Below are 144,179 nucleotides of genomic sequence, written 5' to 3' on the forward strand. Positions count from 1 at the left end.
ATTTTGGCTAGGCTAGCTTTTTTTTGTCGTAGATCAAAGCGTATTTGATTTGTGACGTCGGTTGCTTGGTTGAAACCAAAAGACATGCGTGTGCGTACATATTGGCACAGACGCACACACAGCAGAGAGCAGCAGACTTTCGACTGCTGAGGCGCGCTTCGCTCGAGTTGCGTCGCTACAAATATTCCGGGACTATGCTATTTTCAAGTGGCGTGGATGGAGAAGCCGGAGTTCCGTGTTTGGGTTGGAAAAATTGCTGGCGATTCGGCCTATTGCCGAGTGTGCAAGGGCATCTCCGTGAGAGGTAAAACTTGTCATAGCCTCCTGGTCAAGTCAAATGCATTGAGGCACACAGCAAAACAGAAGAAAATTGATCGCCAAGAACTTGCAAAAGAGATTGAGGAGAAAACTAAGTCACTGTCTGCTATTCCCTAATTGTCATATCAGTTTCATATTTGTCATTATAAAACATGTCTGATCATTGAAGGTGATATGAGGGAAAATAATATGGTTGGACAATTTGGGATTTAGACTTCTGACATGCATTTCAGCTGTTCAGATATACTGGATACTGCTAAGATGGGCAATCAGTACTACTGTTCGTGAAACCAGATTTTTCTAAACCCTGTCCAGGTGACCTATATGACCATTTTCTGTTCTTAGTGTTGTGTTTATTAAAAAATAAATTGAAGTTTTATATTTTCTCAATTTAAATTTTTCTTACTGTATTTTAATTTTAATAAATTAAAACGTTTTTTTTTCATTTTCCTACCTGTGATACAGGTAGCAAAGTGAAAATTTGGCATACAGTATGTCAAATATTACCCCTAAAAATAAAGATGTGCCCATCCTTTGGCAGCAATGATTTGAACACCAGGTCAGTGTATTGTGGCTTTCTGTTCAGCCCGTGTATTGCTGAGCGGGCATTAAATCCACCGTGAATCCCCCGCTGAATGGAGAAAAAGTCCTTAAAAAATTGCCAAATTGGTCCACAAAAGTCATGAAAAGTTCCATAAATAAAAAGCAAGTGGTAGAGTGGGAACACGGTTATAAATGAAATGTATTATTATTATTATAATAAGAAATTTCAAGGGTTGTTTTTACTGACCATTCATTGGTCATGACATTTGTTTTCCTCACACACTATTCATCCTTGTTGTCTTACAGTTCTTACAGCCCCTGTGAGACCTAACAGCCTAACATCTTGGGCCTCAGACCAGTAAATTGATGTCACAATCAAAAGATGGCTACATCTGGCTCCTGATCGGGATGGTGGCAGGAAGGAAAGCATGAGAAGAAAAGAGGGCATGGGGAGTGCAACAATTTGATGGATAGAAAAATGCCGTTCAATAGTAAGCTGCATCCCAATTTGGACTTTGTGTTCACTGCTAAAAAAAAAAGAAAAGTGCATTTTTCCAGTGTATGTGGAGTTATACAGTATGTGAGGTCCACAAATTATGACAATAAACATTTTTATAACAGTAGTTTTTGAGACTTTTTTTGTGTGGGTCAAATATGGCTCACGAAAGATGTGGCTTAGTTAAGGTTGAATTAAGGCTGATATCAGGAACCGAGTAGGGCCAGATATGGTTATGCAATGTGGCTCAGATCTGGGCCGAATGCGGCCCACATCATGGATGCCAGACGTGGGCCACTGCAGGACCATCATTCATTGAGATATGTGGGCCGAGTGTACGTGCCGTCTCTGCACCAGAGCTGGGCCAGACCAATTTTGCTGACTGAGTAATTGGTGACGTCTCCATGAGAGCTCTAAATGGCATCAAGAAGAGTACATTCTCTCAATTAGATACCTGTCCCCCAGGCTTCCGTGGCAGCACAGAGGCTTGGCCTATTCTCTTGATGCTTGCAAGCAGACAATAAACAACTGCATGAAGAGCACGGTGCTGCCGGATAGAACTGTTGTACTGACTGAGGTTAATCTTAACAGGCTTTCGTGAAGAAAGACATCCAGTAAGAGGCTTTCGCACTACTCAAAAGCCGGCTCGACGCAGATAGCTGATGAAGACGTCCAGCCCACACCGATACGTAAAGAACTGTCGTGTGAAGAAAAGACACAGAGTCTCAAATGATCAAGTGTCTCAATATAACTTCCCCATGCATGGCTTTGTTTAGCCTGAATACACTCCCATGATCAATCAACAGTAACATCGTCTTATTGCTCTCTTATCTAAGAACAAAAGTGAGTTACAGACATAACTTGAAGGTTAGTGCATATATTTTTAAATCCATTTTAGCATTGTGAAGTAGTAAACAGTTGTACTTTGAACTGGGAAGAAATAGCATCAGTAAGACGAAATCATTGCAGGGCTAAGGAATTGATTCAGAGGCCGTGGAGCATACTGGAAATATGTTTCAGCTATACAGAATGCCATCAGTGAAGTGTGACAAAAAATGTACCGATATACATGTATATTTATTTTAAATTTGGAATCTAAGAAACAATCATAATCCACAATACATCAATGTTGCCTAAATGCTGGTATGATGTTTGGCCCAGGCATAGGACAGTCACAATAATCATAGTTCACATTGAAACAGGATTCCGCAATGATTCTGTGACATATTTTCAATGTTGGGTATCAACGACATCAACATTGGTCAATGAATTTCACAGTTCGAAACGGAATCATTTGAAATGTGATTTGGTAATCTGATTTGCTCTGTTTTGTCTCCGCGTACAAGAACCTCACTCTTGAATATCAGCAAAATGGAGCTTGCATGGGCGGCTCGTGGGCCAGTGGTTAGCGCAGCGACTTCACAGTGCAGAGGTATTCAATTCCAGTTCTGGCCTCCCTGTGTAGCCCGCCGACTGCCCGATGACGGCTGGGATAGGCTCTAGGACACCTCACGGCCCTTGTGAGGATGTAGCAGATCCGAGAATGGATAGATGGAAGGAGCTTGCATGCTGGGGAGTCCACTGAGCCAATAATTATTCAGCATATGCAGTTCTCAAAGCTTGACACTCATCGAAACATCCGACATAAGTAGAGTAAAAACAACACATCTTTGGCCCATTTTTGCGACATTTTGATAAACATGTCCATTATTCAGTGAGATACTGTATATGACTTTTTTTTATCCAGCACAAGTGTGGCAGTTACATCTACTACCCTATACTTTGATGTTTTCAAGTGAGATTTTACACACACACACACACACACACACACACACACACACACACACACACACACACACACACACACACATACGTGTTTTGGTGCATTTTCAGGACGTCCGTTTGTTCACCCGACATATGGGTACATGCCTTTCCCGTGGTCCTACAGGCTCCAAAAAAATATGGTAACCATGAAAAAAAATCAGGAAGACAGCCATCTACTCAGATTTTGGCTAGGACGTAATTTTTTTTTGATTTATGACAAAACTACTACATATGAGGACATTGACAGGTTTTTGTGTATTATGGAGACAGTCACCTCAAACACACTACCATTTCATGTTTTTGTGAATTTTGAGCCCCCTGGATACACATCATTTTCAAGTATATATGACTTATGAAGACCCGCTAAGAGTAAAGTGTGTATTTTTAAATTGACTCATGTTACATACCAACAGTATATGTTAGGCACATGTGTCCAATTGTCATGCTCAGGCATGGGGAGAACTCTACAAAGGAAGGATGCCCAGATTCAAACATTCAAATATCAATTGCTGAACTGTGAGGCGAATGTGCCAAACAGTCGTTATACCCGTCATCCCTCAAATATTCACATTAATAATACAAGATAGTAAAATAAGCTGTGAAGAAGAAGAGACGGTTAAATATGTGGTCAGTCCACTTTCTTATTTTTTAATTGCTGACAATATGAAATTATGAACACAGAAAACATGCCACCTCCTCTCCATGACACAAAGCACTGCAATAGATGAGGGTTGTTTGAACTGAAGAAGATTATGTCAAAATGTGAATACTGCGATGAAGAATTTTTAATGAATCTGGCCATATATTGTGCCATGTGTGTAGCAACTTCTTTAGCTACCGTTAGACAAAAGCAACTTTTCAAAAAGTATTGAAATTCTTGAAATAGGATGAATTCAAATGTTTTAGGGTTTTTCCAAAATATCACCTCAAACCTAATAAGCCTATCTTTTGTGAGAAGTTTGTATATCGTACGTACGTTTATATACAGCAGGAGTGTCCAAGGTCGGTCCTCAAGGGCCGCTGTCTTTTTGTTTTCCAGCTCTCCCAGGATGTTCTAATGCTGCATCAGAGCTGACTGATGAACTGATCATCTGAAACAGGTGTGATGCAGCCGGGAGAGCTGGAAAACAGGCACGACAGTGGCTCTCCAGGCCCAGATCGGAACATGCCTGATATACAGTATAATTTACATGTTCATACATCTTCAAGGATTTTCCAAATTGCTCTTGAAGATCATGAAACAACAAACGTGAAACACAGTATCCAACAACAAATATGAAATCCATAATTGACCATCCCACCCTAAATGCACCATTGCTATTGCTTTAGTTAACTTGAACTGAAATGTACCCAGACGTGCTCGCATTTCAATGGACTAGCCATTCATTTCCCTTTTTAATGCAGTTATATCCTGTTGTGGATGTAGTTTTTGATGGACACCCAGCCTCTGTCGTTCAGAGCTGCTGGCTCTGCGTGGAGACAGGACTCACAGCTCGTTTTACCAGAAACTTTCTGGCTTGTTATGAAATCAAACATATGTCGCTCAACAGCCTTCACTTCATAATCTGTCCATGTGCGTCTCTTATTCCCACCTGTAAAAGAAGGCATTATTTATTAAAAATGGAAAAATAAAATAATCAAAATAAGATATTCCAGGAAATAATGAGAATTTTGAAAATTTGAGAATTTTGAGAATTTATCTCTCATTCCATTCATGGTCTCCAGAGGGTTCAGTCAGGTCACTTGGTGTCTGGAACATAACATTACGGTGTCAAAATATTCAGCATTCTTCATTCCGACCAGTTAAGAAATGAATAAACATTAATTATCATTGAACATTGCTCACGGGAGAGTTTGGGATGAATATACCACACTATAGAAAGTTAACACTGTTCAGTTCTGTGGAACAGCAATATGGGGACATTCGAACACAGGCTCTCCAGTTAGGTTAAGACAAAAGTCATGTCACCTGAAACACACTCAGGTTTTTCAGGTCTGAAGAAATATGAGGACATGACGACTGAAATCATGGAGAGTCCATGTTTCTGATTTATAACTTCTCCTGTGTTTGTCAAAGAAAGCTGAAAACTCAAACCTAGTATATAATGATAAGACGTAGTAACCTGTTGTAAGGAAGAAGTGGATCTTCCACTCCTTTCTTGATCTTCAAAAGGTTTCAACAGGATCGGAACACTTGGTTATCTGCAACATAGCAACAGTGCAGTGTCAGAAATATTCAAATTTATTCATCCTGATTAGTTAATAAATGAATAAACATTGTTATTCATTGAACATCGCTCACAGGAGGGATTGGGATTAATATAAGACACTATAGAAAGTTAACACTGTTCAGCTCTGTGTAACAGCAATATGGGGACATTCGAACACAGGCTCTCCAGAGTTAAGTCCAGACAAAAATCATATCACCTGAAACACACTCCGGTTTTTCAGGTCTAAAGAAATATGAGGACATGACGACTGAAATCATGGAGAGTCCATGTTTCTGATTTATAACTTCTTCTGTGTTTGTCAAAGAAAGCTGAAAACTCAAACCTAGTATATCATGACAAGAAGTAGTAACCTGTTGTAAGGATGAAGTGTATCTATCATTCCATTCATGGTCTCCAGAGGGTTCAGTCAGGTCACTTGGTGTCTGCAACATAACATTACGGTGTCAAAATATTCAGCATTCTTCATTTTGACCAGTTAAGAAATGAATAAATATTAATTATCATTGAACATTGCTCACAGGAGAGTTTGGGATGAATATACCACACTATAGAAAGTTAACACTGTTCAGTTCTGTGGAACAGCAATATGGGGACATTCGAACACAGGCTCTCCAGAGTTAGGTTAAGACAAAAGTCATGTCACCTGAAACACACTCAGGTTTTTCAGGTCTGAAGAAATATGAGGACATGACGACTGAAATCATGGAGAGTCTATGTTTCTGACTTATAACTTCTCCTGTGTTTGTCAAAGAAAGCTGAAAACTCAAACCTAGTATATCATGATAAGAAGTAGTAACCTGTTGTAAGAATGAAGTGGATCTCTCACTCCATTCATGGTCTCCAGAGGGTTCAGTCAGGTCACTTGGTGTCTGCAACATAACATCACGGTGTCAAAATATTCAGCATTCTTCATTCTGACCAGTTAAGAAATGAATAAATATTAATTATCATTGAACATTGCTCACGGGAGAGTTTGGGATGAATATACCACACTATAGAAAGTTAACACTGTTCAGTTCTGTGGAACAGCAATATGGGGACATTCGAACACAGGCTCTCCAGAGTTAGGTTAAGACAAAAGTCATGTCACCTGAAACACACTCAGGTTTTTCAGGTCTCAAGAAATATGAGGACATGACGACTGAAATCATGGAGAGTCTATGTTTCTGACTTATAACTTCTCCTGTGTTTGTCAAAGAAAGCTGAAAACTCAAACCTAGTATATCATGATAAGAAGTAGTAACCTGTTGTAAGAATGAAGTGGATCTCTCACTCCATTCATGGTCTCCAGAGGGTTCAGTCAGGTCACTTGGTGTCTGCAACATAACATTACGGTGTCAAAATATTCAGCATTCTTCATTCTGACCAGTTAAGAAATGAATAAATATTAATTATCATTGAACATTGCTCACGGGAGAGTTTGGGATGAATATACCACACTATAGAAAGTTAACACTGTTCAGTTCTGTGGAACAGCAATATGGGGACATTCGAACACAGGCTCTCCAGAGTTAGGTTAAGACAAAAGTCATGTCACCTGAAACACACTCAAGTTTTTCAGGTCTGAAGAAATATGAGGACATGACGACTGAAATTATGGAGAGTCTATGTTTCTGACTTATAACTTCTCCTGTGTTTGTCAAAGAAAGCTGAAAACTCAAACCTAGTATATCATGATAAGAAGTAGTAACCTGTTGTAAGAATGAAGTGGATCTCTCACTCCATTCATGGTCTCCAGAGGGTTCAGTCAGGTCACTTGGTGTCTGTAACATAACATTACGGTGTCAAAATACTCAGCATTTTTCATTTTGACCAGTTAAGAAATGAATAAACATTAATTATCATTGAACATTGCTCATGGGAGAGTTTGGGATGAATATACCACACTATAGAAAGTTAACACTGTTCAGTTCTGTGGAACAGCAATATGGGGACATTCGAACACAGGCTCTCCAGAGTTAGGTTAAGACAAAAGTCATGTCACCTGAAACACTCTCAGGTTTTTCAGGTCTGAAGAAATATGAGGACATGACGACTGAAATCATGGAGAGTCCATGTTTCTGATTTATAAGTTCTCCTGTGTTTGTCAAAGAAAGCTGAAAACTCAAACCTATTATATAATGATAAGACGTAGTAACCTGTTGTAAGGAAGAAGTGGATCTTCCACTCCTTTCTTGATCTTCAAAAGGTTTCATCAGGATCGGAACACTTGGTGTCTGCAACATAGCAACAGTGCAGTGTCAGAAATATTCAAATTTATTCATCCTGATTAGTTAATAAATGAATAAACATTGTTATTCATTGAACATCGCTCACAGGAGGGTTTGGGATTAATATAAGACACTATAGAAAGTTAACACTGTTCAGCTCTGTGTAACAGCAATATGGGGACATTCGAACACAGGCTCTCCAGAGTTAAGTCCAGACAAAAATCATATCACCTGAAACACACTCCGGTTTTTCAGGTCTCAAGAAATATGAGGACATGACGACTGAAATCATGGAGAGTCTATGTTTCTGACTTATAACTTCTCCTGTGTTTGTCAAAGAAAGCTGAAAACTCAAACCTAGTATATCATGATAAGAAGTAGTAACCTGTTGAAAGGATGAAGTGGATCTCTCACTCCATTCATGGTCTCCAGAGGGTTCAGTCAGGTCACTTGGTGTCTGGAACATAACATTACGGTGTCAAAATATTCAGCATTCTTCATTCTGACCAGTTAAGAAATGAATAAACATTAATTATCATTGAACATTGCTCACGGGAGAGTTTGGGATGAATATACCACACTATAGAAAGTTAACACTGTTCAGTTCTGTGGAACAGCAATATGGGGACATTCGAACACAGGCTCTCCAGAGTTAGGTTAAGACAAAAGTCATGTCACCTGAAACACACTCAGGTTTTTCAGGTCTCAAGAAATATGAGGACATGACGACTGAAATCATGGAGAGTCTATGTTTCTGACTTATAACTTCTCCTGTGTTTGTCAAAGAAAGCTGAAAACTCAAACCTAGTATATCATGATAAGAAGTAGTAACCTGTTGTAAGAATGAAGTGGATCTCTCACTCCATTCATGGTCTCCAGAGGGTTCAGTCAGGTCACTTGGTGTCTGCAACATAACATTACGGTGTCAAAATATTCAGCATTCTTCATTCTGACCAGTTAAGAAATGAATAAATATTAATTATCATTGAACATTGCTCACGGGAGAGTTTGGGATGAATATACCACACTATAGAAAGTTAACACTGTTCAGTTCTGTGGAACAGCAATATGGGGACATTCGAACACAGGCTCTCCAGAGTTAGGTTAAGACAAAAGTCATGTCACCTGAAACACACTCAAGTTTTTCAGGTCTGAAGAAATATGAGGACATGACGACTGAAATTATGGAGAGTCTATGTTTCTGACTTATAACTTCTCCTGTGTTTGTCAAAGAAAGCTGAAAACTCAAACCTAGTATATCATGATAAGAAGTAGTAACCTGTTGTAAGAATGAAGTGGATCTCTCACTCCATTCATGGTCTCCAGAGGGTTCAGTCAGGTCACTTGGTGTCTGTAACATAACATTACTGTGTCAAAATACTCAGCATTTTTCATTTTGACCAGTTAAGAAATGAATAAACATTAATTATCATTGAACATTGCTCATGGGAGAGTTTGGGATGAATATACCACACTATAGAAAGTTAACACTGTTCAGTTCTGTGGAACAGCAATATGGGGACATTCGAACACAGGCTCTCCAGAGTTAGGTTAAGACAAAAGTCATGTCACCTGAAACACTCTCAGGTTTTTCAGGTCTGAAGAAATATGAGGACATGACGACTGAAATCATGGTTAGTCCATGTTTCTGATTTATAAGTTCTCCTGTGTTTGTCAAAGAAAGCTGAAAACTCAAACCTATTATATAATGATAAGACGTAGTAACCTGTTGTAAGGATGAAGTGGATCTCTCACTCCATTCATGGTCTCCAGAGGGTTCAGTCAGGTCACTTGGTGTCTGGAACATAACATTACGGTGTCAAAATATTCAGCATTCTTCATTCTGACCAGTTAAGAAATGAATAAACATTAATTATCATTGAACATTGCTCATGGGAGAGTTTGGGATGAATATACCACACTATAGAAAGTTAACACTGTTCAGTTCTGTGGAACAGCAATATGGGGACATTCGAACACAGGCTCTCCAGAGTTAGGTTAAGACAAAAGTCATGTCACCTGAAACACTCTCAGGTTTTTCAGGTCTGAAGAAATATGAGGACATGACGACTGAAATCATGGAGAGTCCATGTTTCTGATTTATAAGTTCTCCTGTGTTTGTCAAAGAAAGCTGAAAACTCAAACCTATTATATAATGATAAGACGTAGTAACCTGTTGTAAGGAAGAAGTGGATCTTCCACTCCTTTCTTGATCTTCAAAAGGTTTCATCAGGATCGGAACACTTGGTGTCTGCAACATAGCAACAGTGCAGTGTCAGAAATATTCAAATTTATTCATCCTGATTAGTTAATAAATGAATAAACATTGTTATTCATTGAACATCGCTCACAGGAGGGTTTGGGATTAATATAAGACACTATAGAAAGTTAACACTGTTCAGCTCTGTGTAACAGCAATATGGGGACATTCGAACACAGGCTCTCCAGAGTTAGGTTAAGACAAAAGTCATGTCACCTGAAACACACTCAAGTTTTTCAGGTCTGAAGAAATATGAGGACATGACGACTGAAATCATGGAGAGTCCATGTTTCTGATTTATAACTTCTTCTGTGTTTGTCAAAGAAAGCTGAAAACTCAAACCTAGTATATCATGATAAGAAGTAGTAACCTGTTGTAAGGATGAAGTGTATCTATCATTCCATTCATGGTCTCCAGAGGGTTCAGTCAGGTCACTTGGTGTCTGCAACATAACATTACGGTGTCAAAATATTCAGCATTCTTCATTCTGACCAGTTAAGAAATGAATAAATATTAATTATCATTGAACATTGCTCACGGGAGAGTTTGGGATGAATATACCACACTATAGAAAGTTAACACTGTTCAGTTCTGTGGAACAGCAATATGGGGACATTCGAACACAGGCTCTCCAGAGTTAGTTTAAGACAAAAGTCATGTCACCTGAAACACACTCAGGTTTTTCAGGTCTGAAGAAATATGAGGACATGACGACTGAAATCATGGAGAGTCTATGTTTCTGACTTATAACTTCTCCTGTGTTTGTCAAAGAAAGCTGAAAACTCAAACCTAGTATATCATGATAAGAAGTAGTAACCTGTTGTAAGGATGAAGTGTATCTATCACTCCATTCTTGTTCTCCAGAGGGTTCAGTCAGGTCACTTGGTGTCTGCAACATAACATTACGGTGTCAAAATACTCAGCATTTTTCATTTTGACCAGTTAAGAAATGAATAAATATTAATTATCATTGAACATTGCTCACGGGAGAGTTTGGGATGAATATATCACACTATAGAAAGTTAACACTGTTCAGTTCTGTGGTACAGCAATATGGGGACATTCGAACACAGGCTCTCCAGATGTTAGGTTAAGGCAAAAGTCATGTCACCTGAAACACACTCGGGTTTTTCAGGTCTAAAGAAATATGAGGACATGACGACTGAAATCCTGGAGAGTCCATGTTTCTGATTTATAACTTCTCCTGTGTTTGTCAAAGAACATTGAAAATTCAAACCTAGTATATCATGATAAGAAGTAGTAACCTGTTGTAAGGATGAAGTGGATCTCTCACTCCATTCTTGGTTTCCAGAGGGTTCAGTCAGGTACCTGTCCCTTGATGTCTGCAACATAACAACATTACGGTGTCAAATGTTTCAGCATTCTTCATTCTGACCAGTTAAGAAATGAATACATATTAATTATCATTGAACATTGCTCACGGGAGAGTTTGGGATGAATATACCACACTATAGAAAGTTAACACTGTTCAGTTCTGTGGAACAGCAATATGGGGACATTCGAACACAGGCTCTCCAGAGTTAGGTTAAGACAAAAGTCATGTCACCTGAAACACACTCAGGTTTTTCAGGTCTCAAGAAATATGAGGACATGACGACTGAAATCATGGAGAGTCTATGTTTCTGATTTAGAACTTCTCCTGTGTTTGTCAAAGAAAGCTGAAAACTCAAACCTAGTATATCATGATAAGAAGTAGTAACCTGTTGAAAGGATGAAGTGGATCTCTCACTCCATTCATGGTCTCCAGAGGGTTCAGTCAGGTCCCTTGGTGTCTGCAACATAACATTACGGTGTCAAAATATTCAGCATTCTTCATTCTGACCAGTTAAGAAATGAATAAATATTAATTATCATTGAACATTGCTCACAGGAGAGTTTGGGAATAATGTACCACACTATAGAAAGTTAACACTGTTCTTCTCTGTGGAACAGCAATATGGGGACATTTAGACACAGCCTCTCCAGAGTTAGGTTAAGACAAAAGTCATGACACCTGAAACACACTCAGGTTTTTCAGGTCTAAAGAAATATGAGGACATGACGACTGAAATCATGGAGAGTCCATGTTTCTGATTTATAACTTCTCCTGTGTTTGTCAAAGAAAGCTGAAAACTCAAACCTAGTATATCATGACAAGAAGTAGTAACCTGTTGTAAGGATGAAGTATATCTATCATTCCATTCATGGTCTCCAGAGGGTTCAGTCAGGTCACTCGGTGTCTGCAACATAACATTACGGTGTCAAAATATTCAGCATTCTCCATTTTGACCAGTTAAGAAATGAATAAATATTAATTATCATTGAACATTGCTCACGGGAGAGTTCGGGATGAATATACCACACTATAGAAAGTTAACACTGTTCAGTTCTGTGGAACAGCAATATGGGGACATTCGAACACAGGCTCTCCAGAGTTAGGTTAAGACAAAAGTCATGTCACCTGAAACACACTCAGGTTTTTCAGGTCTCAAGAAATATGAGGACATGACGACTGAAATCATGGAGAGTCTATGTTTCTGACTTATAACTTCTCCTGTGTTTGTCAAAGAAAGCTGAAAACTCAAACCTAGTATATCATGATAAGAAGTAGTAACCTGTTGAAAGGATGAAGTGGATCTCTCACTCCATTCATGGTCTCCAGAGGGTTCAGTCAGGTCACTTGGTGTCTGGAACATAACATTACGGTGTCAAAATATTCAGCATTCTTCATTCTGACCAGTTAAGAAATGAATAAACATTAATTATCATTGAACATTGCTCACGGGAGAGTTTGGGATGAATATACCACACTATAGAAAGTTAACACTGTTCAGTTCTGTGGAACAGCAATATGGGGACATTCGAACACAGGCTCTCCAGAGTTAGGTTAAGACAAAAGTCATGTCACCTGAAACACACTCAGGTTTTTCAGGTCTCAAGAAATATGAGGACATGACGACTGAAATCATGGAGAGTCTATGTTTCTGACTTATAACTTCTCCTGTGTTTGTCAAAGAAAGCTGAAAACTCAAACCTAGTATATCATGATAAGAAGTAGTAACCTGTTGTAAGAATGAAGTGGATATCTCACTCCATTCATGGTCTCCAGAGGGTTCAGTCAGGTCACTTGGTGTCTGCAACATAACATTACGGTGTCAAAATATTCAGCATTCTTCATTCTGACCAGTTAAGAAATGAATAAATATTAATTATCATTGAACATTGCTCACGGGAGAGTTTGGGATGAATATACCACACTATAGAAAGTTAACACTGTTCAGTTCTGTGGTACAGCAATATGGGGACATTCGAACGCAGGCTCACCAGATGTTAGGTTAAGGCAAAAGTCATGTCACCTGAAACACACTCGGGTTTTTCAGGTCTAAAGAAATATGAGGAAATGACGACTGAAATCATGGAGAGTCCATGTTTCTGATTTATAACTTCTCCTGTGTTTGTCAAAGAAAGCTGAAAACTCAAACCTAGTATATCATGATAAGAAGTAGTAACCTGTTGTAAGGATGAAGTGGATCTCTCACTCCCTTCTTGGTCTCCAGAAGGTTCAGTCAAGATCCCGTCACTTGGTGTCTGCAACATAACACCATTACGGTGCCATTACGGGACATTCGAACACAGGCTCTCCAGTGTTAGGTCCAGACAAAAGTCATTTCACCTGATCACACTCAGGTTTTTCAGCAACATTACAGTATCAGAAATATTCTAAAAAGTATTCTACAGTAACTGGGAAGTATGAGGGCATGACTGAAATCATGAAAATCAACATTATAGCAACCATAGAGTGTCAGAAATATGTCGTAGTTACATGACTTTTGAATAAATTAAACTTCATACACAGCACAAGCCGGCTCTTTATGGTAGTTACCACTGTACAGCTCTTATAGCTCACAATTTCAGGACAACAGACATGACTGACACCCGAAACATACTCTTTCAGACTAAAACAATGTAATGACTGAAAAATAATTCCGGTGACCATTCGTTGTTTTCAACTAAGTAGAGACTTTTGATGGGCAGTACAAATTGCTGATAAAAATGTGGATTTGTCAAACAGCTACCACAGCCTTCTTCAATCAGGTGAAATAAGCATTATGAAGGAAGTTTAAAGGCATCTAATTTTCCTCGACTATTACGGATGTATGCGTTTTTATGAATTGTGATATTTGGTGAAGCACAATATTTTAACAGAAGCCGAATAATTTCTATTTCTATTTTTTCATTCCAAGATATTCCTAGTTCTACATGGCAATACAATATTCTCAATAATTGAATGATAATGGCTGCTAAACATTTTCTTCAAAAGTACTTCAATTATTTTTGCTCCAATATGATCAATGGCATAAAAAATAATAAATGCTGTTTATTGTGACAGTTTTGGGGTAAATACAATGTACGAATAAAATCTGTCACTGTGACAGGCTTTGGTTGCAGCTCTTGTCATATGCTTGCGGTAGCCATAAGAATTAGATAGCAGGTAGATTGATAGCATACCTTTATAATCATTGATCCACTGGGCTTTCAAACAAGGCTTGTTGACTCCAGATAAAAGGAGCAGCCTCAGATTCAGGGCTCAGTCTGGTTCTTCTTTGTGACATTATCACCACCAGTAAACATCTACAATGGAAAGTGAGAAGAAGTCAGCCAGACAAGCAAGCACAATATTATGGCAGCACTTATTTTGGCTCAAAAAGTACTGAGCCAAAGGAATATTATTTTCTTCCTCAAAAATACAAAAATTCATTTCATCAAACATTTGCTGGTCAGACTAATAGATTCGGGCAAACCATTTGTCAGGCAGATAACAATGTAAAATTAAAATAGAGTAACACAATATTGTCTTGACCAAATGTACCAACAAAGCTGAATTCTGCTATAATTTCATTGCAAACGTTTGTTTGTTTTTTTCATTGAAACGGTGTACAATTGAATCAGCACAAGAATAAACAGTGTAAATACACCGGGCTTAGCGTAAATGCTAGAAGTGCCTGGCCCACTTTCATTAGGCTACCTGTACTAACTAATTTAAATTAACTGCAATCGAATAAAACAAATACTGCACTGAAATAAACATATGGTACCAAAACCAAGTTCCACAGACTGTGTTGTTAAAGATTTAGAAAAGTTTTCCAGAACCTTGCCTGCAGGACATGTCCACATTACTTTTACTGGAAGCTTATTAGCATGCTAACGATCGAGCTAGCTAGCTAGCTAGCTGTCTTATTGAATGATATTACCTTTGGTGGGCACTGTTAAACACGGTTATATTGAACAACTTCTATGTTACGGTAAGATAAATGAAAAGGAATTGCTTACCCGATGGTCATCCACGCGTGGTCGTGTTTGAGAGTAGGATTGTCTGGCTGCTTCACATGTTGGATTTTGTGTGACTGCTAATTGATTTGACTTATCAGGACGAGGGCGGGGAAAATGTGTGAGTCAGTCCGAAAAAGATGACATTTGAGGTCCTGCACAATGACGTCACTGAAAGTGTGTTAAAAGTGTGTTAAGTACCGAAGTTGGCCACTAGTTTTCCAAATGAAAAGTGAGTCGAAAGTTAAACACACTTAAACACACAATTTCTGAAAATTGTGCTCTTTCAGGACATCACTTATTTTTGGTGTGGGAGTATCCTCGTGAGCTCTAGAGTAGTGTAGACTGCGTGGAAATATGAGGACGCGAAAAATGTCCTCATTTTTCCACAGGTCCTCATTGTGAAGGTGTGTTATCATAAAATTGTCCTGAGATGTCATGAATACAAACGCACACACACACACACACACACACACACACACACACACACACACACACACACACACACACACACACACACACACACACACACACACACACACACACACACACACACACACACACACACACACACACACACACACACACACACACACACACGCACACACACACACACACACACACACACACACACACACACACACACACACACTGTCAGGTTGGTCCAATTTGACACTCAGGAATAAAACACAAGGAGGAGACAGGAGACTCAATTCTGGTACCAGGAGGGAACGTTCGGTTTCAGTTCTCCGCACGTAAGATCTCCCCCCGCACCTCCTCATTTATTGGGAAATCTACTACATAGGTATGTCCAACCTAAAGTGTGGGAGCTGTTGAACACACAATGAACTTGTTTGACTGTGTGTGTGTATGTGAGTGCAAATTTACATACATGTGTGCAATTGTTACAAAAACAGCACGTTGCAGCTGGTGTTGATGGCTCCATTCACTGTCCAACCTTGCTCACTGTTTAGTCTTAACACTTATCTCTTCCCAACCACGTCCTCGGAAAGGTTGTTGCGTCCCTAAACTTCCACACAGTGCACCAAGCATTCTTGATTATAAAAGTGAGTATATAATGGATAAAATGTTGAGTACATAATAAAGAATGTATCTTTATTAAAAGCAGAAGCGTTCTTCTTTGCAAGGATAATCAATTAATCATAAGCGAATGTATAATGACTAAAAATAATCAACCCATCACGCACACACATACACACACACACACACACACACACACACACACACACACACACTCATTGTTTAACTGTTCTTAGAACTCCAATTCAGTCACTACAGCTGGGGTGTAAAATTAATTTTTGTCATGGGCCACACTGTAGGTCCAGTTTCCCTTGGAGGGCCATAATGAATTTTGGGAAACCATATAAATGTTTAATCACCTCCACATATTATATACACGGTGCACAACAAATTGATGCATTACTAGCTTTAAAATCAGTAGTCAAGAATAATGACTGTTATTGTTATATGACAATAAAAACGGACTTCACTTGACTTACTGTGGATTACATTTGACAATTTCAAATTTTGGTTTAGACTTCGGCAAGCATCATGGAACTACTTGACATGCTAGGTTTGCTTTCGCGGGCCACATAAAATGATGTGGCAGGCCAGATCGGGCCCCCGGGCCTTGACTTTGATGCAAGTGCACTACAGATTAGGATAAAAAAGAACTGATCTACCATTTTGAGAAAGCTGCCACACCTGGACTTTACAAACAAATCTTTTCGGTTGAGTTAGTCTGAATCCTGGTTGTTTGACAACGCAATTCATTTTGAGTCATTAACTTTGGTGAACAAATAGAGAGCTTTGCATAAATACTCGGCTGCGGAAAGGAATATCATGCAAAAAGATAATCTCAATCTTTAACTGAACCCTATAGTTTAAATCTTAAACCAAAATGTTTTTTCTTTCTTCCATTCAACGCTAAGGAGAGGACAGTATTAATACGCGCTGCCATGGGTGTCCGATAAATGCTAATTGAAGATCCAACCAATATCATCCCGCTATCTTGTGCTGACAGCCATTCAGTTTGTTAAGTCAGCATTAACCCCTGTCGTTATGAGTCAAGCTGAACTCTTGACTGGGCATACCTATTGGAATTGTCTCCATTCTGTCTTTCACCGATTCACAGTGCTAAGAAACAATCGACACACATAGCGGGCTACAGGTAGTGAATCTGATGTGCTGAATGCCCTGAGAGGCAGCATTTAGATCTACTCCAGCTGCATTGAGATGAAGTGAGCCGTATTCAAATGTAAGGGACTGAGTATTGAAGTTGCATTGAAGAGCACTGAGGTTGAATTGAGATGTTTTTAGTCATATTTAAATTGTACTGAAGCTGCATTGAGATGTATCAGAGCACAGCTAATTGAAGCTGAGCAGCAGAGAATGTCCTACTTTGTGGCGGGACAGGATTGTCCATGCTGTTGCCGCAACAGCATTGTGCCAAAAGGGAGATCCTCCATTCTTTTGTGGTGTAAGAAGATTGGCCACAGTCGAAAGTAAGAAAAGGAGAAAAGCCACAAAGAGAAGGAGCACTTGAGCCGCCAGAGGTGATGTAAGTCTGCCTGGCTGTGTGTCGTTTGTCTCAGTGGCAATAGGAGGGTGTGTCCCAAATTGATTGTGTCGAGTGTGTGGCCCGGCAAACCTTCTCATGTGATGTGTGGCCTGGGCCCGCTTCTCTGTTTGATACGTGGAGCAGTCTGACCTCTGTGTTTGAAGTGCCTAACCGAACTATCCCTCGATTGTTTGCGGAAAAGACTCGAAGGCAGAGAGGGCAGGGACCTTTACAATTCTCTGTTCCACGTCAAAACTTGGATTGGTTTGGTCATTTGGTTATCACCCTGTTAGGCTGTCAAACATCTCATTGTTTGTTGGTTTTGTTCGTTTGCAAAGCTAACTGATGTTGCTGATGTAAGGCATTTTACATATATCAGCCGCTCTGTTACGAAGCTTCGTTGGAACATTTATTCTCATCCGGCAGTTCGTGGTATCTGCTTGTCATTATTAATATTTTATTATTGTTTGTCTTTTATGTTTTCATGAGCTCAAATTTGTTGAATCGACACCATGAAGAGTGATTTTGTATTCTATTTTGTCTTTGTTTTTGCGCTGCTGAAACAAAGTTGGGGGTCACTGTGTCAAAATAAGCCATGCAATGATTAATTCCAGACAAATTATTTTTGATCATAATATTTTTTTTGGTTTGCCTCACTCCCATAGCTATTCCCAGCGAGTGTTTTCTCCTTCGATCCATCCAGCCAATTAAATCAACACAGATATGGTTACGATACTCAAGAGAGCACAGATCTTTCTGCTCATGTATGACAAGCGCTTGGAATCAACACTCCCTGAGCAGCTTCCTTTGTCTTATGAGCCATTCTGACTGTTTAGCACATTATTTGTGTGTTGGGGAAAATTTCAGGATATGCTTCTGCATTCATTCAAGGTGGGCTGCTTCTGGCATCTGTGATTGGGTGTATGTATCAATATACTGTGAACGGCTGAGGTAAGTCAACAAAGACAAAAAGAACAAACGCAGGGGTCATCAGTCAGAAGGAGTCACCTTGCATCCTGACAACGCAAGGCCTCACACAGTTGCCCAAAAGGGGGGCACCATGAGCGAGCTGGGCTGGTAAATGCTCACTCAACCCCCTTACAGCACAGACTTTGCCCCTTCAGACTTTTAACTCGTTGGTCCCTTTAAAAGTGTTCACAATCTGCATGAAGTTTGAAAGTGACAATGAAGTCAAAAGTGTTGAGAACGACTGCCCGAATAATCGGTCCAAAGATTTTTATGCTGAGGGATTGTGGAAGCTTGTGCACACATGGGAAAAGTGTTTGTCAGTGCTGGGAGACTACGTCAACTTGGCAATTACTTTCTGATCAGGAATATATCATTGATGAATGGTTGCCAGTCTGGGAAACATTTGTACGACCGTGAACCTGGAGGAAAAAAGCTACGGGACCACTGCCCTTCCTACACTGACGACACAGTAAATATGAATGTGATCCTTGAGGGGCAATCTAGCCACTGCTGTAAACCATATGAATTGAACATGTTTACAAATACATAACTTGATGAGTGACGTTGCGTATTTCAGGAAACACTTTTGGATGTGGTTGTCAAAAGTCAAGTTTACCAGTGTGTTTACAGCATTTATTTGCCAAGCCAAGAAATTGTGCTGAGTGAAGACATGCTTTGATTGATGAAATCATCCTCTATGGACAGTTGACAAGCTCTGGTTTGTTTATGTGCCATCCATCAAAAGGATTGTCAGACAATGACAATCCCATTTTATTGAGGCTTGGATGCACAGATGTTGGTAAGAAAATACCCCTCTGAGGTGTAATAGAGATGTCATAGTGAATAAAACTAATCTAATTCCCATCTGCTCAGTTCTATTTCCTCAATTTGGCATTATCGCGCCGTTCATTCTCTGGCTTTCCTTCTCTTTATTTGTCTGCGAAAAAGCAAGATGCCTTCCAGTCACAAATCCATCCTGTGATGATTAACATGCAAATGTTTTTAATTAGAATGGAAATTGTCAACATCATGATAATTTTCAATTAGAATCTAAATTGTGATTGCTTGTATGAAAATAAGGTGGCACGGTGGTCGACTGGTGAGCACGTCCGCCTCACAATGCAGAGGTGCAGGGATGGTTCCGGCTCCGGCCTTCCTGTGTGGAATTTGCATGTTGCCCCCGGGCCTGTGTGGCTTTTCTCCGGGTACTTCATATTTCCTCCCACATTCCAAAAACATGCATGGCATGTTAATGGGACACTTTAAATTGTCTTCAGGCGTGAGTGTGAGCGCGGATGGTCAACTGGAAGCCTTGAGGCGTGAGTGTGAGCGCGGATGGTCAACTGGAAGCATGGGCGAGAACAATAGCACAGCAATGAAAATGTACATCGGCTCTCTCTTGGAGGGAATTTGGGTGGAAGAATGTCATCAGGTTTTTTAGAGTTCCGGCCCAAGGGACTTCACAAGGAATGAATACAGCCTGTTGGAGATCCTGCGGTAATAGCAAGGCCTCATATTTTCATGTGTTTTGGGAATGCCCGGTCATCTCCAAATACTGGGAAGAGACAAGGATGACTATGGGTAGGATTATGGGAGCAATGGTCCCTCCGACCTTTCAAGCCCTGTACTTGGGACTGGAACCTGACTGTACCATTAACTTTGTCCAGAAATACACCTACAACACGTTACTGTTAGCGAGCAAAAAGCAATCACAAGAAGATGGCTGACAAAAGATCCCCCAACAGTCAAAGATTGGACTAAGGTGGTTGGGGACATTTTTGAAATGGAGAAACTGACATTTACTCTTCGAGGCGAACAAGAGAAATTTGAGACATTTTGGGATACCTGGATAAAATTTACGGAAACCTAAGGAAGTGCTTGAACAGATAGTTGAGTTACCCCATTGGCCCCATTCCACTCAAGTTTATTTCTGTTTATTATTATTATTTCATTTTATTTCATTAATTTTCTATTCATATGGCACAGTGTTCAGGACATTGTATATGTGGGAGGGCAGTAATTGTAACCCGTTTCACAGGGATGTCGATGTATGTATGTACTATTTCGATGCCCGGAACGAATGTGGTTCTATGTACTTAAACACGTGAACATGTTTTTCTTTTCTCTAACTGTTTGAAAAAACTCAATAAAAAGTTTAATTTTAAAAAAAAAAAGACAAAAGGAAATCACTTCCTACCTCCCAATGTCATTTTGTAATCTCAGAATCTCATCCTGAAGAGTGGGGCTTTCAAAGTCGAAAAGTAATTTGACTTTGGCGGCAATGTCACCAACGTCAATATTTTCACCAAATGGATAACACATATACTATAGACTATAGACTCGATGGATGGAAGTGAATTTTTTGTGTCAGTATGGGTGACACTTATTCTGCCCTACTTGTCCGTGTCCGAGACGTGAACAGATAGCGAACAACGAAAAAAGACCAAGAATCCAAAATGTTGAGATGGAGCTTTAGTTTCTTTTTTCTCATGTTGTAAAACTGTACAGAGAAACAGAAACACAAAAGGGGGATGTTTCATTAAACACTGTTCAAAATAAATATCTCTGTGTGCACAGCTCAATAACCAAGGCTTATGAAATGTGTGCCTATACACACGTCTAAATAACTACGAAATTAACTAACAAATAGTGCTTTGTGATTCACTCTTCACAAAATAGTGGATTATCTTACAATAATAATGTCAAAACGCAATAAAGGCGTAGAACAGAGATAACCAAAATATGCATGCTTAGTATTGAAAATAGCTGCAACTAGCATGCAGTAGCCCATATGCTAATATGGATAGCCCAAACGCTAATGTCGCATAGCAAAAACGGACAGAAAATTGTTCCTAATATTGCATTCCAATACTACAACCGAAGCAATGGTTTGGTAGACATCATTCATTCATTCATCTTCCGAGCCGCTTGATTCTCACTAGGGTCGCGGGGGGTGCTGGAGCCTATCCCAGCTGTCTTCGGGCAGTAGGCGGGGGACACCCTGAATTGGTTGCCAGCCAATCGCAGGGTACACAGAAATGAACAACCATTCGCGCTCACACTCACACCTAGGGACAATTTAGAGTGTTCAATCAGCCTGCCACGCATGTTTTTGGAATGTGGGAGGAAACCGGATGGTAGACATCATGTAAGTGCAATCTAAACAGGATTCAACTCACAGTCGATGCTTTCCAAGGCATATACTCAAGTTGAAAACGAGAAATGAGGACAACAGCTAGCACGAAACCATGCGGTCTTCACTGGACTAGGTATTTCTGGTTTGTGTTGCCAAAATTAAAGTCCCCTAGAATCAAACTAAAAACGGAACATGACAACACTCTTTTCTCCACAGCACTTCACCATTGTGGAGTGCCCCAGGGCTCGATCCTTGGGCCTATTTTATTTATGTTGTACGTGCTCTCCATTGGTTCCTCAACTCAGCTGTATTTATAGAGACTTTCAAACAGCCATTGCTGCATACAAAGTGCTGTACATGGAGCAACTAACATATACAACAGTATAGCAACAAATCGGTAACAAAGACGGTAGAAAGCACCCAACAGCAAAACCAAGAACAAATCTGAGTCATGCCGAGTCAAATGCCAAAGAATACAAGTGAGTTTTAAGAGAGGCGTGTTTTAAAGATGGGCAGCGAGGAGGCTTGCAAATGTTCAGTGGGACGTCATTCCAGAGAGAGGGAGCAGCAACAGAAAAGGCTCGATCCCCTCTGGGCCTCAGTTTAGTTCTTGGTACATCTAATGTCTGTTCTTCTTTTACACCGCACTGCAAGTTCTTCCACTTTTATGCAGGTGATAGTCAAATTAACATGCCCATATGGTGAAATAAGCCTGTATAATGAGGCTTCAACATGTTTTATTTATTGCTTTGTTTTATTTTTCTTAATTATGCTTTTTTTGTGGTTGTTTTGTGTGACCGGTACAGCACTTAGGTCTCAAGTGAGTGGTGAGACATTAAACAAATAAATAAATAGTGGTGTGATTTTGTTTGATTGATGGGCAGTCTTATCTGTAACATCCTATCACTGCCTTACTGAAAACAATGTTGGGTGTGCAGGTCTATACAGGACTAATACAACAATGTTGGCATGCAACAGTCCCACATCATTTTCAAACTGATTTGTGAGTTTTTGCGTCAAAGGCTTTGCTGAGATCTCTGAAGGCTATATACAGATCTTGTGATGTTCTCTGCTTTTCTCCATCAGCTGTCTTAAAACAAAGATCATGTCAATGGTGGATCTAGTCTTCTGGTAGCCACACTGAGTTTCTGGAAGCACACCTTCTGAGATGTGCTTGACCAACCTGCCGAACATGATTTGGGCCGAAATCTTTCCTGCGGTGGAGAGTAGAGAGATTCCTCGGCTATTCCCACAGTCTGCTCTGTCCCCATTCTGCTTATAAATAACAGCAATGTTAGCATCCTTCCAATCCTGCAGGACGGTCCCATGTTTTAGATGTTTTGAATCAGGAGGTGCAGTCGGGAGGAGATAACCTCTGTGTTCGAAAACCTCTGCGGGGATGTCATCAGGTCCAGCGCTTTTGTTATTTTTTAGGCCCGCAATGGCTTGCTCGATTTCAGCATAAGATGGTGGGGTGTCGAGGCTCATGATTGTTGGCAGGTCTGGAGGATTGTCCAGAATGTGTGGGTTGGCAGGGTTGGTGTGGTAGAGAAGATTTTCAAAGTGGTTTGCCCAACGGGCAAGGATCTCATGGTGGTCCTTGAGGAGTGCAGAGCCATCAGCTGATTGGACTGGAGCAATTGCCCGCTTCTTGGGACCATACAGTGCTTTGATGGCATTATAGAAGCCCTGGGTGTTGTTAGCGTCTGCCAGGTTTTGGATGTCATTTGCCTTCTGCACCCACCAGGTGTCCTTCATGATACGCAGTGCTCGCTGGGTCACTGTTCTAACTGCAGTAAAGGTGGCTTTACGGGTGAGAGATCTAGAGCATGACAGGAGAGCTAAATGGGCCTCATGCTTTGCTTTCAGAATTGTAATTATTTCGGTTGAGTTGCAGTCATACCAATCCTGGTGGTGTTTCCTTGACTGGCCGAGCACCTCCGAGGTTGTACTCTGGATAGCCTGGTGCAGAGCTGGCCAGTCACCTGATTCCTGATCTTGTCAAGGTTTTCAGCAAGGAGTCGCCGAAGGTTGGCTTTGGTGGGGGGGTTGTTAAATGCTGCACAGTTGAGCCTTTTGTTGGGAGCTGTCCTTGGATGACGGGGTTGAATACTCATGAGGAGTTTGGATCTGACCATGAGGTGGTCAGTCCAACACTCAGCTCCGCGCATGACACGGGTGATGAGGACATCCCGTATGTCCTTTTGACGGACAATCACATAGTCCAGGTCAAGAGATGCCAGTGTTTGGAGCAGGGGTGCTGCCAGGTGGTCTTAAACCTGTTCTTCATTTGCAAAATGGTGTTAGTGATGACCAACTGATGTTCTGCACAGAGGGAGAGGAGCCGAAGGCCTTTGTTGGTGGGGGATTGGGTGTGGGGTTGGGGCAAGACGCTTGCGCAGAGGTTCGGATTAAGGTGAGGGTGTGGGTGCACAGTCCTCACTCCCACCATCTTCACTCCTACCAGGTGGTTTCCAGTGGCATGAGGGTACCCATGACGACCTTCTTCTGGCAAGAGTTGCAGGGGGCTGCCGGTAGTCCGGTCTGTTGGACGCCGCCTGTGCTTGCCCCCAGGTGCCGGTTTTGGATCACTCTTTGTCTGGCCTCTACCCTTCGACCTGTTCGGCTTGGGTGACCCTGCCAGGAGTACGGGACTCCTGCCGACATAGCTTTAGTCATGGAGATGCGCAAAGTGCCTCACCACGATAAGGCGATGATCCCATCGAGGCACACACACAAACACACACACGCGCAAAAAGGAAATCACTTCCTACCTTATTGGAAGACCTGGCACTCAGAGGAGGAGGCTACCTTTTCATAGTGAGTTACTCTGCGACTTCGGTTTGGTGAAGATTGACTGCCGTGCTGCAAGATGTGCTTTCAAATCCCACACTTTACACGCGCGTAAAAGTGTTTTTGCAGGGAAATCCGTGTCATAGCTCCTGTGTACCATTTTGAAATGCCGCTACAGATTCACTTTCTTCGTCAATGCCACTGTTGCATTGCAAATCAAACAAACAACCTTTTAATGGCAATAAGCAAAAAAAATTATCTTGCTCCCACTCAGTATACAAATGGTAGGTCTTTGTCATTTCCCCTCACCCATGTTGATGTTTCGGGGTGTGTAACCGCTGTAATCGCTAGCTGCTCGCTTCTGTTGACAGCGGTCAACTTCCATTAGTGTTACCAACTCATCGTTAAGGAAAGTAGCTATTGGCTGTCCTAAAAGTCGCTCAATTATGTCATCAGGGCGTGTGATTTACTTGGGGGACGTTGTTTTTTTCGTTTAGTTTTTTTCTTTTGTGATTTTTATTTGTTGTTGTTGTTTTTTTGTTGTTGTTTTTTGACAAAGAAAAGTTTGCAGTACTGACCGTAAACCTGGTGGAGGGATTTGGGGGAGGCGCCACAGCAGCACCAGGCGCTGCTCATTGAGAACGGGCTGAACAATGTGCTTTCACACCACAGACTCAAAAAGTCTCCAATAACACAAGAAGAAAATCGGTAGATTGTCACAAGTAACTTTTTTTTAATGAGTCGCTCAAGAGGGTGTGAATACTCGTCAAATATAGTGTCAAAGTCGCAAAGTTGGCAACACTGACATGTCTTGTCTTTTAAAAAACAAACCAAAAAAACCCGTTTTTCTTTTCAACACACCTTGTGGTCGCATTGGGATCAGTCCAGTGAACCGCGGTCTACCAATAGACCGCAGTCGACTGTTTGGGTACCCTTTGGTTGCATTTTCGTTACATCAGGCGCCGTGTAGGGTCATTTGAACTGTGCAAGCCTCTACTGCAGGGGTCCCCAACCTTTTTTGCCCCACGGACCGGCTTATGTCAGACCCGGACCGGCATTTAAGGTGTGGTGGATAAATACGACAAAAAAATATGGTAAGAGCTCCATGAACACTGTTTTAATCTGGCCGCAACACTCTGATCGCTAGGGTAATGTTTAATGCCTTCAAAATACTGTAGTGTAATTTGGAATTCCCTCTCTATTCCTGTAGATGGCCTTAGAATGTCCACCTGGCGTCAGTGACACGATTCTATTCTATGTTTGCGGGTCAGGGAGAGTTCAGTTTCAGCAATGTGTGCAATCCTATAGTAAGGTATTGTGGCTGTTGCCGTCCATCACTGTTAAGGAATTATTCCGCTAGAAGTAGTAATAGAACATTGTTGATGAATTTCATCTTGCTGTGAGAACCATTGACACTAGTCTCTGTCCTGAACATCTGCTTGTACTTGGAACAAAGAGTGTGTTGGGATGTCTGGGCCCTAATTTCCCCTTGGTTAATTAACAGCCCCCCAAGGGTTTTTATTGCCTCCACTTCCTCATAAAAGTCCCTGAAGGCTCTCAAGTGCCCTCGGCCCCCACCACTTCTGGGGCCCCCCTCCGCGGGACATGTTTTAGAGGAGCTGTTATCTCCGGTATCTTTGTTCCTGCCATCGCACCAAATGGGGGGTAGTGGTGGTCTGGTCTCACCTCACCGCTCCTGGCTTCCTCCGGCCACACCGGGACAGATGACATGTTACTTTCTTTGTTTCGGGATTTGCATGGGAGGCGTACCTCCCCGCCTCTCATTATCATATTGTCTCTATATAATCTCATGAATGTGTTTCTTCGGCGCGGCCTGATAGAATCTGAGACTCACAGGAGCCAGAATCGATTCCACTCGGACATTGGTAGAATAAAATCTTTTCCCAATCAGCCGTGATCCCTGAAGTGCTCATTCGTCGGGAAACAGCCACCGATCACCGAGTGTTTTTGAAGACCAGCGAAGCAGCAAACACCATATACCACATTTTTGGCGTCACGAACAGGGTTCGTGTTCTCCAGGGGACCGTCCCGTCCGCTCTCTCCGCGAGCATCCAGCGGCCAGCCGTCGACCTGTTGTGAGGTGAGTTGCTTGCACTCAAAGTCGCCGCAGCATGCTCGCTCTTGGAAAGGGGGGGAGGGAGCGTTGTCCCCCGCACGGAGGACAGTTAAACGGATCTGATGGGGCCACGGCGGGCTCCAGGGAAAGTTGTCTCTCCTAGTCAAAAGCCGTCATAATGCGACTATTGAAGGGGGAGTGGCCCCAAATAGAGACAGCGAAAGAAAAGTAAAAAATAAAAACAGGAAAAATACATAAAAAACAATAAATAAGAACAGGAAAAATAAATAAAAAACAATAAATAAAAAGGGAACAGTAACAAAACGTTTTGGGAATTGTATGCGTGACATGTCTGGTGTGAATGATAAACGAGAAGAAAATAGTAGGAAGTCCCATAAAACGTGGACGTGGAAATTAGTCGTTTCAGTGGTCCCGCGGAGGATCGAAATTTTAGCTGTGTGATTGTGGCGGAAACACGGGTACGATTGAACTATGCTGCGACAAGAGATGGGTGAACCCAAACGGAGATGTCCGGTGGGAGCCTAGTCCCTGCCAAAGTCCAGCGCAAAAGGGAGGTTGCGTCGACCGCGTTTGGCTAATAGGAACGAGCGCAACCTTGGCATCCGTACCGTGTAGTGTGAGAGACGGCCAGCCACGGAATGTGGGCCGAAGAAATAGACGGCCAGCCACGGAATGTGGGCCGAAGAAATAGACGGCCAGCCACGGAATGTGGGCCGAAGAAATAGACGGCCAGCCACGGAATGTGGGCCGAGGAAATAGACGGCCAGCCACAGACATGTGGGCCGAAGAGAATGATGCGCGCGAAGCCACGTCGTTTGGGCACTGATCGAATTAGAGGTGTATGTGAGTTATAAGGCTTGTCAATTTAAATGCTGGTGTAAGAGGCCCCCAGGTAAAACGAAGGACTGGCGGTTTTTGAATATTGATTGAGCTGATACGATCTGCTTGCGGTTCGATTCCTCTATGGGGACGTGTCATAACAGCATACACATCTGTCAAAGTTTGATAAATTTGAGCCTGTACAGACCGCGTTTGGGAAATAGGTGCTGGACGGCTTGTGTGTGTAGAGAAAATCCCTCTGTGTGAAAAAGGGAAAACGTGGCAATGAGGCCTCTTGAATGCAAGGAGTGGTATACCTGGGGAAAAAAGTATTTTGTGTGCACACTTAAGTTAAATTCTGCAGAAAATAAAGGGGAAAATATAAAGCGCTATTAGAAACGAAACGAAACGAAAGTTAAGTAAGACGTGCGTATTTGTCAGTGCATATCTGCACTGTTAAACAACAAACTGCATAGCCGCAGTTGGCAAACAGCAAAACGTGGAATGGATTCGAATCCTGCTCTGTCTTCCTTGTTTGTGAGTGTCTGTCTTCTTTCTTTGTGAGTCTCTGTCTTCTTTGTTTGTGAGTGTCTGTGCGTGCAGTGACGTGTGGGATCCCTGTGTATGTGTGTATGTGTGTGTGTGTGTGTGTGTGTGTGTGAGTGTACCCATGGGTGTGTGTAAGTGAGCGTGCGTGTGTGCGTGTGTGCGTGTGTGCGCGTGTGCGCGATCGTGAGTAAGTGTGTGTGCGCTGGAGCGCGAGTGAGTGAGCGTGCTTGTAGAAGAAACGAATGGAATGGATAGGATAGTGTGCTTCTCGGTGCTCTGGGGCGCGTGCCCGCCTGCGGTGCCCGCTCGGGGAGGGGAATCTGGCTTCGGGGACGGGACGGGGACTGGCCAACCTGTACCTGCCCACCGTGTTTCAAGGCTAGGCACTCCCCGTGTGGGTGACGTGGGGGCGGGGCGTGGGGCCGGAGTTGTGCCCATTTTGGGGCCGACCTTGCTGGTAGCGAGAAAATGTGACAGGATGATGGGGGACGGCATGCTGAAGGAGCAAAAGAATGCATGACCAACTGTGGAGGTCCTGGGGTAACTGAAACCCAGGAGAATGAATGTGCCACAGCTGTCTAACAAGAAACAAGAAGCACGGGAATGCTACCTAACGACACTAATATAGATGTGCATGTATGCATCTCAAGAAAGAGTGTGGCCCCTCATAAATAATACGAGGGTCAGCTGGCGCCCCCGAGACCCTCTGGGAGCAATGAGAAATTGGAGTTGCAGAAAAGCCCGACTTGTTAATTTAAATTAAAGACAATAGTTTGAAATATAAAAAGAAAAAACTAAGTGTATTCAATTTGAGCTATAATAATATTATAATAATAATAATACATTTTATTTGTGGGGGTCTTTCTATGAACTCAAGGACACCTTACAACAAGCAGTCAAAATCACGAATACAATGTTAAGATCAACATCAAATAAAATAAGGAAAAAATACAACAACAGAAAGAATAATGGCTTTATGGTCCGAGTGAATAGGCTTGTCCAAACAGATGTGTTTTGAGGCGGAATTTAAAATGTGTTAATGAGTCTGTATTACGAAGGTCAGCGGGGAGTGTGTTCCAGAGCTGGGGAGCAGATCAACTTGAAGGCTCTGTTTCCCATGGTGACGAGACGAGCAGGGGAGGCAGAGAGAAGGAGAGAGGAGTAGGAACGAAAAGAGCGGACAAGTGTAGGAATGTGGATGAGGTCAGATAGGTATGGAGGGGCTAGTTTATGGATGGCTTTGAATGCGAGGAGTGAGAAAAGAGCGGAGCCGGTGGATGTTTCTAAGATGATAATATGATGTGGCTGATATGCGAGGGGACAAGAGAGGGTCAAGTTGACAAGTAGAGGTTCTTCTATATATTGCATTTCATGGGCAGTTTGACCACTGCCTTCGACATTGGAAAAAGAAAAATATATATAACCAAAGTAACTCGACAAAGTTATGATAAACAAGGCAGCGAGGATGCCTCCTTCACCGCATGAGGTGACGAGCGCTAAAATTATGACCTCACTACAAGCGCCGACTGGTCACTTGTACATAAACAAGGCAGAAGAAATTGGAGCGGATGGCGGATCTGCAGGCAGAGAGACCTGAGCTCACCACACACACGAAAATGTGTCTATATTCATCACAATCGCAGACACTGTTGTGAGGGTTAAAGATATTGAGTGAAAAAAAAAAAATTATAAACGTCTTAACAGAGGGGCACTTTAATCATTGTGTAGGCTCCACAGGCAGGTTTGTAAGCACAAACCTCCAGGAAGGGGGATAACACATACTAGCCGTTTTACTGGCCCCCACCCGAATCCCTTGTGTGCCAAGCTTCCCCCTGATCTGCCCAGGGTGGTTCATAAACAATTGGTAAAAGTAGAAAAATGTATGCAAATTAAACAGGATAATGAAAGCATGAGTGTTTGGGATGCGACCACTTTTGTAACTAAGGAGACTGAATTGACGAGGCAAATGTTGCTGGATTTGCCCAAAATTGACTATGACATACAGTTGTGAGCAATTGACTGGCTTAAGAGTAAGTATTTACCCAAAGAGATTATGGACCTATTAGAGGGAATAGCCTCTTGCAAATTGACTAGGTTGAATGATAGAAAATCAGACGCGCTGAGTTCCCTTTATCCAACAACATTGGGTCCTTCACAACAACTGGCGTTTGAATTGCTATCTGAGGTATACCCAATGACTTATTTGGTTAATTGTATGGATGCTTGGGTGACTGTCACAGGACAGGACCCCAATAGTCATCCATTGAATCAGGCTTTGTTCAGGCAAGCAGTGCTGGGGGGTTGTCCGTCTGATGTGCAGAAAATGATGACTAACTCTCCCACTCTCCCCACTTCAGATGACGTGAATTGGCGAACTCATTTCCTGTATTATGTGCAACAATCTCGAATGAGAGCCGAGGAAGAGACTGAGAAAACACCCAAGCTACAAAACGACTTTTTGAATTCACAAGTACAAGAGGCTAAGAGAGCCTCCAGTAATGCATGCAAAAAAGAGAAACTTGGGAGATCTAATCAAATGTCAATCAGTGTCTCTCAACAGGCTCCACCGCAGCTGATCACACCCACACCGCAGCTCCAAGCCACACCTCAACATTACGGCCTGCCCACAAGGCAGGGCCGAGACGCATGGCTGGGGGGAGGTCTGAGACGGGAAGGTGGGCGTGGACGAGGAAGTCACGGGAGCCAAGCTGGCTGTTTCATTTGTGGTGATGTGAATCATTGGACAAGGAAATGCCCGCGCCGCCGGCACCCACCTGTTCATCAATCAGGCTATGATCAACAAGCTCTGACCCCTCCTCCGCAAAACCAGCAACAATGACAGGATACGGCACCCCCAAATGGACAATACCCATCTGCTCCATGGGTACCCGAATCCCCAACAATAGGGATCACTGCTGGCCTCACTGAAAGACTGTCATGAACTTGAACATGCTGGACCACACTTGCTCCCAATGCCTACTGATGCAAGGCTGACTGTTGCTAAAGTCAGCCGATGACCCACCACTGAACTCTGTCTTCCAACAGTATCGGCTTTGGTCTCCTTAGACTTCCTCCATATGACCTTACCATCCGCTGATCGGTCCTTCCCACTGCACAATGCTTTTGACAAACTAGAGATTGAAATTTATCGCATGGCCTGGTTGGGTGAAACACAAGGCAATTTATTTAATGTTCCATCCTCCTCAATTATTGTAGGTCCTGAAGGGTGTGGCAGCCAGAGTGGACCTGTCAGAGGATCTCATCTCATTGACTGGTATCTAGGCCTGACATGGCCGCGCCGCTCATACTTTTTTGCCGTCTACTCAAATATCCAAAAATTCTCATTCGTACACCTTTTTTGTAATCAATTTAGCTAAGGTTTTTTCCATATACCACTTTCAGAATCGTATAGGGAATTTTCTCATTCTCTCACCTGGGAGTTAAATTTTACCACACTCGGTTGCCCCACGTATTCGATTTTGTCTTTTGGAATTTTTATTCAAGTGCTTAAACACCTAATCTACTCTTTCCGACATACGGATGGCGTTGTGCTTATTCGGTATAGTAATGCATCATCTAAGATTTGTTGTTTGGATGCCACGTGGTGGCTCCTTTGACGTTTGGCTTTTTGCGGTTTCAAACTATCGCATGTGGAAATTACAATGCTCACTGCCTTTATATTTTTGGGGAGACTGAACACATCAGAAGGTACAGCGATGCCGGTTTCTTTTGTGCAGCCTGGTCTAGCTGATTTACTTAGATGTTTCTGAAAAAGAAGGTTCTGTTTCTGTAGTTCTTTTTTCAGAAAAGAGAGGGGAACGTGAACAACAGGGAAGTAAAAGACTAATTTTGATGAATTTTGACATACGTCAGCATGCAATTGGACCCAATTGAAGAAAAACATTCAGCATGCATCAGATATGCGGCAGCATGAGGCAAATGTTTACAATAAAAAATTTCAAAAAACTGCCACAGGAACATCGATTCAACGTAGTGAAGAAAAAACAAAGAAACGAAAACTTAGAGAGGCTCTGCTAAAACCAAAAGAAGTAGTTATTAAATGCAGGACACATATTAGAAGGATTTTTCCCACATAAAAGCAGGAAATGACAAAGCAGACTAGATGACTAAAGAGACTGCAGAAGACGACTTGATCTTTAGTGATGGAGGTGGAATCAAAAATGGGAAGTTGTATGTTTTCCAAACTAACAACCTTATTTCAGACCAAGAGAGGGTATCCCGGAGGAGAAGAACTAACCGGGTGGCCAGGGATGAGACTGGTTTGTATCGGCATGAAATTGATGGACGTCCAGTCCTGTCGGCAACTAAATTGAAGACTCCAATTCGGGAGGCATGGGTTTTTTCATCTGCAATTCAAGGTAAGCTCGAACCAACGTATCAGAGGCTTATATCAAAAACTCAGATGGTGATGACCTGAGTTTGTAACGATCAAAGCCGAAGTGGTGCCACAACCGGCCTCGGCCCAACTTGCTGAACTGGTGGGGTTAACAGAAGCATGCCTGCTCGCAGAAGGGAAAAGAGTGACAATCTACACAGATTCGGCATATGCGTATAGCGTGTGCCACCTGTTCGGTGCTGTGTGGAGGAATCGGGGGTTCAAGAAGACTGACGGTTCCCCCATCCAGCATCATGCGCAGATAATGAAGCTGCTGGTGGCCATGAGGAAACCTAGAGAAATAGCCATTGCAAAATGTGCTGCCCACAAGTCCGATGCATCCAGAGTCACGCAGGGAAATAGAGTGGCGGACGAAGCAGCCAGGGCTGTCACGAAAGGCAGCCAGAAAGGGAAAGTTTTGTTGGTTACGCATGAGGTCGATCTCGAAGACAGGGTCACGCTCAGAGATGTAATCTTAATGCAGGCAGCCGTTAACCCGATGGATAAACACCTTTGGGAGCAAAGGGGGGCGAGTCAAGACCCTACCGGACTGTGGAGAAATCACAAAGGGCTGGTAGTGGCGCCGCCGGATTTGCTGGGACTATTAATCCAAGAGGCACATGGGTTGGCCCATGTGTCAAGGGGGGAGGTAAAGAGAAAAATAACCGCAGAATACGGGTTTTGGGCGCCATATTTGCTCGAACAAATCGACCAGGTAATTGGAAAATGTGCAATCTGTTTGAAAAATAATGTGAGAAGAGGGGTAGCCACCCCCACGGGTTATATCCCGACTCCTAATGGCCCCATGAGAGAACTAGTGGTGGATTTTGTCGACATGATACAACCTGTCGAAGGGAAAAGATATATGTTGGTGGTCGTAGACCGGTTTTCAAGATGGCCGGAGGCCTGTCCAACTAAACGGAAAGATGCTCAGTCTGTGGCCAAGTTTCTGTGCCGCGAAGTTATCAGCAGATGGGGTCTACCAGATAGGATTTCTTCGGATAACGGGAGAGAGTTTGTGGATAAAACGGTCAAAATCATAATGCAAAAATTGGGAATTAAACAGCGACTCGGAGCAGTGTATCATCCACAAAGCCAAGGCATTTGTGAAAAAATGAACGGCGTCATAAAAAAATCGAATTTCCAAAATTTGTCAACATACAGGCTTGAATTGGATAGCTGCCTTACCACTGGCACTGATGGTTTGCCGGTCGAGTGAACTGCGCGATTTGCATTTGACCCCACATGAATTGGTAACCGGTAGACGCATGCCTTCGCCGTGTTTGCGTACCAGTGGGAAAGGCCCAAGCCTGTCAATTTTGGAGGACGAAATGAAAGCCTATGTCAAACATTTAACCAAGATACATAGGAATATCTCCACCTATGTTGTTGACAGGCAGAAACAAGAAGAAACACAAGAGAGACTCGAAGCAAATACTAAAGACACGGTTCAGCCAGGAGACAAGGTGTATGTGAAAGTGTTCCGCCGCAAGTGGTACAACGAAAGACGGCAGGGGCCATTTGAAGTTGTCCGCTGTACCGGAACGGCGGTGCAAGTGAAAGGGTCGCCTACCTGGTACCATCTGACACACTGCGTCAAGGTGCCCAAAGATGGAGAACCCTAAAGGGGGAGTCGCGGCTGCGAGAACTCCGAACAACGGCCAGAACAAGAGCCGCCCAGGGGCCCAGATCGGGAGGAAGACGGGCAAGGTCGAACTGTGGTGGATAACGTGTCTGCTGTATCTTTTCCTGAGGACATCGGGGGCGGCACAGCCGACGATCGAGGAAGCCAACAGTTCGACAATGTCAATCTCGACAACGCGCCCTCCCCAGATACAGGTGACTCTCCCCAACACAGCGACACCGTGCCAACTACCACCGGAGATGGTGTCCCCAAGGGACACGGTCACCCAACAGGACCCAGTGACGGACGCCCAGTCCGCCACAGAGTCCGGTCGCAGCGTTACATCGAGCAATGTTGAGGGAGTGTTGGGAAGTGCTGTCATACTGCCATGTAGTTGCGCAAGGGCAGGAAGGTCCCTGTGCAGACACACAGCCAAATGGGAAGACAACACCGGTAACACCCTTGCCCTGGCCCAGCGAACATATGGGGACAATGTACTGTTACTAAATACATATAGGCGATTTGAGGTGTTAGGAGATTGCGCTCTATTTCTGACAAAAATTGGCATGAGTGATTTCGGAAACTATACGTGTACCTGTTTCAAAATGGGAGTGGGAAAAGCAGAACGCATGGGCGACCAAACTACGGTAGACAGTGTTACTTTCGTGACATTGACGGAGAAAAAAGAAATTGATGACGAACAACCAGACAGCCCAGCCACTGAGTATGTTAAGACGGAGAAGGCAGACACAATCAAAATTGACAGTGTATCCATGACAACGAGTGGCGACAACATTGAAACGCAGCTGGCCGCGTCGGGGACGCGCAAGGCAACGGCGGAGGCGGTAAAGCCGACGCCTGACGTTCCAGGACCTGTCCACGGAGCGTTTGCGGACTCGGACTGGTCCCCGGCGGAGGTGCGAGCCAATTTGCATGCTATGGCAAGACGGGAAGCTGTTTGGAAGGCTTATGGGTTCGATGCTTTGGCATTACCGGGGGTTGATGAATGGGCAGGAAGAAACATGTGGTATCAACTGATGGTGCATTCGATCAAGGCGTACCATTGGAGATTTAGCTTGGGAGAAAAATGGGGCCTTGGGATCTTTCCCTGGTATGGAGTGACATTTTTGGCCGAGCACATTGACAATATTACGTATACCCTCCAGGGATTTGCGGATGAGACGATCAGGGGTTTCCGACAGTTATCACTTACCCAGAAGAGCCATCGGTTGACCCTGCTTAAACATGACATGGCTTTGGAGTATATCTTGGCGAGGCAAGGGGGGTTGTGCATAGCCCTGAACTTGACAGATGACGCCTGCTACACTTTGATCCCTGATAACACCGACAACATTACCAGTATCATCGACGCGCTTAAAATCATTCGAGATTCTTTTGGGCCGTCTGAGGGAGCTGGTTGGTCAGCAACCAGCTGGATACAGGATAGACTGGGACCTATAGGGACGATAGTGGCGCAGGTGTTGGGGGCGCTCGGAATATCACTATGTGTGATGCTTTGTTTTTGCATTGGGATAATGACTGGCGCAAAGGCCATGATATTACGGTGGATAGGCGTGGTAATGCCAAGGGACCAGACCCAGATGCCGCTGCTCCCGATCGACCGTAAGACTGAGCCGACTTACTCTGGTGAAATGATAGTGACTGACAGGTACTCGGATTAAACATAATAAAATGATAAGGGGAGTTCATGTGAGAGGAGAATTGATATCAGAAAAATACAAAAAATAGAGCTGTACACGAAAATGAAAACCCAAAGTTAGGGGATGAAGGAGTGGGAACATCTGCGTAGCGCCACTTCCTTGGGTTTTTATTTTCCTGTTTGTGTGATGTGTTGCATGATCCTACTGGAATGTGATCCACCATATGTCGTTGTCCGGCCCGCGACCAGTTTACCATCGTTATTGTGTCAAAAGTTGCATGTGGTTTGCGTTGAGTGCCATTGTCATCACGCGATACTGGCAGGAGTTCTTATTCGTTCCAGAACCTCTGGATGCTGACCGGGGCCGTGCAAGGGACTCTATGGACAGTGACCTGGACATAAGGACTTTGTATGGACAGCAGGCCCTGGGCAGTGATACCCAGCACGTTCCATCGCTGAAGATTCGGGGAATGGACTCTGCCTCGGCACGCACATACACATGAAGAAGGGGGGCGTCATTTCGGGGGCTTGTTTTGATAGCATGTTTTGATATCTCATTACTATATACCTCATTGTTTATTCCAGTATTTTTACCTCATTTTGTTACCTGCTGGCCGGCTGATCATGTAACGGTACAATTTCACTGTTTGGTGATAGGGAACATGTCATTCCATTTTCACGCTGTTTGGTGAGCTCATACTTTTTGTGAATTGTAATGTGCCAGGGCTCCTTACACCTGGTTGACACCAGGTGAAGGGAACCACTGGGGATGGTAGAAAGGGCCTTCCTCTTTTTCCTTGTCATTAGACTGGCGAGGTTTTTTCTTGAGGAGGGGCCGGCAGCTTTTTGGGGCTTCTAACGGGCCACACCAAATTCATTACTTTGCAATTTGTCACCGTTGTAAGGGTATTACCTAAGGGGGGTGGTATTGTCGTTTGAATTATGCGGACTTCAATTTTCTTTGCTTGTGGTTCCTGAGAGGCCTCAGATTGTTGTCAGGGAGCAAATGGCTAACTAAATAGTTTGAGTTTTCCTAGTTAAAATAACCTTAAGTAGCATGCCTTGAGCGTGATTTAGGCTGTAGATTTTAGGCCAAATTGTAGATGTGAGCATATATAAAAATTTGATTGGGGAAAGATGTTTGGACCTTTACCGATGTTATCTTTTGTTAGACAGTTTCCGGGACTACTACTTTGTCCCGGAAGGGGGGAATGTAGTGTAATTTGGAATTCCCTCTCTATTCCTGTAGATGGCCTTAGAATGTCCACCTGGCGTCAGTGACACGATTCTATTCTATGTTTGCGGGTCAGGGAGAGTTCAGTTTCAGCAATGTGTGCAATCCTATAGTAAGGTATTGTGGCTGTTGCCGTCCATCACTGTTAAGGAATTATTCCGCTAGAAGTAGTAATAGAACATTGTTGATGAATTTCATCTTGCTGTGAGAACCATTGACACTAGTCTCTGTCCTGAACATCTGCTTGTACTTGGAACAAAGAGTGTGTTGGGATGTCTGGGCCCTAATTTCCCCTTGGTTAATTAACAGCCCCCCAAGGGTTTTTATTGCCTCCACTTCCTCATAAAAGTCCCTGAAGGCTCTCAAGTGCCCTCGGCCCCCACCACTTCTGGGGCCCCCCTCCGCGGGACATGTTTTAGAGGAGCTGTTATCTCCGGTATCTTTGTTCCTGCCATCGCACCAAATGGGGGGTAGTGGTGGTCTGGTCTCACCTCACCGCTCCTGGCTTCCTCCGGCCACACCGGGACAGATGACATGTTACTTTCTTTGTTTCGGGATTTGCATGGGAGGCGTACCTCCCCGCCTCTCATTATCATATTGTCTCTATATAATCTCATGAATGTGTTTCTTCGGCGCGGCCTGATAGAATCTGAGACTCACAGGAGCCAGAATCGATTCCACTCGGACATTGGTAGAATAAAATCTTTTCCCAATCAGCCGTGATCCCTGAAGTGCTCATTCGTCGGGAAACAGCCACCGATCACCGAGTGTTTTTGAAGACCAGCGAAGCAGCAAACACCATATACCACAATACGATACAACGCAAATTCAAAATGCATGAAAATGTCAACTCACCACAATGCTGACCCAGTGCGAGCCCCGAGCTTGATTTTCTGCAACCGGGCGGTCTCATCTTGGGGTAATGACACCTGAAGTGTGTGCTTTATGTCGAGTCTACTTCGTAATTTAGTTTTAGTCGCCGTTGCTGCACAAAACCCCCGCCTCACACAGGTAGCATGTCGGAAATAGCAACAGTGCTATTCTGGCGATCTCAGAGTATTCAGACATAATTTGAATCCAGAATACCGGCAGAGTTGTTCTCCCAAACGTACTTTTAAGACCGCCGTCATTTGCGATCTCCAGCAGTTTATTTTACTCATTTGTTTTTAGCGTCATCAGTCACGTGACGGAGAAGCGTGGTTTGACGCGCGTCAAGAGTGACACAGACGGATGTAACGGAGAATCGGGTAATTTTTCAAAATAAAATATCTTTCGTATTCCAGAATAAATAAATACAACGGAATTAATGTAAATTCTTATTGTGCGGCCCGGTACCAAATGCCCCGTGGACTGGTACCGGCAGTTGGGGAGCCCTGCTCTACTACATACATTCGCAGCATGTTTGGCCATAACATTTCACTTTGTTTTTCAGTTCCATTTTTGCGATGATTAAAAATATGAATTGCTGTGGCATGACATGGCAATCTCAAACAGTAAAGCAAATCAAATGCACAGAACCTTTCACATATAGATGAAAAATCAATTTCCGTGTTGAAACTATTCGTTGCTGATCATGTCGTGGTGCACTCTCCTGACTTGTGTGCGGGCAGCATGTGATCGGTGATGTGATGGTGTGAATGGGTGTGTGAATGTTTGTTCATCTCTGACTAACTGGCGACCAGTTCAGGTTACAGTCGACCTTTCGCCCAAAGTTAGCTGGGATAGCATCCAGCGCTCTCCTGCAATCTGTTCATGTGTCGAAGAAAGATGGATGGTTTAATCAATGGCAGGGCCACACAACAGCAGGGCTACAGACACCCATCAAAACAAGAATCGATTTGTACAGTACACATATATTGATTCATATTCATATGTATCATGGAAATTGTCTTTTTTTTCACAAACAGCACGCAAATCTTGCTGTGAGCATGCACTCATACAGAATGGCGAGCTCAGTTATTCATTTGGCTGCCTCTCCGAGTCAACCGCTCTTTGTGAGGACAAGGAGCAGTTGACTCTGAGGGTGACTGAAGCCTTCTGGTGGCCGCCCACGGTCACCAACCCCTAGGCGGGAACCTCAACCATCGGGCTGGGAAACTGACAAGGCTGAGGCTGGAGAGCTGTCATTATTCAAGTGAACGGACCTGGTCTGAGGGACATGCGTTCCTGAAAATATTTATCAAGATTCACTGTCGTACACAGAGGTGCGCATTCTGTCACTATTGACGAAAAGTCAGTATTTACAGGACCTTGTCACTTCTCCTGAGGCCACGGGACTAGTGCTCGCTACACCCTCCCCAATGCAGCCGCCAATTACTGCTGACTGCTTTCAGTGCGCACTGGCCATGTAATCTCACCCGAGTGAGGACCAGCCAACGAGTGTAAGGAGTCTGCGGCGATGACAGTGTTGTTGGATTAGCCGTAATCAGTTGGATCAGTTGTAAGATGGTCCGCATCGGCGCTCGGCAGGGTCGCCTGGGAAACCCCCATTAACTCTATCCCCTGACGGTCCTCCGTCGAACCAGTAGTTGTTGCTGTGGCTGTTGGAGGTGATGCTTGACAGTGTTTTGCTGCTGGAAGGGCTGGAGTACTGACGAACATGACTAGTGGAAACGTGAAAAATGTTTCCATTATGTTTTTGCGATATACTTCCATTTCAACACATCTAAAAAAAATCACCTTATGAGAGCGTAAAAATGTTTTTGCAATATTTGTTCTTATAAATGTTTCCAACCTACATCAATCAGAGTTAAAATGATAAATTCTAAACATTAAATATAATGATAAATCAGAACAAAGTTGATAAATAGAGAAAGGTATTGAAATATCCATTATGAATACAAGAGAAAATTGAAACAAGAGTGCCAGGGTGTTTATGTATAAAATCCCGATACAAATCAAAAGTTGTAAAAATAACACAGTGAAGGGTAAAGGATGAGCCTTAATGGATACTTCTTTCTTCTTACTTTCTTTCTTTTCTGATTGATATAAAACAGATTTATTAGATATAAACACATAACACAGGGTAGGACTAGATAAGTTCTTTACTTCTTCCTACTCCCTTGAACATAACTGTGTTGAATGATGACTGATTTCTCTTTCCTTTTTCACTGTTTTATTTACCTTATTTTTGTCAAATTATTCCTGTATATGTTTTATGTTCAATAAACAAACCAAACCAAACCATTACTGTGGCTAAAAAGGGGTCTTGGGCCTCTGGCATGAGTCAGCCATCCCTCACTATAAAAGTCATCTTCTAGAATTTTATCCCATATCCACAATTCCACACAGGATATCAAGAGCTGAGTTATATGATCAACAGTTCCCTCATCAACTCTCTTCTCAGCCCAACTGCCAAGGTTTGTGATTGCACCAATGGTTTCATTATGGCTCTTAGCTGCTTTGTCAGCTGCCAGTCACAGACGTGTGTTTAAAGACACAGCTGTGCCTGTCGAAAGTTACTCAAGATACTACATAAGTACGATGAAGTTAGAAAGATTTTGAAAAAAACAAAAACAATAATTGTACGCAAAATGAGTTTATTCAGGACATCTTCCACGATCACTGGAGAAGACAAATAATGAGCACATGGAGATAAAGACAAATTCATACCAGAACACAAGTTCTGATGAAAAGAAGCTTGTGATTTAGTCTATGTGCATTTGGTACAATGTTTCGACATGACCATTAGACAACTGACACCCCTCACCCCAAACCCACCCCTTCAAAGATTTAGCGTTAAGGGTTTAATCAGATTATAAAATCACTCATATCTGACCAAGCACATCACGAAATTTCAAGAATTCTGTACACATTAGTTTTTTTTATTAATTCCTCCAATTCAACATATTTACAGCATACAGTAAATTTTCCTGGTCACGTCTTTATTAAAACGTTTATCCACATATTTAGGGCAACGAGTGTATGTTCGCAATAAAATGTCTTCTATTCAAGCACCACACCACATTTTGAATGGCAGCTGATGCATATGACAGTGTAATCTATTGTCGCTAATCTTGTACTGCTTTAGAGTACTCGGGAGAAGCCCTCTGGCAATATACCCAAACTCTCTGTCTCACTTGCCTCAAAAGTCAATATGATCCTGAGTGGTAATTCTCAATGAAAGGTCCTTTTTGACATTTGAGTTTCAAAGTGACAATGTTGTGCTCTTAGACTTCAGCAAGTGCTGCGACAAAACAACATCACTGCAGACGTGGCCAATACTGTGACATGTCGGTTTCATTTCCTGGAACTTGGACTGGAACTGAGACTCCTGGAGAAATCAGACCTAATGAAAGAGGTAATAACAGATTTGTGATTAGAAGTCCCCTTATAGAAGAAAGGAGAGTAAGGCTTGTGGCGATTTTCTAAAAGTAATCATGTAATCTCAGTACAAAAGAAACAGAATAGTACATATGTGCATGTGGAACAGTGACACATGTTAGAGTGTCTGCTACAAAGAGGTTTGAATCTTGGCTCAGCCTTTCTGTATGGAGTTATATGCTTGCAACATTGTGACTCGCGGCAAAAAACAGTTTATACTCTCGCTCTCATCCAAATTCAGCTGGGATTGGTTCCAGCTCACCTATGACCCTTAAAGTGATAAGTGGAAGAAAAAGGATGGGGCGACATCTTTAGCAGGGAAGCCCAGACTTCCCTCTCCCCAGCCACTTCTTGCAGCACTTCCCAGTGGATCCCAAGGTGTTCCCAGGCCAGCTCGGAGAAATAGTCTCTCCAGCATGACCTGGGTCATCCCAGGCCTCCTGCTGATGGGACATACCCAGAACACCTCACCAGGGAGGGGTCTAGGAGGCATCCTAATCAATGTCGGAGTCAACTCATCTGGCTCCTTTCTACATGGAGGCGGCGAAGCGGCTCGATTCTTGAGCCCCTTCCAGATGACCGAGCTTCTCACCTTATCTCTAAGGAAGAGCTCAGACACCCTGCGGAGGAAACTCATTTCGGCCACTTGTATCCAGGATCCCCCTCCGTGAGTCGTCACCTTACCGTGGTGGAGGGGTTTGTGTGTCCCAATGATCCTAGAAGCTAAGTTGTCTGGGGCTTTATGCCCCTGGCAGGGTCACCCATGGCAAACAGGTTCTAGGTGAGGGGCCAGACAAAGCACGGCTCAAAAGACCCCTTATGATGAGTAAAATTAATGGATCTCAGTTTCCCTTGCCCGGACGCGGGTCACCGGGGCCCCCCTCTGGAGCCAGGCCTGGAGGTGGGGTTCGTTGGCAGGCGCCTGGTGGCCGGGCTTACACCCATGGGGCCCGGCCGGGCACAGCCCGAAGAGGCAACGTGGGTCCCCCTTCCCATGGGCTGCAGAAGCTAGCTCTTGGGACATGGAATGTCACCTCTCTGGCAGGGAAGGAGCCCGAGCTGGTGTGTGAGGCAGAGAATTTCCGACTGGATATAGTCGTACTTGCCTCCACACACAGCCTGGGTTCTGGTACCAGTTCTCTCGAGTGGGGTTGGACTCTCTTCCACTCTGGAGTTGCTCACGGTGAGAGGCGCAGAGCAGGTGTGGGCATACTCATTGCCCCCCGGCTCAGTGCCTGTACATTGGGGTTCATACCGGTAGACGAGAGGGTTGCCTCCCTCCGCCTTCGGGTGGGTGGACGGGTCCTGACTGTTGTTTGTGCATATGCACCAAACAGCAGCTCAGCATACCCACCCTTTTTGGAGTCCTTGGAGGGTGTGCTGGAGAGTACTCCTGCTGGGGACTCCATTGTTCTGCTGGGGGACTTCAATGCTCACGTGGGCAATGACAGTGATACCTGGAGGGGCGTGATTGGGAGGAACGGCCCCCCTGATCAAAACCCGAGTGGTGTTTTGTTATTGGACTTCTGTGCTCGTCACGGATTGTCCATAACGAACACCTTGTTCAAACATAAGGGTGTCCATATGTGCACTTGGCACCAGGACACCCTAGGCCGCAGTTCGATGATCGACTTTGTAGTTGTATCATCGGATTTGCGGCCGCATGTTCTGGACACTCGGGTGAAGAGAGGGGCGGAGCTGTCAACTGATCACCACCTGGTGGTGAGTAGGCTCCGATGGTGGGGGAAGATGCCGGTCCGTCCTGGCAGATCCAAACGTATAGTGAGGGTTTGTTGGGAGCGTCTGGCGGAATCCCCTGTCAGAAGGAGTTTCAACTCCCACCTCCGACAGAGCTTTTCCCATGTTCCGGGGGAGACGGGGGACATTGAGTCCGAGTGGACCATGTTCCGTGCCTCTATTGTTGAGGCGGCCAATCTGAGTTGTGGCCGTAAGGTGGTTGGTGCCTGTCGTGGCGGCAATCCCCGTACTATCGAGCCTTTATGGCCTGTGGGACCCCAGAGGCAGCTGACGGGTATCGACTGGCCAAGCGGACCGCGGCTTCGGTGGTCGCCGAGGCAAAAACCCGAGCGTGGGAAGAGTTCGGTGAGGCCATGGAAGCCGACTTCCGGACGGCTTCGAGGAAATTCTGGTCCACCATCCGACGTCTCAGGAGGGGGAAGCAGTGCACCACTAACACTGTGTACAGTGGGGATGGGGCGCTGCTGACTTCGACTCGGGACGTTGTGAACCGGTGGGCAGAGTACTTCGAAGACCTCCTCAACTCCACCAACACGCCTTCGTTGGAGGAAGCAGAGCCTGGGGACTCTGAGGTGGGCTCTCCTATCTCTGTGGTTGAAGTCACCGATGTGGTTAAAAAGCTCCTCGGTGGCAAGGCCCCAGGGGTGGATGAGATCCGCCCGGAGTTCCTCAAGGCTCTGGATGTTGTGGGGCTGTCCTGGTTGACACGCCTCTGCATCATCGCGTGGTCAACAGGGAGAGTGCCTCTGGATTGGCAGACCGGGGTGGTAGTTCCTCTTTTTAAAAAGGGGGACCGGAGGGTGTGTTCCAACTACAGAGGGGTCACACTCCTCAGCCTCCCTGGTACGGTCTATTCAGGGGTGCTGGAGAGGAGGGTCCGTCAGGAAGTCGAGCCTCAGATTGAGGAGGAGCAGTGTGGTTTTCGTCCCGGCCGTGGAACAGTGGACCAGCTCTACACCCTTAGCAGGGTCCTTGAGGGTATGTGGGAATTCGCCCAACCAGTCTACATGTGTTTTGTGGACTTGGAGAAGGCGTTTGACCGTGTCCCTCGGGGAGTTCTGTGGGGGGTGCTTCGTGGGTATGGGGTACCGAACCCCCTGATACGGGCTGTTCGGTCACTATACCACCAATGTCAGAGTTTGGTTCGCATTGCCGGCAGTAAGTCGGAATCGTTTCCAGTGAGGGTAGGACTCCGCCAAGGCTGCCCTTTGTCGCCGATTCTGTTCATAACCTTTATGGACAGAATTTCTAGGCGCAGCCGAAGCGTTGAGGGGGTCCGTTTTGGGGGCCTCAGTATTGCATCCCTGCTTTTTGCAGATGATGTGGTGCTGTTGGCTCCTTCAAACGGGGCTCTCCAACTCTCACTGGAGCGTTTCGCAGCCGAGTGTGAAGCGGTTGGGATGAAAATCAGCACCTCCAAATCTGAAACCATGGTCCTCAGTCGGAAAAGGGTGGAGTGCCTCCTCCGGGTCGGGGAGGAGATCTTACCCCAAGTGGAGGAGTTCAAGTATCTTGGGGTCTTGTTCACGAGTGGGGGTAGGAGGGAGCGGGAGATCGACAGGTGGATCGGTGCAGCATCTGCTGTGATGCGGACGTTGTATCGGTCTGTCGTGGTGAAGAAGGAGCTGAGCCAAAGGGCGAAGCTCTCAATTTACCGGTCGATCTACGTCCCAACCCTCACCTATGGTCACGAGCTATGGGTCGTGACCGAAAGAACGAGATCCCGGATACAAGCGGCTGAAATGAGTTTTCTCCGCAGGGTGTCCGGGCTCTCCCTTAGAGATAAGGTGAGAAGCTCAGTCATCCGTGAGGGGCTCAGAGCCGAGCCGCTTCTCCTCCATATCGAGAGGAGCCAGATGAGGTGGCTTGGGCATCTGATTAGGATGCCTCCTGAGCACCGCCACGGTGAGGTGTTCCGGTCATGCCCCACCGGGAGGAGACCCCGAGGAAGACCCAGGACACGCTGGAGAGACTATGTCACCCAGCTTGCCTGGGAACGACTCGGGATCCCCCGGGGAGAGCTGGACGAAGTAGCTAGGGAGAGGGAAGTCTGGGCTTCCCTGCTAAAGCTGTTGCCCCCGCGACCCGGCCCCGGATAAGCGGTAGATGATGGATGGATGGATGGATGGATGGTATCCAGGATCTCATTCTTGTGGTCACGACCAACAGCTCGTTCACCATAGGTGAGGATAGGAATGTAGCCTTTTGGCTCAGCTCCTTGTTTATCACGACAGACCGATACAAAGTCTGCATCATAGCAGACACCGCACCGAGCAGCCTGTCGATCTCCCGCTCCATTCTACCCTCCCTTGTAAACAAGGCCCCAAAATACTTAAAGTCCTCCATATGGGCTAAGATCTCATTCCCGACCCAGAGAGGGCACTTCACCGTTTTCCGACCAAGGACCATTCCTTCTGATTAGGAGATGCTGATTTTCATCCCAGCTGCTTCACACTTGGCTACAAACTGCTCGCGTGAGAGTTGGAGATTCTGGCTTGAAGAAGCCAACAGCACCAAATCCTCTCCAAAAATGCACAACACCCCCTATAGGGGTCGTCAAGGGTGTATGGGACGTGGAGAATGCGTTCAGCCATGTTTCTCGGGGAGTTCTGTTAGGAGTGCTTTGGGGGAATGGTGTGCCGCACCGCCTGATGTGGGCTTTTCAGTCCGTATACCATTATGTCAGAGTTTGGTTCGTATTGCCGGCACAATGTTGGATCCTTTCCAGTGAGGGTTGGACTCCGCCAAGGCTGTCCTTTGTCATTGATTCTGTTCATAACCTTTTTGGATTGGATTTCTAGGTGCAGCGATTGGCGGCCAACCAGTTCAGGGTGTACCCCGCCTAGTGCCCAAAGTCAGCTACGATAGGCTCCAGCATGCCTGTGACACTTTTGAGGATAACGTGGTTCCGATAATGAATGGATTGATTATATGGGGGGAGAGGGGATAAGTACTTGGCCGGCCCACAAATACAAATACAATAGAAAAATAACGGGTTCTATAATATGGTGCATGTGAAAATTAATATTAATGTCAATTTATATTATTCTGAGTTATCATTGTGTGTAGTGTAGGCAGCCATTTTTTGTTTAGCTGTTTACTGTGGTGACTTATTTATTCATGCAGAGCTGCTCAATGTGACGGATCATCTGTATTTTATTTCTGAAAATCGGTGAGTGCTAAGACCTGTAACACTGACTGTTCCCGATAATGCTGGCCAGCTGGGTCAGTAGAAATTTCGAGGTGGACTTTAGGATCACACCGGAAGTGATCATTAAATAAGTATTTAAATGAATTGAAGTTGGTTCATAAGTCAAGTGACTGATCTTTTTTAGAGCAGACTGAAACTAACTTGTAAATCCAAATGAAGTCAGATCATAGCACTATACCTGTTGATGTAGCAGAGGAGGTCAATTGTTGGTTGTTCATGTGCTGTTGCACGTGTGGAGGAGTGTAGGTCTCATAGCTTCTTCCATTTACCGGTAAACCTGAGCTGGTGGGCAGCATGCATGAGTAAGATGTATGACAAGATTCCTGAAAGTACAAATGAATGAAATTACGGTATATTATCAAAAAGGGGATCCACAACAACATAGAGGCACTCATCAGAAGCGGGCATTCTGTCAGTAAGGACCGACAACTAGAGCAATGTTCATGTGTGACATAGGATACACAGAGCATGTTTGCATTTCTGTCTTCATTTTTCTTTCCTTCAACCACGTGCCAAATAAACATTTTAATTTCTTTAAACTATAATATGAAAAAACAAAACACAAGTACAGCTCAGGTTCAATTTTTTTAATGTGCTGCACACATTTACTGTGCTTTGAGAAGATGAGAGCAGTGCGCAATTGTGCACATGCAGACGCTGCACCAATCCACCTGCCAATCTTAAGAAGGAGTACATAACTCATACTCTGCCATCCCTTCACTGGCTCCCTGTACATTTTGTAGTTCTTTTTAAGATACTGTTATTTGTTTTCAAATCTTGACATTGTCTCGCTCCTCTTAGCTCTCTAAGCCCCTCCACTCTGCCTCAGGTCTGCCGACCGGACGCTATTTGAAGTACCGAGGACTCAGTGGAGGCTCAGATGGGATGGAGCATTGACTTTTGCTTTATTGTTTTTGTGCTTTTTACTGTCTTCGTTATTAAGTGACTGTTTTATTGTTTGTTGTTGTTTCACTTCGCTCCATGTACAGCACTTTGTATAAAGCAGTGGTTGTTTTCAAGTGCTCAATAAATACAGTTGAGTTGTACTCATGAACAAGACAACAAAATATGCAAATTTCTCCACTTGGGGCAGAATCTCATCCCTTTTCCATTCCATTCTCATCCATTTTCCAACAATGGTCAATGTTCTCTGATTTGGAAATGCTGATTTTCACGTATTTATTTAAATCTTTCATTTTAAAACCTGGCAGCCCGGTAGTCGAGTGGTTAGCACGTTGACTTCAGAGTGCAGAGGTTCAATTCCACCTCCAGCCTTCCTGTGAGGAGTTTGCATGTTCTCCCCGTGCTTGTGTGGGTTTTTTCTGGGTCCTCCGGTTTCTTCCCACATTCCAAAAACACTCATGGCAGGCTAATTGAACACTCCGGTTTGTCCCTGGGTGTGAGTGTGAGCGCGAATGGTTGTTCGTTTCTGTGTGCCCTGCGATTGGCTGGCAACCGGTTCGGGGTGTCCCCCGCCTACTGCCCGAGGACAGCTGGGATGGGCTCCAGCACACCCCGCGACCCTAGTGAGGATAAAGCGGTTTGGAAAATGAATGAATTAATTCATTTTAAAACCTATACAGAAGTTAACAGTCATCAGCATTGCCTTCTGAGAGAAACAGAGACTTTTCACTTTATGCTCTGACAGTGTATCCGCCGTTAGCCTCCAGCTAGCTCCTGGCGCAGTCGATGTGTTTAAGACGATGTGTTCAATAGGTATCGATGACAAGGAGGCGAAGAGAGATGGTTTTTTTTCGGACAAGCCCAATCCTGCCCACCCTCTAACCCATCTCTCTTTATCTCTCTCTCTCTGTCCCTCTCTCTCTCACACACTTCCCCTCCCCGCACCGCCGTGCACATAGCAAACACAACAACGTGACGAGAGACTGTTCAGAGAGTCAACAGCTGACGAGATACAGACCAGAGAGTCAACTGCATTACCAAACACAAGGGAAGGTGCTGGGCAGGGCTGCGAAGATGCGTACTGTCATTGGTCTACGTCGCACTGGGAACCAATCATGCACACAGCCATGTATTCGGCATAAAGTACAGGACTTAGGAAAAAAAATGTGTTGTAGTGAAGCAGCGATGTAGTGAAGCCACAATAATTGATCACTGGAATCAAATGCTTGTCAATCCAATAGCTCGTTGGTCAAAACAAATTACATATAAAAAGAAAAAATCCTCATCTCACCCCTCGGGTGGTGTCCGTCCGTCATTCAGCTCGGGTCCTCTACCAGAGGCCAGGAAGCTTGAGGGTTCTGCGCAGTATCCTTGCTGTTCCCAGCACTGCACATTTCTGGACTGAGATGTCCGATGTTGTTCCTGGGATCTGTTGCAACCACTCATCTAGTTTGGGTGTCACTGCCCCGAGTGCTCCGACCACCACAGGCACGACTGTCACCTTTACCTTCCAGGCTCTCTCCAGCTCCTCTCTGAGCCCTTTGTATTTCTCGAGTTTCTCATGTGGGACTCTGATAGTCTCTGATAGGACTTCTTGAGATCGGCCACTTCAGTTATGGTCCGGTGGTACATCCCGTGTAGGGGCTTGTCCTCCCATGATGGTCCCTCTTCCAGCGCCTCATCTTCTGTTCCCAATTGTCTGAGACATTCTCTGAGTACGTCATCCGTTGGAGCCTTCTCCTTGATGTATTCATGGAGCTTGGATGTTTCATCCTGGACAGTGGCTCTCACAATCACTACTCCCCGGCCTCCTTCCTTTCGGCTTGCGTACAGTCTCAGGGTGCTGGATTTGGGATGGAGCCCTCCATGCATGGTTAGGAGCTTTCGGGTCTTAACGTCCGTGGTCTGAATCTCTTCCTTTGGCCACCTTATTATTCCTGCAGGGTATCTGATCACTGGCAGGGCATAGCTGTTTATTGCCCGGGTCTTATTCTTGCCATTGAGCTGGCTTCTTAGGACTTGCCTCACTCGCTGGAGGTATTTGGCCGTAGCCGCTTTCCTTGTTGCCAGTTCGAGGTTGCCATTGGCTTGTGGTATACCGAGGTACTTGTAGCTGTCCTCAATGTCTGCTATTGTTCCTTCAGGGAGTGATACCCCTTCAGTGCGGACTACCTTTCCTCTCTTAGTCACCATACGACTACATTTCTCAAGCCCGAATGACATCCCGATGTCGCTGCTGTAGATCCTGGTTGTGTGGATCAGGGAGTCTATGTCCCTTTTGCTCTTCGCATACAGCTTTATGTCATCCATGTAGAGGAGGTGACTGATCATAGCTCCATTTCTGAGGCGGTATCCATAGCCTGTCTTGGTGATTACTTGCCTTAGCGCGTTCAGTCCTACGCAGAACACCAGTGTGCATCACCTTGGTATGTGCCACATTTGATGGACACTCGGGTAAGTGGCTTCAAGTGTGTTTTCCACATCCTCATCGAGTTCGCAACGAAGGCTCTTAGGGTCCTGTTCACCTTATACAACTCCAAGCATTCAGTGATCCATGTGTGTGGCATCGACTCATAGGCTTTCTTGTAATCAATCCAGGCTGTGCACAGGTTGGTACGTCGGGACCTGCAGTCTTGTGCGACTGTTCTGTCTACCAGGAGCTGATGTTTGGCTCCTCTGGTATCTCTACCAATGCCCTTCTGTGCTTCGTTCATGTATTGATCCATGTGTCCACTTATCTTAGCCGCAATGATGCCTGACATGAGCTTCCATGTTGTGGAGAGACAGGTTATTGGCCGATAGTTGGATGGGGCTGCACCCTTCGAGGGATCCTTCATGATCAGGATCGTTCGCCCTTCGGTTAGCCATCCTGGGTGAGTCCCATCCCTCAACAGCTGGTTCATTTGTGCTGCTAGGCGCTCATGGAGTGCTGTGAGTTTCTTTAGCCAGTAGGTGTGGACCATGTCCGGGCCTGGTGCTGTCCAGTTCTTCATATCTGAGACTCTTTCCTGTATGTCTGCCACTGTTATGGTAACCGGGTTCTGTTCAGGGAGGTTGCTGTGCTCCTCTCTCAGGGGCACCAGCCATTGTGCACTGCTGTTATGTGCAACCTCCTTCTCCCATATGCCTTTCCAGTACCTTTCAGTTTCCAGTCTTGGTGGGTCAGCTCTGTTGTTAGGACCCTGCCACTGAGCGTACACTTTCGCAGGTTTTGTTGCGAACAGCCTATTTATTCGTCTGGCCTCATTCTCTTTCGTGTACCGCTTTAGGCGACTGGACAAGGCTTGGAGCCTTTGTTTGGCAGTTTCGAGTGCTTCAGGTATGGTCATCTGGATGTACCTCTCGGGTATTGGCCTTTTCATCACACCTCTCTGGGCCTCCGTCAATTGACTCACATCTTTCCGGGCCGCCTTGATCTTAGCCTCCAAACGTCTTTTCCATGGTGGGTAACCTATCTCGTGGCTTCCATGGTTGCTCTTATGGTGAAGGTTCCATGATGACACACACACACACACACCAGAGTCTCCAGGATCACTGATGCTGAAGCGTATATCAGTTCATTGGTTTCCGTGATTGTTACGGTAGGGATCGCCCTCAGTGCTGCATTCACACTTTCCATGAGACTTTCAGGTGGTACTTCACATAGCCGTTGTAATTGGTTGCTAGGTTGCCCAGCTTTCATTCTCACCATGATCTTAGCTTTCAGGTCAGTTGCTGCCTCGCTCAGCATTTCATTCATTGGGGCTGGCCACCCAATCTCATCATCTGCATTCATTGGGGTTTGCCTCCCAATCTCTTGTATGACCTCCTCCTCTGATCTGGCAGCCTGGGGCCCTTGACCATGGAACCTGCGTTGTACCTCATCAATCTCAAGTTGTGACAGCAGTTGCCGTTTGTGGATGTTGGAATACTGAGCTACTAGTTGTTTCGTGGTTAACCGTGACTGTGGGTTTCGAAGTAACCATTTAGCCCACATCCTCTGACTAGAGTTGCTTGAGTAGTAGCATTCCAACAGAGCCATGTTATCGCATCTCGCCCATCTCCGCTTTGTTCCAGTAGCCCATTTTTCATCAAGGTGCTCTGGTTCCCCAGCACCTGACGCAGACCTTGTTTGGCCGGGCGACATCTGAGCCGGCATGTCATTCATTTTATTGTCTCTCATCATTGTATGAGGTAGGCATTAGCGTGAAGGATCTTGCCCAAGGACCCACACTGGATGGTGTTATGTGCTCATTTTTGCCCCAAGCGGGATTCGAACCACCGTCTCCCGTATGCCAAACCGATGCCTTACCAACTGAGCTATCCAGCTGCCATATATATATATATATATATATATATATATATATATATATATATATATATTTGAAACAGAACACAGCAAAAAGAATAGACTTTGTGTTTCCCGAAGCAAACGAAATGTCTTTTTTTTCTTTATATATATATATATATATTTTATTTTCTTATAAAATATATATATTTTGATTGGCTGGCAACCGATTCAGAGTGTCCCCCGCCTACTGCCCGAAGATAGCTGGGATAGGCTCCGGCACCCCCCGCGACCCTAGTGAGGATCAAGCGGCTCGGAAGATGAATGAATGAATGAATGAATGAATGAATGAATATATATATTTGTTATTAGATTTTCTTTATATATTTTTTCTTTATATACATATATATATATATATATATATACCGTATTTTCACGACTATTCGACGCATCGTACTAATGGCCGCAGTCTCATTAATGCGTGACATTTCTGTATTTTACACATACACAGGACGCATCGTACGAATAGCCGCAGTTTTACAGTGGTAAAACATACGCCAGCTTAAACATACGGCATGCATGCGCGCACTCTAACACGTTAGCTTGAAGCATACGGTAGCATGCCAAGACATACAGATAAGATAAAAGCACGTTTTTAAAAAGGCAACGAAAGCAGAACTGAGTTCGGGTGTATTTTATTTAGCCATCGTACAATGTTCTCACCCAGAAATCCATCAAAGTCCTCATCCTCTGTACCAGAAGCAGAGGACTGCACATCTCAGTTGTCATTGAATGCATCACATGCTAGTGTGAGTTGCTACGCATTGCCGAGCGGAAAGAAGGAGTAGCAACAGCAAAGTCAACATTTCTCTCGTGTGAAGCTTTCCCACATTTGAAAGTAAAGAACATAGCGAAACATGGTGGCAGTGCGTGTGTGTGTAGAAAGAATTGAACAATTGTGCAACTACCGTAATCCATCAAAAACGCCGCGTTCCCTCTCGTTGTTGCGTATTGTGGCGTAACTCGCCCAGCGCTGCCTCTCACTCTTTGTAAAGTTGTGTTTGCCATCGATCATTGTTCCCATGCTGTTCGCAACTTTACTTTGAACGCCCGGTTGATGCCAATGTCCAGCGGTTGGAGTTCTTTAGTCAAGCCTCCGGGAATAACGGCAAGCTCAGAGTTCATTTGCTTGACTTGATTTTTCACCGCTGCTGTGAGATGGTCACGCATGCCAAAAGCATAACCGGTGGCTTTAAGTTTTAACTGAGCTTCGTAGGCATGTCTCTTTGTCGAATTTATTTTCAGGGGTTCTTAGAAACCAAAACCGGAGTTGTTTTGCAACAATGCACATTGCCACACGCTATACAAGTGTTGGTACTGGCTTGAGGCGTCCACGTACACGCCCACCCTTCACCATTGGCGGACTAGCTTGACTAGCTTGTCTGTCCTCTCTCTCCCTCTCTCTCTCTCTCTCTCTCTCCCTCTCCATATATGTATATATACACGCCCACCCTTCCCTGATTGGCCGACTTCTTTCACAGTCACTTCCGCCTTTTCTCTATATAAACGGCGTGTCGGCTGTCAGTCAGACTTTGGAACTCAGCGCATATAAAGGACGCTCCGCACCATAAGGCGTCCTGTCCATTTTGGAGAAAATTTAAGACTTTTAATGGCGCCTTATAGTCGTGAAAATACGGTATATATATATTGTTCTCTGCTTATTTCTTCTTCACACAGCTTCCATTCATGAGTCCTTACACGATTAATTATGAACCTCAATATTTCTTGAATGCAGTCCTTTGCAGAATTAAAAATTGAAAAAAAGCTTTTTGTCGACACAGGCCGCAAGTTTTTTGTCAAGTGTTTGGTGTAATTACTAAATGACAGTAAGTTATTATACGATTAATTTTGGGAGAAGAATATTGTACAATATAATATTGATCACATCATAAAATAATCTTACTTGCATAGGCAGGCTGGCAGCCATACCGAAGTGTGGCATTGACGGTAGGCTGTAGCTGCAGGACAGAACAGAGTCGGACCTCCCCAACACAGAGCCTGATGTGAAGGACACTAAAATAAAAATTAGCAAAGTTTAGAAAGGGTACAATAAAATGTGGATAACCATTCATCCATTTTCCGAACCATTTATCCTTGTCCGGTTTGCTGGAGTACAGGGGCCTGTTCCAGCTGTCTGAACTGGTTGCCAGGCAACATCAGGGTACATACAGTGTAGGAGAACATCCATTCACACTCTCAGTCATACCTTTGGACAATTTCATCCATCCATCCATTTCTTGAGCAGCTTATCCTCACAAGGGTCATGGGGGGCATGTTCGAGCCTATCCCAGCTGTCTTTGGGCATACACCCTGAACTGATTGCCAGCCAATAGCAGGGCACACCTAGACGAACAACCATCCACGCTCACACTCAAACCTAGGGACAATTTTGAGTCTGCCATGCATGTTTTCGGAATGTGGGAGGATACAGGAGTACCCGGAGAAAATCCACGCAAGCATGGGGGGAGCATGCAAAACCCATACAGGAAGGCCGGAACCGGGACCATCCCTGCACCTTTGCACTGTGAGGCCGACGTACTAACCAGTCAACCAACTAACCACCCAAGTACAAACTAAATAATCTAAAAATTTAGATGGCAAAATATTCAGACTGTAAAAGCTACTTTATTCAATTAGAAAATGAAGGGAAGAACACGTTGCTGTTGAAAGACAAGAAATCAAACAGGGAGAAAACAAAACAAGGCAACTGGTTGTTCGTACCTGGTGTAGCAGGCTTGGGTAAAGATTGGTAAACACTGGTGTTAAAACTGCTGCTGATGGGAACATGGTTGGAGGAGTTGGACACCTGACGACGTTGATTTCTCAACTTTTCTTCTCTTCTCCATTTTGCTCTTCTGTTGGAAAACCAAACCTATAAATATCACACACAAAAAATAAACTTTTAAATCCAATGTCAAGATAATTTGTCCTTAACTGTTCCCCAAATACAATGTAGCCTAACTGTTGAGTAGAGCTGGCTAATGGCCTTAGAATAAAACCTCAGATTTGTTTCGTAATGAGATCTTCACACTTCTACGATAATACTTTTCACAACTCTGATACCCAAATTATGACACATGATGACACCTAAAACCCAGTTACAAGCAACATAAGATTATATCTCAATATTTTCTATAACCAAAGCAATGTCCTGGCTTACTTTTACTGGCATGTGTAGCCCCACTTGACTGTATCATTGATTCACTTCCCATATCGGACCACAAGCTATCATTTAAGGCCAATTGATCCATCTCTTAATGCAGTGCTTCTCAAATGGTGAGGGTCGGTCAAGGTGGGGCGCGTTTAACCTCGGGAGACATGCTTTTTTATTTCGATTTTTTTACTCTCCTAGAGCAAAGTGCAATTGCACCTCCACTACATTAGGTGGCAGTGGCACTCTCATTGTCAGAGTGGGGGAGCATTCTCTCTGTGTTTTGTTTGCACTGAGCATGCGCGCTCTGCACACAGCACAGAGTATGAGTATGAAGTGTAGACACGAAGTGTAGCAGACCTTCAAGTGACACCATGAAAAAATATTTGACAAGGATGAGAAGACAGGTGGAGTGAGACGGAGATAAAGGGACAAACAAAAGTCTCCCAAAAGCTAAAAAACTGAAGCCGTCACTTAAAGACATTACACCACAATCACGTTGATAAGCCGCTTGAGATTTTTCAGCGACAACGTGCCGAAAATTGCCAACAATCATCCCGCTTTGTGACTGCTACTTCAGTAAACCAGCGAGCGTTGTCAGTGTGTGAGACTGGCTTCTCTGTTGTTGCTACTCTGAAAAGCAAATACAGGTCCCGGCTACACATTGATCAGGAGCTGAGAGTTGCTGTGTCCTGCTTCAAACCTCGCTTCGAAAAGCTGTGCATTACAAAACGTGCTCATTGTAGCCATTAATCCAGACATAATCTTTGATTCAAAAAATCAGCACAAATTATATATTTTTGTTTTGCAGGTTAAATTTTTTCCAAATATTGTGCTCCTGAGTATATTTTGGTGATCAGTTTGAATGCGTTATTATTTATTGATTTTATTTAGCGGCTTTAGTCCAGTGGTTAGCACGTCGACTTCACAGTGCAGAGGTACAATTCCAGCTCCGTTCTCCCTGCGTGGGTTTTCTCCGGGTACTCCGGTTTCCTCCCACATTCTAAAAACGTGCATGGCAGGCTGTTTGAACACTCTAAATTGTCCCTCGGTCTGAGTGTGAACGTGGATGGTTATTCGTCTCTGTGTGCCCTGCGATTGGCTGGCAACCAATTCGGGGTGTCCCCTGCCTACTGCCCGAAGACAGCTGGGATAGGCTCCAGCACCCCCCGTGGACCCTTGTGAAGAAAAGCGGATCTGTAGATGAATGAATGAATGAATGATTTTATGTACTTTTATATTTCAGTATCGTATGGTTTGACATGGTCAGTCAAAAAATGTTTATAGTTTAATTCAGGATTTTATTTTATTTTTGAATTTCAGATGCACTTTAAATCTTTTCTGTTCCAGTTAATAAAGCTATTCTTTGTTGTAAATTGGTCCATATTTCTTTTTTAAAATCGCCTATACGTTAATAATTATACAGTGTTATGCAGAGGTGTACTTATAACAATTTTATAGACAAATTATACTATTTATAGTCGCATGGGGGGTGTGCGAGATGTTATCTTCTTCCTTGGGGGGGCATGACAGAAAATAATTGAGAAGCACCGTCCTCATGTAACATGCATCATTTCATTCTGGAATGCTAAAAACATTAACATTTCTCCATTCGCTGACTGTCTTGACAATCTAATCACCATCAATAACTAATAAATCCAATCCTCATTAACTTCTCCCCCACGTCAATTTACAAACTTCCCACTATGACCGCATGGACCTCAAGAAGGAAGGCCTGGCGACAGCCAAATCTATTTGCTACGCAATCCTCATCAGGTCTTTGACTATGCAGACACCAAAATGTTTTTTCTCCATTACCAACACCATCTTCAGATCACGTTTCCTTTCCACAGAACATATTTGCCACCGCTAAGTACAATAATTTCATGACGTTCTTTAACAGCAAAACTGAAATTAACCTTCGTCAACCACACTGCATCCAGTACACCCGACTCTGCCTTCCTTTCCAAATTCCAATATAACGTGAAAAAAATCCAAGCACTCCACCTGTCAAGTCAATCCACTATCCAGAGGCCACCAACTTGGTCAAAGCCATTGTAGCCTCCCAATCATCCTATCATCAGCTTTTCTCCCAACAGTGGACTTGTTTTATGAGCTCTTAAAACAACTGCGATAACTCCAGGACGAAAAATGCTTGACACTCATCCAATTTTGACTACTTCCACAATCTCCTCACCAAAAATGAATAATGAATAATCCAAAATCATTGGAAAAAGAAAAACAATAGCCGACCAGGTCCATATTTATCGTTTTACTAATGTCGGTATGAAGACGTCCAGTCTAGTTCCCATCCACAATACTGCTTTAACTAACGTTCATTGAAGTCAGTGGATTCTGGACGATTAAAACTTTCATCATCCTTGATCTCAGTTGCATTTGACACAACTTGCCATTCGGTTCTTCCTTCCACCACCTCTATACTCATTCAAGTCATATCGCCCTGTTCTAAAATAGCGGTTTATCACTTACCATTGACAACACCTTTGAACTAGAATGTATTCCTCTCTCTATCGCTCACACTCACCAGCATCAACGTCCTGGCCTATCTAAATTTATATAATTGATAATTGATGAATGATTTCCCACTAAGAATATAAACCCCAAAAGTTCATTGAATGACAGATCCTTCAAGAAGAGGGGGGAACATGCAAACTCCACACAGGAAGGCCGCAGCCGGAAGCGAACCCAGCACCTGTGCACTGTGAGGCGGACGTACCAACCTCTAACTTTTGTATGATTCAATATTTTTTGTCATTATTTAAAAGTGTGCTGGAAAGGACCTTCACAGTACGGAGATGCAGGGTTTGATTCCGGCTCCGGCATTCCTGTGTGGAGTTTGCATGTTCTCCTTGTGCCTACGTGGGTTTTCTTCAAAAATGTGTGGCAGGTTAATGGAATGCTAGAAATTGTCCCCAAGTTTAATTGTGAGCGTGGATGTTTTTTTTGTCTTTGTGTGCCCTGCGATTGGCTGGCAACCGGTTCAGGGTGTCCCCTGCCTACTGCCCGAAGACAGCTGGGATAGGCTCCAGCACGCCCCGCGACCTTCATGAGGATAAGTGGATCAGAGGATGGATGGATGGATGGATGGATGTAAATGACCTTGACTGCCCTGAAACGGCTACAGCTACTTTATAAAATGTATTCTATTTCATGTATTATTATTGTTTGTAGTAGTAGTAGTAGTAGTAGTAGTATAACACTGGGGAACAATGTGAAAAAGAATTATGTTGAGTTAGATTTTTATGCTGATTTAAACTGTAGGTCCATTGACTCCGCTCATTGAGCTCCACCCTTTCTTTTCTGTGTGTGTGTGAGAGAAAGAGAGAGAGAGAGAGAATTTTGAAAGAAAGAGGATTTGTCCAGTTTGGGAGAGACGACTGGTGCAAGTGCAAGCAATAACCATCAGTGGCATAGTTAAGATGGTACCAAACACTGTGACATCATCAGATAAAGACTCTTGAATGAGAGTTTGTGCACCCAACCACATTTTTTGAGCGTTTTCAGATCTTTGCCTTGTTTGTACATCCTCCGATTTTTTTGCACCGCGCCTGCCAACGCTGCGCAGGACACTACGCTGTGTTTGGATTTACAGTATTTCCTACTGCACCTGGACAATTGACCCTACCTTTGACTCGATAAACTCACCAGTGTATCTCTTTGCTTCCAGTCTCTGCAATTGGGCCCATCTCACATCAACATACAGTATGTGCCATAAACGGAAATTGGCACGCTGATTCCAAAATTGACATCAGTTTTTGTCTAGCGCAGGGGTGGGCAAACTACGGCCCGCGGGCCAGATCTGGCCCATTGGGCTTTTTAATACGACCCGCCGAAGATTGGTTTAGAATACAGTACAAGGTTTGATGTGAATTCTGCAATTTATTTCATTTTGACTTGCAATGACAGGCGTTCAACACCAGGTGGCGCAGTGACTTGATTTTTATAGTGCCCCTACCCCGAAACAATGAGAGAGAGAGAGAGCGCACACTCTAGAGAGTGAGCCATTTCCAATTCCGTAATCCCTCTACTTCTACTGGTTAGATCGCAAGCCATCTGCAGCAATGTCAAAGAAAAGAAAAGTCGACAGTGAGTGCCGGGTGTTTAAGAAGGAATGGACGCCTAAATATCCAGATCCAAGGCTGTATGTCTTATATACCAAGACACTGTTGCGGTTTTAAAAGAATACATCAGCCGTCACTTTTCCACAAAGCATGCTAATTACGCCAGCAACCTTTCAACACAAGAACGTACAGCTACCACTGACAGGTTGCTAGCAATTTTGCAGGCTCAACAAAATACTTTTATTCGATCAACTTCCATCCAAGAAGCAAGCACGATGACAAGTTTTTTACTAGCAAGAGCAAGCAAGCCTTTCTCCAAAGGGGAGTTTCTTAATGAGTGCATGTTAGAAACAGCAAGTATTTTATGTCCTGAGAGCAAGAACAAATTTGAAAAAAATAGCTTCTCACGCAGGTCAGTGACTCGCTGGATTGAAGTAATTGATGAACACTTAACGAGCAAGCTAAACAAAAAAGCGGAGAGATTTTCATTATATTCTTTGGCACTGTACGAAAGCAACGATGTTAAGGACACCGCTCAGATCTTAATTTTTATCAGAGGGAATAATGAGAATTTTGAGATTTTGGAGGAGTTTTTGGAAATGGAATCCCTGAAAGGAAAAAACACGAGGAGCGGATTTATTTAACAGCGTGTCAGCGATCACACAGAGGCAAGTTACCTTGGAGAACGCTCACCAACGTTACCACAGACGGATCACCGAATCTGACAGGAAAAAATATCGGGATGCTGAAGAGAATTCAGGACGTGGTGAAAGAGGACAACCCTGAGCAGGAGGTGATTTTCCTACACTGCATAATTCACCAGGAAGCACTGTGTAAATCCGTGCTGCAGCTTGACCACGTAAGCCAGTTCTGAAAGTTGTCAATTTTATTCGAGCGAGGGGACTTCACCATCGTCAATTTATTCATTTCCTGGAAGAAGCTGACGCTGATCGCACGGACTTATTGTACCATTCTAATGTCCGCTGGTTAAGTTTGGGGAAAGTACGTCAACGTGTGTGGGAGCTCAAACGGGAGATTAGTTCATTTTTAGAGCAATTTGAGAACAGTGACAAGTTTCCTGAGCTGAATGACACAGATCGGCTTTGTGATTTTACTTTTTCAGTGGACCTACTGACACATGGACGAACTGAATATGAAGCTCCAATGGAAAAAACAGTTTGTGCATGAAATGCAAGCAAACGTCAAAGCCTTCAAAAGCAAGCTGATTTTATTTTCGAAGCAAATGTCAGCCAAGTCATTTGCTCATTTCCTCACACTGGCTACGTTAAAGGAGGCCCCACAACATGTGAAATAACAGAAAATCACTGGATGACCTGCCTGAGGAATTCTGCCATTGCTTTTGTGATTTGGGAAAAATTGACAGAGCACTTCAGCTGGTATCATGTCCCTTCTCACAAGACCCGGAAACAGTGGCACAGGAGTTGCAGTTGGAACTGATAAGTTCCACTCCCTGAAACATGATGAGTGTTATGCTTCGTTAAGTGCAGCCAAATTTCAAAACATCCAGAAGACGGCACGGGGAATGCTGATGTTGTTTGGTTCGACAAACTGTATTTGTGTGAACAGACTTTTAGTGTGATGAACACCAACAAAGCATCCCACAGATTCCAGATGAGTGATGAACACCTCTGATCTGTTCTGAGAATTGTGACAACACGATTACAACCAGACTTTGATGCACTGGCTAAAATGAGCACCTACACTGCTCCCATGAAAAAGTATGTTAATACTTTAATGCTTTTGTTCTGTTTATGTTTAATATGTTCTGATATGTTAATAAATCTATCTTGTGCTGACCCGGCCCATCTATCAAATTTTAAAAGTCAATGTGGCCCCTGAGCCAAAAAGTTTGCCCACCCCTGTTCTAGCACGTCAAACTTTTTTCTCCACGACATACCTTCCACATAACCAAGTGTTGTTTTCCTGACCTCTCGATCTCATCATTTGTCGTTTTTGCGCTCCAGCCTCTCACTTTGGAAGTATTGAAGTTTTTTTTCTTATTTTTGTTTTTGGGAAAATTAACTTTTGTCACTTCGTTCATATCTTGGAGTTTCTTTGTTGTGTCTTTTTTCTTCCCGATAGTTTTCCTGGTTCTTTTGACCAGCGATTTCTCTTTATACTTTTTTGATGCGCTTTTGTATTCAATAAACATTTGTGTATGGACTTATGTTTGTGTCTACGCTTGTGGGATCTGATCGCCATTCAGTTAATTCCCGAACTGTGTGAGTGGAAGCAGCACACATCAGCATAAATTCGCTTAATTCCTTAGCTTAATTCCCTTCTTTTAAGATCGCATGTCCAGATCGCAGTCCAGATCGCAGACCTCATGTCTAAACTGCAAATTTTGAAAATGTTGTTTATTAGCAGGCTACGTCTTGGTGCATGGCATTCTGCTGTAATAACTGACTCTCAGCTGTATTTCCACCATTATGACAAAAAAAAGAGAAAATTACCAGTAATTATTTGTGTTCTATCGTTATCCGGATTGGCACCAATTTAAATGAGTTCTTCCTTGGTCAATGTATGACCTCGCTACAATTTTTTGGAGATTATTGTCGTCCATCCATCCATTTTCTTGAGGGATTGGGTTTCAGGGTCGCAGGGAAGCCCAGACTTCCCTCTCCTCATCCATTTTGAGTGTCATGAAAAAGTCAAAATTTAACATACGTAAACAAGCAACTTGGTGAGACACGAACTGTCTTTAGCAAATTCCTGCTTTGTGCTTCACAGAGGAAATCAGCTAACTTATGCGTTATGACTACACAGGCTCATTCAGTGTACACTCACATTTAAAAAAGTTAGCACTGATCGGAATCATGTAAACCAAAATGCATACCTGTATCCGAGCCTCTGGTAGGTCAATTTTATTAGCAAGACGTTCTCGGGCGAACACATCTGGATAGTGAGTTCGCTCAAATTCTGCAACACAAATCATTTTGTTTCATTATATAGTTGTCCAGTTGATGGAATATTAATGGTCACAGCAAAAGGAGATGGCCAACGGGTTATTTCTACAGCTGTTTCAATTTCAATCTTGATCACATGCTCTTTTTTAAATTGAATGTTATGGTTCATTAAAATATGACTTAATCCTATGGGCTGGCTCAACTTTGGGTACAAAATAATGAATTCAGTTTCCATGTCCTCATTCTTGTTTAAAACAGGAACAAAACCATCAGCAAGTACTGTAACCGCAAATGAAGGCGTTCCCATGAAAGCATTTTGCTGTTTTTTAAGCCACCATTTCATGCGGCTGAGTTAATTTGAATCTTACACTCTTACCCATTTCTGAAAAAGCTGTGACATCATCATGATCATTCTGTAACCATTTTTATTTACTAGAAATTGGGCCATAAGGTTATATTTGGTTTGTGGTCATATTTGCTGGATGAGAGAAAAACCTTTTTTTTAGTCTGTACAGTCGACCATCGGATCTCTGGAGCTCTGAAGGGATATACCGTACACTAGTACTAGTATTTGGTCATGCACATTCTTGGTGGTAACTTTGGTGACAGACAAGATGGACTGCAGTAGTCATGCAGTGTATTAAGTGTAATATGAAACAAAACTTGATAAATGCATTGAAAGTAAATAAGAACTGCTACATAAATAGATGTGCACCTTTCTCAAGGGCTTCTATCTGGTCTTGGGTGAAAGATGTTCTGTTTCTCTGTAGTTTCCTCTTCAACTGAAGCCTCATTTGAGTCTCCTCTGAATCTTCACTGTTGGAATTAGCAGAGATGGTGTTTTCCGCTCCTTCTGCCTGTAAACACATATTTTCTGGAAAGAAGAATAACAGATGTTTCAAACTTCTCACGAGCATTATGTTGCATAGTATGGAAAAAGATGACAGGATGTTTTTTGTGAGCTGATTGAACAGCCAATAAATATCTCAAATGGCTCCTCTTGAGGTTAATGAGGAACAGTTCTATCATGACTCTCCACACTCCTTGCCCTGACTCTAAATGTAGCGAAATCATTTCAGCCACTTTTGCGTGTACCCTCATTCTTATGCTTTCACTTTCTTTTCTTCCCTTGAAGTCAATTTCTTTATAATCCCATAATTTGGGAGAGGGAAAACAATTCTGAATAAATTGAAGGTAGCACAGCATCCTAAAAAGGATTTTGTTTTTACGTCAGAGAATCCACCGTTCTTTGTTAGCAAAAGTCCCCAAAGTCTTGGATATTTAGATGCTTTTCAAGAAAGATATTATTCAAATGAGTCACGAATAAGAGCAGCTCAGTTGATCACCAACATGTAATTTCTAAACAGATTGGAGCTTGACTCCAGCTCCCTGTGGAATCTATTTGTGGTCCTAGCCTAATTATTCATTATTCCCAGCAGACATAGAATGCAAGAGAGAATAACTACATTGCTCAGTGTCACAGTCAGTCAGGCAGAAACAGACACAAATGGTGCAAGACAGCATCTATTTTCTCCTTGATATACACACACACACACACACACACACACACACACACACACACACACACACACAGATATACGACGGACTGATGACTTTATCCCACTGGTCGAATCCCAAAGTGCTGCTGGAAGAAGAGAAACGGCACGGTCCCACGGCAATTTGGCCTCTTCGGAGGAAGCAAAGGAGCTCCATCAATTCAAGCTCCAACACGTCTGAAGAGCATCTGTGTGTGTGTGTGTGTGTGTGTGTGTGTGTGTGTGTGTGTGTGTGCGTGCGTGTGTGTGCGTGCGTGTGTGTCCCTCACTGTCAGAGGATTGTCATTGGTTGATTTTAGCTGTCGATCAATGCCAAACTTGCAATCATGTCAGAGAGGTATTTATTTAACAACACACGATATTCATTGTTGTGGTTGTAGTGTTGCAACACAATGAAAGCTGCAGCAAATATTTTGATTGACTTTGACTGACTTGTACATTTTTGTGGTGACCTAATGTCACGATTCGGTTTAGGGACCAACAGGTGGCACTGTAGGGCTCCCCTGGCAGTTGCACACCTGTTGGTCATAGGTAATCAGGCCTATAAAAGGACTCCTGCCCGAACACTCAGTGTCGGGTCATTGTTGTTTTTGCTACTGTCATGTTTGTTTGAGTCATGTTTTGGTTGCTGCAATGTTTTATCTTCAGTCATGATTTTGTTTGCTACTTTGGACTTTGTTTGCTTAGGATTTAGTTTTCTGTGTTTTATCAATACACATCTTCAAATACACCATGCTCCTCTCTCCTGCCTGCTTTTTGGGCTCCACCACCACCATGCAACGTGACACCTAAATATTAAAATGCATGACACATTTCACCACAAACTATACATCCACAATAATTTTGGTAAATGAATGCTTCTCTACAATGTCAATAAAAACTCAGTATTCCCAAACTTATAAAGATAGAATATTTGATACAGAACTTGCGCTGGATATCATTTATATAATGCAACTAATTACCCTTTCTAAGGCAGGCTGGTAAATCATGGGATAAGGAAAATGCATTTGATGTTTCCCCCAGAGATTAATTTCGTTGCACCGATCCCATCAGACCTGATGTTTTGTCGAATTAAATCAAAGATTCCGGACAGACTCAATCCAATATATTTTAACAATTGTTGTATTCGTTTCTGGTTTTATATTTTAAATTATTATTATTATTGTTATTATTATTATTATTATTGTGATGGGCCGGCCGGGTGGTCAAGTGTTCAGCAGTTCAGAGGTGCAGGGTTGGATTCCGGCTCAGGCCTTCCTGTGTGGACTTTGCATGTTCTCCCTGTGCTTGCATGGGTTTTCTCCGGGTACTCCGCTTCCTCCCACATTTAAAAAACATGCATTGCAGGTTGACTGGGCTTTCCAAGTTGTCTCTTGGTGTGATTGTGAACGCGAATGGTTTGATTGTGCCCTGCGATTGGCTGGCAACCAGTTCAGGATGTACCCCACCGACTGCCCGAAGACGGCTGAGATACCCGTGACCCTTTGGAGAATAAGCGGATTAGAAAATGGATGTATGGATGATTATTACTATTTTTTTTAAGTTTCCTTCATTTACTCCCCCTCGATCTCATAGAGTTAAATTAACCAACCACATGGCGATAGGTGTGGTTGGTTCGAAGGTGATGGTCGAATGCGGTCATCAAGTATCCACTTGTGAGATCCATGGCCAACTTTGGATCCGCCTGTGGAGGTCTGCTTGCAGTTCCTTATAAAGATACTTTGTGGACTTCAACCACCTGCATGGACACCAGCTAACCTGTCACTCCTTCTGCCATGTCAAGGACTTATTCACTGATTTTAAAGGGAATGAGAGGAGTCCGTCCTATTGGCAGTGAATGAAGTATAGGCCGTGATCACGCCCACAATGACGCAAAGCCCCCGTTTTTAAATGTGCCAAGTTGCCTGCATCTTTGATAATACAAAAAATATAGCCTTGAAAATCTCTTTCAAATGTTAAAAATTAAAGGACCTGCCCTGACTGTGGAAGGAAACTCAAGGCCAAAATCAGCCACCTCCGTCCTCACTCAAGCCAAGAGTTTACCTTTCCTTGCCTGCTTTGCATTCTGGAGAACTGGACTGGTAATTACAGTATCACTACAAGCTTATAAGCGGTAAGAGTCAGTTTCTTACCTGTAATAGTGAGTGTCGACCCAGGGTACCAGCCACTGCGCCCCCCCCAGGTAACTTGTCCATTGAGCATCTTTAGCTTTTCAAACACCCCTTCATTCACGACTTGCTGCTTGTCACTGGCCAAGTTCCTAAGTACTCGATTGATTGAAGAAACCTGATAAAAGGACAAAATTGTTACATTTATAATGTCCACATTTATTGTGTGTGTTTTTTGGATACTTGGCCAATAATTCTGATTCTGATTTTTGTAAACATTTTGACATACCTAGATCAACAAACAAAAGCTAAGGCAGCAAAGCCACAATTACCTTCATATTGTACTGTATGAAACTATGTTATGGCACTGTTGCACAAGTCAAGGTTTTCTTTCAGGCATGCTTTTGATTCAAGCCAAATGCTTATTGCAGCAGTGTCCATTGATAAAATATAGTCTACAGTCTACATAAATGCCACGATGACACAAATGTAGTACTCTGTTATGATCCACGCTACGTTTCAATATGGGCCAATTTAAGGTATTTTAATGTAAAGATACTGTATGTTAAAACGTATGTTTGGAAGTGCCTTAAATGGTTAAAACATTATACTGTCAACAATCAAATGCCACGTATGCCTTCAAACGTGTTTTTTTTTTTAAATGTCTCCAGAGAAAATGCAACCCTTGGCTCGAATGGAAGATAAGTAATTCGTAATCAATATTAGGATGACAAAAACATTGACAGAAACATTCAAGATTGATAAGACAGGCCTGTCATCAACAATGTGGAAAAATAGAACCTTACACTAGGTATATTGTCGTTAGTGCAGGCTTCCTCTGCCAACAGCCTGTCTCTGATCTCCCAGGCAAAGATAGATGGGCACTCTCTCTTGTACAGAGCAATTTTGCCTACCACTTCTGGAGTGGCCACCCTGGGTTTACTTCCTCCAATTGCTCGAGGACGAATAGAACCTGTCTCGTAATACCGGCCCAAGATCTTACTCACACAGCCATTAGATACCTGGACAAGATACAAATACAACACATATGATGTTTGCTGTGAAAAAAAAGTGTTTACTAGATATTTGCAAAACAAGCTGCATCGGTGGGGAAAAAAATGCCACAAATTGTTGAGTAATTTGATATAGCATGATAAACTATGCAACAATGCAAAATGCTTCAGTAAATTATACACGAACAGGGTGTTACCACTCTACCCAGAGTATACCTGCAAAATCCTAGATATATCACATGGTCGAGCTCCGCTGTGGGCTAGCTCCACTATCTTCTGCCTTGTAGAATCAGGTAAAGGTCTCCCATTCACAAAGACACCTCCAAGCTGGTTTACTCCACTGTGACCTACACCCACAAAAAATAAATAAGAGGACCAAAAAGCTTGATGACAATGACTTATCAATCTACAATGAGCTGGGTTGTCACAATTGACCATGCAAATGCAAAGCATGTATGTACTTTAGATTGGATAAAACTAAGTTAAGTGCATTGTTTCACATTTTGGTGGCTTTTAATTATCCACCAGCCTTTCACGATATGAGAGGCACTGAACATAAATGCTGTATAGTTTTATTGATAGTACTTTAATTAATTTAAAGTCAGACATAAAGTTGTAAAACAAAGAAACTGGGGAGTTCAAAGTGTTTGCTACACTGGTGTCACTGGGGGATCTTATTTATAGCGCAAATGTCTCTTGATGGATTCATCAGGATTGGGCTTGACATCTCAGTTCCTCCTGAATTTTAGTTAATCAGCATCAACAGTGGACCCTCGATATTCACGGTGGGACAGGGAGTGGGTTGCCCAGCAAATAGAAAATGTATGCTCATAATTTATGCTAATTAAAAGTGCCATGGAAAACCCACAAAACTCTTCAGAAATTCTAATAAACGTCCAATATTTTCAGTGGTTGCACCAAAAACTAAAATGAAATATTGAAAAAATAACGAGACGAATCCAGGGGTGCTGAACCATAAGTATGTGAGGATCCACCGTGTAGTATAAAAAAGTACACTGTAAACACCAAACAATTCGGGCATATTTTAACACCAAGGGCTTATCTTCTTGACAGACGGCACATAGTGTTAGTATTGTCATAGCATGCAGCGGTTAGAAAAGGGGAGTTTACGCCATTGTGGGCATGGACACAGCCGGCTTGCTTCGCAGCCAATGCAACTTCTCTTATTGCCTTTAAGTTGGTGTGCAAGGGCACACAATCTGTGACATGGCGGAAGAAGAAAGGCCGCAAAGTACGTTTCGAAAGAACTGTAACTAGATTTCCACAGGCAGATGATGTAAAATTGGCCAGGGCAATTAAAGATTACCGGTGTCAATGGGTACTTGGATTTATAGAGCTTTTAACCACAATAGCACATGCCCATGTGTCATGTTCCGGCTTTCCTCAGTAAGAATGGGATCCCACAAACGTAGACAAGGATAAACAATATAAATAATAACAAAATTGATAATCACAAAAGTGACACACAAACCAAACAGAATCATGACAAAAGTCTGGACCAAGGCCATTGTGGGCGGGGTGACCGTCAATGTTCAGGGGTGGGGAGTTCAGAAGGAGGGCTTAGGAGATTGGTTTCAGGACAGAGACATGAAAAGTTGGACGGACCTATAGGAAGATTAGGAACTTTAGATGAATTGCAATTGCATTAATGACCCTGTCAACTCCAAATGGTCCAATGAACCCAGAGCCTAGTTTATGGGAATAAGTCTAGAGGGGAAAGTCATGGGTGGACAGCCAAACCATTTACCCTGGGCAAATGTCCCTGGGCAGGAGACCGATGCCTTTCAGCCAGTTGCCAGTTGTGATAGGCTGTGCGGGAAAGGGCAACTCTAGCATGCCCCCAAACGCCATGACACTTGAGCGGGCACAGACAGAGGGAACATGTACCTCTTGCTCCGAGGAAGGGACCAGTGGGGGTTGATACGAAGAGACGACCATAAACTGAGCCATGCCCGTGGACTACGAGGTGAGGGAATTTTGGGAATATCTGACCCATAGAAGGTGTAGGCTCCTGGAGGCTGAATGGTGGACACACACCTTAAGGCTGACTCCAGGTCCTGATTTGTTCTTTCTGACTGTCCATTGGTCTGGGCATGATAACCGAAAGACAAGCTTCGGGATGGCCTACAAGCATAGCTTTCCATACCTGGGATGAGAATTGGGGCCCCTGGTCAGAAACAATGTCAACAGGGATGCAATGGAGGTTGAAGACGTGGTTGACCAGGATGTCCTCAGTCTAAAGGGCAGAGGAAAATTTGGGTATTGCAATGAAATGAACCATCGTAGACGATGGTGAGAGGACTTTATTCAGGAGCAGATGAGACAGGCGGCCTCAAACTCCCTGATATCCTGGGCCATCCAGGGCCACCACAAACATAGTCTGAAGAACTGAAGTGTTTGTTTCACACTGGGATGGCACACTGGGATGGGATGGTGGGATGGCACAAGGGGAATTTAGGTGCTTGGCAGTTTGCAGATGTAAGTTTTTTTTGATCTGCTATGAAGGGGATCTCAGATCCCTCCAGCCATTGTCTCTATTCCTGAGGGGCATGAAGAGAATGCACAAGGGTGTACCTTTTGGTCCATGGAACTTCCCTGAGAGAGCACAGCACCGACGCCGGCCTTAGAAGTTTCCACCTCGACGATGAACTAGAGGGCAGGATTAGGATTATGAGGACCAGGGCAGAGGTGAACAGAATTTTTTGAGGTGTTTGAAGGCAGCACCAGTTTTGGGAGTTCTTGCGAATGGAGAGGCTGCAGAGGTGAGTTGGGTTAGAGGTAGGGCGATCTAGCTGTCGTCACAGACAAACCTCCTGTAGAAGTTTGCAAACCCCAGAAACTGGTGTAGCTGCTTGCCGGAACTTGCCATTTAGCCAATGCCCGAATCTTATCGGGATCTGGACTAAGTAGGGCCTGGGTGAGGATGTCGCAGAGAAACTTAATTTAAGGAACACCAAACTCCCATTTTTCTGCTTTGAAAAAGAGTTTGTTCTCTCAACAGCTTTGTTGAACTAATCTAACATGGTAACCATTTTCTTCCAGGGTTCAAGAGAAAATCAAAATATCATAAATATAGACAAATTGGTGAAGCATATCTCAGAGAATGTCATTAATATGTGCTTGAAACACAGCAGGACAATGAGTGAAACCAACAGCCATCACCAAATACTGTATTACCAAGGGTCATCTTAAAGGCCTTTTTCAGCTCACCAAATGGTAAGCATTACGAAGATCTATTAAAAACGGCGGCTTGGTGGAAAGGCACAAAGAAAACAATGAGTGGAAGTGAATACCTATTTTATATGGTGATGTCATTAGGGTTTTGTCTTTTTTGTCCACCAAGAAGAATCATCCTTGAGAGAATAGGAAGGACGGATTATACCGGCAGTCAAAGAGTCACCGAAATACTCCATATCCTCCCTGTTTTAGGGGTTTGGGGGAGTAAGACAATGGAACAGTCTAAGAGTCGGTGAAGTGGAAGGTAAAGCAGACATGACTTACTACAGTGAAACTCCTCTACAACAAAATCATGTTTGCAGCAAGAAATTTGTCACAACAGGGGGTTTTCACTGGAGCAAATTTGATCTCAGACACGCACACACAAACACACACAATCGTTTGTGTACTCTTTGTTTTTATTTCAAGAGTGCATAAGTATGAGCACACACTTATTTGACACTTGATATTGTCAGTGTAGAAAGAAAAAAAGGGAAAGAAATTTCAAAATTTACGATCAGCATTCACTTTGACTTACCATATTTTCACGACTATAAGGTGCCATTAAAAGTCTTAAATTTTCTCCAAAATGGACAGGACACCTTATGATGCGGAGCGTCTTGTGTATGCGCTGAGTGCCAAAACTGACAGCCGACACGCTGTTTATATAGAGTAAAGGCGGAAGTGACTGTAGACAGGCATGCGGCAAAGAAGTCGGACAATCAGTGAAGGGTGGGCATGTATATATACATATATGGAGAGAGAGAGAAAAGGCAGACATGAGTGAGAACAGGCATACGGCGAAGAAGTCCGCCAATGAGTGAAAGGTGGGCGTGTAAGTGGACGCTAAAGGGACGCCCCTAGCAGATACCAACACCTGTATAGGGTGTGGCTATGTGTATTGTTGCAAAACAACTTCGGTTTTGGTTTCTAAGAACCACCGAAAATAAATTCTACAAAGAGACACGCCTATGAAGCTCAGTTCAAACTTCAAGCCATCGGTTAAGCTTTTGGCATGCGTGCCCATCTCACAGCAGTGGTGAAAACCCAAGTCAAGCAAATGTCAAAGTCAAGCTATTATTCCCGGAGGCTTGACTATAGAACTCCAACCGCTGGACATCGGCATCAACCGGGCGTTCAAAGTAAAGTTGCGACCGGGCGTTCAAAGTAAGTTTGCGAGCGGCATGGGAACAATGGATGATCGAAACACAACTTTACAAAGAGTGAGAGGCAGCGCTGGGTGAGTTACACCACAATTTGCGAAAGGATTATGGCTGCTTGGACGAGTGTGTCTGCTTGCACTGTTGTTCGAGTTTTTGGCAAAGACAGCATCATTTCTGTGGAGCCACATGGCAATGAGAGTGACTCTGACAACGAGAGGGAACACGGCGTTTTTGATGGATTACCAGTACTTGAGACAGTAATTCATGCCTTTGTCACATCCCGGCTCGATTACTGCAATGCCCTTTACTTTGGAGTCAGCCAGTCCTCCATTAAGCGCCTTCAGCTGGTCCAGAATGCCGCTGCTCGCCTCTTGACTGGTGCTCGTAAGAGGGAGCATGAAACTCCTACTCTGTCATCCCTTCACTGGCTCCCCATTCATTTTAGAGTTATTTTCAAGATCCTACTCTTTGTTTTCAAATCTCTGAATAATCTCGCGCCACCTTACCTCTCTTAGCTCATCCGCACCTACACACCTGCCCGGCGCCTCAGGTCTGTGGACCAGATATTATTAGAAGTACCAAGAACTAAATTGAGGCTCAGAGAGGATCGATCCCTTTCTGTTGCTGGTACCTCTCTCTTGAATGACCTCCCACTGAGGAAGCCTCCTCGCTGCCATCTTCAAAACCCTCCTCAAAACTCTTGTATTCTTTGGCATTCGACTCAGCATGACTTAGATTTGTTCATGGTTTTACTGTTTGGTGCTTTCTACTGCCTTTATTACCGATTTGTCTTACTGTTTATTCCATCCATCCATCCATCCATCCATCTTCTACCGCTTATCTGGGGCCAGGTCGCAGGGGCAACAGCTTTAGCAGGGAAGCCCAGACTTCCCTCTCCCGAGCTACTTCTTCCAGCTCTCCCCGGGGGATCCTGAGGCGTTCCTAGGCCAGCTGGGTGACAGAGTCTCTCCAGCGTGTCCTGGGTCTTCCTCGGGGTCTCCTCCAGGTGGGACATGCCCGGAACACCTCACCAGGGAGGCGTTCAGTAGGCATCCGAATCAGATGCCTAAGCCACCTCATCTGGCTCCTCTCGATGTGGAGGAGAAGCGGCTCGACTCTGAGCCCCTTCCGGATGACATCTTTATCCTTATTTCCGGATGATCACCTTATCTCTAAGGGAGAGCCGGGACACCCTGCGGAGAAAACTCATTTTGGCCGCTTGTATCCGGGATCTCGTTCTTTCGGTCACGACCCATAGCACGTGACCATAGATGAGGGTTGGAACATAGATCGAGCGGTAAATTGAGAGCTTCGTCCTTTGGCTCAGCTCCTTCTTCACCACGATAGACCGATACAACGTCCGCATCACAGCGGACGCTTGGGGCATGATAGCCCCCCTCCGCCCCGACCCGGAGTGGGGGCTCCACCCTTTTCCGACTGAGGACCATAGTTTCAGATTTGGAGGTGCTGATTTTCATCCCAATCGCTTCACACTCAGCTGCAAAACGCTCCAGTGAGAGTTGGAATGCCCTGTTTGAAGGAGCCAATAGCACCACACCATCTGCAAAAAGCAGGGATGCAATACTGAGGCCACCAAACGGACCCCCTCAATGCTTCAGCTGTGCCTAGAGATTCTGTCCATAAAGGTTATGAACAGAATCGGCGACAAAGGGCAGTCTTGGCGGAGTCCTACCTTAACTGGAAACGATTCCGACTTACTGCCGGCAATGCGAACCAAACTCTGACATCGGTGGTATAGTGACCGAACAGCCCGTATCAGGGGCTTCGGTACCCCATACCCACGAAGCACCCCCCACAGAACTCCCCGAGGGACACGGTCAAACGCCTTCTCCAAGTCCACAAAACACATGTAGACTGGTTGGGCGAATTCCCACATACCCTCAAGGACCTTGCTAAGGGTGTAGAGCTGGTCCACTATTCCACGGCCGGGACGAAAACCACACTGCTCCTCCTCAATCTGAGGCTCGACTTCCTGACGGACCCTCCTCTCCAGCACCCCTGAATAGACCTTACCAGGGAGGCTGAGGAGTGTGGTCCCTCTGTAGTTGGAACACACCCTTTTTAAAAAGAGAGACTACCACTCCGGTCTGCCAATCCAGAGGCATTCTCCCCGTTGACCATGCGATGTTGCACAGGCGTGTCAACCAGGACAGCCCCACAACATCCAGAGCCTTGAGGAACTCCGGGCCGACTCAACAATAGAGGCACGGAACATGGTCCACTCGCACTCAATGTCCCCCATCTCCCCCGGAACATGGGAAAAGCTCTGTCGGAGGTGGGAGTTGAAACTCCTTCTGACAGGGGATTCCGCCAGACGCTCCCAACAAACCCTCACAATACGTTTGGGTCTGTCAGGACAGACCGGCATCTTCCCCCACCATCGGAGCCTACTCACCACCAGGTGGTGATGAGTTGACAGCTCCGCCCCTCTCTTCACCCGAGTGTCCAAAACATGCGGCCGCAAATCCGATGATACAACCCCAAGGTCGATCATCGAACCAGGGTGTCCTGGTGCCAAGTGCACATATGGACACCCTTATGTTTGGACAAGGTGTTCGTTATGGACAGTCCGTGACGAGCACAGAAGTCCAATAACAAAACACCACTCGAGTTCTGATCGGGGGGGCCGTTCCTCCCAATCACGCCCCTCCAGGTCTCACTGTCATTGCCCACGTGAGCATTGAAGTCCCCCAGCAGAACAAGGGAGTCCCTAGAAGGAGTACTCTCCAGCACACCCTCCAAGGACTCCAAAAAGGGTGGGTATGCTGAGCTGCTGTTTGGTGCATATGCACAAACAACAGTCAGGACCCGTCCACCCACCCGAAGGCGGAGAGAGTGCCTGTACACCAATGTACAGGCACTGAGCAGGGGGGCAATGAGTATGCCCACACCTGCTCTGCGCCTCTCACCGTGAGCAACTCCAGAGTGGAAGAGAGTCCAACCACTCTCGAGAGAACTGGTACCAGAACCCAAGCTGGTTCTGGTACCAGCCTTTGGCTGCCGCCCAGCTCACATTGCACCCCTTTGGCCCCTCTCATGGGTGGTGAGCCCATGGAAGGGGGACCCACGTTGCCTCTTCGGGCTGTGCCCGGCCGGGCCCCATGAGTGTAGGCCCGGCCACCAGGCGCTTGCCAACGAGCCCCACCTCCAGGCCTGGCTCCAGAGTGGGGCCCCGGTGACCCGCGTCCGGGCAAGGGAAACCTTGGTCCATATATTGTAGTCATCATAAGGGTCTATGAGCCGTGCTTTTTCTGGCCCCTCACCTAGAACCTTTTTGCCATGGGTGACCCTGATAGGGGCATAAAGCCCCAGACAACTTAGCTCCTAGGATCATTGGGACACGCAAACCCCTCCACCACGGTAAGGTGATGGCTCACGGCAGATGATGTGGTGCTGTTGGCTCCTTCAAACAGGGCTCTCCAAATCTCACTGGAGCGTTTTGCAGCCGAGTGTGAAGCGGTTGGGATGAACATCAGCACCTCCAAATCTGAAACCATGGTCCTCAGTCGGAAAAGGGTGGAGTGCCCCCTGCGGGTCAGGGAGGAGATCTTGCCCCAAGTGGAGGAGTTCAAGTATCTTTGGGTCTTGCTCACGAGTGGGGGCAGGAGGGAGCGGGAGATCGACAGGCTGAGCCAAAGGGCGAAGCTCTCAATTTACCGGTCGATCTACGTTGTTGGATTTATTATTTTTTAGTAATCATACATTCGCGTATTATTCGATTGTCAATTTATGCTCGCAAAAGAAGAATGCTTCTGCCTGTCATGATAGTTTGATTTTGCTTGCAAAGAAGAACGCTTATGCTTGCAATCATTAGTTGGCTTTGCCTGCACTAAGAACGCTTATGCTTTCAATAAAGATATATCCTTTATTATTTACTCACATCTATAATCATATATTCTTCATTATATGCTCACTTTTGCTTGCTGTACCGTGTGAAAGGTTAGGGTCGCAACCACCTTTCCGAGGATGTGGTTGGGAAGAGATAACTGTTAAGACTAAACAGTGAGCAAGGGTGAACAGTGAATGGAGACATCAACATCAACTGCAACGTGATGTTTATGTGACATTCGCACAGATGTACGTAAATTGCACTCACATACACACACATAGTCAAACAAGTTCAGTGTGTGTTCAACAGCCCCCACCCTTTAGGTTGGACACACCTATGTAGTAGCTTTCCCAATAAATGAGGAGGTGAAGGGGGAGATCGTCAGGGTTACATGCCGAGAACTGAAACCGAACGCTTCTCCTCGTTCCCTCCTGGTACCAGAATCGAGTCTGGACCAACCTGACATTTTTGGGGGCTCGTCCGGGATCGCAACATACCTGACGCCTCCAGATGCTGAGTCGACGGCCAGGAAGACCGTGGCCACGGCAAAGACACCCTTTCTGGGGCTGGGTTTCGGCTCCTCGTCTGGGGGCTGAGGGTTGAAGCGAATCCCAGAGGAGAGAGGACTACTCTTGGTGGTAAGTAGGGCGGCGGTGTCCTGTACGTACTTAAACTCCGCATCAACACTCTAGGTGAGTGTTTGCGCGCCGGGTTTGTAAAGACGGAGGTCGGGGTGGTCTTTAAACCTGTTTTTAATTGAAACCCTCTCAGGACAGGTGTTGCAGTTTGCGAGCCTAACCTTATTCTTTTCAAAGTTTGTGACATCCGAATACCTAGACTACACCTGGTTCGAGACCCTATGTGAGCCTGAGAGGGGTTTGTTGAGAAGGAACTCTTTCAACGGTGATTGAGTGTTTGCGCGCCGGCAAAAAAAGGACGTGGTCTTTTTAAGCCGCAAAGCCCTGAGCCATACTAGTCCCTATCAGGCATACAGACCGGCAAGTCTCATAAACTGGTGAGGGTGACGGTGTCCTGCACGTGCTTAAACTCTGTGTGTAAATAATGTGTATTAAACTCCGGGTATAAATAATGTGTATATAGTTCGCTACCTCATCTGAACAGGACATTTGTTGTGGCAACTGTCTGAGGAAGCAGATGCAAGAATTTACCGCCACCTTGGTGGTAGAAGGTTGGAAATTACCTCAGTCGGAGAAATTGCCACCCTGTTCAAGGGAATAGTTACCCTAGGTAAATCGCTGATTCTAAACAAAAATTCTCAAATTCTCAAAGTTCCACCCCCAAATTCGCAATGGGGGTTCATAATAGTAAGACCGTGGAGAGAGGTGATCCCAAAAAGAAGTTAACATGTAAGGACTGGAGATTCGTAGAGAGCCAATGTCCTTCGAAGATAAAACATTTAGATACGTGGATAGAAAAATACAAATTCACTGGACAACTGAATATACAAACGTTAATGCGCCTGCAGGATGATATTAGATCAATGTGCAAGAATGACAAAACGAAAATGGATAAGGATGGGTTTGGAGACATTGATTTCTGGGTGTCCTTGGCTGAAAAGAGGCGGAAAGTGAAAGTAAAGAGGGGTTTAGAGAAAGTGGAAAGAGGGGATTGTGTAAGTGAAAAGAATGAGGGAGAGATTATGTTTCACAGGAAAGAAGATGATGAATAGGGTCCGGTAGGTATACTGACAGGGGGAAAACGGAAAGTAGAAAGAGAGAATGCATTGGAGCAGAAAGAAGAAAGAGAAAATGCGTTGGAGATGGCATCCACAAATACTGTTGTTACACCACCGTTATATCCGACTCTTCCGACATCTCCTCCTTTTCCACCATCCCCTCCACCCTCTTACAGAGGGGGCCATCCGATGGCCACCAGAGAAAAGGAGATTTGGGAGTGGAATTTTCAAAAAATTGGGGTAGTGTTTTTTCCCCTGTTGCGACGAAGGTTGACTCATCCGGGAGCGAGGTACGAGACGCTTTTCCCATGATTGAAGATGCAAATCCAGACATAAGAGATGAGTCGCCTGTCATTCTTGTTTATAGAACATGGACACAAGAAGATGTAAAAAAAGCCGTAGATGGCATTACATCACATAAAATTGATGTGGTACAATTTGTCCAGGAAATGGAGGATCTGCGAAAATCATATCATCTAAATGGAGCTGAGGTGCAACAAGTTTGGATGGCGGCTTGTTTGACAGTAAATTGATGGTGTATACTGTATCGATATTTGGATGGGGTGAAGTCTTCTTGCGGATGACAAAATTAAAAGTTTGGATATGCTTAACTTGGTTGAGAGCTGTAGCAAGGTGAATATTTTGGTTTGTTTGTAGGGTTGTGTCTGCGAATATGTGTTGGATTAGTCTTTACGTGTGGGTGTGTAGATAAGCGTGACTCTTGGCGCGACTCATGGAGTCTTGTTTGTTTTGTTTTCTGGCTTTTGCAGTGTAGAAGGTTTGTATGGCATCTATTATAATTACTTGTAACTGTAACTGTTTTTATTATAATTCCTAACGCCACTTCAGCTTCATTATTTCAACCGGCGCTACATGAAGTATGTGTAAATCAGGTAAAGAAATAAAATGGTTGAGTATGGGTGTGGTGACACAGAGAGTTTTGGATACTTATAGTGGGTGAAAGGCAAGTGAAAATATTGATGGTGAGACGTAAAGTGATGATGGAAGTTGAGTATGTTGAGAATAAAGAAAGGCACAGGCAGGTGAGGTTTGACACAGTGATGCTACGAATGAGGAGGTCACCGTGTGTTTAGGTTGAAAAGGGCCGTAAGGTCACGAGATGCTTAGATGGTTGTTTGTAAGTCGTAAACACAATTTTTTGTTTGTGTTGAGTGTGTGGAACGTTGTTGACTTTCTGGGAGGAGTTAGAATGTGTACCGGTAAGTATACAGTGAAGGCCTTGATCTGGATGATTTGTGAATGTTAATGTCTGTGGGTTTCAATTATCTTATTTGTTTTATAAATGCTTCTGTTATGCTGCTAATTGCCAGAATGTTCCGATTATGTTCCAATGTTTTTTAGATTACGTTCATAAGATGCACATTTCTCTTGAAACATGAGAAGAGCCATCACGGCTCCTGATGTGGGAGAAATGATGGTCTTGTCTCATGAAATTTTGTAAATTCAGTTACAACTTTGCTATCCATGGATTGTGTTGTGCCTTCCGTCATTATGAAATTTAATGACTACAGTTGAAGCTATCGTCGAACATACAAATTCTTGTTGGGTTGAGTCATAAAAAAAACCGTCAGATTTTAAGACATGTCTCATTTGTGCATACACAGGCTGGATTTCTAATTTCGTTCGTCACAAGACCAAAATCTTCCAGCTTTAATCAGCATGTTTCAGGGTCACGTGAATAATTTACAATTGGCTTCGTTAACTTAGAATGACTGCACGTTTTAAGGTCAACAGTGGCATTTTTGAGAATCACACACCCTAGGTGGTGTTTACCAAAGACAGTTGCGGCATAGATAAGCCTTTTGGCAGCCTTGAGCAGTGTATGGTGCGAACTCTGCATGCTGGAAGAGTGCTCGGAAAAAAGAAAAAAAAGAAAAAGAAAAAGGGATGAGCTGTTGCACACTAGCATGACGTTTTTTTGTCGCCTGGTTGGCATTTATTTTGTTTGTCTATGTTGTTATGTCGATCCCTTTTAACGCTGGAAAAATGCACAGTGCTTAACCGTGCTACTTTGTTATTGCTTCCTGATGGGTGTTTGTTTGTTTGTTTGTTTGTTTGTTTGTTGGAATGTGAACAGGTAATAGTGATTTGAGAGGTTGTAGGAGGAAGTACAACAAACTCATCTCATCTTATCTCCCGTTTTGTGTGTGTGTTGATTTGTTTCATATTAATATTGCGATAACATGCATGACGGCCTGATTGGAAACTCTAAATTGTCCCTAGGTGTGAGCATGTGCTTGAGTGGTTGTGCTTGTGTCTGTGTGCCCTGTAATTGGTTGGCGACCGGTTCAGTGTGTCCCCCTCCTACTGCCCGGAGATGGCTGGAATAAGCTCCACCCACCCCCGCGAACCTTGTGAGGATAAAAGCGGATCGGACATTGAATGACTGAATGTATTGCTTCCTATAGTGATGGGTCGTTTTTTTGGGTACATCTCGGTTTAACGCGCGAAGGGAGGAATCTAGATATAAACAAGCGCGTTTTGCGGGCTATATTTAGGTAGGTTTGTGCGACTTTCGGTCTGTGCACGAACTGTTTGAGCATATACGGGCGCATATTTATGCGTCGCTTTTCAAAATCCGTGCCCCGTTACATTACGGCATCTCATCAGTTTATTGGCTTAAAACTGATTTGTATAGTTATTTTGCGGTTTGCTTTTGAACCTCTTTTTGGACACAGCGGGTGGGTCCCACATTTTCTGGTCAGCATGGTGGCCAACGGCCATCTTGATGTCTAAGTCGTCAGGGTCCATACTGTCGAGCGACTCGAGATTTGATGTGCGATGCCTGCAGCAGGAGCTCATTTGGCTTTTGTTTCTAATGCTTGAAGGTCTTTTTGACGAAGACACGGAAAATTTCTTTTTACTTTCTTTGTTGAGGTCGCGGTTGTTGTGACTGCGCCTTGTGAATTAGAGTATGTTGTATAACACGTGAAGTATTGTTAATTTAGTGTGACGAATGTTGTTCGTTGTTATATCAAATTGTGATATTTACGCGGCTCGCACGGCAGCGATTTATTTTTTTGTGAGGGGGGACTTGCTGACTAACAGCAACATGATAACGTTTTGGGTTCAGTTCACTTCTGTTTTAAATGCGGCAACAAATTGGGCAGTGAACCCAAACTTCTTTTTTGTGTCATGGATTATCTCACGCAGTGGCAGGGGGAATGGTGTCTCTGGTTCGGAAACATGATACAACCTATGGTTTTAACCAATGTTGGAATACGGTACATTTTGAACTACATTTCCATTTCAGATAATGTACATGGTTTTCGTTGAATTAATGAGGGGATGCCATATTGCCGGGGTTTGGTTGAGGCTTTTCCAAAATGGGTCGAAAATTGATAAAATGGAATGCATGTTTCACATTTTATTTGAGACACTATTGCTCCTGCCATCCACAATCTGCAGGATTGGTAGCAAGTCTGAAAGTATATGGTTAAAATTCAATTAAAGAAATTCAATTAAAGAAATTGAATTGACTTATATGTTAATATTACGAGTATGGTGTTTTCTTCTTTGTTTGAAATATTGTTTGGGAGACTATATAAATTACTGATAATTTCTACGAAATTGTGAACTAGGAAATGAAGCTGATTTGGTTGACAATATGTGAGAACGTTTCAAAAAAAAAAATGAACCGAGATTGCCGTAAGACGATTGTGCTTTTTCACAGCAGGTTCCAGCAGACATGGCTATGATTCGAAACATGAAAAAGAAACAGTGTGCTTCTTTGAAGTGTTGATGACCACACCGTTTGATGGACATTGTAAAAAGGTCATCTCGACAGAAACATCCACTGAGGAAGGTGAGCGAAGTCCGGTGACGCGATGGGCACAGTATTTTAGTTAGTGGGAACATCAAACGACCGGCGGAAGAAGTTTCAAGACACCTTTGCACTCATTTAGGGTGCGTTTCTGTCGACATGCTAGAATATCAGTGGTGGCATGTCATTTCCTGTTATATGATCACACTAACACATGGTCGACTGTTCTCCTTTTCTATATGGTATTTGTGCTCTCCTTTAGCACATGTGAAAGGGGATGTATTTTTTTAATAATAACCTACATTTTGCGAATAGATCTAGACCAGGGGTGTCAAACTCATCTTTGTCACAGGCCGCTTTGGGGTTACACCTTCCTTGGGTGGGCCGGTACGACGGTGAAATTTGATTTAATGGTTATATTTTATTAATTGTACAACTCAACTCAACTGTGTTTATAGAGCAACTTGAATCAACCATCGCTGTATACAAAGATATGTACATGGAGTGGATATATCAGAAATACAATGATGAAATTATTTACTAACAACTACATATGAATGAATTCTGCTAATTTTGAAGCCAGTCATATTTTGTTCAATTATTGTTTGGTTGAGTGTTTTAACAGGTAACAAAATTATCACAAAATCTCGACATTATTCATATAGAATTTTGGCATTTCAGTACAGATTTTAGCAGGGTTTATGGAGGTTGATGCGCGTCAATTGCTTTCACGGGCCACATAAGTACATGGGGTTTCGACTTTGACACCTGTGATCTAGATGATCTAGGGAAGGGAAATGAAGAAACACATTTCGGCACAAATTGTTGTATACTTTTTTTGTTTTGGCGGCAAAAGTATTTTATTTATGATCGATCTAGTCGATCTCATTATGAAAATAAATCATAAAATTGAGAAGTGAACATGGTGGTAGAAAAGAGCACAACTTTTTTTATTTGGGTTTGTTTTGGAGGTTGAAGTGTTTTGTGTACTGTGCTCCTCTGGTGATGTTGCTCGGCTGAAATTGAATTTATAACCGTTTATTGATTTATTTCTAATTCAAATGGTGCATTAATTTGGTCGTAATGGTTCAGATATGGATTGTAAATACATTTCTTAGGTGATTTTATGCGTTTAGGATCTTTTATTTCGTGGTAAAAGGAAAAAGGTAAACAACCCGACAGTAATATGGTTATTCCCTGCTGAAAGTTGAGCTATATTTCATTCTTTTGTTATTTTATTTTTATTTGTTACTGCGGATACAGTGTGATGCAGTAGTGTACCTCTACTGAATTTGAAGGCAAATGATGGTTATCGCGGACGAGAGTTTTTCATTTTCTGGTGTCTGCGCATTGGTATCACTGCTTTTGCCAGTAACTGTGTTTCCATCAACAGCGGAGGATATACAGGGGGCTGCGTTATCGTCGATGACGGAGAGTATCCTTCTCCGGTTCCGGCGTGCCGCCTCCTGGAAGGATGGCGATCCCACCTATATAGACGCATTTGGGGTTCCTCGTGGCGTGCCAGATGAGTATAAGTTGGTTAACCAGATTGCTGCCGGTTGGGAATCCATTTTCATTTGGGTTACCCCTAATAAGAATGTTGACAGGATCAACTACCTCCACTACAATGTCCAGAAGCTCGGAAATTTTACTGAAGAAGCCGTTTTGGCTATAAAAGAGCAATTGGCGGCCACCTCCCTGATGGCGTTTCAGAACCGCATCGCGGTTGATATGCTCTTGGCAGAGTCCAATGGAGTATGTGCGATGTTTGGTGACCAGTGTTGTACGTTCATACCTAACAACAGCGCGCCTGATGGCGCCCTCACCAAGGCCATTTAAGGCCTCCGCACCCTGAATCGCCAAATAAGGGCCCATTCCGGCGTCCTTCTGGGTGGAGTGGTGGCATAAGACCTTCGGAGAGTACATGGATTTGGTGTTTTATGTACTAATCTCTTTTGCTCTTCTTGCAGCTGTCTTGACGTTGTGTGGATGCTGTTGCATTCCCTGTATCAGAGTGCTGCTTATCCGGCTTATTACTACAGCTGTCACGCCCACGACGTCTAAAGTGAATGAGATGTATCCTCTGTTGTTGTTTGTGGCAGTGATTCTGGGGTTGATTATGCCTCTTCGGGTGATGACGTGGTTTCGCTTCGGCATCAGGGGGTCATGGATGGTTTTTAGTCGTTTTGCTCCCTGCCCCTAGGTGTAACTATGTTTGCGTGTGCGGCATGACTCCACTGTATAAAGTCTGTCGGGATGGTTCTGTGTGACGATACGAGCGAATGTAGGATGAACAGGGGGGAATGTTGGATTTATTATTTTTTAGTAATCATACATTCGCGTATTATTCGATCGTCAATTTATGCTCGCAAAGAAGAATGCTTCTGCCTGTCATGATAGTTTGATTTTGCTTGCAAAAAAGAACGCTCATGCTTGCAATCATTAGTTGGCTTTGCCTGCAATGAAGAACGCTTATGCTTTCAATAAAGATATATCCTTTATTATTTACTCACATCTATAATCATATATTCTTCATTATATGCTCACTTTTGCTTGCTGTACCGTGTGAAAGGTTAGGGTCGCAACCACCTTTCCGAGGACGTGGTTGGGAAGAGATAACTGTTAAGACTAAACAGTGAGCAAGGGTGAACAGTGAATGGAGACATCAACACCAGCTGCAACGTGATGTTTATGTGACAGTTGCACACATGAACGTAAATTGCACTCACATACACACACATAGTCAAACAAGTGCAGTGTGTGTTCAACAGCCCCCACCCTTTAGGTTGGACACACCTATGTAGTAGCTTTCCCAATAAATGAGGAGGTGAAGGGGGAGATCGTCAGGGTTACGTGCCGAGAACTGAAACCGAACGCTTCTCCTCGTTCCCTCCTGGTACCAGAATCGAGTCTCCTGTCTCCTCCTTTTGGTTATTCCTGAGTGTCAAATTGGACCAACCTGACAACGTTCCAACCCTCATCTATGGTCACTAGCTATGGGTCGTGACCGAAAGAACGAGATCCCGGTTACAAGCGGCCGAAATGAGTTTTCTCCGCAGGGTGTCCGGGCTCTCCCTTAGAGATAAGGTGAGAAGCTCGGTCATCCGGGAGGGGCTCAGAGTCGAGCCGCTTCTCCTTCACATCGAGAGGAGCCAGATGAGGTGGCTTGGGCATCTGATTCGGATGCCTCCTGAGCGCCTCCCCGGTGAGGTGTTCCGGTCATGCCCCACCGGAAGGAGACCCCGAGGAAGACCCAGGACACGCTGGAGAGACTATGCCACCCAGCTTGCCTGGGAACGACTCGGGATCCCCCGGGGAGAGCTGGACGAAGTAGCTAGGGAGAGGGAAGTCTGGGCTTCCCTGCTAAAGCTGTTGCCCCCGCGACCCGGCCCCGGATAAGCGGTAGATGATGGATGGATGGATGGATGTATAATCTCAAATGAAAGAAAACTATAAATAATAATAATAATAAAATGTAATAAAAATTAAAAATCAGAACAAAATAAAAGAAAGAAAACTACAGCCATTGTTATAACATTTATCACAAAAAATTTGAGCTCCTCTGAAGTCCTTTTGAAACAGGCATTTCAAATATACATCAGAAACAACACACTTGACAAGACTCATTTTTCACCCACCACAGCAGGTATACTTTCTTCTCATTAGCCATTTGAGATTCAATTAGACACTTGGGCTGACACGCGGCTGTTGTGATTTTGGCACAGCTGTGTCCCTGAGGGGTACCTGTATCACTGGTTGGGTGAAACTCCAGTAAAGGACCATAGCAACTGAGAACAACAAGGACTGAAACACAGTCAAAATCCCATGTTAGACAAAGTCAATCTGGCTTCAACTAAAATAAGCCAAGATGTCGACTATTCATGAAGTGAAACAATCTCTGAAAAGGATATCTTATCTTATATTATCTTAATCTTGTCTGCTTGTCTTCTCTCACAGTTAGGCAGTGAAAAATGTGTGAATTGTACAGAGAACTGATTCCTCAATGACAGTAACTTTGTCATCGTGTTGTGCCTTTACTCCTGTATTAAAAGTGTTTCTATTCACTTTTACCACATAAAAAGGGATCGGAAAAATGTACAACATAGCTGATATTAATTATTATAACTACAAATACAGGCATTTCAAAGACAAGATTCTCAAATTAAAATAAACACAAATTGCAAAACTAGTCTTTCCATTTCAAGCCTAGCTTATCCTCCCGATTTTGGCCTCTAGCATGTCAGACACACAAATTTTACTTCTGTGAACGAGAACTACCAATTGTATTGAAACAGTCCAGGAAAATTTGGTGATTAATTTCTTTGCCTTGAAAAGCCACTTTTAAAATCAGAAGTTCAGGGGTACCCCAAGAAATGATTTCTAACTGCTCACAATCATAACCACAAAAATTATCGCGGAACTGCTCCTCCAAAACAAGTAAATATAAGTGCACGTATGATATGTAAGGCATATATCAGATATCTGCTAGCTCACTACTTTTCAGGTGCCCTTGAGGAAGGTATTGTCCCCACAACCTCAGCTCAAGTGGTGTGGCACTCACTTCTGTCTATCACGTAGCATGGTCTAACCGTCTGTGTGGGCAGGTTACACCAAATGTTGATAAGTACCATATTTTCACAACTATAAGGTGACATTAAAAGTCTAAAATTTTCTCCAAAATGGACAGGACGCCTTATAATGCGGAGCGTCTAGTGCATTGGTGGGCAAACTACGGCCCGCGGGCCGGATCCGGCCCATTGGTCTTTTTAATCAGGCCCGCCGAAGATTGATGCACAATTAAAGTTTGATTGCATTCATTTCGTTTGGAATTGTAATGACAGGTATTTCAACAAGAGGTGGCGCAGTTACTTCAAGTTGCAGATCAAAGGGAGGGAGGGGAAGACAAAGAAAGAGGGAGAAAGTAATGACCATCGAAGGGAAAGTGATATGTATCTGATTAAACGAAGCGGGTAACAAAGTACAAAACATTCAGGAGACACCTGGAGTCGGAAAGACTCAAATCTACGAGACTTTGAAAAACAAGGAAACGATTCTTACTCAGTCCGATTCTGGCAATTTCCATGCTCGGAGTGAATTGCTTGTGGCTCAAGGAAATGAACATTTCCACGAATGGTTTGATTCTTATCATGTTAAAAACTTTCCGCAAACCTGACCACGAAACAGAGTCGGAGAGCAGTCAAATGTGTAGAGCGTGAACAACAGGGGGCTCAGTACACATCCTTGAGGAGAACCGGTGCTGGGTGTGATGGTGGAGAAGAATGTTACATTATTACTCGCATACAAAGACATTGTGCTATCTTCTTTATTTTCTATTTCTATTTCTAACTTTTCTAATATTTTCTGCTTCTCATTTGGCGCCCCCGGGAAAATAATTGCCCACCCTGGTCTAGTGTATGCGCCGAGTTCCAAAGCCTGACTTAAAGCACCTCGGCCAACACCCTGTCTATATAGAGAAAAGGCGGAGTGAGTGACGACAGGCATGCGGAGGTCCGCCAATGAGTGAAGGATGGGCGTGTAAGAGGACGCTAAAGGCACGTCCCTAGCAGGTACCAGTCGCCAATGAGTGAAGGGTGAGCGTGTAAGAGGACGCTAAAAGCACACCCCTAGCAGGTACCAGTGCGTGAGTACATTGTAAATTGGCGAAATAAAGTACAACCGAACTCAGTTTTATTTCCGGTGACAGATAATCACTTTGGAGTTGATGCACGTAAAGAATGTTTACGAAACAGCAAGCAGAACTTCATGGGCAGTAAAGTGGGCTAGGACATTCACAGATCACTGCTGTGAAGTGGGCACTCTCACCACCACCAATAAATATGATGACAATAATAAGACATTGAATTAAGTGATGTCTACAATGATTCAGATTTGAACCTTGAAGAGTTACTTTCTGCTTGGCTCTCGATGAAGGCGGACGCTTTTTGCACAGCTCCTCTGCCCTCCCACCTTTTTTTTCCCTGCTCGCCACTTAGTCTTTTGTGCTGTCTTTGTCCAACTTTTTTTCCCAAGCCTCCTAAATTTCCCCAGTGTGGGACAAATAAAGGATATCTTACCGTGTTTTCATCCGAAGAACTAACCATGGAATTAGTTGGCTGGTCTCTCAATGTAATCGACAATTTTTTTTTGACAAAAAGAGCGGGCAGTGGAGAGCCTGCTTGCCCTCCGGGGACACTTGCTGCCGGATACGCCCTGGATCCATGGATAAAGTGGAGACGGGTGTGCCTGACAGTACTGTCCGTGGAGGATGTGGAAGACATCTACATCATTGGCCTTTTGATAACAGGTATGCTGCTGTTTGGTGTTGGCAGCTTGCTGTTCTATCGCAAAATTCAACCGACGGGAGCGGCTCTATTGGAAGTGAAGAAGCCGCCGGTCGCTCTGGATGGCTTGCCGCAAATGTCCAACACTCAGACTCAAGCGGTGACTGAGCTCAACCGCAATATTGTTGCGACTTTGCTGTTTTGGAGCGACTCCGTGCGATTGAAAATACCATGGAGACGTTGAAATCCACACTGCGGAAAGAATTTTCGGATCTGAATGATTGGCGCCAGTGAGGAGATACAGACGAAGGACTCAAGGCTGTCTGGAATTGTTGGCGGCCGTCTCTCCAAAACAAACAACGCTATCTGGCCTTTCCCCTGGATGGAAATATGCATGGAGTCTAGGGCCCCCACCACCACCCCCTTCCTTCTCGGCCATGGACTGATAAGCAGGGACTGTCTTCATGATGAGCAGACCTTGACGAATTTTTCCGCGGGACGCACAGTTCCAAATAATGTGCGGTTTTGGGACGCAAGGAAATTTCTCAGTCAAAACAAACAAAAAAAATTATGGCAGGCCTAAGGATTACACGGTAAAGATAGTTACCGGTAGCGTGTCGTTTCTGTGGCATCATTTTGACAGTACCGACAAATCGTTTCCCCATAAAAGTCACTGCACACGAGTTGACTGTATGTGATCAAATCTGTCCTGTGTGATCAACACGATTTTACTGTGCCTGTATGTGTGTTTGTGCTGTGGTGTGTGAAGTGTGTTTCTTCTAATTTATTTTTGTTTGGTTCGTTTTCAGTGTTGGGGGGACGGAACAGATAACGTTATGTGCGCATGCGGGTTGTTATTTTAGTCCACAAACTGATGAATCGCATGGATGACAGTTTGCAATGGTGGCTAAAAAAACTCACAAAGGTCTACTAATTATGACATTTGAGAAATGGGAATGCCAGTCTGATTTTTTGTATGAATATGTCCGAAGGGCGTATCACTAAACTCACCTGTGACGTATGCACAGAACACGAGAGCAAGATACGACGAGAGGCACGATTACGAGGCAAGTTGGTCATTAGATCTATAGGCTAATCACTATGGAAAATATTATGAAACAGTATTGGTGATTCTATAATTTACTGGTTGTAGCATGGTAACTTTATGAATAAAACATTTGTCACAAGGGGTGGTTATGCTCATGTTAACTGTTGGTAGAACTAACGATGACGTGTGGTAGATTCTTTCATCAAATTGATAGTAGATTACACATGCATCGTTAAGGGAAGAGGATGTCAAGTCACATCAATACTTACCTGTATTAATGATTACCAGGAAATTACGGTAATCTTTGCAGTGTGAGATTGGAAAAAAAAATACTCTGATTTTGTGGTATGCTTCAATCATGATTCCATATGAGTAAACCATATTTTGATCCATTTATTTTTTTGAATAAACCTGGAGTACACAGCTGCCAATGTAATGTTCATCGTTAACGTTCATCAAACATTTACCCTAGAAACATTATACTTTTGAGATTAGAATTCTTGATTATGAATATCAGTCAAAATAGAAAAATGGGTTCCCAAGTTGAACGTTTACGGAACCCAAAATTAGTTTCCCAATGGGTAATCCGACAAAACCGAAAAACGGTTACCGTGAATATCCGAAATCTTGCAGGCCTGCTACTGAATTATTTAACATTTTGCAGCATTCGTTTATAATTGTATGTATATGTTTTTGTTTGTGTTATTATCATATGCAATTGAATAAGTAGACCATTTCAGAATTTGAAATTTGGGACTCTCTAAATGCATCATGGGACTCATACTTTTCTGATCAGCGAGTCCCAGGGACTCGCTCGTGGTGAACTGTAAAATTATCACTGATCATCCTTGTTTGAGTTCGATCAAAACTTTGTTGACTTTGGCAAGCTATGTGGTTTTCCTAGGGATGAAATAGTGCACCGAGACCCTCATCAGCTCATTCTCCATTTCCCTGTGGAATATTTGGAGCTCGGTGGCTTCCTTACTCCCACAAGCTGTTGTTCTTCCTTCGTTGCATCACACTAAGAATGACTTTGCCATTATCTTTTCATGGTATCAGTGATTGGGTCAGGATTCATTACATTTTTCACACCTCCATAGAAACACTGGTAAAAATGTAGAGTTGGTGGGGGATGTTGGCAGGAGCCATCCCTTTCCACTGGCATCCTTGGACATCCAGGGAATGAACACTGAGAGAGTCTCAACTTTTCTTTTCTTACTTCTGCTCATCTTCATTCTTCTCCTTTCTAGAGCATGCCTCCACCTTTCTAAATGTTCCTCCACCTGCCTCCTGGTTTCACTGCCCAGCACAATGTCGTCTGCGAACAGCAGGTTCCATGGGGAGGCCAGTCATCTGTCAGCCAATCCATCACTCTTGCAAAGAGGAAGGGGCTGAGAGATGATCCCTGATGCAGTTCCACCACCACCTTAAACTCCTCGATGACATCTACAGCACAACACACCACTGCCACCCTCATAAATATCCTGTATTATTTTAGAATATTTTAGAATGCGGTCGTTTGCAAGACATTTAGCACCATGCTCCCCACAAACATGTGGTGTGATAAACCGGAGAGTGGGCACCCATCATCCGGGCGCACCCCAGCCCAGTGTCGTACAGCATTCCACGCGGGGGGAAATCATGCTTCCCCCCCCCCCCCCCGCTAAACATGACCAACCGGGGGGCGACGGCGCAACGGTATCGGCGCGTCTAGGCGGAATTCTGACTTAGAGGTGTTCAGTCATAATCCCGCAGATGGTATCCTCGCACCATTGGCTCCTCAGCCAGGCACATACACCAAATGTCTGAACCTGCGGTTCCTCTCGTAGTAAGCAAGATTGCTATTGTGACAACTTATTATCAGTAGGGTAAAACTAACCTGTCTCACGACGATCTAACTCCAGATTTCCTCAAAGAATACCAAAGTTCCTCTCTGGGTACTCCGTCAAAGGCAGAAAATGCAGCTCCTTCTAACCTTCGCCGTACCTCTCCATCAACACCCTCAAGGCAAATCATGCATCTGTAGTCCTCTTTGTCAGCATGAAAGAATACTATTGTTTACAACTACCAACTCACTTTTGTCGTGATTAGAGCTTCCGCTGCTCTTTCCCACAACTTTATTGTGTGGCTCATCAATTTCATGACGGCAACTCTGCACCTCGCACACCTTGTTCTTGAAAATGTGCACCAGCACACTTTTCCTCCATCCCTCAGGCATCTTCTCACCATCTTGTTTCTAACAACAGCTCACAAATTATTTCTAAAGGAATAACTTAGTTGTAGCCTCGTTTTTTTCACAAGACACAGTAAATGCATTTTAAAATGGCACCATTCATCAACCAGTATGCCAGGTATTTGGAATAGTGATCAACCCTCATCTCCGTTCCACCAAGAGTAAAAAACATTGAAATATCATGTGGCTAGTTCCCAGATCTTGTTAAAACAACACACTAAGAGCTTGGTCTCATCTACATTTAAAACATTTTTTTGTTTCACAGTTGAATTTCCAGTGCGGTACTTTCTTTTTGTAAAAGTGAAATCTTCATTTTCACTGGGCCCTCACTTGTCCTTTGTACGCTGTGCTGTGCTGTGAATATTGCTTCACTACCGCAACACACATGCAACGCTGCGCTCTGATTTAATTTTTCAACAATCTAATTTTCAGCGCTGTGTCAAAAAATGGTGATAGCTTTCAACTGTTCATTGTGGTACTCTGACATTGTATTGTGCTGTTTACCTTTTTAAAGACCTGTTTAGTGACTGTATGCTCAGTAACCTCATTAAATTACTTCTCACCTTTTATCCACGACCCTCCCACCCCCGTCTGCCTGCTTGATGAACACAGCTTTAATTAATGAGTTGAATTCTGGTCGAACACAGGAAAGGGGGGAAGTCCAATTGTTTGGATGAAGCCTAATGCTCTGTCTGCCACTTGACTACAAAGTGTGGTATTGCGCTGCCACACGGGGCAGGTTAAGTCGGGATTTACCGTACAATTAATCAACTGTCTATTGTCTATTAATGGCTTAGTCAGGGGGAAAGCATAGTGCAGATTTTTTCAGCAGGCATTAATATATTATAGATCATCAGCCAGAACATATACGAAATTTACATATATGCACAGCTGTCAAATGAGGCTCCGTGAAAACTCTCGACTGCACCATGCAGCCCATTCGTCCATTCACAGGCATCAAGGCTCGATCCCAGGTGGTTGGGCAAAGAGCATACAACGTCATGGACATCCGTCATTCATAGGGCTCCACCGCTGATTGGCAACTGAACCCACACTGCCTGCATGAAATCAGGCGAGTAAACTGCGAAACCAGCAGTGATTTTATATACAGGTATGTAGGCACCAAAAACATAATCTTCACTTGAAAACAGTTGAGGGTGTAGTTTCAGTATGAGCTTTTCAAACTATAAATTAGGAAACCTTGGATTAGGGACATTGTGATTTTCAGCTCTTGTCTGGCATATTTTTATTTTCAGTTCAAATTCAGAAAACCTTTCCAACAAAGAAAGGTTCATGTAAACTGTTAAAAGCCCCAAATTGAGTTGACATTTTTCCTCTAATGCAGGGGTGTCAAACGCATTTTTTGTCGTGGGCCACTTTAAAAGTACGTCTTCCCTCAGAGAGCCCTTATGAGAGTGAAACCACAAAAATGTTTACCCGTCTCATCACATGATTACTTGTACACAACAAGTGAATGGATTTTTCGTTTTGAAATCAGTTAAGTCAATTATAATAGTGTGTCAGTTATTGTTCAAGTGAGTGTAAAAAAGGGACCAAAATGATTGCAAAATTACGTTATTTACTACACCTGAAAATTTGACATTTTGGTACAGATTTTAGCAAGGTCATGGGAGTTGATACACATGATTGTCTTTCGGAGGGCCACATAAAATGATATGGCGGGCCAGATTTCCCCCTGGGCCTTGAGTTTGACATCTGTGCACTAATGGATTGAAGTCCTGTATTAAAAACACGGTTCGCAATATTTTTGTCCAAATTATTCTTTTATTGTTGCTCGAGAAATGCTTCATACTTTTCGGTGTGTTGAAGACAGAAACATCTCTCCTAACTGTGAGCCAGAATCATTGGTTGACTTATCTGGCGGGGTGGGTCGCTTCTCGCAGTCTAACCTGTCCTCACACACCATGTTTACGCTGTGTTGAAGTGTGATCATCTTGCAGCAAAAATTTTAATCACAGTATCATTTCCCATAGGAGCAACCCTTTTTTTGCTTCCTGACATACAATTAATAGACAGACATATGGCGTCGATTTGGCTGCACTCCCTTTGCGAATCTGTCTATTGCCACCTACCCCGGCCCCCTTAAAAAAAAAAAACACATGAGCATGTGGGTCCTCCTACACCCACATGCATGCTGCACACAATCCGAATGAGGCCTTGCCCCCAAGACCACTGCTGGTTTCACTTTGAATCAACTCATTGAATTTGAACGGCAATTCAGATTCATTCTCCTTAAAATAGGTAAAGTAATTATTCCCAGTGGATAAATTGGAAGGGCTCTTTTCACACACCCTCACATCTATTTATATAGGCTTTCATAGGTATAGTAAGGAACATCTTTCACGCTAAGCTCATATTTTTCTCTTTGTGCGTGTGAAATCTGCTTCCCTGTGGTGTGCGATATCCAAAATATACAGCAGAATGTAAACAGAATTTCCCCCTTCAGGGATGAAAATGAGCAAACCAGTTCAGTCTGTAAGGGCTGGTAATCCTGTTAAAAAGACAATTTGTATCTTTGGCCTAAAATGGTCATTTCAGTTGGAAAAACTTTCAAATACAAGTGAGTGACATTTATGGCAACTATGTTAGTTATTTGTGCAATAAAGCAAGTTTTTAGTTTGATGTTTAAATTGTGGCTCAATAAAAGTGACACCATTCTCAAAACTGTTGTTTGTTTTTTTTCTTTTTTTTGGAGGGGGTGGGGGGGTGTGAAATGCACAAAATGTGCCCAATAGCAAAACAAAAGCATATGGTCAAATTGCCCAACTTAAAATGTGATCAGTTTGTTACCCTTGACATATTGAGTTCACCCAAAATTATTTTTCCACAGTGTGGTTCAAATACACGTGTGGGGAAAAAAGCTTGAAAAATCCACATGTAAAGGTAAAAATCGAATATGTACGAGTCTGGATTGCAAGCCAATGCACAACACTGTGCTGTTCTCTTTGTTTTTGATGAGTCAAAAGGGGGACGGTTCAATGTTATCCATCTGACACATTTCAATGAAAATACATTGCCATTATAATGAAATGTGGAATTGCGCCTCAAAGAATAGGAGTTGTTCCTTTGCTCTTAACATCTGGGATATCAACTGCAGCGCTGTGGAACAGATTACGGAAATGATGAACAAGGACGCGGAATCATCAGCACACCTTCAGTGTAAAAAGCATGGATGTGGCATGTAAATTGAAGTACATTCATTCCAAATGTCGACCTCAGAAATTCAAATTGTTGACGTCGTTTGTGTCGAAAATCTGACTCCAGGTCTCATGAAAAGAGTCCACATACCGCTTCGAATGTTAAATGCTGACCAACGGGTTCATTAAAAAAAAAACAGGCAATGATAATCTGAAAAAAAAAACAACTTACTGTTCTGCATGATGGAGGCAACTCCGGTCTCCCATCTTGTTTGACTTCTGTAATCTGTCCAAACAGAAAACATCTTTCACTCGGTCATCATGGAGAGCGTGCGCAGCTCTGTCATCTTTGGCATGATAGCTGCTAAATGAGGCAAACAGTAGAGCATCAAATTCTGGTCAAGAGTTCATCATTATTTGAGAGGGGAGGAAGGAAAAAGCAGTTGAGCAAAAAGAATCACTTGAAAGTGGTTTTGTCATTTTCCATATTTTGATTTGACAACGTTATAAATAGTTTGGGGAGTGTTACAAACTCATGATGAGTAATCAGATCAATTACTTAACGTGAAGTGTCGAGTGAAACGTTTCAGTGCTGTGAAATGCATGAAATGCAACGGATGAAATAATAAACATTTTTATTGTGTATTTCAATATAACAGCAGACATCACTGCTGAAATAAATTGCATTGAAACAGTGATTCGACACCAGCGTGCCGTGAAGCCTAATGTGGGGTGGGAAAATATCAATTTCCGCTTGATTGCAAAAACAATTATTTATTGACTTCAATTAATGGACAAACTGCATTTGTGGGTGACGCCAAGAACAAATAAATGCCGTTTAACTTTTGTCACCATTTTGTGGAAAATGTTTCACTGTGCCGTGAGATATAGTTTGTGGGAGTTGTAAAATAGGTCCCATGGCAAAATCAAGTTTGGGAAACATTTCTGTACAGCCAAATAAGTTGTACAGGAAAACTGTCATCGATAATGACTCAAATATTACAAAAGTGCATAAGCTTGAGGAACTATATCAATAGTTTCGGCATACAGTACAAACTGTGCAAAAAGAAAAACAAATGGGATAGTATTTATGTTCGATATATTTTAAATATTACTTATTTATATACTACTTATTTTGTAATGTGAATATTCAGTATATGTGTTTATTCTGTATTTTGTAATACATGGAGAGTCAATGTTTTCCATGGTATAATAAATGTACTGCAACTAGTTCCACAAATATAGGTCCTTGTTTACAGCTGATGTCGGGTTCACGCGCGCGCGCACACACACACACACGCACACAGATTTTTCCATTCAGTATTGCGAAAATGAATACACATCGGTATCATTTTATATGTAAATGTTCTGATGGAAGAGAATCCATCTACGGATAAAATTGTAATTGTGTCCTCTAAAAAAATTACAAACAGAAAAACTTACTTTTCAAGGGGGTTGTCATTTATGTTGAGCGATTTTTTTTCTAAACGTTTTGTGTCCATGGGATAACCCCATCAATAGATGATGATGGTGTGGCAGACTAAACAAATTGTTAAGACAGAGGAGCGTTTTATTTAAAAAAAATGTACAGCTGCATTTGATTGTTTGTTTGAAACGAGAAACGCATACCGGCTGCTTCTTACACTACATAATAATAACAACATCAATAATAATAATAATAAGAAGAAGAATGATAAGAATACGACCAATTCCGTTTTTTTTATTTCCGCTTGTAAACACAATCTCAATTTACTAACGCTGCTAAAATGTAACCATGTAGACTATAAATTGTTGTGAGAATATGTATCGATGTATCCTCAACTAAAGTGTTCTCCACTTGGTTGAAGAATCGCGTCAACTTCAAAGCGATTCTCTTTTCTCGAGGCGCTCGTCACTAACGAACTAACGAGCATAATGAACCCGAAGCACGTCCAGGCAGACACAGGCCGGCAAGCGGGCACCTCGTCCCGACTGCACAGCACCTTCCATCCTATGAAAGAGGACAAAGAGTCCCGGCAGAGAAGCCGGAGCTCCGCGGCCGGCCGCCTTTGTGTGTTGGCGGGATTTTGCTGTCTTTGCCTCGTTGCGACTCATTCAAAAACAGCAGCACAACACCGCGGCGGGGAGCTCAGTTTGACCACTATAATGGAGTTCCGTTCAACACACTGATTACAAATGTAAACGTTTCATTCCGCCGCTTTGAACGTGCTGATATGAAGAGAAGGGACGGGGGTGATATATTGGCTCCACTTCTACAACAGTACTTCACTACTCCTGCTGCTGCAACTACTACCACTATTTATAATAATAATAATGATGATGATTATGATGATGATGACGATGATGATGATGATGATTATTATTATTATTATTTGTCAAGACCCCAAGCCTTAGTGGTTTAGAAAATGGAGGAATGAACTTTGGGACTATAGTAATACTTCTGCTGTGAGTAAATTAATAATAAAACTCACTGCTCCTCTCTCAAAAAAGAGGCTTAGCCAAAATACGAAGTGGCCAGAGCCAATAAATGGAGTGAGCCCATGTGGAACGGGAGCACGTAATAAAATAATAATCATAATAACAATAAAAAGAATAATAATGATTACATTGCAATGTGGGTAAAATGGATCTTGCCCCGCTATACACGATCCATTTTGTTAAAAAAACAACAACAACAAAAAAAACGATTTCATGCTGTTTATATTCCAAGTACATGTCGGCCCTGTTTCTTTCCAGTGAAAGTGGAAATAGGCCTATAACGCTGCATGCTGCATCAAGCGCCTTTGCTTTAAACACCGTTTACGGTCATGCTTTTTCAAGCGGCTCGGAAGATGAATGAATGAATGAATAAATTTTAATAGTTCTTGTGTCGGCGGGCTATAAAGGCACTCAGTCCATCTTGACAACGCTTTGCATTTTGATATTTAGGTTCTTGGGTGCTTCAAAGAATACGATCGCGACTACGAGACTGATAAATAATTGCGTCGCTGTACTGCATTTAAAACAAACAACCTAAAAGAGAAAATCAACAGACTCAGGTGTGGTAAAGTAGGCGACATTTATTCACGACATTACATTATTCTTTTGCAAAAGAATAAATCAACAGAAAGCCGCCTTCGTGACAAACGGGTGTGTTTCGCTGTATCTGTGACGTGAGGGGCTCAGGTGGTCCCACGCGCATTCAGACTTGTTTGTGCACGTGGCGTCTCTTCATTAGAACACTTGGGAGCGGTTCCCTATCCTCTCTACAAACAAAAGCGCGTTTTTTTCACGCATGTTCAAGTGGAGATCGGATGACATTCGTCATTATGAAGGCGTCATTAACGCTATTTTACTTATTTTATTTTACTTATCTTACTGTTTATTGTGCATGTTAAATTGCTCCATGTACAACACTTTGTATGCAGCGATGGCTGTTTGAAAGTGCTCTATAAATACTGTTGACTTGACTTGACTTGACTATGTTAATTGGACAATTGATTCTGTTACATCCATTTTGAATGGGATCCCCCCCCCCCCCCAATTCAGACGTGCATGGGATGATGGAGTTCCTCCCCGAATGTCGGCTGGATTGTGCTGTCATTAACAACTTCATTGGAAAGTAAATAGTGCCCCCCCCCCCAATTAAACCCTCTCTTCCCTAATTCTTCATGTTTCAACAACTCAGAAAGCTCTTCCAAAAATCACACAAAACAGGTACCGACCGTGAATTAGAGGATTTTTTTTTTAATTTTTAAAAAATTTTAAAATTTTTAATTTGTAGATTAGTTTTGTTTCGTAAAACGAGATCACAAACAACTATGTGGGAGGAGAAATGAAATATTACTTAAGTGGATGATTTATTCTATTTGGACAATCTCGGAGTAGGTAACGTATATGTTTCGACATATTTGGTCAGTTCTGTGAATGGTACAATTAGTGGAGACAAAAATAAAGCAAAATCCCAGCTTTGTTTCAAAGAAAAAAAAGTTTCCATTTCGAAGAGACAAAATGTGTTTTCGAACACGGTCCTACAAATCTGCATTTTCATTTCTTGAACATTAATTTAAATTTTGTAGCATATATATTATCATTTTCAAATTCCCCCTCAAAAGGCGCTACATTTCAACTGACTCCGAAGTACAGTCTGACGGGTGCACATTGGCAAGAGCTGAAGAAAGAAAAAGTGAGAATCAAAGGAAAGGTTGCGCGGGCCTACCTTTTTGTGGCATCCTGTGAGTAAACTTTTAATTTGCTCCTACTTATTATTCTTCCCTCCAATTAGTTTCTCTTTGACTGAAGAGAAGTGCAGAGACAGACTCGGGAGCAAAGCGAGTGGGAGGTAGGGAGGCTGGTTGGGAGCGTGGGAGGGGAAAGAAGGAGGAGGGGTGCTGAGAGTTGATCAATAGCGAAGAGGGGGAGGGAATATTTAAAATCAAAAAGGTGGTGAGTTCTTTAGTGAGTGCTTAAGTGGGTGTCTTCAGTTCAGTTTGGAGTCGCGAGCGAGACAGAGAAAGGGAGTGATAGAACAAGAGACTGTGACACTCTCTGTCTCTCTCTATCTCTCTCTCTCTCTGACACACACGTACACACACACACACACACACACACACATACACACACACACACACACACACATACACACGCACACATACACGCACTCGCACGCACACGCACAGCAGGTATGTGTTCCTCGAATCGGTCCTTGGCCTCGAGGACCGAAGGTCGGTCCTTGGCCTCGGAGTCAAGTTCTTTGGTCCCTGGCCTTGGCCTCGGGTTGCCGGTCCTCGGACACAACGAGATTCGAACCTCTAATCCTTCGTCCACAGGAATAGTGTGGGCCCGAGTAAAGCGAAAAATCATGAAGAAATGTGTGAGTGTCTTTCTTCCAATTTACTTTCGTTTTGTTTTGTTTTCAGTGTTGGGGGCGGGGAACGCAAAAGATGACGTTATGTGCGCATGCGGGTTGCTATTTTTGTGCGCAAACTGAGGACTCGCGCGGATGAAAGTTTGAGATAGCGGCGAAAAAACCCTCAGAAAGGTCTACGAATTACCACATTTAAGAAATGGGAATGCCAGTCTGATTTTTCGTATGAATCGTCCAAAGGGCGTATCACTAAACTCACCTGGAATGTATGAACAGAACACAAGAGCGAGATACTACGAGAGGCACGATTACGAGGCAAGTTGGTCATTAGATTTGTAGGCTAATCGTGATGAAAAATATTATGAAACAGTATTGGTGATTCTATAATTTACTGGTTGTAGCATGGTAACTTTATGAATAAAACATTCGTCACAAGGTGTACTCGTGATAATGTTAACTGTTGGTAGAACTCATGATGACGTGTGTTAAATTATATCGTCAAATTGATAGAAGATTACAGATGCGTCGTCTTGGGAAGAGCATGTCAAGCCACATTAAGACTTACCTGTATTAATGATTGCCAGTAAATTAATCTTTGCAGTGTGAGATTGGAAAAAATACTCTGATGATGCCACATGAGTACACCAGCTTTTGATCCATTTATCCATCCATCCATCATCTACCGCTTATCCGGAGCCGGGTCGCGGGGGCAACAGCTTTAGCAAGGAAGCCCAGACTTCCCTCTCCCTAGCTACTTCGTCCAGCTCTCCCCGGGGGATCCCGAGTCGTTCCCAGGCAAGCTGGGTGACATAGTCTCTCCAGCGTGTCCTGGGTCTTCCTCGGGGTCTCCTCCCGGTGGGGCATGACCGGAACACCTCACCGTGGCGGTGCTCAGGAGGCATCCTAATCAGATGCCCAAGCCACCTCATCTGGCTCCTCTCGATATGGAGGAGAAGCGGCTCGGCTCTGAGCCCCTCCCGGATGACCGAGCTTCTCACCTTATCTCTAAGGAAGAGCCCGGACACCCTGCGGAGAAAACTCATTTCGGCCGCTTGTAACCGGGATCTCGTTCCTTCGGTCATGACCCATAGCTCGTGACCATAGATGAGGGTTGGAACGTAGATCGGCTGGTAAATTGAGAGCTTCGCCCTTTGGCTCAGCTCCTTCTTCACCACGACAGACAGATACGACGTCCGCATCACAACAGACGCTGCACCAATCCGCCTTTCGATCTCCCGCTCCCTTCTGCCCCCACTCGTGAACAAGACCCCAAGATACTTGAACTCCTCCACTTGGGGCAAGATCTCCTCCCCGACCCGGAGGGGGCACTCCACCCTTTTTCGACTGAGGACCAGGGTTTCAGATTTGGAGGTGCTGATCTTCATCCCAACCGCTTCACACTCGGCTGCGAAACGCTCCAGTGAGAGTTGGAGAGCCCTGTTTGAAGGAGCCAACAGCACCACATCACCTGCAAAAAGCAGGGATGCAATACTGAGGCCCCCAAAACGGACCCCCTCAACGCTTCGGTTGCGCCTAGAAATTCTGTCCATAAAGGTTATGAACAGAATCGGCGACAAAGGGCAGCCTTGGCGGAGTCCTACCCCCACTGGAAACTATTCCGACTTACTGCCGGCAATGCGAACCAAACTCTGACATCGGTGGTTTGGTGACCGAACAGCCCGTATCAGGGGGTTCGGTACCCCATACCCTCGAAGCACCTCACACAGAAATCCTCGAGGGACACGGTTAAACGCCTTCTCCAAGTCCACAAAACACATGTAGACTGGTTGGGCGAATTCCCACATACCCTCGAGGACCCTGCTAAGGGTGTAGAGCTGGTCCACTGTTCCACGGCCGGGATGAAAACCACACTGCTCCTCCTCAATCTTAGGCTCGACTTTCTGACGGACCCTCCTCTCCAGCACCCATGAATAGACCTTACCAGGGAGGCTGAGGAGTGTGATCCCTCTATAGTTGGAACACACCCTCCTGTCCCCCTTTTTAAAAAGAGGGACTACCACCCCGGTCTGCCAATCCAGAGGCACTCTCCCTGTTGACCACCCGATGTTGCAGAGGCGTGTCAACCAGGACAGCCCCACAACATCCATAGCCTTGAGGAACTCCGGGCGGATCTCATCCACCCCTGGGGCCTTGCCACCCAGGAGCTTTTTAACCACATCGGTGACTTCAGCCACAGAGATAAGAGAGCCCACCTCAGAGTCCCCGGGCTCTGCTTCCTCCAAGGAAGAGATAAGATAAGATAAGAAAAACCTTTATTAGTCTCACAATGGAGAAATTCCCAATTCACAGCAGCAAAGTAAGTAAGAAGTAGAACAACAAAATATAGGAGCTGCTGGAAAGGCAGCCACTCTCGCGGCGCCATTTTGAAGTCAAAATAACAAAAATAACACAAGACAACACATAGGACACAGACAGTCGTTCAATCTTCACCAATTTTCTGCATACACTTTGTTGTCTGAAGCAGTTCTAGATGAAAGAGGAGAGGATCAAATTGTCCTTTCTCCAGTGGATCAGAGACGTCATGCTGAAAATGTGCACACGTCTGCTACAAGCTAAGTTTTGAAAGCAAACACAAAGCTGTAGCATCCATTGACGAAAAGAGATTAGTTCACTTCTCCTGTCCCACGTAATCCGCTTCAAACTCCAAGCCGCGACTCCCAGCTCCAAATCCGCATCGGCACTCCGCGCCAACGCTCCTTTCTTCTCATCGTCGGCTCCTCAAGACCTCCATCCATCCAGCTGCAGACCGTTCAACAGCACCGATCTCTCCGCTGAACAAAGCGGGTCTGTGAAAAATGCTGCCCATTACAGGCGCAAGACACAAGCGCCCCGGGACTGTCCAGCAACGACAGTCAAATGGCGCCGACATTCCTCCAGTCAAAAACAGTGCTGGTATACCCATGCTGCCGAGAAGGCGCAACCACCAAGCACAGAGTCTCCTCCTTGATGAATGTCGTGGCCAAAAAATGCTGAAAAAGGTCCACATCAAGTCCACACGACGTAACAACAAACACAAAGTGACAAAAGAAACACAAGAACAACAAAAAAAAGCAAGGCTCATGAGAGCACTTGCTGACGGCTGCCTACTCGGGCGACATCTTGACTTCAAAGACGTCAAAGGAAGACGTGTTGGTGGAGTTGAGGAGGTCTTCGAAGTACTCTGCCCACCGGTTCACAACGTCCCGAGTCGAAGTCAGCAGCGCCACATCCCCACTGTACACAGTGTTAGTAGTGCACTGCTTCCCCCTCCTAAGACGTCGTATGGTGGACCAGAATTTCCTCGAAGCCGTCCGGAAGTCGGCTTCCATGGCCTCACCAAACTCTTCCCACGCTCAGGTTTTTGCCTCGGCGACCACCGAAGCCGCGTTCAGCTTGGCCAGTCGATACCCGTCAGCTGCCTCTGGGGTCCCATAGGCCATAAAGGCTCGATAGGAGTCCTTCTTCAGCTTGACGGCATCCCTTACTGCTGGTGTCCAACAGCGAGTACGGGGGTTGCCGCCACGACAGGCACCAACCACCTTACGGCCACAACTCAGATTGGCCGCCTCAACAATAGAGGCACGGAACATGGTCCACTCGGACTCAATGTCCCTCGCCTCCCCCGGAACATGGGAAAAGCTCTGTTGGAGGTGGGAGTTGAAACTCACCACCAGGTGGTGATCAGTTGACAGCTCCGCCCCTCTCTTCACCCGAGTGTCCAGAACATGCGGCTGCAAATCCGATGATACAACGACAAAGTCGATCATCGAACTGCGGAGTCGGGTGTCCTGGTGCCAAGTACACATATGGACACCCTTATGTTTGAACAAGGTGTTCGTTATGGACAATCATGGCGAGCACAGAAGTCCAATAACAAAACACCACTCGAGTTCTGATCGGGGGGGCCGTTCTTCCCAATCACACCCCTCCAGGTCTCACTGTCATTGCCCACGTGAGCATTGAAGTCCCCCAGCAGAACAAGGGAGTCCTTAGCAGGAGTACTCTCCAGCACACCCTCCAAGGACTCCAAAAAGGGTGGATATGCTGAGCTGCTGTTTGGTGCATATGCACAAACAACAGTCAGGACCTGTCCACCCACCCAAAGGCGGAGGGAGGCAACCCTCTCGTCTACCGGTGTGAACCCCAATGTACAGGCACTGAGCCGGGGGGCAATGAGTATGCCCACACCTGGTCTGCGCCTCTCACCGTGAGCAACTCCAGAGTGGAAGAGAGTCCAACCCCTCTCGAGAGAACTGGTACCAGAACCCAAGCTGTGTGTGGAGGCAAGTCCGACTATATCCAGTCGGAAATTCTCTGCCTCACACACCAGCTCGGGCTCCTTCCCTGCCAGAGAGGTGACATTCCATGTCCCAAGAGCTAGCTTCTGCAGCCGAGGATCGGACCGCCAGGGTCCCCGCCTTTGGCTGCCGCCCAGCTAACATTGCACCCGACCCCTTTGGCCCCTCTCATGGGTGGTGAGTCCATGGGAAGGGGGACCCACGTTGCCTCTTCGGGCGTGCCCGGCCGGGCCCCGTGGGTGTAGGCCCGGCCACCAGGCGCTTGCCAACGAGCCCCACCTCCAGGCCTGGCTCCAGAGTGGGGCCACGGTGACCCGCGTCCGGGCAAGGGAAACCTTCGTCCATATATTGTCGTCATCATAAGGGTCTATGAGCCGTGCTTTGTCTGGCCCCTCACCTAGAACCTGTTTGCCATGGGTGACCCTGCCAGGGGCATAAAGCCCCAGACAACTTAGCTCCTAGGATCATTGGGACACGCAAACCCCTCCACCACGGTAAGGTGACGGCTCACGGAGGGGTGATACATTTATTTTTTAGAATAAACCTGGAGTACACAGCTGCTGGTGTAATATTCATTGTTAATGCATAGTTTTTCAGAATCAGAATCAGAATCATCTTTATTGGCCAAGTATGTAGAACACACAAGGAATTTGTCTCCGGTATAACACGCTGCACTAGTATCATCGTAAACAACAAAATCATTGAACCATTTTAGAGTAACCAGTAGTTTTGAAGTACCATTTTGTGGTGCAAGAAGAGTGACTGTCAGTGACTGTTTAAGGAGTTAATGGCTAGAGGGAAGAAGCTGTTTAAGTGTCTACTGGATTTGGTGCGCATGGATCTGTAGCGTCTGCCTGAGGGGAGTGGCTGAAAAAGGTGGTGGGCAGGGTGCGGGGGATCCAGGAGGATTTTCCGTGCCCTTGTCTTGATTCTTGCAGTGTACAAGTCCTCAAGAGTGGGTAGGGCGGTGCCAACGATTTTTTCTGCCGTCCTAACTGTCCGTTGAAGTCGGATTTTGTCCTTTTTTGTGGCGGCCCCAAACCAAACCGTGATGGAAGAACACAGGATTGATTCGATGACTGCAGTGTAGAACTGTCGTAGCACCTCCTGTGGCAGGCCATGCTTCCTCAGCAGCCTCAGGAAGTACATCCGCTGCCAGGCCCTTTTCAGGATGGAGATGGTGTTGACTTCCCACTTCATGTCCTGGGAGACTGTGATTCCCAGGAACTTGAAGGTCTCGACGGTTGACACAGGGCAGTTGGATAGTGTGAGGGGCAACTGAGGAGAAGAATGTTTCCTGAAGTCCACGATCATCTCTACAGTTTTGAGCGTGTTCAGCCTGAGGTTGTGTCGGCCGCACCAAAGCTCCAGCTGCTCCACTTGTTGGCGGTACGCAGACTCGTCGCCGTCTTTGATGAGACCGATGACCGTGGTGTCGTCTGCGAACTTTATGAGTTTGACAGCTGGATCTGTTGAGGTGCAATCGTTTGTGTAGAGAGAGAAGAGCAGAGGCGAGAGGACACATCCCTGTGGGGCACCAGTGCTGGTAGTGCGTATTGATGATGTTGTTGCTCCCAGTCTCACCTGTTGTGTCCGTCCCGTCAGGAAGCTGAGGATCCACTGGCAGATCGTAGGGGACACACCGATGTGGAGTAGTTTGGGGGTGAGGAGTTCCGGGATGATGGTGTTGAACGCAGAGCTGAAATCCACAAACAGAATCCTTGCGTAGGTCCCTGTGCTGTCGAGGTGCTCGAGGATGTAGTGCAGACCTATGTTGACTGCGTCTTCCACAGACCTGTTTGCCCGGTAGGCAAACTGGAGAGGGTCCAGCTGGGGTCCAGTGACGTTCTTTAGGTGATTCAGCACAAGGCGTTCAAAGGACTTCATGACCACAGACGTCAGGGCGACAGGCCTGTAGTCGTTCAGTTCCGATGTTGCCGATTTCTTGGGAACTGGGATGATGGTAGACTGTTTGAAGCAGGATGGGACCTCACACAGCTCCAGGGATCTGTTGAAGATTTGTGTGAAGACCGGAGCCAGCTGGTCAGCGCAGACTTTCAGGCAGGAGGGGGACACTTTGTCGGGCCCCGGAGCTTTCTTGATCTTTTGCTGCTTGAAGAGCCGTCTCACTTCCTGTTCGTGGATCTGTAGTGGAGAAAAAGAGGGTGGGGGGCTAGGTAGAGTGGTTTCTGGTAGAGGAGGGTGTGTGTGGGAAATGGGGGTGTCCTTTTCAAATCGGCAGAAAAACATGTTTAGTTCATGAGCAAGACCCTTATTGTTCACTGTTTGGGGGGATGGCATTCTATAGTTAGTGATTGCTTTCAGGCCATTCCATACAGATGCAGAGTCGTTAGCAGAGAACTGGTTTTTCAGCCTCTCTGCATAGCTTCTCTTTGCGATGTTAATTTCCTTTGTCAATTGGTTTCGGGCATGTTTGTACAGTGCCCGATCTCCACTTCTAAATGCGGCCTCTTTCTCTTTCCTGAGTTGCCTGAGTTTGGGAGTAAACCATGGCTTGTTATTGTTGAAGGAGCAGAATGACTTCGTTGGTACACACATGTCCTCACAGAAACTGATGTATGATGTTACAGTGTCTGTGTATTCATCCAGTGTGCCCGTTGAAGTTTCAAAGACGCCCCAATCAGTGCAATCTAAGCATTCTTGTAGAGCTAGCTTTGCTTCATCTGTCCATTTTTTCACAGTCTTAACAACCGGTTTAACACATTTGAGTTTCTGTCTGTATGTAGGTATTAAGTGGATTCAATTGTGGTCAGAAAGACCCAATGCTGCGCGGGCGACCGATCGGTATGCATTTTTGATTGTTGTATAGCAGTGATCTAGAATGTTGCCTTCTCTGGTGAAACAGTCTATGTGCTGCTTATATCTGGGAAGTTCACGGTTAAGATGTGCTCTATTAAAATCGCCCAAAATGATCAGGGGTGACTCTGGGTATTTTAGTTCGAGTTTGTTTACTTGTTCGGCTAGCGTTTGTATCGCCGTGTTAGCATTAGCTTGTGGCGCAATGTAAACACCGACTAGTAAAAAGGAGGTGAACTCACGTGGCGAGTAGAATGGCTTGCAGTTTAAAGACAGCGACTCCAGGTCCGGGCTGCAGTGTGCGTCGAGCTTCGTGACATCAGTGCACCATTCTTCGTTGATATAGAAGCAAATCCCACCACCCTTCGATTTCCCCGATAGCTCCGTGTCGCGGTCGGCTCGGAGAAGGCGGAAGCCGGGTAGATGTAGCGCGGGATCTGGATGGCGGTCACTGAGCCAGGTTTCAGTGAAGCAGAGCGCAGCAGAACGTGCAAATGTTTTGTTGGTCTTTGTGAGGAGAATAAGTTCGTCCATCTTTTTTGGCAGAGATCGTAGATTAGCAAGATGGATCGATGGGAGCGGGGTTCGAAATCCGCGCTGCCTGAGCTTGACGAGCACGCCGGCTCGCTTCCCCCTCCTCCGGCGGCGTCTCCATGCTCCGTACAGCGTAGCCGCTCCGCTCGCGATTAGCTCCGAAAAACCTTGTGGATTTTCGTGTGCTGGTGAAAAAAGACCGAGCGTAGACTCCCCAATGCGCAGCAACTTTTCCCTCGTGTAAGTAAGCCGCTCAGGGTCGCCAAAAACAAACGAAAATAACAAAAACAGGGATAATACTAGGGAGCGTGTGACCGAGGCTGCCATACCTGTCGGCGCCTGATGACAGGGTAAACATTGACCCTTGAAACATTATACTTTTGAGTGTCAGAATTCTTGATTATGAATATGAGTCACAAGAGAAAAATGGGTTCCTATGATGAACGTTTACGGAACCCAACATTAGTTACTGTGGTTTCCCACTGGGTAATCCGACGGAACCAAAAAACGGTTCCCATGAATTTGCGAAATCCTCTGGCCTGCTCCTGAATTATTTAAATTTTTGCAGCATTTGTTTATCATTGTATGGATATGTTGTTGTTTGTGTTATTATTATATGCAATTTAATAAGTAGACCGTTTCCGTTGTCCCTGGGACTCGCTGCCGGCAAACTGTGAAATTATCACTGAGAGATTACGTCTTTTTCTGCACTCAGTGATTGACTTCTATGCAAAGTCATTTCTCAACTTGTCTTCCGTGCCACGTCATGCCTGTTGAGTGTTGATTTACTTCATATTAAGAAACTACTGCACTAAAACATTCATTCATAAATGGATATCATATGCTTTTATTTTTGTTTTTCTCAGTATAAATGACACGTACCCTGACTGTTCTACTCTTTGAATAAAAACACTTCATTCAAGCATTAGGGAGTGCAAGGGGTTATGATGGAGGGGTGTTGCAAATCATGAAGATCTGCCAAGTAGTATGATAGCATTGTTTTATACTTTTCCTCGGGCAGGCCTCAGCTTCAAAATCAGTCCTTGATCCTTGGCCTTGGCCTCGGAGGCAAGTCCTTGGTCCTTGGCCTTGGCCTCGGAAAACTTTCCAAGTCCTTGGCCTTGGCCTCGGAGTCAAGTCCTTGGCCTTGGCCTCGGGTTGCCAGTCCTTGGACACAACACTGACGCACACGCACAAACACACACTGCTTCCTGGTTCAGTTCAGTTCACAACAGTTCAAAGATGCGCTGTAAACATACTTTGTGGTGGCCTGTTTGTGACCTGTGTGATCTGTGCGGAGTATGGACTGGAAACCCCAAGGTCAAAATGGGAAACACCTCCAAGGTGGTGGAAAATGACCGAGTGAAGATCCTGTGGTACTTCCAGATCCAGACTGACAAAATGGTAATGGTGAACAAACCGGATATCGTGATCATAGATAAAGGGCAGAGGAAAGCCGTCGTAGTGGATATAGCGGTCCCATGTGATGGAAACATTAGAAAGAAGGAACACGAAAAACTTGAGAAATACCAAGGGCTCAGAAAGGAGCTGGAGAGAGCCTGGAAGGTAAAGGTGACAGTCGTGCCTGTGGTGGTCGGAGCACTCGGGGCAGTGATACCCAAACTGGATGAGTGGTTGCAACAGATAACATCGGACATCTCAGTCCAGAAAAGCGCAGTGCTGGGAACAGCAAGGATACTGCGCAGAACCCTCAAGATTCCTGGCCTTTGGTTGAGGACCCGAGCTAAATGGGGGACAGACACCACCCGAGGGGTGAGATGAAGATTTTCTGTTGAATATATATATATATATATATATATATATATATACCCCTCCGAGAGTCGTCACCTTACCGTGGTGGAGGGGTTTGTGTGTCCCAATGATCCTAGAAGCTAAGTTGTCTGGGGCTTTATGCCCCTGGCAGGGTCACCCATGGCAAACAGGTTCTAGGTGAGGGGCCAGACAAAGCACGGCTCAAAGACCCCTATGATGAATGAAATAAATGGATCTAGGTTTCCCTTGCCCGGACGCGGGTCACCGGGGCCGCCCTCTGGAGCCAGGCCTGGAGGTGGGGCTCGTTGGCAAGCGCCTGGTGGCCGGGCCTACACCCATGGGGCCCGGTCGGACACAGCCCGAAGAGGCAACGTGGGTCCCCCTTCCCATGGGCTCACCACCCATGAGAGGGGCCAAAGGGGTCGGGTGCAATGTGAGCTGGGCGGCAGCCAAAGGCGGGGTCCCTGGCGGTCCGATCCTTGGCTGCAGAAGCTAGCTCTTGGGACATGGAATGTCACCTCTCTGGCAGGGAAGGAGCCCGAGCTGGTGTGTGAGGCAGAGAATTTCCGACTGGATATAGTCGGACTTGCCTCTACACACAGCCTGGGTTCTGGTACCAGTTCTCTCGAGAGGGGTTGGACTCTCTTCCACTCTGGAGTTGCTCACGGTGAGAGGCGCAGAGCAGGTGTGGGCATACTCATTGCCCCCCGGCTCAGTGCCTGTACATTGGGGTTCACACCGGTAGACGAGAGGGTTGCCTCCCTCCGCCTTCGGGTGGGTGGACGGGTCCTGACTGTTGTTTGTGCATATGCACCAAACAGCAGCTCAGCATACCCACCCTTTTTGGAGTCCTTGGAGGGTGTGCTGGAGAGTACTCCTGCTGGGGACTCCCTTGTTCTGCTGGGGGACTTCAATGCTCACGTGGGCAATGACAGTGAGACCTGGAGGGGTGTGATTGGGAGGAACGCCCCCCCCGATCTGAACCCGAGTGGTGTTTTGTATTGGACTTCTGTGCTCGTCACGGATTGTCCATAACGAACACCTTGTTCAAACATAAGGGTGTCCATATGTGCACTTGGCACCAGGACACCCTAGGCCGCAGTTCGATGATCGACTTTGTAGTTGTATCATCGGATTTGCGGCCGCATGTTCTGGACACTCGGGTGAAGAGAGGGGCGGAGCTGTTAACTGATCACCACCTGGTGGTGAGTAGGCTCCGATGGTGGGGGAAGATGCCGGTCCGTCCTGGCAGACCCAAACGTATAGTGAGGGTTTGTTGGGAGCGTCTGGCGGAATCTCCTGTCAGAAGGAGTTTCAACTCCCACCTCCGACAGAGTTTTTCCCATGTTCCGGGGGAGGCGGGGGACATTGAGCCCGAGTGGACCGTGTTCCGTGCCTCTATTGTTGAGGCGGCCAATCTGAGTTGTGGCCGTAAGGTGGTTGGTGCCTGTCGTGGCGGCAACCCCGTACTCGCTGGTGGACACCAGCAGTAAGGGATGCCGTCAAGCTGAAGAAGGAGTCCTATCGAGCCTTTATGGCCTGTGGGACCCCAGAGGCAGCTGACGGGTATCGACTGGCCAAGCGGACCGCGGCTTCGGTGGTCGCCGAGGCAAAAACCAGAGCGTGGGAAGAGTTCGGTGAGGCCATGGAAGCCGACTTCCGGACGGCTTCGAGGAAATTCTGGTCCACCATCCGAGGTCTCAGGAGGGGGAAGCAGTGCACCACTAACACTGTGTACAGTGGGGATGGGGCCCTGCTGACTTCGACTCGGGACAATGTGAACCGGTGGGCAGAGTACTTCGAAGACCTCCTCAACTCCACCAACACGCCTTCCTTGGAGGAAGCAGAGCCTGGGGACTCTGAGGTGGGCTCTCCTATCTCTGTGGTTGAAGTCACTGATGTGGTTAAAAAGCTCCTCGGTGGCAAGGCCGCAGGGGTGGATGAGATCCGCCCGGAGTTCCTCAAGGCTCTGGATGTTGTGGGGCTGTCCTGGTTGACACGCCTCTGCAACATCGCGTGGTCAACAGGGAGAGTGCCTCTGGATTGGCAGACCGGGGTGGTAGTCCCTCTTTTTAAAAAGGGGGACCGGAGGGTGTATTCCAACTACAGAGGGATCACACTCCTCAGCCTCCCTGGTAAGGTCTATTCAGGGGTGCTGGAGAAGAGGGTCCGTCGGGAAGTCGAGCCTCAGATTGAGGAGGAGCAGTGTGGTTTTCGTCCCGGCCGTGGAATCGTGGACCAGCTCTACACCCTTAGCAGGGTCCTTGAGGGTATGTGGGAATTCGCCCAACCAGTCTACATGTGTTTTGTGGACTTGGAGAAGGCGTTTGACCGTGTCCCTCGGGGAGTTCTGTGGGGGGTGCTTCGTGGGTATGGGGTACCGAACCCCCTGATACGGGCTGTTCGGTCACTATACCACCGATGTCAGAGTTTGGTTCGCATTGCCGGCAGTAAGTCGGAATCGTTTGCAGTGGGGGTAGGACTCTGCCAAGGCTGCCCTTTGTCGCCGATTCTGTTCATAACCTTTATGGACAGAATTTCTAGGCGCAGCCGAAGCGTTGATGGGGTCCGTTTTGGGGGCCGCAGTATTGCATCCCTGCTTTTTGCAGATGATGTGGTGCTGTTGGCTCCTTCAAGCGGGGCTCTCCAACTCTCACTGGAGCGTTTCACAGCCGAGTGTGAAGCGGTTGGGATGAAAATCAGCACTTCCAAATCTGAAACCATGGTCCTCAGTCGGAAAAGGCTGGAGTGCCCCCTCCGGGTCGGGGAGGAGATCTTGCCCCAAGTGGAGGAGTTCAAGTATCTTGGGGTCTTGTTCACGAGTGGGGGTAGGAGGGAGCGGGAGATCGACAGGCGGATCGGTGCAGCGTCTGCTGTGATGCGGACGTTGTATCGGTCTGTCGTGGTGAAGAAGGAGCTGAGCCAAAGGGCGAAGCTCTCAATTTACCGGTCGATGTACGTCCCAACCCTCACCTATGGTCACGAGCTATGGGTCATGACCGAAAGAACGAGATCCCGGATACAAGCGGCTGAAATGAGTTTTCTCCGCAGGGTGTCCGGGCTCTCCCTTAGAGATAAGGTGAGAAGCTCAGTCATCCGGGAGGGGCTCAGAGTCGAGCCGCTTCTCCTCCACATCGAGAGGAGCCAGATGAGGTGGCTTGGGCATCTGATTCGGATGCCTCCTGAGCGCCTCCCTGGTGAGGTGTTCCGGTCATGTCCCACCGGGAGGAGACCCCGAGGAAGACCCAGGACACGCTGGAGAGACTATGTCACCCAGCTTGCCTGGGAACGACTCGGGATCCCCCGGGGAGAGCTGGAAGAAGTAGCTAGGGAGAGGGAAGTCTGGGCTTCCCTGCTAAAGCTGTTGCCCCCGCGACCCGGCCCCGGATAAGCGGTAGATGATGGATATATATATATATATATATATATATATATATATATATATATATATATATATTAGAGCTGTCAGTTTAGCGCATTTTTATTGGCATTAATTAAAATGAATTTAAACGGGATTAAATTTTTTCTCGCGAGATTAACGTCACAAGCGGATGTTACGGTGCTCTATAAATGCACCAGAAACAAAGCAACAAGCGCGCTGCAGAAGTCCACGCCCATGTCTGTTTTGCCAGCCACGGCAGCACGAGACACCGAAAACGGATACTTAAGTTTATGAATGGAAAGTTTACTTTTAAAAAGTTGCCCGATTGCTCCACTGACAAGACCAAAGTTATCTGTTCTTCTCTCTCTCTGTATCATACAGGTATACGATGTATGCCACTGACACGATTGTTACTTGTTTGGAACTATTTTGTGTGGAAGGTTACAGTGTTCTGCGTCCATATAAATAGAGCGGGTGGAGCTCTCTGTTTGTCTGACAGTGGTAGCGACCTAGCGAAAATAAAACGTCTCCAGTGTTGTCATCGAACCAAGGGTAGTCATTCGAAATGAGGTCTACACAAAAACTGTAGAGAGACTTCCGCACAAGAAGGACCAACACAATCAACATAGCCTGACTGTGTTAGGGGGAGTGACCCCCCCTCCTTCAGAATGGTTTGCCCCAGCAGAACGGGGGAAGTGCGTGCGCTTTTTTGTACAGCGGGCAGTTTTGAATACAGCGGCACATAATGAACACTGGTGTCCGGTGTCTCGTTATTCTTCAACAAACATACAGAAACAGACTGCTGTGTTCAAAGTAAACTTGAGAAAAACGAAGTATGCAACCATGGTTTAAATCTACTATAGGCTGAGTACTAGTTTACCTTAGATGTGCACTTTATAATGTTATATTGCTCTGTTTTGATATTATAAAAAAAGCTGTTAAAGCAGCTGTTGTGTGACAAAATATTGTTTTCACTGTTGTTGATGGACAGTAATATTGTGTGAATAACTCCTCCAAGTGAAAAATGCTCATGTAAAATTGAAAATCGAAATTGTTATTTCAGTAAATATTTGCATTTGGCACATAGAAAACTGATTCATGATTCCATGTTGATGAGAGCATTAAAATGGGGGAAAAATAGGACAAAAAATGTAAAAGGAAATTCAGAAACGATAAAAAATGTGTGAGTAATCACGATAAATTTTTTAGTCCATTTGAGTTAATTATGACAGTTGCATTTTTAATTAGATTAAATATTTTAATCGTTTGACAGCTCTAACAGAAAAGGAAAAGTGGTGTCCGTCCCTCATTCAGCTCGGGTCCTCTACCAGAGGCCAGGAAGCTTGAGGGTTCTGCGAGGGTTCCCCCGTTTATTCATTCATACTCATGACTATGCCTTGTACCAGGGGTCCCCAACCTTTATTGCCCCATGGACCAGTTTATGTCAGACAATATTTTTTAATTGCTCTTTCGTTCCACATAATTAATTAGTTTTCTTGAAGCATTGAGCAATTTTATTGGTCTCTGTTAATGTGTGCACCCCCCGGCCCCCCACACATACACACAAGCACACAAACTTCAAGTTCCGGTTTCATTTTTGCATTCTGTCATGTTTTATGCATGTCACATGAATAATAGCTTAATTCTGAGCACTAACCCTGCCCATGTGGACCAGGGGTGCTCAATACGTAGATCGCGAGGGTTATACAGGAGGGGGAAAAAAATTGTGTGTCCGTGTGCATGTTATTCATGATATATTTTTGTTTTCGCAGATACTGCACCCTCACTTTCACAAAAAGTATTTAAAAATAGAGTGAAATTAAAAAGGTCACCTTGAACTTACGGTGGCACGTGACCTGTATCAGCGCATTTTGTTCGCAGTCAGCAGTCTGGAACTGCAGCTTGCGATCATAGCCATTAAGCTATATCTTTTATTGTTATTATTCTCATTCAGTTTGTTTCATGTACAATCCACCGAGAGAAATGGCAAAGAATGGGAATCTGGAGGGCCGAGAGAAGCATTTGAAAACGGTACACGTGAGGTAAGATAGTTAACAAATGTCCCATACCTCCGTGTCAGGTCTCCGTGAAGGTTAGACAGTGATTTCCTTTTCACAAACCCACAAGCTCTTGCCTACTTTATTTTTCAGTTTCGTTCATCTTAGGGGCCGTTATGACTGTTGCTCATCATGGCATGCGTGTGTAAGTGTATGCGTATGTGCGCGTGTGCGATAACGGGTCGATCATAGGAGGCTGATTGATTGAAAAGTAGATCCTCTGTCAAAAAAGGTTGGACACCCCTGATATAGAGTATGCAGAAACAGTTCTCAACAATTACAATTTCAGTTTTTATTACAAATATTTGACAGCCTTGTGTTGAAACTTTTAACACCATAGGACCAAAATATTAATTATTACAGACAGGAATTGTACAAGATACAAAACTAAATGGGCTTACCACTCGTGAGAGGGGCCAAAGAGGGCAGGTGCACAGAAAACTGGGTGGCGCCCCAATTCACAGAAGCTGACTAATGACATGTCATGTCATGTCATCTTTCTGAAGGAGCCCGAGCTGGTTTGTGAGCGTTCCCCCCAACTACATCTTTCCTGGGCTCACTGTTATCGCTCATGTGAGCACTGAAGTCCCCGAACAGATTGAGGGAGTAACCAGACCAACATGCGGCTGCATATTTTGGACACTGAGGTAAAGAGAGAGTGGCGCAGCTGTCAACCAATCACCACGTGGGGTGTGTTTGCTCCAATGGTAGGGCAAGATTCTGTCGGACCTGGCAGACCCAAACATGTTGTGACGGTCTGGTGGGAATGAGTCCCCTGTCAGAAAGAGTTTCAACTCCCATCTTCAGCAGAACGAGACGAGGCAGGGGGAAATTAAATCCAAGTGGAACATGTTCCCTGGTTCTCCAACAACAGTACTCCCTCACAGAGCCGTCTGTAAGGTGGTTTGCTGAACACAAGCTGAAGGGAGACCTCAATAGTCAAAGCGAAAAGTCAGGACTTGTAATACATAACAAGTAACATTGCTGAAAAATGACAAGTATTTTATACTATATGAATGAATTTTGGGCAGCCCGGTAGTCCAGCGGTTAGCACGTCGACTTCACAGTGCAGAGGTACCGGGTTCAGTTCCAGGTCCGCCTCTCGGTGTGGAGTTTGCATGTTCTCCCCGGGCCTGCGTGGGTTTTCGTCCCTAGGTGTCAGTATGGGCGTGCATGGTTGTTCGTCTCTGTGTGCCCTGCGATTGGCTGGCAACCGATTCAGTGTGTCCCCCGCCTACTGCCCGAAGACGGCTGGGATAGGCCCCAGCACCCCCGTGACCCTAGTGAGGACAAAGCGGTTCGGAAGATGAATGAATGAATGACTGAATATATTTTTAACATTATTAGCAATTTCTCTGGACTGGCATACACCGTAACAGAATTTAATTGATATCCGGGTCCAGGTCAGTTTAGTGAGTAGGATTTTTGCTTCTGAATCTATTCAGAAGCATACTCCTGGAATTCAAAATCTTTAATTATGACCCCAAAACAGTCCTTTATCTCACATTTCTTTGAAGAGGTTTGTGCAGAGAAAGCTTCATCTCTAATTTACTACATCATGTAAACTTAATCAGTTTGCGTTTATTTTGCAATGGTTGTTCAAATTTTTCATGCAAAGGTTTATGATCATTTTTTAATCAGCTTAACATTTACATTGAAGAAATGTTCTCTCCAGACCGAGCAAAATTATTCCCTTGCTTGGAGTGCACCCTCTATAGCTCCATCAATCTGTTTCATTAACTTCATTGCTTTAATTTGAAATTAAATATCTAATTGGGAAGTCACTGCATTATCAAATGGACTGTATGTTTACAGGATGTGTGTGACTGTTGAATAAAGGAATGCTTTTAATTTCATTGTTCTCTGACGATTATTAGCGGGTGAAGGACATTAACCTTTCCATCGGCCCTGACATTTCCTTTCCTCCTAAATGGAGAATTAAAGACCGTTGGAAAGTCATTAGTGAAATGTACTGCCTCTGTTGGCTGGCCAGCCATTTAAGAGTCTGTAAGACCTATTGTACAGTTAAGAATCTTACACCAAATAACAAAGTTTTTTTTTTAATTAAAAAATGTTTTGCGCTGATAAGTGTGTACTTGGCTGAAGAAAAATCGCAGGGAAGACAAAGTTTGAGAATTATTGTTTTCGCAGACAGCAAGTACCCTTTGAAGAGTTTGATGCTGTCATTGTCATCACAATATGTTAGCCTACAGACTAGAAGACACCACAAACGCAGACCTGCTGCTGGTATTCAGTCCATTCAGAATTTAAACTTGACGAGACTGTGACATGCCTGTGGGACCCTATTGAGCAGAAGCGGTACCGTGAATGGCCGACCAAAAAAAGAAGAAAAGTTCGTTTTACTTTGGTTTTATTGTCAGTCACTATTTAACATCACTTTAATGTCCCAATAGATTTGCTACAAGTAAATTGTTGTTTTATAGTCTGTCATCACCCTCTGCTGGTCAAAAGTTCAAACAGCAGCTAAGGAAGAGAAAACTTCCATCGCGTGTCAGCTGGCTGAGAATTTAGAGTTAACCAACCAGTTCAGATGCACATTCACCGAACCCTTCATTACTGAAAAACAAAAATATGAGTTTTAACAAATTCAAGACATACAAAATGTATGGAAGAGTACGGAAGAGAATTAGGGCCGTGCAAAACGCTTTGATTAAAAACAGAACAAAATAAAATTTCAAGACATAAGTATATGTGTGGGCGGCCCGGTAGTCCAGTGGTTAGCACGTCGGCTTCACAGTGCAGAGGTACCGGGTTCGATTCCAGCTCCGTCCTCCCTGTGTGGAGTTTGCATGTTCTTCCCGGGCCTGCGTGGGTTTTCTCCGGGTGCTCCGGTTTCCTCCCACATTCCAAAAACATGCGTGGCAGGCTGATTGAACACTCTAAATTGTCCCTAGGTGTGAGTGTGAGCGTGGATGGTTGTTCGTCTATGTGTGCCCTGCGATTGGCCGGCAACCGATTCAGGGTGTCCCCCGCCTACTGCCCGAAGACAGCTGGGATAGGCTCCAGCACCCCCCCGCGACCCTAGTGAGGATCAAGCGGCTCGGAAGATGAATGAATGAATGAATGAATGAATGAAAGTATATGTGTTTTTTTTTAATTTTACGACATACTATCACCACAGTCACACGTTGACGACTGAGTGAACGAAATTTCCCAATAGTATTCAGCTGCAGACTCAGAGCAGGTAGCTTCGAGCAATGGTAGACCCGCAGAACTAATTGGACAAGCAATGTAATGTGATCAACTGCAGCCAGCGATGGCCAAGCGGGCGTGTCATAACTAATTTTCATGTTGAGTTGGGTGTGTCTTAACCTCCATGGCAGAGGCTCCATCGAACCCCTGAGACCGATTCACCAACCCCTAGAGTTTGATTGAACCCAGGTTAAGAACCACTGAGTTAGAGCAGTGTTTTTCAAACTTTTTTGAGCCAAGGCACACTTCTTTCATTGAAAAAATCTTGCGGCACACCACGAGCTGAAAATGTGAAAAAAATGCTTATTTGAACAATTAACGTGTTATTTTGTTTCGATAACCGTTTCTAACATTGAAGAATGGCGTTATAACAGCTTGAATTGGAATAAAATGAACACGAAGAAAAAAGTATGTTATTATCTTTCATATTTATTGCTTCACCGTCATCCTGCATTCATGCGTCACAAATTCGCTTGTCTGGCGGCTAAACACAATGCAATTGGCTCGCTGTTGCGGCTCCCTAGACGTATGAGAGGGTACTACACGATTACTTTCTGCGGGATTGACCGCATAGGCATACAAATTGGATATTTTCCCGCGACACACCTGACAATGTCTCGCGGCACACTAGTTTAAAAAACACTGAGTATTGAACTTCAATACGTTTGCACTGACGTTTTTTAGGCCGGAAGTGTAGATTTCATTACATTGTGTGATTGTAAGTGATGCAAGACCAGGATTACCAAAACTGTGATGCAGTTCTATTGTTTTCACAGGGACAGTAGAAAATGAAAATACACAAAGACAACCTGAAGTTACGACTCTAATTGATTCTCTGAGCCTGTTTATAACTGTTTGTAAATTGAGGTAGTGGTCTCAATCGAAATGAATGGAAATGAAATTAATCTACAATGTAAAAGCTACAAAACAAAATTATACTTACCTTTCTTTTACCAGTGCATGGTTAAAAATGAACATAAAACAATGTAAGAAATAAGTGAGGATACACGATTATAAAGAAATAAAAAAGTATATATAACTATTGCTCATTAGTAAAAGCTCACTCCTCTTAGGTTACAGGCCACTGGGCTGGCGAACTGGGCTTTTATCTAAATCGGGCAAATTCAGCTCCGGTCCATAAGGGCCAGTGTCCTGCCTGTTCATTATGTCTCCCTACTCAAATGATCAGATCATCAGCAAGCTCTGAAGAAGCCGGATGATCTTCCTGATCATACAAAATGTCAAACATACGGCCTGTGGGCCAGAACCTGCCCTCAAAGAAGTTCGATCAGGCCCACGGGATAATTTAAAAATGAAAAAAAATGCATAAAAGACAGGAAATGAATATCTTTAATAAGGTGCAATTCATGGATTAAACGCTAAGGGGGACACTGTTTTCTCTTTCGTTTGTAAAGGGTAGGCAGGGATGACACTTAGATTTTACATGCACATGGGTAAATGGTTTAAAAAATCATTTCTTTATAAATATCATCATCATCTTCCGAGCCGCTTGATCCTCACTAGGGTCGCGGAGGGTGCTAGAGCCTATCCCAGCTAACTTCGGGCAGTAGGCGGGGGACACCCTGAATCGGTTGCCAACCAATCGCAGGGCACACAGAAACGAACAACCATTCGCACTCACACTCACACCTAGGGACAATTTAGAGTGTTCAATCAGCCTGCCACGCATGTTTTTGGAATGTGGGAGGAAACCGGAGCACCCGGAGAAAACCCACGCAGGCCAGGGGAGAACATGCAAACTCCACACAGGGAGGCCGGAGCTGGAATCGAACCCGGTACCTCTGCACTGTGAAGCCGACGTGCTAGCCACTGGGCTACCGGGCCGCCCTCTTTATAAATCTCATTTAATCTTAAAATGCATGATTGTATTTTCAAAACTAATTACTTGTTAAAGTTGTGTGCTTTTGTACAATCAGTGGGATCAGTTGCAATGCATATATGTGAATGATAAAAGTAAATTGCACATTTGTCAAAGGAAATCTAAGGTGTTTCATGTAATGGTTTGTAAAAGATATGTTCATTAAATTTCAACATTTTCCGAATGTTCTTGCGCTTCACTATACCAAAACAAAGGAAAGACATGATATTTTGGTTATTCAGAGCAAAGTATGGTATAATTTTAATGGTCCGGCCCACTTGACATCTATCAAGGCCGTCTGCGGTTTGACAATGAATGAGTTGGATACCCCTGCTAAAGTGACATGGAATTAAAATGGGGGAAAAAACTGCATTCGTTTGCTTCCGTTTGACGGTAATCCATGTCACAAAACACATTCCTATTAATAACATTGATCAATTGGTGTATGTATTATGACCATCATAGACAAAAAAAAATCAGACCAATTTAGTTAGTGTTGCATCAACAGAAACAAAAGAGTAACTTTAATGGGCAGTTATCTTGGTTTGCTGCTCTGGCCTCTCCCGCTCCAAGCCCACTGCTGATGTTTTTCCTGAAACCGATCATTTCCTCCTCACTTTTAACACCGTATTCCGTCTCTCTACAATCAAAACCTCCCGCCTCATTTCTTTTCCTAATACCAAAAATATCAACATTGACACCTTCTGCTCCATTATCGACCGTTCCCCGCCGCCAGACGCCCTTTCAAGCTGTACAATGCCTGCCTCACAAATATTCTAAATTCTCTCGCACCCCTGAAGACCAGGATTGCTTCATTCTCTACATCTGCCCCCTGGTTTACACCCGCTCTTAGGTCATTGAAAAAAAAAAAAAAAAACGCCAACTTGAGCGACTCTATAAGAAAACCGGTCTCACCATCCATAAGGACATGTACAACCATATCACTAAATACAAGGACCAAATTGCACAAACCAAATCCAGCTACTACTGCGGCCTCATCCTCTCCAACGAAGGCAATTCAAGAACTCTCTTCTCCGTCATGAACAAAATCCTCCAGCCACCAAATTCTCTCCACCTCCACCTGTACTCCACAGCAACCTGCAACTCCACAATGGAGCACTTCAATCACAAAATCCTTAAGATCCATCACCACCTCCATCAAAACCTGCCTGCCCCCCCCATCTGAACCTTCTTCTCCTTGTCATTTCTTCTCCAGTTTTGTTCCACCCACGACTGCTGAATTATCCAACCTCATACTCAAATCCAAGCCCACCACTTGCCAGCTCGATCCCCTCCCTTCATCCCTTGTTAAATCCTGCCTTCTTTCCCTCCTTCCTCTCATATCTGTTATTATCCACTCCTCGCTCTCTTCTGGTATTGTCCCATCACTCTTCAAAACCGCTGCTATCACCCCCACACTGAAAAAACATGGCTCTGACCCCAACAACTTCGATAACCTCCGCCCCATCTCCAACCTTCCATTTATCTCGAAAATCCTAGAAAAAACTGTTGCTGCTCAACTCCACTCCCACCTGTCTATGAACCCTTTCAGTCTGGTTTCCACCCCCGCCACAGCACAGAGATTGCCCTAATCCAGGGGTGGCCATTAGGTAGATCCTGGTCTACCGGTAGATCTAAGACAGGTCCCAAGTAGATCCGAGGAGTGTCGAGGAGAAAAAAAACAAACAACCATTTGTGTGTCTTTGTACATGTTGATAATATATTTTTTGTGTTAATGTACACTGCACCCCAATCATCTTATCAGTCTAATTTTCACCCAACAAATATTTAAAAATAAAATAAAGCAGGTAAATCTTGAATTTACGGTGGCGCGTGATTACGTCGCCGGAAGTTGTTAGCTCTCAGCAGTCTGCAATTGCAGCTTGTGATTAGAACTGTTGCGCTATATCTTTTATCAACATTGTTCTCATTCAGAGTTTGCTTTGTGTATGATTCACCGAGGCCACGGGCAAAGAATAGGAACCTAGGAGGGCCCAGGGAAGCACTTTAAAATGGTACGTGTGAGCTACGATAGTTAACAGGCTGCAGTAGTGCGTCGCATGCCTCAGTTTCAGGCTGTTTCTCATCAGGGCGTGCGTGTGTGCGTGCCGGTAAGGGTAGATCCCAGGAGGTTAGTTGATCGAAAAGTAGATCTTCGATCCAAAAAGTTTGAGCATCCATCCATCCATCCATCTTCTACCGCTTATCCGGGGCCGGGTCGCGGGGGCAACAGCTTTAGCAGGGAAGCCCAGACTTCCCTCTCCCTAGCTACTTCTTCCAGCTCTCCCCGGGGGATCCCGAGGCGTTCCCAGGCCAGCTGGGTGACATAGTCTCTCCAGCGTGTCCTGGGTCTTCCTCGGGGTCTCCTCCCGGTGGGACATGCCCGGAACACCTCACCAGGGAGGCGTTCAGGAGGCATCCGAATCAGATGCCCAAGCCACCTCATCTGGCTCCTCTCGATGTGGAGGAGAAGCGGCTCGACTCGGAGCCCCTCCCGGATGACCGAGCTTCTCACCTTATCTCTAAGGGAGAGCCCGGACACCCTGCGGAGAAAACTCATTTCGGCCGCTTGTATCCGGGATCTCGTTCTTTTGGTCACGACCCATAGCTCGTGACCATAGATGAGGGTTGGAACGTAGATCGACCGGTAAATTGAGAGCTTCGCCCTTTGGCTCAGCTCCTTCTTCACCACGACAGACCGATACAACGTACGCATCACAGCAGACGCTGCACCGATCCGCCTGTCGATCTCTCGCTCCCTCCTGCCCTCACTCGTGAACAAGACCCCAAGATACTTAAACTCCTCCACTTGGGGCAAGATGTCCCCCCCGACCCGGAGGGGGCACTCCACCCTTTTCCGACTGAGGACCATGGTTTCAGATTTGGAGGTGCTGATTTTCATCCCAACCGCTTCACACTCGGCTGCGAAACGCTCCAGTGAGAGTTGGAAAGCCCCGTTTGAAGGAGCCAACAGCACCACATCATCTGCAAAAAGCAGGGATGCAATACTGAGGCCCCCAAAACGGACCCCCTCAACGCTTCGGCTGTGTCTAGAGATTCTGTCCATAAAGGTTATGAACAGAATCGGTGACAAAGGGCAGCCTTGGCGGAGTCCCACCCTCACTGGAAACGATTCCGACTTACTGCCGGCAATGCAAACCAAACTCTGACATCCGTGGTATAGTGACCGAACAGCCCGTATCAGGGGGTTCGGTACTCCATACCCACGAAGCACCCCCCACAGAACTCCCCGAGGGACACGGTCAAACGCCTTCTCCAAGTCCACAAAACACATGTAGACTGGTTGGGCAAATTCCCACATACCCTCGAGAACCCTGCTAAGGGTGTAGAGCTGGTCCACTGTTCCACGGCCGGGACGAAAACCACACTGCTCCTCCTCAATCTGAGGCTCGACTTCCTGACGGACCCTCCTCTCCAGCACCCCTGAATAGACCTTACCAGGGAGGCTGAGGAGTGTGATCCCTCTGTAGTTGGAACACACCCTCCGGTCCCCCTTTTTAAAAAGAGGGACTACCACCCCGGTCTGCCAATCCAGAGGCACTCTCCCCGTTGACCATGCGATGTTGCAGAGGCGTGTCAACCAGGACAGCCCCACAACATCCAGAACCTTGAGGAACTCCGGTCGGATCTCATCCACCCCTGGGGCCTTGCCACCGAGGAGCTTTTTAACCACATCGGTGACTTCAACCACAGAGATAGGAGAGCCCACCTCAGAGTACCCGGGCTCTGCTTCCTCCAAGGAAAACGTTTTGGTGGAGTTGAGGAGCAGCATCGGGCCTAAAGCTGCCACCGATGATCATTTTTAAGTGGCTGACTAGAGAAATAATTTCATATATCTTTTACTATTTATATAATTTGCATTATTCTATTTAAAGCATAGTGGGCTGCAGTATTTCTCCTCGTAATTACGCAAATGCGCATCAAGATCTCTCTTTGTCTGGCCTCTTATTATGTATTTCAGCGTAATTTCGTTGTGCAAATGCATTTATCATGCTCATAAAAAAATTGAGATTATTTTAACCTTAAGAAATGGTTGCATTTTTTTCTGCGGGAGTTGGGGGACCGCGTCCGCGGCCTCACCGGGAGGCGCTCCAGGCAGCAGGGACGCAGAAGCAAACCCCCGCCTACTCATTGGCGAGCGGTTTATAATATGGTGCGGCGCATATAATTACAAAATTGATTTTTCTTCATAAATCTACCCCATACCCTCGAAGCACTCCCCACAGAACTCCCCGAGGGACATGGTCAAACGCCTTCTCCAAGTCCACAAAACACATGTAGACTGGTTGGGCGAATTCCCGCATACCCTCGAGGACCCTGCTAAGGGTGTATGGAGAGCTGGTCCACTGTTCCATGGCCGGGACGAAAACCACACTGCTCCTTCCTCCTCAATCTGAGGCTCGACTTCCTGACGGACGGTAGTTGGAACACACCCTCCGGTCCCCCTTTTTAAAAAGAGGGACTACCACCCCGGTCTGCCAATCCAGAGGCACTCTCCCTGTTGACCACGCGATGTTGCAGAGGCGTGTCAACCAGGACAGCCCCACAACATCCAGAGCCTTGAGGAACTCCGGGCGGATCTCAATCACCCCTGGGGCCTTGCCACCGAGGAGCTTTTTAACCACATCGGTGACTTCAGCCACAGAGATAGGAGAGCCCACCTCAGAGTCCCCAGGCTCTGCTTCCTCCAAGGAAGACGTGTTGGTGGGGTTGAGGAGGTCTTCGAAGTACTCTGCCCACCGGTTCACAACGTCCCGAGTCGAAGTCAGCAGCGCCCCATCCCCACTGTACACAGTGTTAGTGGTGCACTGCTTCCCCCTCCTGAGACGTCGGATGGTGGACCAGAATTTCCTCGAAGCCGTCCGGAAGTCGGCTTCCATGGCCTCACCGAACTCTTCCCATGCTCGGGTTTTTGCCTCGGCGACCACCAAAGCTGCGTTCCGCTTGGCCAGTCGATACCCGTCAGCTGCCTCTGGGGTCCCACAGGCCATAAAGGCTCGATAGGACTCCTTCTTCAGCTTGACGGCATCCCTTACTGCTGGTGTCCACCAGCGAGTACGAGGGTTGTCGCCATGACAGGCACCAACCACCTTACGGCCAAAACTCAGATTGGCCGCCTCAACAATAGAGGTACAGAACATGGTCCACTCGGACTCAATGTCCCCCGCCTTCCCCGGAACATGGGAAAAGCTCTGTTGGAGGTGGGAGTTGAAACTCCTTCTGACAGGGGATTCCGCCAGACGCTCCCAAAAAACCCTCACAATACGTTTGGGTCTGCCTTGACGGACCGGCATCTTCCCCCACCATCGGAGCCTACTCACCACCAGGTGGTGATCAGTTGACAGCTCCGCCCCTCTCTTTACCCGAGTGTCCAGAACATGCGGCCGCAAATCCGATGACATCGAACTAGGGCCTAGGGTGTCCTGGTGCCAAGTGCACATGTGGACACCCTTATGTTTGAACAAGGTGTTCGTTATGGACAGTCTGTGACGAGCACAGAACTCCAATAACAAAACACCACTCGAGTTCTGATCGGGGGTGCCGTTCCTCCCAATCACGCCCTCCAGGTCTCACTGTCATTGCCCACGTGAGCATTGAAGTCCCCGAGTAGAACAAGAGAGTCCCCAGCAGGAGTACTCTCCAGCACACCCTACAAGGACTCCAAAAAGGGTGGGTATGCTGAGCTGCTGTTTGGTGCATATGCACAAACAACAGTCAGGACCCGTCCCCCCACCCGCAGGCGGAGGGATGCAACCCTCTCGTCCACCGGTGTGAACCCCAATGTACAGGCACTGAGTCGGGGGGCAATAAGTATGCCCACACCTGCTCTGCGCCTCTCACCGTGAGCAACTCCAGAGTGGAAGAGAGTCCAACCCCTCTCGAGAGGACTGGTACCAGAACCTAGGCTGTGTGTGGAGGCAAGTCCGACTATATACAATCGGAACTTCTCTGCCTCACACACCAGTTCGGGCTCCTTCCCTGCCAGAGAGGTGACATTCCATGTCCCAAGAGCTAGCTTCTGCAGCCGAGGATCGGACCGCCAGGGTCCCCGCCTTTGGCAGCCGCCCAGCTCGCATAGCACCCGACCCCTTTGACCCCTCCCACGGGTGGTGAGACCATGAGAAGGGGGACCCACGTTGCCTCTTCGGGCTGAGTCCGGCCGGGCCCCATGGGTGTAGGCCCGGCCACCAGGTGCTCGGCAACGAGCCCCACCTCCAGGCCTGGCTCCAGAGGGGGGCCCCGGTGACCCGTGTCCGGGCAAGGGAAACTGAGTACCATGGATTTTGTTTTCCATAAGGGGCTTTGTGAGCCGTGCTTTGTCTGGTCCCTCACCTAGGACCTGTTTGCCATGGGTGACCCTGCCAGGGGCATAAAGCCCCAGACAACTTAGCTCCGAGGATCATTGGGACACACAAACCCCTCCACCACGGTAAGGTGACGGCTCACGGAGAGTAAGTTTGAGCACCCCTGCCCTAATCCATATTGTAAATGATCTCCTCATAGCATCTGATTCCGGTTTAGTCTCCAACCTCAAAATCTCACCCTATCCACCTCAATAGACTCTCCTCCATTGGTCTCTCCCACACTCCCCTCAGTTGGTTCCACTCCTACCTCACCGGCCGCACTCAGTTCGTCCAGCTCAAATCCTTCACCTCAAAGCCCTCCCCAGTCACCACAGGTGTACCACAGGGATCTGTTCTAGGTCCCCTTCTCTTCATCATCTCCCTCCTGCTTCTTGGCCATATCCTCCGCAAATTAATATCCACTTTCACTGCTTTGCTGATGACACCCAGCTCTACATCTCCTGCAAGCCAAACTCCATACTCCCCCCCCCCCCCCCCTCACCTCTTGCCTCTCCGAACTCAAAACATGGTTCACAACAAACCTTAAATTAAATGCTAATAAAACTGTAGTCCTCCTTCTTGGCACCAAATCCACTTTATCTAAAGTAAACAGTTTTTCCTTCAACATTGACAGCTCCTTAGTATCCCCCTCCCCCCAGATCAAGAGTCTGGGTGTCATCCTGGATAGCATGCTCACCTTCCACTCACATATCAACACCATCACCCGCACTGCTTATTTCCACCTCCGCAATATTACCAGACTTCGCCCTTCCCTCACCCCCCGCACCACTGCTATTCTTGTCCACAGTCTTGTCACATCCCGCCTTGATCACTGTAACACTCTCCTCTTCGGCCTACCTCAAAAGTCCCTCCATAAAATCCAGCTGGTTCAAAACGCCTCTGCTCGTATCATCACAAAAACATCTTCCAGGCAGCACATCACCCCCATTCTCCAACAGCTCCACTGGCTCCCTGTTCATTATCGCATCAATTACAAACTGCTTCTATATACTGTAAATATATGGCCATCCACAACCTGGCCCCTCCTTACCTGTCCGACCTTCTCCGGGTGCATATCCCCTCTCGCTCCCTCAGATCCTCGTCCTACCTCTGCCCGTCAGAGCCAGAGCCTTCAGTCGCGCTGCTCCAAAGCTTTGGAACAACCTACCTCCGGACCTCCAAAACAGCACACCTCTTTCCACTTTCAAGTCCCGTCTAAAAACACACCTGTTCAGGATTGCCTACAACACATAGCTCTTCCATTTCCTGTTTTTATGATTTTATGTCCTGTTTTTATATATCTCTCTTACAAATTTTTTCATTGTATTTTCTTATTGTCTGTACAGTGTCCTTGGGTGGCATGAAATGCGCTTTTAATTAAAATGCATTATTATTATTATTTTATGAAATATTAAAACTGAACCATTAAAGGGAGCCAGATGAGATGGGATCAGCCATTTGGTTATGATGCTTCCTGGACGCCTCTCCCATGAGGCGTTCTGGGCACATCCCCACAGGTAGGAGGCCGCCTGGGACGACCCAGGACATGCTGGAGAGACTGTGGCTATTTCCAAATTCACTGGCTGGGTCCTCTGAAGTCCGCGTGATGTCACGTCCAGCGCGACTTGACCACATGTTGTCCAAATTCATATTAAGCCTGTCCACGTTTCAAATGATTTAGTTTATTTTTTTAATCAGATATAATGGTCTAAAATGCTAACTTTAGAGGAATTTTGAAATACATTCAACACCAGATCTGAATACATTATACGTACAGTACTTTTATTGGATAGCTGGGGTGGTATACTGTTCTGTAGAAACTGGTCTGGTCTTGAGATAACAAAAATTACATGTTCAATTCTTAAAATAAATAAATACAAAGAAATCAGATTTCAGATGTCTTTATTTTTAATGGAAACATCAACTCTGAATGAAAGTATTTTGGCTGCAGTCCTGGATTGGTCCAGTGTCTAGTAAAAACTGGTTTGGTTAAAGGAAAACAATTAGTGAATTTTTGGTTTTTAGGTTTTTGTTTTTTATTTTACATTATTTCAAATCCAAAACACTGATGTGTATGTGTTAGTTTTAATTTGAAGGTGGGCAATTGCGCTCGCTGGCAAACGGATTACCGTCACGCACGGTACTGTATTAACAATCAAGAGTGGCAGCTGGCTTGACCACAGTGTTGAATATATATCAAAAGATGTCCTCCAAGATATTGGGGTTTCTATGTGTTTATATTTTTTTGATTATAATCCTTTTCTTCTATACTGCGACTCGTCATTTAAATAACCTTTATCAGATTTGGCTTCGTCGCAGACTTCCTGCATACGTTTTTTGGAGTGGTAAGTGCCGGGCTATACACAGCTCTCAACGAACGCCGCCACGATCTCCATATCCACATGCTGTCTTGGGGTCTTTGAAGCACTACCTAGACCTCTGATCCTAGAATCTGTTTCGGTGCTTGCTTTTATGTTGAGTGTTGTTATCTTAAAGTATTGTATAGGCAAGTGCCGGACAAAGGATGAAGATAAAAATGCTATCTCCTCAAGTACTAGCTGCACTTACACTGCATGAATTTTTAAAGTGGGGTCAAAAAGAAGTAAGAGACCGTGATGTAAGTGGGAGTGCTGCACATGGGTAGATATGGATGCAATTACATAATAGATGTGCCGCATAGTAATTCTGACAAAAGAATCCAAACTACACAACTGGTCTTCATGTATTATTTAAAGCTTTTTTTTATTCTCGGAATAATGAAAAGCTATGATTTTTGAGTTAAAATGATTTTCCGTTCATTTTAGCATTCATTCTCTGAATGTAAAATGACTCAACTTGTCCGACTTTCAGCCAGTAGGTGAATGTTGCCATTTTCTCCTCAGAATCCGTTGTGTGGTTGGAACCAGGGCTAATCGCAAATCTAAAATCGTGCATCGCTGCCATCCAACGGTGTGCGTCAGTTGTTTCCAAGATTGAAATTCACAGTGGACCTGCAATAGGCCCTCCAACATCTAGCCCAGTTAAACGTTGACTGGAATTAATTTACCATGAATGACGTATTTAAAATCGCAAGAGTCAATAGCGAAATGATCAAAGGATCCAGTTCTGATATGATGAACCATTCACAGCTTCACACCACATGCAGGCCAGTGTGCACTTTGACTTGAACACTTTTAATCTTTGAGACCCTCAACTCAACATTGTTTAGAGAACAATTTTGGGAAAAACACCCACAGCTGTAACAAAAGTTCTTCATAAAGATTGAGCATGGACAGAATAAAAGTCTTTATTGTCACTGCATGGTACAGATACAAGAAAATGGGGGCTGGGGGTGGGGTGAGAAAATAAACAACATGATGACAAGCATATATACAAGCAGGATCAACGTTCTATGCTCTAGTGTGAACTGATTGGTGTGCGGAGAGCTTTGTGATGGGAGCGGCTCGTTTGGCCAGCCAGGAGCCAAGCAGCACTAAGTGGGGAGGGAAAATGAGCGTTGACCGACGCAGACTCATTGTTGTGACGGTAAAACTGCCTCTGCGAATGTTGTTCTGGTACTACCATCTTTCCTCTGTCGTACAGGGTCACTGTTAAACGTGTAAAAATAAAAACCAAGCTGAATTGCTGAAAATAATGTGTAGCACAATGCAGTGTTGGATGAGGAGCTACCCCTTCATATTTAAATAGTAAAACATTTTGATGAAATTTCAACCTCAAAAAGTACCAAATATTCAATACACTGATTACACAAGCACACATTATCAAACAATTTAAGAATGAGTTTTTTTTCCCCGCCTGGTGGCATCCCAGCAGCTTGAGACGAAAGGACACTATAGAGTCGTACTCTCCTCATATTTTCACCGGAATTGCTTAATGTGTGGTCACTGATGGTCTAGTGGTACACTCTCCTTGCGTGTGGGCAGCGTGGGATCAGTTCCCACTCAGTGATGGTGTGGATGTAGGTGTGTAGGGTTTGTTTGTCTCTAAAGGGGTGTTCACACAGCACACATTTGCTCCGGCACTACACCGATGTATTTTGTTGCGATTTATTTGACACCGGAGCAAATTTTGTGGAGCGGTCACATGTATAAAGCCGCTGAGCGTATTAGCACCGGCGTAGCGTCGGTGCAGCTCCACTTACGGTCAAATGGCAGTTTCTGCAGCGGAACAAAACGACATAAAATAAATGAGCTGTCGTGTTTGTTCTTTTTAAAACTTATACACAACTCAAGCAACTACTGTACAGGCACGTCCTTCTCCTTCTCGGTCTCCGTGACTTCAGCTCGAGAGTGACCGCCCCCGAAAACATAAATCAACGATGACTTCAATGACACTAAGAACAGCAAACATGTAATGTGCCAAACTGAAAATCAAGAGAGGAAATCACAAAATAAATTCTATTGGGTGCGGGGGGTTGTGAACACACAACAAAGGAACAAACTACACCAACAATTCCGAGACAGTCCAGTCTCCTACAAAAGGAAATATGACGTTTGGGGACTATCCCTCCCCCCGTTCTAGTTCAGATGGTATTAGAGGTAAGACTAAAAAGACTAAGGGGATCCTTATGTGGCCCGCGGGCCTTAGTTTGCCCACGCCTAGAGTCTAGATCAGACATGGGCATACTACGGTCCACGGGCCACATAAGGCCCGTAAGGCTTTTTAATCCGGCCCGCCGAACTTGTCCAAATTATAGTAAAAAAAACTCATTTTTCCCCCTTTCTCTGCAATGCCCACCTTTCCCCAATGGTTGGCGCACTCATAACACATTGACCGTTGTTGGTGTGGTGTATATCAGGTCACCATTAAGCCCGTCTGTAAAAATGAGCAGACCAAAGAGAAGGAAAGTGGACAGCGAATGCCGAGTGTTTAATAAGGAGTGGACAACAAAATACTTCTTCACTGAAGTTCGATCAATGGCTGTATGTCTGATATGCCAAGAAGCTGTTGCGGTTTTCAAAGAGTACAATATCAGCCGTCACTTTGCCACGAAACATGCAAACTATGCTAGCAAGCAGTAAACACAAGAACGGGCGGCTACTGCTCAGAGGTTGGGAGCTAATTTACAGGGTCAACAGAACTTTTTTCACCGACAAACTGCAATTCAAGAGTCAAGTACCAAGGCAAGTTATTTGCTGGCATTCAAATTAGCAAAGGCTAGCAATCCTTTCTCCGAAGGCGAGTTTTTGAAAGAGTGCATGGTAGAGACGGCAGGTCTCTTGTGTCCGGAGAGCAAAGCCAAGTTTGAAAAAATTAGTTTAGCACGCAGGACAGTGACTCGTCGCGTGGAACTGATTGACAAAGATATAGTCAGCGAGTTGAACAAAAAGGCGGAGTCCTTTAAGTTATATTCACTAGCACTGGACGACATAAAAGACACTGCTCAGCTCCTAATTTTTATCCGAGGGATTAACGACAGTTTTGAGATAACGGAGGAGCTTTTGAGCATGGAATCACTAAAAGGGAAAACGCGAGGAGAGGACTTATATGAACAGGTGTCTGCTGTCATCGAGAGAATTAAGCTACCTTGGAGTAAACTTGCCAATGTCACCACGGATGGATCGCCAAATTTAACTGGCAAAAACATCGGGCTACTGCAAAGAATCCAGGATAAAGTGAAAGAAGAAAACCCTGACCAGGATGTTATTTTACTGCACTGGATCATTCATCAGGAGTCTCTGTGCAAGTCTGTATTGCAGCTTAATCACGCCATGGATCCAGTTGTAAAACTTGTTAACTTCATACGAGCAAGGGGACTTAATCATCGTCAGTTCATTACGTTACTGGAAGAAACTAATGCGGATCACCAGGACCTACTTTACCACTCTCGCGTCCGCTGGTTAAGTTTGGGGAAAGTGTTTCAACGAGTCTGGGAGCTCAAAGACGAGATTCGCTCATTTTAATTTAATGGGGAAATCCGAAGAATTCCCCGAGCTGAGCGACACAAACTGGCTTTGTTACTTTGCGTTTGCTGTGGACATATTTTCACACATGAATGAGCTGAACGTGAAGCTTCAGGGTAATGATCAGTTTGCGCACGACATGTACACAAATGTGAGAGCCTTCAAATCCAAGCTGGTTTTATTCTCGAGGCAAATGTCAAACGAATCTTTTGCACATTTCCCCACACTAGCCGTGCAGAAAGAGGCCGCCCGAAATGCGAAGAAATACTGCAAATCGCTGGACGATCTGCACAGAGAATTTTGCCGTCTGTTCTGTGATTTTGAAAAAATTGACAAGTCACTTCAACTGGTGTCCTGTCCCCTGTCACAAGACCCCAAATTAGCACGCAGGAGCTGCAATTGGAACTGATCGATCTTCAGTCTGACTCCGTCTCAAAGGAGAAGTTCAAGTCTCTTAAACTGAATGACTTTTACGCTTCACTTAACGAGACCGCATTTCCAAACCTCCGGAGGATGGCGCAGAAGATGCTGGTGTTGTTTGGCTCGACTTACGTGTGTGAGCAGACGTTTAGCGTCATGAAAATCAACAAAGCCCATCACAGATCCAAGTTAACAGACCAACACTTCAGATCTGTCCTGAGAATTGCCTCAACAAAACTAACTCCAGACTTTGATGCACTGGCAAAAAAAGGGAGGCCAACAACACTGTTCCCACTGAAATGGTGAATGTTTCTGCTGTGTTATGAAAAAATGCATTTGGAATGTTTGGAAGTGAGTCTTTTAATTAAGAGCAATGCGTATTTACGCACAGCAGCGGTACAGTAGCTTAATTAACACGCCACACATCGCTCTTAATTTAAATTTTCAGCTGCAGGTAGGATATTTAATACAGCCTATGTCTGTGTGCTTGGCAACAAAGCACGTGTACTGTTTGCGCGTGAAGGCGAGGGCGTCCGTGGCGAGTTTGTAGAGCGCGCGGTCAGGACAATCCATCCATGATTTTGCGTAGATTAACACAAGTAGATATTATTGAACTTAAGTATTTCATTGTGTAATAATATGTTTTGAATGTTGAAAGTGATTCAATTTTTCAATAAATTTTGATGTCTTTAACTTTGCACCTTAAATTGAAACTTATTAAAAACAGACGCCATCTTGATAAATCACAGTGTGTTTTATTTTAATCTATTTACAAAATAGATTTTGTAAATAGATTAGACACGATAGTTTAGACAAAATTTAGTTGCAAAATACTATGTACATGCCATATCTTGTATATTCCTTGAGACAAATTTATTAACTGATAAGGGCTATTTTTCACATTTGAAAGACAGTTAATAAATTGGGTTGTAGTGTTCTTACTGTGCTATGAGGTTTGCACACACTACATTTAATGCTTTAGTATATCCGGCCAAAACACTCCCTCCAAATGCACCTGGCCCGGCCCCTCTGTCAAATTTGAAAACACATTGTGGCCCGCGAGTCAAAAAGTTTGCCCACCCCTGGTCTAGATGGTATAACCCGGCTACCCCGGAGCAAATTTGCACGTGTGAACGCTCCACTGGCGCAGCGCTGGCGTAGCACCAGAGCAAATGTTGCCGTGAACACCCCTTATGTGTGCGCTGCAACTAACTGGTGACCACTTTGGGGTGTAGTCCACCTTTTGCCCAAAGTCTGTTTGGAGATATTCCAGTGATCCCCCACGACCCTGTACAGCAGGGGTGCCCACACATTTTTTCGACCGAAGATCTACTTTTCGATAAACTAACCTCCCGGGATCTAACATTACTGGCGCTAACAACTTCCGGTGACGTAATTACGCGGCATCGTAAATTCAAGATTTTCATTCATCTTCCGTACCGCTTGATCCTCACTAGGGTCGCGGGGGGTGCTGGAGCCTATACCAGCTGTCTCCGGGCAGTAGGCGGGGGACACCCTGAATCGGTTGCCAGCCAATCGCAGGGCACACATAGACGAACAACCATCCACGCTCACACTCACACCTAGGGACAATTTAGAGTGTTCAATCAGCCTGCCATGCATATTTTTGGTACGTGGGAGGAAACCGGAGCACCCGGAGAAAACCCACGCAGGCCCGGGGAGAACATGCAAACTCCACACAGGGAGGCCGGAGCTGGAATCGAACCCGGTACCTCTGCACTGTGAAGCCGACGTGCTAACCACTGGACTACCGGGCCGCCAAATTGACCTGCTCTATTTTAAAACATTTTTAAAACATTTTTTCTGAAACTAAGACTGGATGATTAGGGTGCAGCGTACATTAACACAAAAAATATACAGTATTACTAACATGTACAAAAACACACAACTTGTTTTGTTTTTTTTCTCCTCAACACTCCTCAGATCTACTTGGGACCCGTCTTAGATCTACCGGTAGATCAGGATCGACCTAATGGGCACCCCTGCTGTACAGGATAAGCGGTGTCGAAAATGATATGACATGCTTAATGTGTTGCCATATATATGGTCAACTGTGCTTCTCAATGGCGGTGAAACACAAAGCGCCAAAATACTAAAAGCACTTTGACGAGTCAATCATAATGTACCTCGGGTTGTAATCCACCTAGGCAGGTAGATGTTTCCACGTGCTGACAAAAGCGGTGGGTATCAGTGAATAAGGCACAGTGGTGATGGAGTTCCAGCTGTCAGATGTTGGATCGTAACAATCCAATGTTTTACACCTTTGAGTCCCAAAGTAACCTCCGACCACATACAGCTTATTTCCGGAGGCCACGGCATGGCAACTCATCCGTTTGGATGTCATATCGCCAACACGATTCCATTGATTTGTTTCACAGTCAAACCGATAAGCAGAGGCGGCTGTGAATTCAGTGTCACCACCCATGATGAAGATCTGACTCCCCAACACTGCAGCTGCTGTGTAGCGCCAAGGTTGCGGACACTCAGCTGCAATATTCCAGCGGTTCCCAACAGGGTCATAGCATTGGACCTTCAAACAGAAGACATTGACAACCATTTAACGCCAAGTACGAACATTAGCGTATAAGACACCAAAACCTAGACCTGCAAAACTTCAGTCAACTGGCGTTTTTCTTCTTTTGGGGTTGTTTGAAAAAAATCCAAACCTTTGAAAGATTATCAAAATATCTTCACAAACTGCCTTTTTGTCATGCCTGCCTTGAATTTTTTTCCCCTTTAATTTATTTTTAACGTTAAACCCGCACCCCCTGCCCCAAAAAAACAACAAAACAAAAAAATTACAGCAAAGTGATCCACTGTTGTCCTCTCTGCCAGGCTGAGTTTAGGCAGACACTGAAACAAAATGACAACAGCAATATCAAGCAGGACCAACCTTCGAGGCTTTCTCTCTGTGTATGCTGGTGCCCCCAAAAACGAACAGTTTTAATTTGGCACTGACCACTGCTGCATTACTGACACCATTTCTTAAGGGAGCCATCATCGTCCACTTGTTACTGACAGGGTCATACCGCTCAACCTATAAAAATATTTAAGACAATATCACTCACTACCAAATTTTTTGGGGGGCAAGATTAAAAATGTATCATGGTCAAACAAGACTTTCTCTTACCTGTTTCAAAGAGACGGATGGAGAGGCCGGATAAACCGAGGTAATGGCTGTATGACCTCCAACCACATACAGGCTGTTCTCCAATTCAGCTGAACCATGACCAAATCTGAGTTTGTGCAAATGACAAAAAACAACAACAACAACCTTAGTGAGGTGTGTGTATTGTGCCTTTGATGATCAACTGTGTGTAAGATCTGAGAATTTGGCTTCTGAAGCCAATCTTCCTACTCCCTTGAACATAACTGTGTTGAATGAAGACTGATTTCTTTCTTTTTACTATTCTATCGACCTTATTTTTTGTCAAATTATGACTGTATGTTTTATGTTCAATAAACAAACAAACAATTACATGAACATATGTACTCATTATACAATCCAATCCACTTCCATCCTGATTTACCTGTATGTGTATATACAAATGACTTTTTGAATGAAGCAAATTTTCACACATTAAATAAATGTATTATAACATACCTTGCTATAAGCATAGGCGCTCCTTTGGACCATTCTTCATGAACTGTATCATAGATCCAGACATCTTTTGACACTCCATTTTCTGACCCTCTTCCTCCAGTCACGTAAACCTTACAACCAATGGCACACGCACTGAATTCTTTTCTTGGGCTAGGAAGTTCTGCCTTTGGTATGATTTCCTTGGCTTTGTGATCAACCTTAATAGGTATTAATTAGAAAGACAGTGAGAATAAACAACAACAAAAAGAGACGGTAACACACACACTCAGGGTGGTGTTATGGTGTCGAGTGATTTTCTGGCACCAAATGAGGATGAAACTCCTGCTTCTAACTCAAGAAATGTTTTCCCTTACAATTTCAAATTAAATTTTAATCCAAATTATTTTGGACTTTTGGATGCATTATTTTTTAGTAATCATACATTCGCGTATTATTCGATTGATTCTCGCGTCGTCAATTTATGCTCGCAAAGAAGAATGCTTCTGCCGGTCATGATAGTTTGATTTTGCTTGCAAGAAGAACGCTTATGCTTGCAATCATTAGTTGGCTTTGCCTGCAATGAAGAACGCTTATGCTTTCAATAAAGATATATCCTTTATTATTTAGTCACATCTATAATCATTATATATTGTTCATTATATGCTCACTTTTGCTTGCTGTACTGTGTGAAAGGTTAGGCTAGCAACCACCTTTCCGAGGACGTGGTTGGGAAGAGATAACTTAAGACTAAACAGTGAGCAAGGGTGAACAGTGAATGGAGACATCAACACCAGCTGCAACGTGATGTTTATGTGACATTTGCACACATGTACGTAAATTGCACTCACATACACACACAGGGCGGCCCGGTAGTCCAGTGGTTAGCACGTCGGCTTCACAGTGCAGAGGTACCGGGTTCGATTCCAGCTCCGGCCTCCCTGTGTGGAGTTTGCATGTTCTCCCCGGGCCTGCGTGGGTTTTCTCCGGGTGCTCCGGTTTCCTCCCACATTCCAAAAATATGCGTGGCTGATTGAACACTCTAAATTGTCCCTAGGTGGGAGTGTGAGTGCAAATGGTTGTTCGTCTCTGTGTGCCCTGCGATTGGCTGGCAACCGATTCAGGGTGTCCCCCGCCTACTGCCCGGAGACAGCTGGGATAGGCTCCAGCACCCCCCGCGACCCTAGTGAGGATCAAGCGGTTAGGAAGATTAATGAATGAATGAATGAATACACACACATAGTCAAACAAGTTCAGTGTGTGTTCAACAGCCCCCACCCTTTAGGTTGGACACACCTATGTAGTAGCTTTCCCAATAAATGAGGAGGTGAAGGGGGAGATCGTTGGGGTTACGTGCCGAGAACTGAAACCGAACGCTTCTCCTCGTTCCCTCCTGGTACCAGAATCGAGTCTCCCGTCTCCTCCTTTTGGTTATTCCTGAGTGTCAAATTGGAGCAACCTGACATTTTTGGGGGCTCGTCTGGGATCGCAACATACCTGACGCCTCCAGACGCTGAGTCGACGGCCAGGAATACCGTGGCCACGGCAAAGACACCCTTTCTGGGACTGGGTTTCGGCTCCTCGTCAGGGGGCTGAGGGTTGAAGCGAATCCAGAGGAGAGAGGACTACTCTTGGTGGTAAGTAGGGCGGCGGTGTCCTGTACGTACTTAAACTCCGCATCAACACTCTAGGTGAGTGTTTGCGCGTCGGGTTTGTAAAGACGGAGGTCGGGGTGGTCTTTAAACCTGTTTTTAATTGAAACCCTCTCAGGATCAGGACAGGTGTTGCAGTTTGCGACACGCGAATACCTAGACTACACCTGGTTCGAGAACCTATTTGAGCCCGAGACGGGTTTGTTGAGAAGGGACTCTTTCAACGTTGATTGAGTGTTTGCGCGCCGGCAAAAAAGGAGCCATACTAGTCCCTATCAGGCATACAGACCAGCAAGTCTCATAAACTGGTGAGGGCGACGGTGTCCTGCACGTGCTTAAACTCCGTGTGTAAATAATGTGTATTAAACTCCGGGTATAAATAATGTGTATATAGTGCGTTACCTCTGGTGAAGGTAGTCGGATAAAAGCAAATTAAATGCGCATAAATGAATGACTGTGGAACTGTGAGTGGAGGTTCGCTACCTCATCTGAACAGGACATTTGTTGTGGCAACTGTCTGAGGAAGCAGATGCAAGAATTTCCCGCCACCTTGGTGGTAGAAGGTTGGAAATTACCTCAGTCGGAGAAATTGCCACCCTGTTCAAGGGAAAAGTCAGCCTAGTTACCCTAGGTAAACCGCTGACTCTCAAATTTGCGAAATGGGGGACACCAAATGTATAAAATGGATCCTAAAATGAAGTTAACGTGTACGGACTGGAAATTCGTAGAGACCCAATGTCCTTCTAAGATAAAACATCTAAAATTGTGGATATAAAAAGGAAAATTTTGCTGGCCGGCTGAACACACAAACATGACTGCACCTGCAGGATAATATTAGAACTATGTGCAAAAATGATATGGATGGGTTCGAAGACATTGAGTTCTGGATGTTCTTGGCTGAAAAGAAGCAGAACGTGAATGAGGAAGAGGGAATAGAGAAAGTTGAAAGAAGGAAGTGTGTCAGTGAGATGGAATTTAACCATGACAGGAGCGAGGGAAACGGAGAGAGGATGATGAGGTGGGACCGGTAGGTTTACAGACAGGAGTAAAACAGAAAGTGGAGAGAGAAAGTGAGCTTGGGATGACATCCACAAATCCTGTTACACCATGATTGTATTCATCCCATTCCAACTTCGACATCTCCTTTTCCACCATTACTTCTTAATAAGTAACAATTCTTATTTGTTGGTGTTGTGGGGCAGAAGGCCACATTTCCCGTGACTGTCCCAAGAGTAAATTTGTAAGTGCATGACAAGACATTCCTGCTTCTCAGCAAGAGAAAGCAACTTTCCTTGTTGACTTCGTGATGGAAGGAAGTTTCCTTTTGAAGGAACACGGAAAGTGATAGCGGCTTGTTTGACAGTAAATTGATGGTGTATACTGTATCGATATTTGGATGGGGTGAAGTCTTCTCGCGGATGACAAAATTAAAAGTTTGGATGAGCTTATCTTGGTTGTGAGCCGTACCAAGGTGAATATTTTGGTTTGTCTGTAGGGTTGTGTCTGCGAATATGTGTTGGATTAGTCTTTGAGTGTGGATGTGTAGATAAGCGTGACTCTTGGCGCGACTCATGGAGTCTTGTTTGTTTTGTTTTCTGGCTTTTGCAGTGTAGAAGGTTTGTATGGCATCTATTATAATTACTTGTAATTGTAACTGTTTTTATTATAATTCCTAACGCCACTTCAGCTTCATTATTTCAACCGGCGCTACATGAAGTATGTGTAAATCAGGCAAAGAAATAAAATGGTTGAGTATGGGTGTGGTGACACAGAGAGTTTTGGATACTTATAGTGGGTGAAAGGCAAGTGAAAATATTGATGGTGAGACGTAAGGTGATGATGGAAGTTGAGTATTTTGAGAATAAAGAAAGGCACAGGCAGGTGAGGTTTGACACAGTGATGCTACGAATGAGGAGGTCACCGCGTGTTTAGGTTGAAAAGGGCTGGAAGGTCACGAGATGCTTCGATGGTTGTAAGTCGTAAACACTATTTTTTGTTTGTGTTGAGTGGTCGTCAGTGGATGTGTGTGGGACTTTGTTAACTTTCTGGGACGAGGTAGAATGTGTAAGGATACAGTGAAGGCCTTGATTTGGATGATTTGTAAATTGTAAATGTACCGTCTGTGTGTTTCAATTATCTTATTTGTTTTATAAATGCTTCTGTTATGCTGCTAATTGCCAGAATGTTCCGATTATGTTCCAATGTTTTTTAGATTACGTTAATAAGATGCACATTTCTCTTGAAACATGAGAAGAGCCATCACGGCTCCTGATGTTGGAGAAATGATGGTCTTCTCTCATGAAATTTTGTAAATTCAGTTACAACTTTGCTATCCATGGATTGTGTTGTGCCTTCGGTCATTATGAAATTTAATGACTAGAGTTGAAGCTATCGTCGAACATACAAATTCTTGTTGGTTTGAGTCATAAAAAAACCCGTCAGATTTTAAGACATGTCTTATTTGTGCATACACGGGCTGGATTTCTAATTTCGTTCGTCACAAGAGCAAAATCTTCCAGCTTTAATCAGCATGTTTCAGGGTCACGTGTGAATAATTTACAATTGGCTTCGTTAACTTAGTATGACTGCACGTTTTAAGGTCAACAGTGGCATTTTTGAGAATCATGCACCCTTGGTGGTGTTTACCAAAGACAGTTGTCAGCACGCCCCGCCACCCTTGTGCGGATAAAGTGGATCGGAAAATTGATAGATGGATGGAAAAAAAAGTGTGTGTGTGCGTATGTGTACACTGACCGTACGTAAATTTTTTCATCTTTTGTACTTATACATTTGAGTAATGTCCGTCATCTTTTCTCTCTTTTGTGACACTCTTCAAGGGAGATCTACAGTGAAAACACTTCACAAACTGCTTCTCACGGTTGCATTTTCTAGCATCCGCCCCGTTTCAGAATGAGCACACTATTTTGACACATGGTGAGCTCCTCCAAAAGAGATCCAATGCATCCTTTTACTAGCCATAGCTCGTGTTTTGTTTTTGTTTTTAAACGTTACCCGCTTAATGATCAACCTAGTTTTCCAAAACCATTTGACTGCTATTGCCCTAAAAAAACATAGTTGATGTCTTTGATGTTAATAGCACTCTTTGTTAGGATTTTTGTTGACGACATTTCACGTCAACGGTGCACAGAGCGTTTCGCAACAAATATTTGAACAAAAGCGGTGGTGCAACACATGTACACAAATATTCATTCATCTTCCGAGCCGCTTGATCCTCACTAGGGTCGCGGGGGGTGCTGGAGCCTATCCCAGCTGTCTTCGGGCAGTAGGCGGGGGACACCCTGAATCGGTTGCCAGCCAATCGCAGGGCACACAGAAACGAACAACCATTCACACTCACACCTAGGGACAATTTAGAGTGTTCAATCAGCCTGCCACGCATGTTTTTGGAATGTGGGAGGAAACTGGAGCACCCGGAGAAAACCCACGCAGGCCCAAGGAGAACATGCAAACTCCACACAGGGAGGCCGGAGCTGGAATCGAACCCGGTACCTCTGCACTGTGAAGCCGACGTGCTAACCACTGGACTACCGGGACGCCTGTACACAAATAACATACCAATAATCAAAGGTATACATTTTATTTAGTCCACAATGAAAAATGACTAATATTACAGCAGCTCAGTGAGACACTTCGAATAGTAGAATAATTAATCTGAATATTATTTTTCGTATGTGTCTGCATGACTATATTAGAAGGCGACAGGTGGCCAAGGGGTGCACACCTGAAGGAGTCTCACAATGAAATGTATTGCAGTGTTAATCTTGATGCACAAGCTGTTTAATAATTTCATTCTAATTACTCAATGTTTCCATTAAGTAATATAAGGGGCTATTTTTCTTTATTAAAGAACCCAAACAACATTGACTTTTTTTGAGCAGGGGGTGAATGGATTAATGGCATTTCCAATCATTTTAATGGAACAAAGCAATTTGAGATGTGAGTGTTTTCAGGTCCAAGCCTGGTCACGGATTCAATTCATCTTCTATCTCAAGGCACCACTTTATTGGATCATTTTTTCTTAAGTTCAAGTTTAGCATTCAGTAAAAGCGAAAGTTATGTATTGTGTTATACACAAGTACCGTATTTTCACGACTATTCGACGCATCGTACTAATGGCCGCAGTCTCATTAATGGGTGACATTTCTGTATTTTACACATACACAGGACGCATCGTAATAATGGCCGCAGTTTTACAGTGGTAAAACATATGCCAGCTTAAACATACGGCATGCATGCGCGCACTCTAACACGTTAGCTTTCAGCATACGGTAGCATGCCAAGACATATAGATAAGATAAAAACACGTTTTTAAAAAGGCAACGAAAGCAGAACTGAGTTCGGGTGTATTGAGCCATCGTACAATGTTCTCACGTTTATCGATCAATCATCACCCAGAAATCCATCAAAGTCCTCATCCTCTGTATCAGAAGCAGAGGACTGCACATCTCAGTTGTCATTGAATGCATCACATGCTCCTGTGAGTTGCTACACATTGCCGAGCGGAAAGAAGGAGTAGCAACAGCAAAGTCAACATTTCTCTCGTGTGAAGCTTTCCCACATTTGAAAGTAAAGAACAGAGCGAAACATGGTGGCAGCGCGTGTGTGTGTAGAAAGAATTGAACAATTGTGCAAGTACCGTAATCCATCAAAAACGCCGCGTTCCCTCTCGTTGTTGCGTATTGTGGCGTAACTCGCCAAGTGCTGCCTCTCACTCTTTGTAAAGTTGTGTTTGCCACCGATCATCCATTGTTCCCATGCCGTTTGCAACTTTACTGTGAACGCCCGGTTGATGCCAATGTCCAGCGGTTGGAGTTCTTTAGTCAACCCTCCAGGAATAACGGCAAGTTCAGAGTTCATTTGCTTGACTTGTTTTTTTCACCGCTGCTGTGAGATGGGCACGCATGCCAAAAGCATAACCGGTGGCTTTAAGTTTGAACTGAGCTTCGTAGGCGTGTCTTTTTGTCGAATTTATTTTCAGGGGTTCTTAGAAACCAAAACCGGAGTTGTTTTGCAACAATGCACATTGCCACACTCTATACAAGTGTTGGTACTGTACTGGCTTGAGGCGTCCACTTACACGCCCACCCTTCACCATTGGCGGACTAGCTTGCCTGTCCTCTCTCTCCCCCTCGCTCTCTCTCTCCCTCTCCATATATGTATATATACACGCCCACCCTTCCCTGATTGGCCGACTTCTTTTCCGCATGCCTGGCCACAGTCACTTCCGCCTTTTCTCTATATAAACAGCGTGTCGGCTGTCAGTCAGATTTTGGAACTCAGCGCATATAAAGGACGCTCCGCACCATAAGGCGTCCTGTCCATTTTGGAGAAAATTTAAGACTTTTAATGGCGCCTTATAGTCGTGAAAATACGGTACTTCACCATGACAGGGTGTGCACTTCCCGTTTTACCTGATATATCTTGTCACACATAAACGTTTGGCCTCCCAATATCAGCAGGGTGTGCCCTGCCTTTCGCGGTCGAGCACAGGGACCGGTCACAATTCCATCATTTTGAAGAATTCTTTTTTTACATTGCATTGCCTCTTCTACAATTATCCTGAAAACACAGAAACATCGGAATTGCAGGATGAATGATTCTCATTAACCAAAATGAATAGAGGGTTGAACAAATACATTAACATCAGATACCTGCTCCTCTTGTCCGCCATTACAAGTTCTTCGCATGCAACAGCCTCCAGGAGACATTCAGAGGGGAGAAGAGCCAACCTTATCCCCCCAAGCAGCTCTGGTAAATGGTGACGACGATTATCCAAGTCATTTCGAACCCATCGCATCACAGAGTTAAACACGACCTACAATTGAAGGAAACAAAACGAACAAAAAGTAAGAACTAACTAATAACTACATTTTCCTGGTCTAACACAAGCAAATACAGCGATGCAAACGGCTCAACGCTATGATTTTACAAAAAAGGAGATCGGAAATTATTCCGAGCAGGTCTTCCAATTGTGTCACTAACAAAATGGCATATTGAGATGACATGTTACACTGCATCTTTGAGTAACTATTAGGTTCGTGACCTACAAGTTGCTACTGGTTATTTTTTATTTTTTGCTAAACTGTTTGACAGCGATAAGCATGAATCTACAGATAAAACAAAAGGTTTTCCAAGGTTGATGAGAGTAAACTATTTTCATATTCATAATTCATATGACAACTGGCAAGCTGAAGTTCTCTCTCTCTCTTTGCGATGCTCTAACAGCCGTTTAGGTTGCTCTCATGGCCTCCAGTGAATGCGAGGACTTATTTAACAAACAAAAAAATTGAGTACAATAAAAGATCCAAAATAAAAGAAATGTAATTCAACATCCAGCAACCACTGTCACGCTCGCCTGCTGCACTCCGCCCCACCACAAAAATGACATTACTGTGATGGCATACCCATTAAGAGCACACCTCTGTGATCTTGGGTGAGCCCATGATCCGCTGGAACCAAAAACGTGAATTACAGGAGCTTGACTTGTGATTAATTAATTAATTTTTATTCTTAAACATCTTGCCAAAAAAATTCACATCACACTCACACTGTATTTCTGCTTGCGATGTGTTGACAACAGATGTGTCTCAAGTGATGCTTTAGCACTTTTGCAGTTCAAAACAAATCAGTTTCCTTTTCCAACTGTTCTACACTGTAACATGAGAGCTAATCTACAAACACCATGCAGGACATTTGAACGAGAGATGCCGGGTTAACTACATTCTAACCAGCGATGGTAGATTAAAAACACTTCACTTCGTAGCTGAGCAATGTGGTGCATTGCTATCTTTCACACAGACGACCACGGTTTCAAATTCCAGTCATGCCACAAACATCCGAATGGGTATGATAGACGCTGGCTCTGTCCAAATTCATGCGCTGCGTTTTCCGAAGGCCACTTTTTTGGCCGCATGACGTCACTTCCAGTGCAACTAGACTGCACCTGGCATCCAAATTCACATTAAACCTGTACAGATTCACCACAATTTATGTGGTCCCCGGAGGCCACATGAAAAGGAGCCTTTGAAGGCCTTGAAGGGTCCAGTCTGCAATTTGTTTTTCTAAATTTTGGAAACCACGTGTGGCTGGGTCTCGCCAAATGTGACGCCATGGCGCCGAGAAAGGTGCCGCGAAATGTGGCCTTCTGAGGACGCAGCCAGTGAATTTGGACACAGCCCTAAATTCCAAACCCCTGCCCGTGTTAGAATGGCTAGGATCCATCATGAAGGGCATCCTGAGTACCAGAGCCATTGATGACCAGATATACCACACCAGACAAGACCCAGGGTGGAGGTTGTGCAAAGAGGCACCTGAGATGATCCAACACATAACTGCAGGGTGTATGATGCTGGCAGGGAAAGCGGACATGGAAAGCCATAACCAGGTGGCTGACATCGTCTACCGAAACATCTGTGCGGAGTATGGACTCGAAACCCCAAGGTCAAAATGGGAAACGCCTCCAAAGGTGATGGAAAATGACCTAGTGAAGATCCTGTGGGACTTACAGATACAGACTGACAAACCGGATATCGTGATCATAGACAAAGGGCAGAGAAAAGCCATTGTAGTGGATGTAGTGATCCCAAGTGATGGAAACATCAGAAAAAAGGAACACGAGAAACTGGAGAAATACAGAGGGCTCAGAGAGGAGCGGGAGAGAGTCTGGAAGGGAAGGGTGACAGTCGTGCCTGTGGTGGTCGGAGCACTCGGGGCAGTGACCCCCAAACAAACCCGCCCAAAGTGGTTGCGACTGATCCCGGGAAAAACATCAGACATCTCAGTCCAAAGGATGACGCTGACAACCATGGCAGCCTCGGTTACGCGCTCCCTAGTATTATTCCTGTTTATTTAATTTTTGTTAGTTTTTGGTGACCCTACGCAGCTTACTTACATGAGGGAAGAATTGCTTAGCGTTTGGGAGTCTACTCTCTGATTTTTTTCACCATCACACGAAAACGCAGAAGATTTTTTGGTGTCAATAGCGAGCGGAGCGGCTGCGCGGTACGGAGCATGGAAACGCCGTTGGAGAAGGGGGAAGCGAGCCGGCGTGCTAGTCAAGTTACGGCAGCGTGGATTTCGAACCCCGCACCGATCGATCCAACTTGCTAATCTACGATCTCTGCCAAACAAGATGGACGAACTTCTCACAAAATCCAACAAAACCTTTGCAGGTTCTGCTGCACTTTGCTTCATTGAAACCTGGCTCAGTGACCGCCACCAGGACTCCGCGCTACATCTAGCCGGCTTCCGCTGACTCTGAGCTGATTGCGACATGGAGCTATCAGGGAAATCGAAAGGTGGTGGAATATGCTTCTATATCAACGAAAAATGGTACACTGATGTCACGAAGCTCGACACACACTCCAGCCCTTAGTTGGAGTCGCTGTCTCTAAACTGCAAGCCATTCTACTCGACACGTGAGTTCACCTTTTTACTAGTCGGTGTTTACATTGCGCCACAAGCTAACGCTAACACAGCAAAACAAACGCGAGCTGAACAAGTAAACAAACTCGAACTATCCAGAGTCAGCCCTTATCATT

General features: G+C 44.7%; 3 protein-coding genes and 1 long non-coding RNA gene across 57 annotated transcripts in view; 1 reads left to right on the top strand and 3 right to left on the bottom strand.

Moving 5' to 3' along the window:
• Nucleotides 1-3,163: 3,163 nt before the first annotated feature.
• Nucleotides 3,164-15,938, bottom strand: LOC127597710 (cell surface glycoprotein 1-like). Of its 50 annotated transcripts, XM_052060957.1 has the most exons (17): nucleotides 15,214-15,938; nucleotides 14,392-14,514; nucleotides 13,393-13,470; nucleotides 12,945-13,016; nucleotides 10,700-10,771; nucleotides 10,253-10,324; nucleotides 9,796-9,873; nucleotides 9,349-9,420; nucleotides 8,902-8,973; nucleotides 8,455-8,526; nucleotides 8,008-8,079; nucleotides 7,551-7,628; nucleotides 7,104-7,175; nucleotides 6,657-6,728; nucleotides 6,210-6,281; nucleotides 5,763-5,834; nucleotides 3,164-4,931 (listed from the first exon to the last, which is right to left on the bottom strand). In XM_052060957.1, the coding sequence occupies exons 2-17, from the start codon at nucleotides 14,401-14,403 to the stop codon at nucleotides 4,878-4,880; spliced, it is 1,092 nt and encodes a 363-aa protein (XP_051916917.1). In that variant the 5' UTR covers nucleotides 14,404-14,514; nucleotides 15,214-15,938; the 3' UTR covers nucleotides 3,164-4,877. The 50 variants fall into 50 exon arrangements, 47 of the variants coding, with proteins under 47 accessions (XP_051916917.1, XP_051916918.1, XP_051916929.1 ...); XM_052060958.1 differs by lacking the exon at nucleotides 10,700-10,771 and having other exon boundaries at nucleotides 14,392-15,938; XM_052060969.1 differs by lacking the exon at nucleotides 9,796-9,873 and having other exon boundaries at nucleotides 14,392-15,938.
• A 23,881-nt stretch (nucleotides 15,939-39,819) lies between these two features.
• Nucleotides 39,820-97,239, bottom strand: pax6a (paired box 6a). 3 transcript variants are annotated; one of them, XM_052060932.1, is made up of 11 exons: nucleotides 97,077-97,239; nucleotides 93,111-93,164; nucleotides 66,645-66,775; nucleotides 66,222-66,437; nucleotides 65,440-65,593; nucleotides 62,467-62,625; nucleotides 61,682-61,764; nucleotides 54,313-54,463; nucleotides 53,495-53,604; nucleotides 46,540-46,684; nucleotides 39,820-41,357 (listed from the first exon to the last, which is right to left on the bottom strand). In XM_052060932.1, the coding sequence occupies exons 1-11, from the start codon at nucleotides 97,087-97,089 to the stop codon at nucleotides 41,272-41,274; spliced, it is 1,302 nt and encodes a 433-aa protein (XP_051916892.1). In that variant the 5' UTR covers nucleotides 97,090-97,239; the 3' UTR covers nucleotides 39,820-41,271. The 3 variants fall into 3 exon arrangements, with proteins under 3 accessions (XP_051916892.1, XP_051916891.1, XP_051916890.1); XM_052060931.1 differs by lacking the exon at nucleotides 97,077-97,239 and having other exon boundaries at nucleotides 93,111-93,249; XM_052060930.1 differs by lacking the exons at nucleotides 93,111-93,164; nucleotides 97,077-97,239 and having other exon boundaries at nucleotides 66,645-67,975.
• LOC127597793 (uncharacterized) lies at nucleotides 74,830-83,057 on the top strand. Its single transcript, XR_007961757.1, has 2 exons — nucleotides 74,830-75,001; nucleotides 82,944-83,057. It is a non-coding gene; the product is annotated as an uncharacterized LOC127597793 (long non-coding RNA).
• A 29,951-nt stretch (nucleotides 97,240-127,190) lies between the features above and the next one.
• LOC127597673 (kelch-like protein 25) overlaps nucleotides 127,191-144,179 on the bottom strand; it is a 39,778-nt gene continuing 22,789 nt past the window's right edge. The window contains exons 6-12 of one of the 3 annotated variants that reach the window (XM_052060885.1): nucleotides 141,291-141,454; nucleotides 141,051-141,198; nucleotides 133,991-134,187; nucleotides 133,517-133,622; nucleotides 133,280-133,423; nucleotides 132,513-132,916; nucleotides 127,191-127,629 (exon numbers count right to left, since the gene is read on the bottom strand). In XM_052060885.1, coding sequence (XP_051916845.1) covers nucleotides 132,530-132,916; nucleotides 133,280-133,423; nucleotides 133,517-133,622; nucleotides 133,991-134,187; nucleotides 141,051-141,198; nucleotides 141,291-141,454 — 1,146 coding nt within the window. In that variant the 3' untranslated portion in view covers nucleotides 127,191-127,629; nucleotides 132,513-132,529. Of the gene's footprint in view, nucleotides 127,630-128,004; nucleotides 128,200-128,549; nucleotides 132,917-133,279; nucleotides 133,424-133,516; nucleotides 133,623-133,990; nucleotides 134,188-141,050; nucleotides 141,199-141,290; nucleotides 141,455-144,179 lie in introns of those variants that run through there. The other 2 variants (XM_052060886.1, XM_052060887.1) reach the window with 2 other exon arrangements.

Source organism: Hippocampus zosterae, chromosome 3 (assembly GCF_025434085.1).
Source record: "Hippocampus zosterae strain Florida chromosome 3, ASM2543408v3, whole genome shotgun sequence".
Taxonomy (NCBI): Eukaryota; Metazoa; Chordata; class Actinopteri; order Syngnathiformes; family Syngnathidae; genus Hippocampus; species Hippocampus zosterae.

Coding starts and splice junctions, on each gene's coding strand:
- LOC127597710 (XM_052060957.1), bottom strand. Junction 10,325..10,699: donor ACACTTCATCCTTACAACAG/GTTACTACTTCT, acceptor GTTATGTTGCAG/ACACCAAGTGACCTGACTGA. Junction 9,421..9,795: donor CCACTTCTTCCTTACAACAG/GTTACTACGTCT, acceptor GTTATGTTCCAG/ACACCAAGTGACCTGACTGA.
- pax6a (XM_052060930.1), bottom strand. CDS start 66,881: ATGCTTTGCATTTGCATGGTCAATTGTGACAACCCAGCTCATTGTAGA. Junction 54,464..61,681: donor TACCAGAGGCTCGGATACAG/GTATGCATTTTG, acceptor TGATATTTATAG/GTTTGGTTTTCCAACAGAAG. Junction 53,605..54,312: donor ACCCAAGCCTGCTACACCAG/GTACGAACAACC, acceptor TTTTTATTTTAG/TGTCCTTCACATCAGGCTCT.